At 39.2% G+C, this 109,403-nt stretch overlaps 2 protein-coding genes, 1 non-coding gene and 1 pseudogene across 7 annotated transcripts; 1 reads left to right on the plus strand and 3 right to left on the minus strand.

The window, feature by feature from the left end:
• Positions 1 to 28,903: 28,903 nt before the first annotated feature.
• CYP2C16 (cytochrome P450 2C16) lies at positions 28,904 to 56,248 on the minus strand (the record flags this gene model as incomplete). Its single annotated transcript, NM_001171122.1, is given in 9 exon segments — positions 28,904 to 29,565; positions 36,692 to 36,833; positions 40,131 to 40,318; positions 41,734 to 41,866; positions 50,012 to 50,188; positions 51,402 to 51,562; positions 52,793 to 52,942; positions 53,145 to 53,307; positions 56,080 to 56,248. Coding segments are annotated over 9 exon segments (1,464 nt in total). The 3' UTR covers positions 28,904 to 29,383.
• A 207-nt stretch (positions 56,249 to 56,455) lies between these two features.
• On the minus strand, positions 56,456 to 103,298 carry LOC108175379 (cytochrome P450 2C5). 5 transcript variants are annotated; one of them, XR_011382354.1, is made up of 5 exons: positions 95,356 to 95,526; positions 94,896 to 95,019; positions 77,212 to 87,405; positions 66,232 to 66,559; positions 56,456 to 62,418 (listed from the first exon to the last, which is right to left on the minus strand). XR_011382354.1 is itself a non-coding variant. In XM_070057556.1 (3 exons), the coding sequence occupies exons 1-3, from the start codon at positions 103,206 to 103,208 to the stop codon at positions 87,254 to 87,256; spliced, it is 483 nt and encodes a 160-aa protein (XP_069913657.1). In that variant the 5' UTR covers positions 103,209 to 103,298; the 3' UTR covers positions 77,060 to 87,253. The 5 variants fall into 5 exon arrangements, 1 of the variants encoding a protein (XP_069913657.1); XR_011382352.1 differs by lacking the exons at positions 56,456 to 62,418; positions 66,232 to 66,559; positions 94,896 to 95,019; positions 95,356 to 95,526 and adding exons at positions 101,055 to 101,217; positions 103,041 to 103,298 and having other exon boundaries at positions 77,060 to 77,299; positions 80,288 to 87,405; XR_011382351.1 differs by lacking the exons at positions 56,456 to 62,418; positions 66,232 to 66,559; positions 94,896 to 95,019; positions 95,356 to 95,526 and adding exons at positions 101,055 to 101,217; positions 103,041 to 103,298 and having other exon boundaries at positions 77,060 to 77,299; positions 79,853 to 87,405.
• A 1,487-nt stretch (positions 103,299 to 104,785) lies between these two features.
• Positions 104,786 to 104,892, minus strand: LOC127484317 (U6 spliceosomal RNA). The gene has a single exon (XR_007911186.1). It is a non-coding gene; the product is annotated as a U6 spliceosomal RNA (small nuclear RNA).
• A 1,627-nt stretch (positions 104,893 to 106,519) lies between these two features.
• LOC100350437 (general transcription factor IIF subunit 2 pseudogene) lies at positions 106,520 to 108,928 on the plus strand (annotated as a pseudogene).
• Positions 108,929 to 109,403: the final 475 nt, after the last annotated feature.

Genomic DNA, 109,403 nt, shown 5'->3' on the forward strand with positions numbered 1-109,403 from the left:
TTGGCTTAATATATGGGTAAGTTTTGAATTTTATTAAAACACATTTTACTATTTGGTATAGTTGTTCAGAACAATATGATAGAATCAACTAAAAAAAGTTTGCTCAAGTATGTTAAATATGGAAAGCAATTTGAAATATTGGCTGGTCATGTCTCAAGAAAGGAAATTTTTTTTTTACATTGAAACTCTTGATAAGGAAGACTGCAATTACTTTTTGGCTTCCTCAATCTAGGATGTATGCTTGAAATAAATAAATTAAAATTATCACTTTACTCCTTTAAGGAAACAGATCCATCTTAAACTTATGGTTTCCTTACTTATTTTTCTAAATTTTTTCTTTAAAGGGAAAGTCAACTGTCTTGATAGATACCACACACACACATACACACACACACAAAGAGGTAGGTAGGGAGGAAGGGAGGGAGAGAGAGAGAGATCTCATCTACTAGTTCACTCCCCAAATTACCACATAGCCATGCCTATAATCAAGCCAGAAGTGGTTACTCAATTAGGTATCCCACCTGAGTGCCATGAACTCAGCCAATTGAGCCATCAAATGCTCCTCCAATAGTCTGAATTGCCAGGAAGCTGGAGTTAGGAGTGGGGCCTAGTGTTGAACCCAGCATTCTATCTGGAATGCAAATCATCTTAGATGGCATCATAAACTTCATAATTTAGTTTTTGTTTTTTTCTCATATTACATGGATGTCTTCAGCTTTTTTTTCTGTGTTTCTGTGGGACTGTGTTTTGTTTTTTTTTTTTTTTAACTTTTATTTAATGAATATAGATTTCCAAAGTACAGCTTATGGACTACATTGGCTCCCCCCCCCCACCCCGATGACTTCCATTCCACCCGCAACCCTCCCCTTTCCCACTCTCTCTCCCCTTCCATTCATATCAAGATTCATTTTCAATTTTCTATATATACAGAAGATCAGTTTAGTATACATTAAGTAAAGATTTCAACAGTTTGCTCCCACATAGAAACACAAAGTGAAATATACGGTTTGAGTACTCGTTATAGCATTAAGTCTAAATGTACAGCACATTAAGGACAGAGATCCTACATGAGGAGTAAGTGCACAGTGACTCCTGTTGTTGACTTTACAAATTGACACTCCTGTTTAGGGCATCAGTAATCTCCCTATGCACCAGTCATGAGTTTCCAAGGCTATGGAAGCCTTTTGAGTTCTCTGACTCTTATCTTATTTAGATAAGGTTGTAGTCAAAGTGGAAGTTCTCTCCTCCATTCAGAGAAAGGTACCAACTTCTTTGAAGACCTGTTCCTTTCCCTGGGATCTCACTCCCAGAGATCTTTCATTTAGGTCCTTTTTTTTTTGCCAGAGTGTCTTGGCATTCCATGCCTGAAATACTCTCATGGGCTTTTCAGCCAGATCCAAATGCCTTTAGGGCTGATTCTGAGGCCAGAGTGCTATATAGGACATCTGCCATTCTATGAGTCTGCTGAGTATCTTGCTTCCCATGTTGGATCGCTCTCTCCTTTATTTATTCTATCTGTTAGTATTATCAGGTACGAGACTTGTTTATGTGATCCCTTTGGTTCTTAGTCCTATCATTATGATCAATTGTGAACAGAAATTGATCACTTGGACTAGTGAGATGGCATTGGTACATGCCACCTTGATGGGATTGAATTGGAATCCCCTGGTATGTTTCCAACTCTACCATTTGGCGCAAGTCAGCTTGAGCATGTCCCAAATTGTATATCTCTTCCCTCTCTTATTCCCACTCTTATATTTAACAGGGATCACATTTCAGTTAATTTCAACACTTAAAATAACTGTGTATTAATTACAGAATTAAACCAGTCATATTAAGTAGAACAGACAAAAAAATACTAAGAGGGATAATTATTAAGTTGTTCATTAACAGACACGGCTATGCAGATCAAGTCACCGTTTCTCATAATGTCCATTTCACTTCACCAAGTTTCCTTAATGGTGTTCTGTCAGTTGTCACCGATCAGGGAGAACATATTATATTTGTCCCTTTGGGACTGGCTTATTTCACTCAGCATGATGTGTTCCAGATTCCTCCATTTTGTTGCAAATGACTGGATTTCATTGTTTTTGACTGCTGTATATTATTCTATAGAGTACATATCCCATAATTTCTTTATCCAGTCTACTGTTGATGGGCATTTAGGTTGGTTCCAGGGCTTGGCTATTGTGAATTGAGTTGCAATAAACATTAGGGTGCAAACCGCTTTTTTGTTTGACAATTTAAATTCCTTTTTTTTTTTTTTTAATTCCTTTGGGTAAATTCCAAGGAATGGGATGGCTGGGTTGAATGGTAGGGTTATCTTCAGGTTTCTGAGGAATCTCCAGACTGACTTCCATAGTGGCTTGACCAGTTTGCATTCCCACCAACAGTGGGTTAGTGTCCCTTTTTCCCCACATCCTCGCCAGCATCTGTTGTTGGTAGATTTCTGTATGTGAGCCATTCTAACCGGGGTGAGGTGAAACCTCATTGTGGTTTTGATTTGCATTTCCACGATGGCTAGTGATCTTGAACATTTTTTCATGTGTCAGTTGGCCATTTGGATTTCCTCTTTTGAAAAATGTCTATTGAGGTCCTTGGTCCATCTCTTAAGTGTGTTGCTGGTTTTTTTGTTGTTGTTGTTGTTGTTGTTGTTGTTGAGTTTCTTGATCTCTTTGTAGATTCTGGTTATTAACCCTTTATCTGTTGCATGGTTTGCAAATATTTTTTCCCATTCTGTCGGTTGTCTCTCACTCTCCTGACTGTTTCTTTTGCAGTACAGAAACTTCTCAATTTGATGAAATCCCAATAGTTGATTTTGGCTTTGACTGCCTGTGCCTCCCAGGTCTTTTCCAGAAACTCTTTGTCTGTGCCAATATCTTGCAGGGTTTATCCACTGTTCTCTAATAAACTTGATGGTGTGAATTCGTAAATTTAGGTCTTTAATCCATGTTGAGTGGATTTTTGTGTAAGGTGAAAGGTAGGGGTCTTGCTTCATGCTTCTGCACGTGGAAATCCAATTTCCCAGCACCATTTATTGAATAGACTGTCCTTGCTCCAGGGATTGGTTTTAGATCCTTGGTCAAATATAATTTGGCTGTAGATGTTTGGGTTGATTTCTGGTGTTTCAATTCTGTTCCATTGGTCTAGCCATCTGTTTCTGTACCAGTACCAAGCTGTTTTGATTACAACTGCCCTGTAGTATGTCCTGAAATTTGGTATTGTGATGCCACCAGCTTTGTTTTTGTTGTACAAGATTGCTTTAGCTATTCGAGGTTTCCTGTGCCTCCGTATGATTTTCAGCATCATTTTTTCCAGATCTGAGAAGAATGTCTTTGGTATCTTCATTGGGTTTGCATTGAATCTATAAATTGCTTTTGGGGGAATGGACACTTTGATAATGTTGATTCTTCAAATCCAAGAGCATGGAAGGTTTTTCCATTTTTTGTATCCTCTTCTATTTCTTTCTTTAAGATTTTGTAATTCTCATCGTAGAGATACTTAACATCCTTAGTTAAGTTTATTCCAAGGTATTTGATTGTGTTTGTAGCTATTGTGAATGAGGTTGATCTTGGAAGTTCTTCCTCAGCTATGGCATTGCTTGTGTATACAAAGGCTGGTGATTTTACTGCCAAATTCCTCGATTAGTTCTAATAGTCTCTTAGTAGAGTTCTTTGGAACTCTAAGTAAAGAATCATATCATCTGCAAAGAGAGATAGTTTAACATCTTCCTTCTCAATTTGTGTTCCTTTAATTTCTTCTTCTTCACTTATGACTCTGGCTAAAACTTCTAGAATAATTAATAATTAATACACAATTATTTTTAAGTGTTGAAATTTAACTGAAATGTGATCCCTGTTAAACAAGTCTAGTACCTGCTAATACTAACAGATAGAATAAATAAAGGGGAGAGTGATCCAACATGGGAAACAAGATACTCAGCAGACTCATAGAATGGAGGATGTACTAAACAGCACTCTGGCCTCAGAATCAGCCCTAAAGGCATTTGGATCTGGCTGAAAAGCCCATGAGAGTATTTCAGGCATGGAAAGCCAAGACACTCTGGGGAAAAAAAGAAATAAACCTAAATGAAACACCTCCGTGAGTGCGATCCCAGTGGAAAGAACAGGTCTTCAAAGAAGGAGGTACCTTTCTCTGAAGGGAGGAGAGAACCTCCACTTTGACTATGACCTTGTCTGAACAAGATAAGAGTCAGAGAACTCAAGGGGCTTCCATAGCCTTGGAAACTCATGACTGGTGCATAGGGAGATTACTGATGCCCTAAACAGGAGTGTCAATTTGTAAAGTCAACAACAGGAGTCACTGTGCACTTACTCCTCATGTAGGATCTCTGTCCTTAATGTGCTGTACATTTAGACTTAATGCTATAACGAGTACTCAAACCGTATATTTCACTTTGTGTTTCTATGTGGGAGCAAACTGTTGAAATCTTTACTTAATGTATACTAAACTGATCTTCTGTTAAAAAAAAGAGAAGAAATTATCAATTCACAACTTGACTTTCACTGGGATTAAACATGACAATAGGTCTGATCTGATTTCATCATCATTTAAAAAATCATCTATTATTTTTCACTTTATGTTTCTGTGTGTTCTGTGTGGTAGGAAACTGTTGAAATCTTTCCTTAATGTATGCTAAACTGATCTTCTGAATATAAACAGAAGCCATTGTAATCCATAAGCTGTACTTTGGAAATTTATATTCATTAAATAAAAGTTAATAAAATAAATAAATAAAGCCGTAATTTGGAAATTTATATTCATTAAATAAAAGTTAAAAAAAAAAAAACTTCCAGAACTATGTTAAATAGCAGTGGTGAGAATGGGTATCCGTGTTTGGAGCCAGATCTCCATGCAAATGCTTCCAACTTTTCCCCATTCAATACGATGCTGGCCATGGGTTTTTCATAAATTGCTTTGATTATATTGAGGAATGTTCCTTCCATACCCAGTTTGCTTAGACTTTTCATCATGAAACGGTGTTGAATTTTATCATATGGGTTTTCTTCTGCAGTCTGTTAATGTGGTGAATCACATTGATTGACTTGCGAATGTTGAACCATCCCTGCATACCAGGGATAAATCCCACTTTGTCTGGGTGGATGATCTTTCTGATGTGTTGTTGCATTCTATTGGCGAGAATTTTATTGAGGATTTTTGCGTCTATGCTCATCAGGGATATTGGTCTCTAATTTTCTTTCAGTGCTGCATCTTTCTTTGGCTTAGGGATTAAGGTGATGCTGGCTTCATAGAAAGAATTTGGGAGGATTCCCTCTTTTTCGATTGTTCTGAATAGTTTGAGAAGAATTGGAGTCAGTTCTTCTTTAAATGTCTGGTAGAATTCAGCAGTGAAACCATCTGGTCCTGGGCTTTTCTTTGTTGGGAGGGCCTTTATTACTGTTTCAATTTATGTTTCAGTTATGGGTCTATTTAGGTTTTCTTGTCTTCATGGTTCAATTTAGGTAGATTGCATGTGTCCAGGAATCTATCCATTTCTGATAGATTTTCCTGTTTGCTGGCATGTAAGTCGTTGTAGTAATTTCTGATGATTCTTTTTATTTCTGTGGTGTCTGTTGTTACGTTTCCTTTTTCATCTCTGATTTTACTGATTTGGGTCGTTTCTCTTCTTTTTTTAGTTATTTGGGCCAATGGGGTGTCAATTTTGTTTATTTTTTCAAATAACCAGCTCTTCGCTTGGTTGATTTTTTGTAATGTTTTTTTGGATTCAATCCTGTTAATTTCTTCTCCGATTTTAATTATTTCTCTTCTCCTACTAGATTTGGATCTGGTTTGCTGCAGTTTTTCTAGATTTTTGAGATGCACTGAAAGCTCAGTTATTTGGTACCTTTCCAATTTCTTGATATAGGCACCTATTGCTATAAACTTGCCTCTCAATACTGCTTTTGCCATATCCCATAAGTTTTGATATATTGTGTTGTTATCCTCATTTACTTCCAAAAAGTTTTTGATTTCTCTTTTGATTTCTTGAATGACCCAGTGTTCATTCAGGAGCATGTTGTTCAGTTACCATGTGTTTGCATACTTTCTAGGGTTTCCTGAGTTGCTAATTTCCAGCTTCATTCCGCTGTGGTCTGAGAAGCTGCATGGTATGATTCTAATACTGTTAAATTTGCTGAGACTTGCTTTATGGCCTAGTATGTGATCAATCCTAGAGAAGGTTCCATGCACTGCTGAGAAGAATGTGAAGTCTGTAGATGTAGGATTGAAAGTTTTATAGATATCTGTTAGATCCATTTGGGCAATAGTGTCCATTAAATCTGCTGTTTCCTTGTTGATCTTCTGTCCGATGATCTGTCTATTTCTGAGAGTGGAGTATTGAAGTCCCCCAGTACTATTGTATGCAAATCTAAGTCTCCCTTTAAGTCCCTTAACATATCTTTAAATAGACAAGTGCCCTGTAATTAGGTGCATATACATTTATAATAGTTACATCTTCCTGTTGACTTGACCCCTTAATCATTATATGGTGCCCCTCTTTGTCTCTCTTAACAGTTTTTGTGGTAAAGTTTATGTTGTCTGATATTGATATGGCTACACCTGCTTTTTTTTTTGGTTTCTGTTGGCATGTAATATCTTTTTCCAACCTTTCACTTTCAGTCTGCATGCATCTTTGTTAGAGAGATGTGTTTCTTGTAGGCAACAAATAGTTGGGTTTGGTTCCTTAAACCAATCAGCCAATTGGCGTCTTTTAACTGAAGAGTTCAGTCCATTAACGTTTAATGTGACTATTGGTACATAGTGACTTTGCCCTGACATTTTCCTGGAGATATTTTCTAGTATATGCTTTGAGCTTCCCATGCTCTTTTACTGGTAGGTTTTCTTCCTTTACCTTCTTTCATATTGATGGCTGTGTTTCTTTGTTTCTGAGTGTAGCACATCTTTAAGTATCTTTTGCAGGCTCGGACGAATGGCGGCAAACTCTTTCAATTTCTGTTTGCTATGAAAGGTCTTTATTTCACCTTCATTCACAAATGAGACCTTAGCAGGATATAATATTCTGGGCTGGCATTTTTTCTCTTAGCACCTGTGCTATGTCTTGCCATTCCCTCCTAGCCTGTAGTGTTTCTGATGAGAAGTCTGCTGTGAGTCTAATTGGAGATCCTCTGAGAGTAATCTGACGTTTCTCTCTTGCACATTTTAGGATCTTTTCTTTATGTTTCACTGTGGTGAGTTTAATTTGAGTTTAATTACAACGTGTTGTGTTGAGGATCTCTTTTGGTCACGTTTACTAGGGGTTCTATGAGCTTCCTGTACTAGGATGTCTCTGTCCTTCTCCAAACGGCTCGGCTTCCGCGCGGTGGATGACCTTGCTCTCCCTGTAGGACCTCCGAGTCACAGCCACTAGATCTGGAAGAGTTTCCACTGCAATTTTTTTTCCTGATCCTTTTTCTGAGGCTATCATAATTCCACTTTTATTAAACTAAGTTTTCCTGGACTATCGGTGCTTGCCCTCACTATTCTGCCATCTTGGCTCCACCCCGGGACTGTTGCCTTCAGCTTTAACAATTCTTTTCATTTAAGTATGAGAATTTACCCACAATTTGTCTCTTTTTCTCGCTCTACTGGTTCAACACTTCATTTTTCATTATTTGTGACTATTCGTTATTTTATATATAAGAAGTTTCCTGGCCCACACTATTTTCTGCCTTCTATTTCAGTGCGTTATTGTCTACAGACATTGTACACATGCATGATTCTGGTTTGTAAATTCAATTATTAAAACTGTTTTCATTATCATTCCCAAATAGCAGATCTCTTGTGATAAAAGGGTGCATCGAAAAACAATAAATATGATTGAGTATTGGAAATTTTACTATTTAGCTAATATTTAGTAAACTCAGGCTTACAGTAAACTGATGTTTGTTTCATTTCATTTGTGTCTTTTTTTCTGTCACAGGAATTTGTAGGCAAGACATTGCTTGAAATTTCTAAATTACCATGAAAAAAAATAACGTGCTTTATATGTATATTTTAATGCTGTTTTTTTTTTTTTTTTGACATGCAGAGTGGACAGTGAGAGAGACAGAGAGAAAGGTCTTCCTTTTGCCATTGGTTCACCCTCCAATGGCTGCCCCGGCTGATGCTCTGTGGCTGGCGCGCTGTGGCCGGCGCACCGCGGCCGGCACACCGTGCTGATCCGATGGCAGGAGCCAGGTGCTTATCCTGGTCTCACATGGGGTGCAGAGCCCAAGCACTTTGGCCATCCTCCACTGCACTCCCTGGCCACAACAGAGAGCTGGCCTGGAAGAGGGCAACTGGGACAGAATCCGGCGCCCTGACTGGGACTAGAACCCAGTGTGCTGGCACCACAAGGCGGAGGATTAGCCTAGTGAGCCGCAGTGCCGGCCTTTAATGGTATTTTAAAATTGTTTTCAATCCTTCAGCCTCACCCTGTGATCCCACCTTTATCCTGGGCTGTGCTCCCTGCAATGTGATCTGCTCCATTATTTTCCATAATTGCTTTGATTATAAAAATGAGGATTTCCTTAAACTGATGGAAAAATTAAATGGAACTGTTAGGATTCTGAGTTCTCCATCGTTGCTGGTGAGAGTGATTGCTTTTGTTGCTGGGAAGCCATTTATGTTCCTTCATCTGACAGGTGCTAAATGCTACATGGACCAAGCTGTGAAGAGAATGTTTAGACAGCACAGTCCCAGCAGAGCTGATGTCATTGAACACTGTGAAAGGTGATGGAAATTTTTATTTACACACAGCAAAATGAGTGTCCAAATACTGGGCTAATGTTTATGTCCATTATCCTGTTGTCCAGTGATTTTTCCACTAAACTCCAAGCCCTATTTCTATGAAGGCACTTCGATGACTGAACAAAGAATATCTTTGTCAATCAATGGACATCCAGGCTGTTATTTTCTTAAAATATTTATGCATATGATGGTAGGATCAGAGAGAGAGGGAGAAACAAAGGGGAGAAGAGGAGGAGGAGGAGAAGAAGAAAAGAGAGAGAGAGAGAGATACCTTCTATCTGCTGCTCACTTTCTGAATACCCACAACAAACATGGCTAGGACTCAAACCTGCACACAATATGAGATGCAAGCTTCACAAGTGGTAGCTTTACCTGCTGCACCACAATGCCATCATTTCCTATTATATTTTGAGTTTGTAGCAAATGATTTATGAAACAAAATGAGAATCATATAAAGAGGAGTTTATACTATAAAAACAGGCCAGTGCCACAGCTCACTAGGCTAATCCTCTGCCTGCGGCACCAGCACTCAGGGTTCTAGTCCCGGTTGGGGTACCAGATCTGACCTGGTTGCTCTTCTTCCAGTCCAGCTCTCTGATTGAAATACCTCATTCTTGTTTTTAGATAAAAATAATCCCGCAAAGGAGAAACATAGTGCACATATCCTGTGCAAATAAATAATTACAAACAATGAAAAAATCACAAAGTGTCATGATGTAAAGTGAAGATGACATCATTATTGCACAAGTGTGAGGGAGAGGGGAACATAGCTTAATTTGCATATCCTACACATTGAAGGAGGTCTTTAGAAATTTTCAATGCAGGATAGGAGAGAGAATTTCAGATGGAGTGAGTGGTGTGTGTGGAGGTGTTCAGTTGTATATTGGGAAAGAATAGGTAGAAGGGAGAAATGAATTTAGCTGAGTGTAACACAATAACTTGTACAGACGTGGAGATAGAGGTTGGTGTCTTGAAGGCAATCTAGGAACATGGATCATGTCATCACTGCACTGTTTGTTGAAAAGGCTATTTGTTCCCCATTGAATACATTGGCACCCTGGTCATAAGTCAAATGAACATAAATATAAGTTTGTTTGTGGGCTGTCATTTCCATTCCATTGATCTATGTGTCTGTTATCAGGCCAGCTGCACATCTTGAAGTCTTAACTACTGTACTTTTCAGGTAGAGAAGTGTGAGATTTTTAACATTGGTTGTTCTTTCTCAAAACCATTTTGGCTATAATAGGTTCCTTAAATTTCAATAAAAATTTTAGGACAAGCTTTTAAATTTCCACAAAGATACTTGTGAATATTTAGAGGGATTGCATTAAATCTGTAGTCCTTTTCATTATTGTCATGTAATAATTGAGGAGAAACTTACCAGAATTTGTTTACCATTCTGTTGATGGATATTTCTGTTATTTCTTCTTTCGGGTCTTGGACAAAATGGTTCTGTTAACAACTACATGTAGGTTTCTTCATGGATACACTTTCATTTTTCTAGGGTATACCTAAATGTGAAATTTCTGGGTCTTATGGTAATTTATTTTCTTTATAAGTACATGGGAATGCTGTTAACATTCTAAATCTGTAACAGTCTATTTTGAATTGATATTAACTTCAAATTGCATTCAATAATTCTTTCCCTATCTAGCTCCATCACCCCCTTTCTTTGTTATCTGTGGATTGTATGAAAAAATATTTGTTCATGTCATCTTTAGATAGAAATACATACTTCTTCTCTATTTGAATACATTTATTTCTTTTTCATATCTAATTTCTCTGGCTAGACCTTCTACAGCTATGCTGAATAGCAGTGGTGAAAGTACACATTGATTGTATTATTTTCCTCCTTTTTATTTCAGAGAATAAGATTTGGGCTTTAAAAATGTAATAAGATTCAGTTTTGTAATTTTTCAAAAACTTCTGTATAATGATAAGGAAGTTTATTTGTATTTTCTGAGTTCCTTTTTATTGTGAACAGCATTGCATTATTCAAATTTCTTTGTTTCAAAATTTTATTAAGGCATTTCATATATACAAATTTAGGAACATAGTGATTTCTCCCAACCTATCCTTCCTCCCACTTGCACTCCTAACTTCTTTTTCCTCCCCTTCCCCCTTCTCTTCCCATTCTTATTTTTTGCAAACATCTATTTTCAGTTAACTTTATTACCCTACACTAGGCTAAGTGTTCAACACATAGTATGAAGAAAAAACAAACCTCCTCAATGGTTGAGACAAGGGCTATTCAAAACCATCACATCTAAAAGTGTCAATTTCATGCCTACAGATCTTTAAGTAAGCTATTAGTTGGCACAGATCAGAGAGAACATATAGTATTTATATTTTCCAGACTGGCTTATTCCACTAAAGATAATGGTTTTTCAGCTGCATCCATTTTGTTAGAAAAGACAGAATTACTGTTTTTTTAACGGATCTGTAATGTTCTATAGGGTGTATATATCATAATTTCTTTTCAGTCTTCTGTTGGTGGACATCTGGGTTGATTCCATACCTAAGCTCTTGTGATATTTGCTGAAATAAACAAAGGGGCACATATACTTCTTTCATATGCTGATTTCTTTTTGTTTGGGTAAATTCCTAGGAGTGGAATGACTGGGTCTTATGGTAGGACTGTATTCAAATTTCTGAGGTACCTCCATACTGTTCTCCACAGTGACTGCATCAGTTTACATTCTCATCTACAGTGGACTAGGGTACCATTTCCCCCACACCATCATCAGTATTTGCTGTTTGTTGAATTCTGTATGAGAGCCATTCTAACTGCTATGAGGTGAAAAATTATTGTGGTTTTCATTTGCATTTCCCTGATGGCTTGTGATCCTGAGTATGTGCTCAAGTATCTATTGGCCATTGGAATTTCCTCTCTTGAAAAATGCCTGTTTAATTCCTTTGCCCATTTCTTCACTGGGTTGCTTGTTTTATTTTTGTGGAATTTGTGGAGCTCTTTATAGTTTCTGGATGTGAAGCCTTTATCAGTTGCATAGTTTGCAAATAATTTCTCCCATTCTGTTGGTTGCCTCTTACCTTTGCTGAGTGTTTCCTTTGCAGTGCAGAAGCTTCTTAGTTTGATGTAATCCCACTTGTCAATTTTGGCTTTGATTGCCTGTGGTTCTGGGGTCTCTTCTAGGAAGTCGTTGCCTATGGCAATGTCTTGCAGAGTTTCTGCAATGTTCTTTAGTACTTTGACACTATGGGGTCATAAATTTAGGTCTTTGATTCATTTTGAGTGGATTTTTGTATAAAATAGAAGGTAGAGGTCTTGTTTCATACTTCTGCATGTGGAGATCCAATCTTCTAAGCACCATTTGTTTAAGAGACTTCATATCCATTTAATAATAATTTCTTGCTCCCCAGTCCCAGTCAACCACAATTCTACACTCTATCTCCTGTTGTTAGCTATTCTAGGTACCTATAACTGGAAACAAAAAATGTTTCTCCTGCTGTGACTGGCTTTTCCTACTTGGCATAATGTTGTTATTACACACTATTTCTTTTTATGTTATATCCAGTAACATATATTTATAATCAGCTATAAGATTTTTATTTTGAAAGACTAATATTAAAAACATAAAAATATTAATTTTTACCATTACCTATATAGTCACTCTTTTTAAATTATTTTCTTTAAATATTTACAGATTTTTTTTAACTTTTATTTAATGAATATAAATTCCCAAAGTACATCTTATGGATTACCATGGCTTCCCCCCATAGCATCCCTCCACTGCAACCTTCCCCTCTCTCACTCCCTCTCCCCTTCCATTCACATCATGATACATTTTCGATTTTCTTTATATACAGAATCAGTTTAGCATACATTAAGTAAAGATTTCAACAGTTTGCTCCCACATAGAAACACAAAGTGAAAAATACTGTTTGAGTACTAGTTATAGCATTAAGTCTCAATGTACAGTACACTAAGGACAGAGATCCTACATGAGGAGTAAGTGCACAGTGACTCCTGTTGTTGACTTTACAAATTGACACTCTCGTTTATGGCCTCAGTAATCTCCCCATGCTCCAGTCATGAGTTTCCAAGGCTATGGAAGCCCCTTGAGTTCTCCGACTCTTATCTTGTTTAGACAAGGTCATAGTCAAAGTGGAGGTTCTCTCCTCCCTTCAGAGAAAGCTACCAACTTCTTTGAAGACCTGTTCTTTCCACTGGGATCGCACTCACGGAGGTGTTTCATTTAGGTTTATTTCTTTTTTTCCCCAGAGTGTCTTGGCTTTCCATGCCTGAAATACTCTCATGGGCTTTTCAGCCAGATCCAAATGCCTTTAGGGCTGATTCTGAGGCCAGAGTGCTGTTTAGTACATCCGCCATTATGAGTCTGCTGAGTATCTCGCTTCCTATGTTGGATCACTCTCCCCTTTATTTATTCTATCTGTTAGTATTAGCAGGTACTAGACTTGTTTATGTGATCCCTTTGACTCTTAGAACTTTCATTATGATCAATTGTGAACTGAAATTGATCACTTGGACTAGTGAGATGGCATTGGCACATGCCACCTTGATGGGATTGAATTGGAATCCCCTGGAATGTTTCTAACTCTACCGTTTGAGGTAAGTCAGCTTGAGCATGTCCCGAATTGTACATTTCCTCCATCTCTTATTCCCACTCTTATATTTAACAGGGATCACTTTTCAGTTATGTTTTAGCAATTAAGAAGAATTGTGTATTGATTACTGTATTCAACCAAAAGTATTAAGTAGAACAAACAAAAAAATACTAAGAGGGATAACATATTAAGTTGCTCATCAACAGTCAGGGTGAGGGCGGATCAAGTCACCATTTTTCCTAGTGTTCCTTTCACTTTAACAGGTTTCCTTTTTGGTGCTCAGTTAGTTGTCACCAATCAGGGAGAACAAGTGGTATTTGGGATTGGCTTATTTCACTCAGTATAATGTTTTCCAAATTCCTAACAGGGATCACTTTTCAGTTAAAATTTAAACACCTAAGAATAATTGTGTGTTAATTACAGAGTTCAACCAATGGTGCTAGAACAAAAAAAAATACTAAAATGGATAAAGTATTACATTGTACATCAACCGTCAGGACAAGAGCTGATCAAGTCACTGTTTCTCATAGTGTCCATTTCACTTCAAAAAGTTTCCCCTTTGGAGCTCAGTTAGTTGTCCACAATCAGGGAGAACATATGATATTTGTCCCTTTGGGACTGGCTGATTTCCCTCAGCATGATGTGTTCCAGATTCCTCCATCTTGTTGCAAATGACCGGGTTTCGTTGTTTTTGACTGCTGTATTAGTCAATAGAGTACATGTCCCATAATTTCTTTATCCAGTCTACTGTTGATGGGCATTTGGGTTGGTTCCAGGTCTTAGCTGTTGTGAATTGAGCTGCAATAAACATTAATGTGCAGACAGCTTGTTTGCTTGCCAATTTCATTTCCTTTGGGTAAATTCCAAGGAGTGGGATGGCTGGGTTGAATGGTAGGGTTATATTCAGGTTTCTGAGGAATCTCCAGACTGACTTCCATAGTGGCTTAACCAATTTGCATTCCCACCAACAGTGGGTTAGTGTCCCTTTTTCCCCACATCCTCTCCAGCATCTGTTGTTGGTAGATTTCTGTATGTGAGCCATTCTAACCGGGGTGAGGTGAAACCTCATTGTGGTTTTGATTTTCATTTCCACGATGGCTAGTGATCTTGAACATTTTTTCATGTGTCAGTTGGCCATTTGGATTTCCTCTTTGAAAAATGTCTATTGAGGTCCTTGGCCCAACTCTTAAGTGGATTGTTTGTTTTGATGTTGTGGAGTGTCTTGATCTCATTGTAGATTCTGATTATTAACCCTTTATCAGTTGCATAGTTTGCAAATATTTTTTCCCATTCTGTCGGGTGCCTCTTCACTTTCCTGACTGTTTCTTTTACAGTACAGAAACTTCTCAATTTGATGAAATCCCAATAGTTGATTTTGGCTTTGACTGCCTGTGCTTCTGGTGTGTTTTCCAAGAAGTCATTGCCAGTACCTATATCTTGCTGGGTTTTTCCAATGATCTCTAATAATTTGATGGTGTCAGGTCATAGATTTAAGTCTTTAATCCATGTTGAGTGAATTTTTGTGGAAGGCGTAAGGTAGGGGTCTTGCTTCATGATTCTGCATGTGGAAATCCAATTTCCCAGCACCATTTATTGAATAGACTGTCCTTGCTCCAGGAATTGGTTTTAGATCCTTGGTCAAATATGAGTTGGCTGTAGATGTTTGGGTTGATTTCTGGTGTTTCAATTCTGTTCCATTGGTCTATCCATCTGTTTCTGTACCAGTACCATGCTGTTTTGATAACAACTGCTCTGTAGTATGTCCTGAAATAAGGTATTGTGATGCCTCCAGCTTTGTTTTCGTTGTACAAGATTGCTTTAGCTATTTGAGGTCTCCTGTGTCTCCATATGAATTTCAGCATCATTTTTTCCAGATCTGAGAAGAATGTCTTTGGTATCTTGATTGGTATTGCATTGAATCTGTAAATTGCTTTTGGGAAAATGGACATTTTGATGATATTGATTCTTCCAATCCATGAGTATGGAAGATTTTTCCATTTCTTGGTATCCTCTTCTATTTCTTTCTTTAAGGTTTTGTAATTTTCATTGTAGAGATCCTTAACGTCCTTGGTTAAGTTTATTCCAAGGTATTTGATTGTTTTTGTAGCTATTGTGAATGGGATTGATCTTAGAAGTTCTTCCACACCCATGGCATTGCCTCTGTATACAAAGGCTGTTGATTTTTGTGCATTGATTTTATACCCTGCTACTTTGCCAAACTCTTCTATGAGTTCCAATAGTCTCTTAGTAGAGTTCTTTGGGTCCCCTAAATAAAGAATCATATCATCTGCAAAGAGGGATAGTTTGAGTTCTTCCTTCCCCATTTGTATCCCTTTAATTTCTTTTTCTTGCCTAATAGCTCTGGCTAGAACTTCCAGAACTATATTGAAGAGCAGTGGTGAGAGTGGACATCCCTGTCTGGTACCAGATCTCAGTGGAAATGCTTCCAACTTTTCCCCATTCAATAGGATGTTGACCATGGGTTTTTCATAGACTGCTTTGATTGTATTGAGGTATGTTCCTTCCATACCCAGTTTGCTTAGAGTTTTCATCATGAACGGGTGTTGTATTTTATCAAATGCTTTCTTGGCATCTATTGAGATAATCATATGGTTTTTCTTCTGCAGTCTGTTAATGTGGTGTATCACATTGATTGTTTGCGCACATTAAACCATCCCTGCATACCAGGGATAAATCCCACTTGGTCTGGATGGATGATCTTTCTGATGTATTGTTGCGTTCTATTGGCCAGAATTTTATTTTATTTTATTTTTTTTAACTTTTATTTAATGAATATAAATTTCCAAAGTACGGCATATGGATTACAATGGCTTCCCCCCCATAACATCCCTCCCACCTGCAACCCTCCCCTTTCCCACTCCCTCTCCCCTTCCATTCACATGAGGATTCATTTTCAATTCTCTTTATATACAGAGGATCAGTTTAGCATACATTAAGTAAAGATTTCAACAGTTTCCTACCACACAGAAACATAAAGTGAAAAATAATAGATGATTTTTAAATGATGATGAAATCAGATCAGACCTATTGTCATGTTTAATCCCAGTGAAAGTCAAGTTGTGAATTGATAACTTCTTCTTTTTCTTCTTCTTCTTCTTCTTCTTCTTCTTCTTCTTCTTCTTCTTCTTCTTCTTTTTTTTTTAACAGAAGATCAGTTTAGTATACATTAAGTAAAGATTTCAACAGTTTGCTCCCACATAGAAACACAAAGTGAAATATACGGTTTGAGTACTCGTTATAGCATTAAGTCTAAATGTACAGCACATTAAGGACAGAGATCCTACATGAGGAGTAAGTGCACAGTGACTCCTGTTGTTGACTTTACAAATTGACACTCCTGTTTATGGCATCAGAAATCACCCTATGAACCAGTCATGAGTTTCCAAGGCTATGGAAGCCCCTTGAGTTCTCTGACTCTTATCTTGTTCAGACAAGGTCATAGTCAAAGTGGAGGTTCTCTCCTCCCTTCAGAGAAAGGTACCTCCTTCTTTGAAGACCTGTTCTTTCCACTGGGATCTCACTCACAGAGATCTTTCATTTAGTTTTTTCTTTCTTTCTTTTTTTTTTTTGCCATTTGTCTTGGCTTTCCATGCCTGAAATACTCTCATGGGCTTTTCAGCCAGATCCAAATGCCTTTAGGGCTGATTTTGAGGCCAGAGTACTGTTTAGTACATCCTCCATTCTATGAGTCTGCTGAGTATCTTGCTTCCCATGTTGGATCACTCTCCCCTTTATTTATTCTATCTGTTAGTATTAGCAGGTACTAGACTTGTTTATGTGATCCCTTTGACTCTTAGAACTTTCATTATGATCAATTGTGAACTGAAATTGATCACTTGGACTAGTGAGATGGCATTGGTACATGCCACCTTGATGGGATTGAATTGGAGTCCCCTGGTATGTTTCTAACTCTACCATTTGGGCAAGTCAGCTTGAGCATGTCCCAAATTGTACATGTCCTCTTTTATTGAGGATTTTTGCATCTGTGTTCATCAGGGATATTGTTCTGTAATTCTCTTTCAATGCTGTATCTTTTTCCAGCTTAGGAATTAAGGTGATGCTGGCTTCATAGAAAGAATTTTGGAGGATTCCCTCTTTTTCGATTATTCTGAATAATTTGAGAAGAATTGGAGTCAGTTCTTCTTTAAATGTCTGGTAGAATTCAGCAGTGAATCCATCTGGTCCTGGGCTTTTCTTTGTTTGAGGGCCTTTATTACTGTTTCAATTTCTGTCTCAGTTATGGGTCTATTTAGGTTTTCTATGTCTTCATGGTTTAATTTAGGTAGGTTGCATGTGTCTAGGAATCTATCCATTTCTGATAGGTTTCCCTGTTTGCTGGCATGCAAGTCGTTGTAGTAATTTCTGATGATTCTTTTTATTTCTGTGGTGTCTGTTGTTACGTTTCCTTGTTCATCTCCGATTTTATTTATTTGGGTCTTTTCTCTTCTTTTTTTAGTTGGGCCAATGGGGTGTCAATTTTGTTTATTTTTTCAAAAAACCAGCTCTTTGCTTGGTTGATTTTTTGTAATGTTTTTTTTTTTTTTTTTTTGGATTCAATCCTGTTGATTTCTTCTCTGATTTTAATTATTTCTCTTCTACTACTAGATTTGGGTCTGGTTTGTTGTAGATTTTCTAGATCCTTGAGGTAATTGAAAGCTCATTTATTTGGTGCCTTTCCACTTTCTTGATGTAGGCACCTATAGATTGATATAAGCTTTCCTCTTAACACTGCTTTTGCTGCTTCCCATAAGTTTTGGTATGATGTGCTGTTATCCTCATTTACTTCTAGAAAATTTTTGATTTCTCTTTTAATTTCTTCTATGACCCATTGTTCATTCGACGTGAGTACTCTCCAGAGACGCTACAATTTCATAACTTTGGAAATCCAGTTGGAGACTGAAGGAGAATTTGAGCCCACTCCTAGGGCAGAACAGATTCCCTGTGTGGTCCTTGGGAAACAGCTTCCAATCTCTAACTCCTGTGGGTATATCATTTGCCTGCTAACTACCTCCAACTTTGTTCAGCTGTGCAGTATTACTTCCCTTTTGAATCAAAAAAAAAAAAGAGAGAAAGAAAGAAAGAAAGAGAGATCTATCATGGCTAACCTGGGAGTGTCACCTTTGGCACACCAAACAGAGCTCTCAGGCCACACCCATCTCAAGCCTCTAAGGCTCCATCAAAAACAGACAGCCCACTTAATCTAGAGTCATAGTATAACAAGAAAAAGCACCACAGTGAAGAAATCAAATAGCTCCAATATGCCAAATAACAAACACAAAAACTTAGGTAATAAAAACAAGGAAGTCACTATGATGCCCCCAAATGAAAGAGACACCCCAATTCAAGATTATGAAGATGGTGAGGTAGAAGAAATGCAAGAAGCAGATCTCAAAAAATTGATAAGAACATTAAGAAGTTCTCAAAAGCAAATTCTTGTACTACAGTAATCCTTAATGGACAAGATAGAAAATCTCTCTTGTGAAAATGAAATATTAAGGAAGAAACAAAATGAAACACAGAAACTAGTAGAACATGAAACTGTGATAGTGATGAGAAATCATAATGAAGTGAAGAATTCAATAGATCAATGAAAAACACACTAGAGAGCCTTAAAAACAGAATGGGTGAAGCAGAAGAGAGAATATCAGACTTAGAAGACAGAGAAGAGGAAAGGATATAGTCAGACCAAAGAAAGGAAGAGGAAATTAGAAATCTTAAACATATTGTCGGGAATCTTCAGGATACTATAAAAAAACCCAACATTCGGGTTCTAGGAGTTCCTGAAGGCATGGAGAGGGAGAAAGGATTAGAAGGCCTTTTTAGTGAGATATTAGCAGAAAATTTCCGAGGTTTGGAGAAGGATAGAGAAATCCTAGTACAGGAAGCTCATAGAACCCCTAATAAACATGACCAAAAGAGATCCTCACCACGACACGTTGCAATTAAACTCTCCACAGTGAAACATAAAGAAAAGATCCTAAAATGTGCAAGAGAGAAACGTCAGAATACTCTCAGAGGATCCCAATCAGACTCACAGCTGACTTCTCATCAGAAACCCTACAAGCTAGGAGGGAATGGCGAGATATAGCCGAGGTACTAAGAGAGAAAAACTGCCAGCCCAGAATATTATATCCTGCAAAGCTATCATTTGTGAATGAAGGTGAAATAAAGACTTTTCATAGCAAACAGAAATTGAAAGAATGTGTCGCCACTCGTCCAGCCCTGCAAAAGATGCTTAAAGATGTGTTACACACAGAAACACAGAAACACAGTCATCAATATGAAAGAAGGTAAAGGAAGCAAACCACACAGCAAAAGATCACAGGGAATTCAAAGTATATATTAGAACTTATCTTTGGCAAATGGCAGGGCAAAGTTACCACTTATCATTAGTCACATTGAACGTGAATGGCCTGAACTGTCCAGTTAAAAGACACCGATTGGCTGATTGGCTTAAGGAACAAAACTCATCTATTTGCTGCTTACAAGAAACACATCTGTCCAACAAAGATGATACAGACTGAAAGTGAAAGGCTGGAAAAAGATATACCATGCCAACAGAAATGAAAAAAGAGCGTGCGTAGCCATCTTAATATCAGACAACATAAACTTTACCACAAAAACTGTTAAGAGAGACAAAGAGGGGCACTGTATAATGATTAAGGGATCAATTCAACAGGATGATGTAACTATTATAAACAGGACAGAAGATCAACAAGGATACAGTAGATTTAAACGACACTATAGCCCAAATGGATCTAACAGATATATACAGAACTTTCAATCCTACAGCTAAAGATTTTACATTCTTCTCAGTAGTACATGGAACCTTCTCTAGGATTGACCACATACTAGGCCATAAAGCAAGTCTCAGCAAATTCAAAAGAATTAGAATCATACCATGCAGCTTCTCAGACCATAAAGGAATGAAGTTGGAAATTAGCAACTCAGGAATCCCTAGAGCATACGCAAACACATGGAGATTGAACAACATGCTCCTGAATATTTACAGATTTAAATTTACACATTCTTCAGATTCTGTTACCTTTTCCTAAGGTAAAATCATTCAATTTGAGGGATGAGGAAACTTGTCCTAGAGATTCTGTTCCATATCTGAAGGCACACAAACTGCTGATGTTAGACTTCTGAACTCACGTCGTGTGTCCCATTTCTTGCTCTCTTCCTCGAAACAAGGCCTTCAGTTTACCTGGATTCACCAACATTTTTAGAGTATGCTTTGATTCACTATTGTGTGATTCACTCTAACCTGTGGCTTTCATAATCAATATGAATTTGGTGAATAATTACCAAAATAATTGATCAAAATCGGGTTCAATATAGTTTAGAACTTGAACAGTTCCACTTCTTGATTCATGCAACATTCAGGAGAAAGAGAAGAAATTTTCTGCCTAATTCACATAGTTCTAAACTGTTAACATATCCACTCCAATTTGTTTTGTGTACAATGAGTGCTGTCATTCTCTGTACAGCAAACACATTACTCCTTGAAGATATGTGACTCTGCTCTGCTTCTCCTCCTTTCCCATGATTTGACGTCCTGCCTGGACTGTTTATATGCACATAGTGTTTATAAAAATCATGGATAATCTTTTTTGAAAAGTAGAGTGATGGACTGGGAAAGGAAGAAGAGACAGAGACTTCCCATCTGCTGGTTACTCCTCTAATGCTATTTTGAAGAAATAAAGAAATTAAGTAATGATTAGCAAGAAAAGGAGATTATAAACATAACAAGGGTGTGGTTCAGTACTGAGTGGGAGGCAGGGACTTATTTTTTAAAAGATTTTATTTATTTATTTAATCATTTATTTATTTGAGAGGTAAAGTTACAGACAGAGAAAAAGGTCTTCTATCTGCTGAGTCACTCCCCAAATGGCCACAATGGCCTGAGCTGAGTCGATCTGAAGCCAGGAGCCAACAGCTTCCTCCAGGTCAACTATGTGAGTGCAGAGGCCCAACCACTTGGGCCATGTTTCTACTGCTTTCTCAATCATGCCACAAGTTATATGCTTAATTCCATTGAATTGGCTATCTGTATGCACTTGCAGCGATTTTTCAATATTTCCTGTTGATGGAGTGATACTTCTTTCTTTATCTTCTCATTCCAACTGGGAAACAAACAATCTACAGTAGGCATTCTATGCCTCCCATACCATTGGGATTCCTTTAATCCCCAGAACCTAAAGAAAAGATGCACCGCCAAGCTAGAGGATGGAAAAATTTAGCCTAAATGAGTTGAGGTCTTTTACGCTGAAGCTTGCTTTGTGCAAAACTCTCCCTGACAGATCACAAGCCACAGAAAAATTTTCCTTCCTTCTTAGAATGTTTGAGAGAGACTATAAAGAAATATAGTCCATTAGATCCCAACTCTGTAGATGATTTTTAAAGATTTATTATTTATTTATTTGAAAGAGTTACACACATGGAGAGAGAGAGAGAGAGAGAGGGAGAGAGAGAGAGAGAGAGAGGAGAGAGACCTTCTATCTGCTGGTTCACTCCCCAGAAGGCCACAATGGCCAGAGAAGTATTGACTGAAGCCAGGAACCAGGAGCTTCTTCCAGGTCTCCCAAATGGATATAGGGGCCCAATCACTTAGACCATCTTCTACTGCTTTTCTTGGCCATTGCAGAGAGCTGGATTGGAAGTGGAGTACCCTGCACTTGCCAACACCCATATGGAATGCCGGAGCTGTATGTGGTGGTTTTTTCTGCTAAGCCACAGCACCAGCTCCGATAAGGGATTTTAAAAGACAGTTTCCTAACCCATTCTGTTTCAGACATTAGGAGAATCTCCAGCGACTTGTAATAGGGCTTGAGTGAAACCTAGACAACCTCTTAAAGGTGGGCACCATGGTCTTTTATAACAGATCAGGAGGGGACTGAAAGCAGTGGTGTAAAGGTAAGAGGAGGAGTGCACTCCTTATTATGTCTCAGCCCAATCAAGACCCCCAGATACCTCCCAAGTGTTTTTGCTGAAAATGCAATAGATACTTTTTCAAGGATTTGGTAAAAGGACACTCAGGGATATGTTCTATTGGCTATCAATGGAGATTTTACCTCTTGTGAGGGCCAAAATGATGGCAGCCTACACATGGATATACATATGCAGAGTAAGAGAAATGGATTATCTATTAAATTCTTCTTCAGGATCCAGCTCAGATGACACCTTGATACTAATTTAATGATGCTGGTATTGGATCTTGGAACTCTGGAACTGTAAGATAATCATCTGTATTGTTTTAAGTCACTCAACTTGTGGTAACTTGTAATAGTAGTAATGGGATCTAACACAAACATTATTTGTCTCCTAGATTTACTAGAAGGATTAAGAAACAGAAAATATGCCAATGGCCAACAGCAGAGTAAAGGTAATTGCTATTTTTTGTTTTTCGATCAGAAAGATGAAGATGTAGGGGAGGTTCCAAATTTTAAATTTTTTTAAGATTTAATTATTTATTTGAAAGTAAGAGTTCCACAGAGAGAGAAATGAAAGGCTGAGAGTACTTCCATCCACTGGTTCACTCCCAAATTGGCCACCACAACTGCAGCTGTGCTAATCTGAAGCCAGGAGCCAGGAGATTCTTCTGAGTCTTCCACACAGATCCAGGGGAACAAGGACTTGGGCCATCTTCCACTGCTTTCCCAGACCACAGCAGAGAGCTAGATCATAAGTAAAGCAGAAAGATCTTGAACCAGCATCCACATGGGATATGGGCACTGCAGGTGGCAGCTTTACCTGCTACACCACAGTGCTGGCCCTCCAAGTTTTATTTTACTTAAGTTGAAAAAAGTTATTTTTGCTTTTTCTATTTTTTTTATCAATAGGAAAAGGATATTAACACCAAAATAGTAACATAAGATGTAAAACTTAATGTTCATCTTCACTTTAGCTGATCCTCTTAATATTTCCCTACAGGTTTCAACAATTCCTAGAACAGTTTGTCTTTCAAACAATACCTCCAATAACTCTAGGTGACACCCAAACAAGACACCTTTCTTCCTTCTTCCCTTTCATCCCTCTCTCTGCATATCATTATGAAGAGCTATGTGGCCTCTTGGGATTCTATCATCTTTCATTTCTTTCTCCCTTCCTGAATAAAAGAAGAGAACCCAGAAAGCTGACTCTGCAAGTAGTAATGTTTTTATTTAGAGGATGCAAAGGGGAGATGTTGGCATCCCATAAACAAGTCATAGACAAGTCAAGGTCAGTCTTGGCTTATGGAATTCCTGGGATGAAGAAAGTCACATACTCCCATGTTGAAGGAGAATGAACAAAGAAGAATACTCTGCTAAAATTAACTATGTTGTGTCAGTGTTGTGGAAAGTCTGATAAGTTGCTTGCATGTGTTGTTAACTTCTGAGTTGCCATGAGCTGCACCTAGTTATGCACAAATATCTCTGAGACACTGGAATAAACAAGGCTTGATCAGCCTTGTTGTCTTGGTTCTGTTCTCTGTGCTCTTGTCCCTCTTTCCATTCCCACTCCCTCCTTCAGGTTCTGCTTGACTGGTGTGCCAGGCCCGCACAAGTAGCACCCAAACAGGGACCTGAATATGAGGGACAGAAGTGAGGAACCCTGCCGTAAAGGCTGCAGGGACAACAGAATAATGATAGGAAGATGGTTTGCCTGTGGATAGGTGTGAAAGGGGCAATTGTGGGACAAGCACAAGCTAAGCAGCGCATGAGAAAGGCTATACAGACTTCATTACAGACAGAGGGAATATGGTTAAAAAAAGTAAGCCATAGAATCGTTCATTGATGCTGTAGGAATAGTCAGTCCTTGGTTTGCAGAAGAAGGAGTCATGGATGAGCAACATTGGGATTTGCTTGGAAAAGATTTAAATGCGCATTTACAGAAACAAAGCAAGTCATGATAAAGGCTGCAAAAACAAGGTAAGCCAGTGGTAAAGGCTGTAACAACGTTTTTGCAGATGTAGAGAACAGGGTTAAAGAAACAAACTGTAGAGCAATTTATCAGTGCTGTTGAAAAAATTAGTCCTTTGTTTGCTGAAGAGGGCGTTGTGGATAAGAAACACTGGGACTTAAAAAATATAGATCAGTGTACACTGGACACCCCTACCCTGCATTTTAATATTTCACTTGAAGTAAATGTTATCTGCTATAAAGTTAATCTTACTATGTGAAATGAGAAACTGTGGTGACAAAGTGTCCAGGCTGCAGTAAAACAATGTAATTCTTCCATCACTGAATTCACTATTACCCATTCTATTTTTGTATTATGCACTAACTCTGACTCTATTATTGATAGGAATCCTTGGACAGATTATGCTTGGTTTGCTTTACAAAAGAATGTAAATCAAAATATGCCACAAATAGTTAATATTCCACAAACCTGTAAAAATGTAACAATTACAGGTAATAAGAGGCTAATTCCCCCTCAGATATGTTTCAATTTATCCTTAAAACACATTGAATATGATTGTGTTTGATTGCTGTATGTATACTTGTTTGAGAAATTTGTATTGTATTCTTATGATGTGTTAATTATGCCTACACTTGAATGCAACCCTAGGGCCAAATGTAAGGACAGATTTTTGGTATACAGATGCTTGTATCTAGGTTTGGCTCTGGTAAACAAGTAACTTGTCTGCCGAATGACCTTTTTCTGCTCCTTGGAAGCCTGCTGGTTCTGGGGGAGGGGAGATAAAGGAATGTTTCTGGTAAGCAGGTGGGCATGCTTCCTGTCTTGCTTTCTAGCAAAGATCAGGGACCTGTTGCACTGCTTGCCTAAAATCTTGGCAATGAGCCACCCTTGTCCTTGGGAGCTTTAAGGGGGAGCCAGAGCAAGCCTCTGCTGCTGCTATTTCATCCTGGGTAACTCAGTCAAGCTGAACATTAAACATGCCAGTGATGATTACTGATCATGTTTGATTCTCAATATGGATCCTTTTCCGCTGCTGTGTGAAGATTGCCTAGTGATGCCCACAGTACTGTAAATTCTACAAAACATAAGTATAAAATGAGGACATGGATCAATTGGCTACTGTGACTGATGTGTTCTGTGACAGTCCCTTTGATAAAGGATTAACAAAATGGATTCACTTAAAAACAGGACATTCAGGACCTGCCACTCTACATGGTATGTCATTACAAAAATCAACAAGGAGGGTTATGCCCCAAAAATGAAGGTGTTCTAAATGTGGGCAGCAGGGACATGTACAAAAATTGTCCAAAAGTCAAAAATCAAAATAAGGCTCCTCCTGGGATTTGCCCCTGGTGCTAAAGGGGAAGGCATTGGGCCAACGAATGTCACTCCAAAACTGATAAAGAAGGTAATTCATTAAAAAACAGAGTTTGGGAAACTGTCAGCGGGGCCAGTCTCATGCCCTCCCTACAGGGATCAGTGGACTGCTACCTAAGGGTTGTTTTGGCTTTTGTTAGAAAGAAGTAGCCCTACTATGGCTGGATTGCAAGTTTTCCCTGGGGTTATAGATGAAAATTTCATGGGAGAAATTAAAATGATGGCCCAAGCTAATGGTACTATTGTCACACTTTCTCCTGGACAGCACATTGCTCAGCTGGTCCTTCTTCCTCTTGCCTTATTTGGAGCCACATTGGTGAAGTCCCATGGGGAAGGAGGTTTTGGGTCTTCAGATGCTTATTGGGCCCAGCCTATAACAAAGGAGAGGCCAAAATTTCAATTAAAATTGAATGAAAAATTGTTCATGGGGTTACTACATACGGGAGATGATTTTTCTGTCATTTCTGCAAAAAATTGGCCTAAAGGATGGAAAAAAGAATTAACTATGACTCAGTTATGAGGTATTGGTCAGAGTCAGAGATTAGAACAAAGTTCCAAATTGTTGCAATGGGAAGATGAAGCAGGCAATACAGGCACATTCCAACCATATATTTTAGAAGGACTGCCCATGAATCTCTGGGGGCAAGATGTTTTAACACAAATGGGGGCTTTAATGTGTAGTCCAAATGAAGTTGTTACCGCTAATATGCTTCAACAGGGTCACTTGCCAGGTAAGTGTTTAGGTAGACAACAACAAGGCATTACATCTCCTGTTACTTTAACTGTTAATCCTGATTGAAGTGGTTTAGGTTCCCCATGATGGCCACTGATCAACCTGTGCCCCATGAGGAAAAAATAAAACGGAAATCAGATGATCCCATGTGGGTGGATCAGTGGCCTTTACTGCAGAAAAGATAAATGCTGTAGATATTGGTGGAAGAACAATTAACAGCAGGACATATAGTTCTAATTCTCCTTGGAATGGTCCTATTTTTGTTATCAAAAAGAAATCTGGGAGATGGCGGTTGCTTCAGGACCTTAGGGTGGTTAATGATACTATGGAAATTATGGGGGCCTTGCAACCGCGTTTACCGTTGCCTACTACAATTCCAAAGGACTCTTATATTGTAATAGTAGATTTAAAAGATTGTATTTATACAATACCTTTACATCCAGAGGATTGTCCCCAATCAACTCTGACAAAGGGACATCAGCCACTTCATGGAATTCGGTAAAAAATATATATATACATGTGTCTATTGATACCTGTTCTAAACTTAATTTTGCTTCCTTACATACAGGTGAAACTACAAAACATGTTATTGCCCATTGCTTGCAAGCTTTTGCTTCCCTAGGAACTCCAAAGCAGATTAAGATGGATAATGGAACTGCTTGTATGTCTACCTCTTTTAAAACTTTTTGCACAACCTTTTTTACATTACATGTTACTGGCATTCCCTATAAAGCTAGCATCAAGGCATTGTTGAACGCGTGCATAATACTTTAAAGCAATATTTAAATAAAATAAAAAAGGGGGAGTTTGGTGTTTCTGCCCATTCTCCTAACAAATGGCTCTCACATGCTTTATTCATTTAAAATTTTCTCACATTGGAAAGATGGTCGTTCTGTAGCTGATCGACACTGGCATCCACAAACACCTGGGAAAAGAGCCATGGTGAAATGGAGGGATCCTATCACCAATCAATGGAATGGATTGATCTGGTACTGGTATGGGACATGGGCTCCTGAAGGATGGGTTTTTTTTATGCAGTTAATATGATTTTACATTGTTAGCCCCTGATGATTTCTGCAACTGCTCATTGGGCCATGTGGCCCCGATGCTGACATCTGTATTTCCAAAGACATGACAGCGACGCTCATCACCTGAGAACTGTCATGATAATGTCATCTTAATTGGAGATGACATTGCCTTTACCATGGCTATATCACTAGTAGGAGTTCCTGGATTGGCTTATGGAAATAATCGTGGACTGCAAAGGCTTGCATGTTTGGTGACCATGACAATTAATCTTACTGCTACTGTGCTTTCCAACATAGCTGAAGAATTGGATCAAGTTCACTCAGGAGTACTTTTAAACTGTGCAGCTATTGATTACTTGCTGTTAAAAGATCATAAAAGCTGTGAATCTGTGCCTGGGGGATGTTGTTTTAATATTACTCACAATGTACCATATATAGAGTCTTATTGATAAGCTTAAAGTGAAATGCAACACATGTTCATTAACAACCCCCTATTATTTGAGGGTTCCTATGGATCCATTGGTTATTAATGTTGGCTGGACTGCTACTGCTTTTCCTACTTTGTCTGGGATGTTTTCCGTGTGTTCTGCAACTTGTGTTAATTTTACTACAGTCTATTTGGACTGAGATTCATCATTTAAAACCTCATACCAAGCCTCCTTTGTAATCAAAATAATTGATAGTTAGCTGTATATTTCATCTCTCGCCTAATGTCAAGCTGGAATGGTATGCAATGACGGGTAAGATACTCAGCAACCTGTACCAACCTAAGACAGGGCTCTAGGCCAAGCTGCTAGAGTTACCGATGATGGGTAAGGACAGAGATGACTGAGGGAAACCTAAGACAGAGGCCATTCTCAATTAAATAAAAGGGGGGAGATGTAGGCAGCCCATGAACAAGTCATAGACAAGTCAATGTCAGTCTTGGCTTGCGGAATTCCTGAAAGAAAAAAAGTCATATACTCCTATGTTGAAGGAGAATAATCAAACAAGAACATTCTGCTCAAATTAACTATGTTGTGACTATGTTGTAGAAAGCTTGATAAGTTGCTTGCATGTGTTGTTTACTTCTGAGTTGCCTTGAGCTGCAGCTGGTTATACATAAATATCTCTGAGACACTGGAATAAACGAGCCTTGATCAGCCTTGTTGTCTTGGCTCCATTCTCTGTGCCATTGTCCCTCTTTTCATTCCCACTCCCTCCTTCAGGTTCTGTTTGACTGGTATAACAGGCCCACACAGGAAGAATGGGTCTATTCTTACCATTATTTTCTGTTTTATATTGATTAACATATGGTACATTGCCATGGATACTATTAGATTGATACTGCTAGATCATGTGGGACTCAGTGTAAATGTTGCAAAATATAGGAATAGTATATATTCTTACAAAATGACCTATGAAACTACCTGAATGGAGGTTTAAGGGTTCATCTTGCAAGGCCTGCACGCTGTCTGCATGGGTGGTGCAATGGTGCTTTTGGCAAAGCAGCACTAGAGACAAATTTCAGTGAATGCATCCACTTTATTAATGAGCATGCACACTTTCTAAAGGGCAGGCAGAAAGGGTGTAACTAATTCAGGGCAGTACTAATTCTATAGGATAGAGGCAATATTGGTACTGATATGCTCCTACAATCATCTTGAAGGTCACATAGCCTACGGTAGCTTTCTTGATGGGCTTTGGACACAGCTAGGAGCAGTTTACCTGACAGGCAGGAATGGAGAGAAATGTGCCTGGGGCTCCCGCCACCTGCCAGCAGCCAGGCTGTGGGGTCCCTCCCAGGAGGCATGGCTTGCCATGCCCTCTCTACCTCTTGCATGGTCAGGGCAGGCAGTCTCAGGGGATCACCCACAGAAGTTAGGTTTTCACTAGATCTTAAGGGAATAGTAAGATGTGAGAAAAGTTAAAGAAGTGTCTCAAATGCAGTAAGGTGATGGGCAATGCCTTTGAAATGATGGCACAGTAGAAGCCAGTCTGCTCCTTTTCAAACAGGAATGAAGCAGAGCTGGAACGAAGGTGGCACAGAAACAAATCCATTGAGAACTGCAGTGATGTCCAGGTCCTTTGGCTCAACCAGAGATTGCAGTTTAAAGTTCTGCAAAATGGAGGTCAGGAACAAAAACAGCTCCATGCGGGCCAGGGCCTCTCCCACACAGATCCGTTTTCCTGAAAATAGAAATACAGCAGGTTATCACTTCCAGTGTGTAACTGTGAATGTAACAAACACAGTATTTTAACTGTACAAAGAGAATGTACAGTAATGGATGGATGGATAGATGGATGAAAGCTGATTGTACAGAAAGATGAACAAAAGTTGGACACAGTTGCTACACAACTAACAACTGATCTTAACAAATATTTCTTTTAACAAATATTTATTAAGCAGCAACTCCATGAGAGGAACTTCATTGATTATTCTCACCTTATAACTGTTCCATGTAGTTTTTTAAAAAGGTTTAATTTTTTATTTGAAAGAATTACAGAGAGAGGAGAGGCAGAGAGAGAGAGAGAGAGAGAGAGAGAGAGAGAGGTATCCCATCCAAGAGTTCACTCCCTTATTGGCCACAATGGCTGGAGCTGTGCTGATCTGGAGCCAGCAGGCAGGTGCTTCTTCTGGGTCTCCCACATGGGTGCAGGGGCCATCTTCCACTGCTTTCCCAGACCATAGCAGAGAGCTGGTTTGGAAGTGGGGCAGCCAGGTCCCAAACCAGCGCCCGAAGTGATGCCTTCACCTCAGCCAAGAGCATTAACCCACTGCGCCATAGGGATGCCCCCCACTATGTAGTTTCGTTTAGAGACAATTTGATTTCCTATTCTCGATCTGATGTTCCTTTTCTTTCCTTCAGACTTTCTCTTCTCATTTCTAGCTATGCACATTCTTCAATAATCTCCAAAGAACAATCAAGTTTCAAGTTTTGCATCATACTGCTCTTTAAAATTAAAAAAAAAAAAACACAATTTTCTTATATTACATTCAGGATCAAAGTCAGATTCCCTTTGTACTTTACACACTGTAAATGACTAAAGATAAAAATTTGCGCCCTCTATGTGGACTCATAACATCATATTCTTAATTTCATTAAGACTCATAATTCTCAACTTTTAGATTTTGGCCTGACATGAGAGTCTTGAAAAAATGTATCATGTCTTTATGGTATCTACAGTGTGTCATATATAAAGTAAGAGTAAAGGAAAGCCAACTTTTGGCTAAGGAAACACATATATGAAGATGCATACATCCAACATCCAAGACATGCAACAATTACTGGAAAACCAGAAAGGTGCTCTGGAGTCTGCACAGTATCTTGACAAATTTCTGCTGGTTCCATAAGTCAATGGTTATTTGGCAGATGTTCTAACATCCTTCAACTAGAGTGGCATTCTGATTCTTTCATTCATTCTCCTTAATACTGAGCTGCCATTCTCTTCTGTCCATTATGTCTGTTTCTTTTGGGGCAGATGAAATTATATTTTTACTATTAGTTTGTTGGTATTCCTCACAGTTGGGTATGAAAGAGCAAGAACCATATATCTTCTCTCCATATACTTCCTCTCTACCCCCTGCAGACTATGCATCCTTCTCTCACAGCACAAAAGATAATGGATTCTGATTATCTTTACTCTGCTTGTTGCAACTTGCTGTGAGGTCTCTGAGTATGTTCTGTACTTGCTTATACTTTTATCTCCATGCATGACACTGCACAGTGAAGGACACCACACAGAACAATTTCAATAAAGTTGTGGAGTTAAATATCTATCATGGTGTGTGAGAAAATTCCTAACCAGTTTTAGCTTCTAGGAAGAACTCTTAGGTGCCACCAGTATAACTTAGATTTCTCAGTGTGGAAGAAATGTGTTAACAGCCCAGAGCCCCAGTAACCTTGTCAATAAGGAGGATGTATTGTGAGCAGGGGAAGTTCATGGACATTGGTGTGGGGAGCAACTCGGACTAGACTAAGTTACTGGAATTAAGACTTATTCTATGCATCTGCTCTCCTACAATACGGCGCTGAGAAGGGAGAAACAGCTTCTACGCAGCTGCCTCCAGTTCAACCAATAAACTGTAGGACCTGCTCCTGATTGGAGGAGAGCAGCGTACTCGGCGTGTGGGTAGCAGAGTTGGGATTGGTGGAAGAGGACTATAAAGGAGGAGAGAGACAACATGCACCAGGAACATCTAAGAGGAACATCTATCTGAAGGAACACCTGTGCAGCCCCCGAGAGAGCCGGCCGGCGGTGTGCCGCTCCCCTGTGGAAGTGGGGAAAGTGGCCAGGGGGAACCGCCCTTCCACGGAGGTGGAAGCCTAGGCAGGGTTTAGTGTCGTTCCTCCATGAAGAGGGGGAGCGACATAATGGTGCCGTGACTTGGATATGAAGCCTAGGCAGGGTTTTAACTTCATATCTGAGTCACGGCACCATTATGTCGCTCCCCCTCTTCGTGGAGGAACGACACAGGACCCTGCGCTGTTCTTTTGTCTGCTCGGCCCTTCCCGGGTTTGCTGCTGGTTCTTCCCGGGTTGGCTACTGTCCCTTCCACCTCCGTGGAAGGGCGGTTCCCCCTGGCCACTTTCCCCACTTCCACAGGGGAGCGGCACACCGCCGGCCGGCTCTCTCGGGGGCTGCACAGGTGTTCCTTCAGATAGATGTTCCTCTTAGATGTTCCTGGTGCATGTTGTCTCTCTCCTCCTTTATAGTCCTCTTCCACCAATCCCAACTCTGCTACCCACACGCCGAGTACGCTGCTCTCCTCCAATCAGGAGCAGGTCCTACAGTTTATTGGTTGAACTGGAGGCAGCTGCGTAGAAGCTGTTTCTCCCTTCTCAGCGCCGTATTGTGGGAGAGCAGATGCATAGAATAAGTCTTAATTCCAGTAACTTAGTCTAGTCCGAGTTGCTCCCCACACATTGGGAGTGGTGTTCCTGATCATGTACAAAGAGGAAATATCAGCTCCAGTGGAGGAAGTATGTAGTTCCAGCTGATACCAAATAGCTATCAAGTTCTTGGGGAAGGCATTTTGGCACTGCATGTTAACCCACCACCTGAGATGCTGGCATCACATATGTAAGTTGGTTTGAGTCTTGGCTGCTCCACAACCAATCCAGTTCCCCAATAATGTACCTAGAAAAGCAGCACAAAATGATTCAAGTGTTTGGTCTTCTGCCACACACATGGGAGCCTCAGATGCAGTATCTGTCCCATGGATTTTGTCTGACCTAGCCTTTCCTGGCTTTTGTGGCCATTGGTGAAGGGAACTGTTAAAGGGAAATCTCTACCTTTCTCTCTACCTATCCCTATCTCTCTTTCACTCTTCCAGAAACAACAAGTGTCTCAAAAATGCCTAAAATTGAATGTAGAAATATAAGAAACATGAACAAGGAAGAAAAAATAACTCCCCCAAAGAAACACAGCAACACTTCAGTATTAGAATGTGAAGATAAAGAGATTGATTAAATTCCTGAAAAGAAATTCAAAAGTAGGATGGATCATAAGATTACTCAAAAACAATGAGAAGCAAATTCATGAGATAAAGAAATCCATACAAGGCATGGATGAAAAATTTTGCCTGAGAATAAAGTGATTGAGGAAAAAATCAAGCTGAAACATCAGAAATCAGGAATTCAACATGTCAAATAAAAAAACACACTGGAAAACTTTAACAAAAGATTTGGTGAGGCAGAAGGAAGAATTTCTGAGCCTAGAAGACAATCTTTGGAAATATCTAGTCAGACCAAAAAGAAAAAGAGGAGGAAGTGGAGGACAAGAAAGAGGAGAAAAAGAAACAACAATGACAAAAACTAAAAATAGTGTTTGAGATTTATGAGATACTCTCAAATTACCTAACTCATGTGTCTTTGGAGTTCCTAGAGGTGTGGAAAGAGATAATGGATTAGACAGCATATTCAGTGAAATAATAGCAGAAAATTTTACTAGTTTGGAGAAAAAGAAAAGATCTTCTCTATGACACATTTTACTTAAGCTTTCAAAAGTAATGCATAAAGGAAATATTCTAAAATGTCTAAAATCTCCATGAATTAAATGCCTGATTTCCTTCAGAGGAGAAGATCTCCAATTAAACTGCCAGTTGATGTCTCTTCATAAACCCTACAGGGTAAGAGAATGGAGAGACATAGTTTAAGTCCAAAGAGAAAAGAACCTGTCAGTCCAGAGTACTGTGCCTGGCAAATCTCTCATTAAAATGAAGGTGCAATAAGGACCTTTCTTAACAAAAATATTGAAAAACGTTGTCACCACTCATCCAGCCTTACACATAGTCATCAGTAAGAAAGAACGTGAAGTCAGAAAATTTCCCAGTAAAAGTGCAAAGGTCATCCAAAACAAACAAGGAATAATTATTGGAAAATTCATTACATATCAATAATAATGTTGAATGTAAATTGCCTAAATTCTCCAATTAAAAGACACAGACTGGCTGAATGGACTTAAAAACAAGACCCATCCATTAGCTGCCTGCAAGAAACACACCTCACTAACAATGATACACCAAGACTGAAAATAAAAGGATGAAAAAAGATAATCCTATTAATGGAAAGTAAAAAAGAGCAGGAGTGCTCAATGGACATCACAGAAACAAAAAGCATCATTAGGAATCACTAACAGCAGCAACATGTCCACAAATTGGAAAATTTTGAAGAAATGAATAGATTTCTGGACACATACAATCTACCAAAATTGAGTTCTCTCAAACTCCTTATATGAGGCCAGAATCACCTTAAATCCAAAACCAGGAAATGATAAAACAAAGAAAGAGAATTATAGACCAATCTCTCTGATGAGAATAGATTAAAAAAATCCTTAACAAAATATTAGTTTATCAAATCCAACAGCACCTCAGAAAGAGTATTCAACTGAACCAAGTGGGATTTATCCTTGGTATGCAGGGATGGTTCAACATATACAAATCAGTAAGCATGAAGCATGAAATTAACAATTTGAAGAGTAAAAACAATATGAAACTCAATAGATGTAGAGAAAGCATTAGATAAAATAAAAAACACTTCATGATAAAAACTCTAAGCAAACTGGGTATAGAAGGAACACTCTGTGACATAATGAGGAAATATATGGCAAACCCACATTCAGTACCATATGAATGGGGAAAAGTTGGTGCATTTCGATTAAGATATGGAACCAGACAAGGATGGGTACTTTGACCATTTCTATTCAATATAGTTCTGGAAATTTTAGAGCTATTGGGCAAGAAAAAGAAATCAAACAGATTAAAATTTGAAAGCAAGAACTCATATTATCCCTGTCTGCAAATGTTATGATTCTATATATAAGGAAACTATTAGAACTCATAAGAGAGTTTGGTAATGTTGTATGGTATAAAATCACCATATGTAAATCTGTAATATTTGGACACAGACAAGGCCACAGTTGAGAAAGAACTTATAATATCAGTCCTATTCACAATAATTCACAATAGCTAAAAAAAATCTACATATCCTGGAATAAATTTAACCAAGGATGTCAAAGACCTGTACAACAAAAATTGCAAATCCAAAAGAAAAAAAATTTACAGCACAAAAACATGAAAAACTCCTCCATGTTCATTTATTGTAAGAAGTAATATCATCAAGATGTCCACACTACCCAAAGTTATTTTCAGATTCAAGGCAATCTTAATCAAAATACAAAAGGCATTCTTTTCAGATGTTTAAGAAACAATGCAAGCCGGCGCCGTGGCTCAATAGGCTAATCCTCCACCTTGCGGCGCCAGCACACCGGGTTCTAGTCCCGGTTGGGGCGCTGGATTCTGTCCCGGTTGCCCCTCTTCCAGGCCAGCTCTCTGCTATGGCCAGGGAGTGCAGTGGAGGATGGCCCAGGTGCTTGGGCCCTGCACCCCATGGGAGACCAGGAAAAGCACCTGGATCCTGGCTCCTGCCATCGTATCAGCACGGTGCGCCGGCTGCAGCGGCGGCCATTGGAGGGTGAACCAACGGCAAAGGAAGACCTTTCTCTCTCTGTCTCTCTCTCTCACTGTCCACTCTGCCTGTCAAAAATTAAAAAAAAAAAAAAGAAACAATGCTAAAATTCAACTGGGAACACAAAAGACCCCAAATAGCTAAATCAATGTGATTAAAAATAAACACAAAACAGCAACAACAACAACAAAAGAAACAAAGCTGGAGGCATCACAATAGCAGATTTTAAAGAATATTAGACTATTACAGGGCAGTTTTAATAAAAAACAGCCTACTAAATGCAAAACAAAACAAAACAAAAAGAACAACAACAACAAAAAAAAAAAAAAAAACAAAAACAAAAACAGACATGTAGATCAATGGGACAGAATTAAATTCCAAAAATCTATCCATGAATCTACAACCGACTTTTCTTTGACAAAGGAATCGATTCCTGGAGCAAGGGAAGTCTAACCAACAAATGGTCATGGGAAAACTGGATCTCCGCATGCGGAAGTATGAAACAAGACCCCTATGTTATACCTTACACAAAAATCCACTCAAAATGTGTCAAGAACATAAATCTGTGACCTGATACCATAAAATTACTAGAAAATATAGGGGAAACTTTCCAAGAACTCAGATATCATCAGTTAATGACTGGATAAAGGAAAGTATATCTATCTATCTATCTATATATGTATATTTATCTATCTATAGATCTATATATATCTATATTTATCTATCTATCTATAGATAGATATTTATTTATATATTATAAATATATATATTTATATATATATATAAATATATAAATTATAAATTTATATATTTATCTATATATAGATCTATATATATCTATATTTATCTATCTATAGATAGATAAATATAGATATATATATTAAATACATATACCCATATAAATATATATTTATATATACATTAATTTAGATATAAATATATATATGTTTTCCCTGATTTGTGTTAACAGTGTACAAAAAATATGTAATGTATATGAACAGAAATCACATTATGAGATTTGAATACTTTTTATGGTCCTTATCAATATTCTTCAGGAAAGTGGTTTTTCTACTTACTACTGGTTAAATTATTTGCTCAGCCGAGTTTTAATCTTGTGAACATAAAATAAACTGAAAGTATGTCATTATAAATGTAAAAGCACAGACAAGGAAGGAGGAGGGAGGGTGGGAGTATGGGAGGGACAGAGTGTAGGGTGAGTAGTATCATTCTGCTATTAAAGCTGTACATATGGAATACATGAAATTTGTTCAACTTACATGAGCAAAAATTTTGAATTAAAAACATTATCTTCTCCTCTGAAGTTGAGTGTGAATGGATTTTATTACCTGCTGAGAAAGGCATGAAGTAGTCACTCTTCTTGAAGTTGCCACTCTCATCCAGAAAGTGTCCAGGGTCAAATACCTTTGGGTTAGGAAATGCTTTTTCATCATGTAGCACGGATGTCAGTGATGTCATGATGTCCGTACCCTGGATAAAACAGAAACAGATAATCCAAACATAAAGAAGTCACTGAGCTGGGTGGAAAAAACAGTGGAAATCACTTATGACAATCTTTTAATCAATAGAAGAGGAAGCTCAAGTGCCAGGAAGGGCAGTGACATCCCCGACCACACAGACCAAGAAAGAGCAGAGATGAGTTTGTGGCAGTGGCAGTGATTTTGCTAAAATGCCCTGTGACAGCATATGAAGATGTGAGCGTGTGAGTGGGTGGGTGCCAAAACCTGTGACTGTGCTCCTTATCAAGCTTGGACTCTGGTTCCTACTGCCACATGCTGCTGTGTGTCCTTCAGTTCAGTTTTCACACATCTCACATGTCTGGTGCCAGACAGATATTGGCTGGTTTGTGAAATGTCTGGAAAACTTTTCACAGGACATATAGAAATAAACATTTGACCTGCTTAAAAATCACCAATCCTTTAATGAAAGCAAGTGCAGTAGCAAGTATGGAACCCTTGACCATTTATGGTTGTAGAGCACATTGTTTGTCTTCATTTTAAGAATAAGGGAGATCTTTACTATAGTTTAATCCTAACTCAGGATGATGAAATTAGAAACATAAAAATTTTGGAGCAATTCAGTGCAGGATTATCATTTCAAGCAAGGATTATCAATAGTAGCTAACACTATTGGGGGTGACATATAGGAATTTGAATTGTCATAACCGGTCCGAAGTTAACATATCATAGATAAAGGTACAAGAGTCCTCAAAAAGTTCATGGAAAATGTACATTATCTTTTACTTTCTTTTTCCACAAAATTTTTTTATGAACTTTACAGTTTATAAAATAAAAAATGAAGATATGAAGATATTGTAAACAAATATTACACAAATAATTGGACATTTAAAGTAAAAAAATGAAGCACAAACATTATACCACAAATATGAATCAATTTGAAATGAGCCACTTGTCTAAACATAAGAGCTAAAGCAATAAAATTTCTAGAGAATGGTAAGGGTGAAGTTTTGACAGCTTGTACAGGCAAACTTTGTTCAGCTAGGACGCAAATCCCCAAATAGACCATGCATTACAGCAGACAGTTTTACTGGATAGTAATGTCATCACCAAATAACATTCCCAAGTCCAATCTCACACTTGTTTTTCTATGGTCTGAGAGCTAAGACTGTTTAAATGAAACTGTTGACACAAGAAAACTACACGAAACATAAATTTTAGTTTCTATTAAAATTGAAAAACATCCTCATTCATTTACACATTGTCTAAGACTGCTTCTTTTCTATAAAGGCAGTCGCGGAACCCCCACGGCCTGAAAAGTAGATCATATTTACTATCTGGAAATTACATAAAAAAGGTTTGCTAACTCCTGTCCTAGATCACTACTTCTACTGAGATCAGTGGCCCTAGCCCATGGTGGAAGAAATCATTCCACTGATTTGTGAGACGGTAGATTCATCCATGCAGTGTTGCAAATTTCTACACCACGCTGCCCTGTGCAGAGGGAATGAGTGGTTTGGAGCACCCTTGGAGCATTAAACCCTCTAAAGACATCAGGCACAGGGTGAATCTGAGGAATGGGTGTCAGCCAGCCAGTACAATAATCCCCTCCACTAGGTCGCCTAACTCATTGCTCACTGTACTTTCCATTTTGTTTTCTAAAGAGGAAGAAACAAGTCGCATTGATATTATCCTCAGCCTCCAATAGCAAGCAACAGAAGTCTTTTTTCATTGTATCCTTTGCTGAAACAGAGTGGACTGAAATCCTAACCCTTATACTAAATCTGTCATCAGCATGACAAGCCACATCACCTCCTGCTGAAGTCAGAAATTCCATCTTTTCCATAGGATGACATTAAGGATTGCATGAAAGAAAGAAAGAAAGGGAAAAGAAAGGAGAGGGAGACGGAGAGCCATGAAGGAAGGATAGAGGAAAGAAGGGGTATCATTATGTTCTTAGAATTGTATCTACAGGCCGGCGCCGAGGCTCACTAGGCTAATCCTCTGCATGTGGCACCAGCACACCAGGTTCTAGCCCTGGTCAAGGAGCCTGATTCAGTGCCGGTTGCTCCTTCCAGTCCAGCTCTCTGCTGCGGTTCGGGAGTGCAGTGGAGGATGGCCCAGGTCCTTGGGGCTTGCACCCTCATGGGAGATCAGGAGAAGCACCTGGCTCCTGGCTTCATATCAGTGTGGTGTGCCGGCCAAGCGTGCCAGCTGTAGCACCCATTGGGGGGTGAACCAACAGAAGGAAGACCTTTCTCCTGTCTCTCTCTCTCACTGTCCACTCTGCCTGTCAAAACTACAAATAATGTTGAATCTGTTAAAAACTAATTAAAATTTAAAAAAATTTTAAAAAGAACCTTGTTAGAGAATATTTCTCACATAATTTTATGAGGCTACCATTACGTTGTTATCAAAAATTCTAAAGGAAGTAATTACAGAACAAAAAAATGTATAGTACTTCAAATCAAATTATAATACAAATATTTACTTATAATACAGATATTTGGTGAGGAAAATGAAGCCAATTATACATTTTCAGTTTGGTAAAATTATAGATTAATTCTTGAGAAATACTTAAATAAAGAATAAAGCAAGATTTCCTAATCTTATAAATACTATCTACCAAAATCTAATTAAAACATCATTTTCAATACTAAGATATTAAAACTCCACCCTTTCCTAAAAATCAGGGATGAATCAACATTTTCTGCTAGCAACAATTCTGATAAATGCTATCCTGGAATCCTAGCCAGTGCAATAATACAAAGATGAGAAATTGAGGCGACTGACAGTGGCTCAGCAGTTTAAACCACCTCCTGGGACCCTGGCATCCCATACCATAATTCAGACAAGAAATCGCTGTTCCAAGCTTCCAAATTCAGCTTCCTGCTAATGCACCTGAAAAGATAGCAAAAGGTGGCCTAAATACTTGGACACTTGCCAACCACATGGGAGACCAGGTTGGACTTCTTGGTACCAGATCTAGCTGTTGTACCCATTTGGGGATGGGTACATTTTTTCCAATGGATGGAAAAATCTCTGTCACTCCCTCATTCTCTGTCACTCTGATTTCAAATAGATACTTTTTATTAAAGAAAAGTTAAAGACACAAGAATTGGAAAATAACACATAAATGCCATTAACCCAGATAACAGGATAATATACAGATAAATTGCTAACAATGAATAGTGCTGGGTATAAGTTCATCAGAATAAGAAAATCACATGATGTTGGCAAGGGACTGGAACCACACTGTGGGGGAGAAGTTTAAGAGCACTGAGGTTCAATGTAAAAGAAACAAGATTACCTTGGGGATAAAGTAGTTTCTGAATTTAATGTCACGGGTCACTGTGTGGGGCAGATTATTGGGGACCAGGTCAATGAATCTCTGGATCTCATGTATTACGGCATCTGTGTAAGGCATGCGGCTCCTGTCCTGCATGCAGGGGCTCCGGTGCCTGCCAATCACACGCTCAATCTCCTCCTGCACTTTATCTGAGAAGACACAAGTAAGAAATAATGGGGAAAATGAGAAAAGTGGCACAGTTGCCATAACAATTTAGGGTTTCATGAACCTTCTTGAAGGTATTTCTACAGAATTATAAGCTACAAGCCCAGAAATACACCTGGAAATATGATTACTATAAAAATATACAGTGCACTCTCCTAAAAACTATTATGAGATATTGATACATAGAGGGCCATATAAATGGCACACATGAAACTGTCATAAATAGAAGTAATTAAGTGCTGCCCCAAAAAATTCAGAATATAATTAAATCAAGGAAACACTGCCTTTGCAAAAGGGAAAACAGAAATCAAATCTAAATTTGCAAATGAATGGGGAATAAATTGAGTTACAACAGGTAAGTGTGTGTGTGTGAGTGTGTGTGTGTGTGTGTGTGTGTGTGAAAACATGTCATTTTTATCTTTTGGCATATGTATGTTTTTGCATATGTTGGAATGTGTGTTAATTTGCAGCAGTACTCTTATAATCCTCCTACTTCCCAAATGTAGCCATTTTGAGCATTCCTGCAATTCATAATCATGTTTCTTAAAAATGTCTATTTCTTTATTATTGATTGTAACACAGAGTTGATTATTTCCTCATAAGACAGATGAAAATTTTCATCTCCATCTCTATCCCATAAATACGCATGCCCACAATGACAGGCACATACAGCAGTCACTCCATTTAGCAGGATATATGTAGACCACACATTTTGGTTATATCAGCATTCATTTTTTTCATCATTCTAAGCACATAAATATAGTTTCCTGGTGATATTCTTTGTGTTTGGATTTTATTACTTTCTTGGATTCAATTTTTCTCCATTTTTCAATTCACAATTTTCTATCTCCTGGTTAGAATTCTTTCTGATGCTCAGATAGATGTTTCAAATTAATGATCCCTCCTATTCCAATTACTTTGGGTTCATCTTCTAGCTGAAAAGAAACATCTGTCTTATGCATCTAAACTTTTAGAAAGCTACTCAGACTGGAGTTACCTAAGGAAGCCTCACTGAATTTCAAGTTGCTTTTCAGTAAGAAAAGCTTCCTTGTCCTTTTCCCTGCAATAGAGCACCGAATTGTCAGAATGAGGAAAGGTAGCTTCAAGACTATACCTACTCCTCAATGGGGTCTTTTTGTTATGAAAAGAAAGTGCAATGTGGTCCCTCCACATATCATTCCCATGAGATCCAGCACAGCCCCAGAACACCTCTGCTCTTCCTCCTGCTAGGCTGTCTGCAGTCCTCTCGCATCTCCTCCTGCACTGTGCAACATTGGCTTGCTTTATTCTGATTACTACACTGCACAAAGTACAGTTGTTGACACAAACCAGGTGGAGAACCATAGCCACGGCTCCCTAGCTTCTCTCATGAATCCACTTTGTACTCACTGAGTCGTACCTGCGACCTCGGGGTGCTTCAGCAGGAGCAGGAGGGAGTATCTCAGCGTTGTGCTCGTTGTCTCAGTCCCAGCTCCAAACAAATCAAACACAGTGGTTACCAAGCTTTCAAGAGTGAACTCCAAATGGTTTTCCTAAGAGTGATTTGATGAATTTAACAAATTATTTTCCAGCATTTTATTACAATGAATCCAAAATTACTTACATTATTTTTTAAAAAGAAGAAAGATAACAGGGAAAACAGAAAGTGCCATATTAAGACGACATGCTGTTGGATTTGGTAGGCTATAGAAAAGTTGACATCAAACTCATTGACTACCCTCTTACTTCTTGCATAACATCCCATTTTGAGACTCTTCATCAAGGTATGTCATGACTATTTCACAAAAGGAGGTAAACAGAAGCCTGTTTTCTCCTTTGTGATGAAAACACTTTTGAGACAAAACAGACGTCATCTTGGGAGATGAAGATTTAATTAACTAATGAAAGTCTATGTACAAAATATTCTATTATTGCCAGGCCCGCTCATCTTGAGACAATTTGCATTTGAGGTAAATGGTCTCATTCTATGGTTTAAGTCATTATTAACTAAATTATCTCTTCTTTGTACACAAGCACAATCTTAATGGATAAATATATTAGTATGTTAGGAGCATCATGAAACATAATATAAGCCCAAAATAAGAGTTTGCAATACTCTTCTCCTGTCAAAAATTGATATGGAATAAATATTACTTGCAGATTCATTAAGAAATCAAAATCGTGCAAAGCAGATATGGCAGCAAAACCTAGGATGATAATGGGTTCCTCAAGAAAAGATGAGGTCAGCACCACTGTGTCCAGAAGGGAGGCAACTGGCAAGATGGACCTGGGACACGCATAGGAATGCATCGGGAGGTATGAGGTGAAGCGACGCTGTGGTCATGAAGACAGACCTGAGACGTTCACTGTGCCCACAGATGAAGGAGAGAACAGGAGAAGTGCTGATGCCAGAGCTAAATGTCTAATTACATGGAGTTCACACACACTGTGAGTGCTCCACTGCTAAGGTACCCTGGATAGCAGTGGAAGATGGCATGAGTACTTGGGCTCCTGCAACCACGTGGGATACCATGATGAAACTCTTGTCTCCTGGCTTCTGCCTGGCTCAGCTTGGGCCTTGCACCATGTTAGGCGTGAACCTACAGATGAAGGATTTCTCTTTCTTTGTGCTTTCTGAGATCAGAGAAGACCCCCTAATTCATACAAAAATGTGTCCCTTTAAAGTTCCCCTGAAGTGCTATCTGGGGTGCCACATATGCTACCGGAATTGGGTTGCCATACAATTTCACCATATGCTTATTAATAAATCCCCAATATTATTAATTCAAGAGGGTTCTTACCTTATATTTTTTTTGACAGACACGGTGGACAGAGAGAGAGAGAGAGACAGAGAGAAAGGTCTTCCTTTTCTGTTGGTTCACCCCACAATGGACACTGTGGCCTGTGCGCTTCGGCTGGCGGATCCGAGACAGGAGCCAGGTGCTTCTCCTGGTCTCCCATGCAGGTGCAGGGCCCAAGGACCTGAACCATCCTCCACTGCACTCCCGGGCCACAGCAGAGAGCTGAACTGGAAGAGGAGCAACCGGGACAGAATCTGGCACCCTGACCCAGGGTGCCGGCGCCAAAGGTGGAGGATTAGCCTATTGAGCTGTGGTCTTCATGCTCACAAATCTTATCAATTTTAGTCTGTATGCCTGCCTACTTCATTTCCTCTCCTTCCCTGTACCTCTGTCTTTCAAATCAATAAGTGAATCTTTTTTTAAGAAAAATAAATTGTTGAAATGATCTATTTAAAGTGCTGACATGAAAACAGTGTCAAACAAGAATTCTATTCCTTGGGAAAAATATAACCTTCCATAACAAAACAGAAATTAAGACATTCCTGATTAAAACCATGTTAAAGGGATTTCTTCACAGTAGATTTTTCATGCAAGAAATATTAAGGAGATTCAACTTTCACATTGAAATAAATGGACACAGGACAACAAGTCAAAGTCTTATTAAGAGATAAATATTCCTGTTAAGAGTAACTATACAGGTAAAGGTAAAACTAATATTATTAAATTTTTAATATAAGTGCTTTGTTTCTATGTGATTTTAAATAAACATTATTATAGCAGAATCACAAATCTGTGTTACTGGATATAATATAAAAACATCCAGTGTATAATAACAACAATATTATTCTAAGTAGGAAAAACCAATCACTAAAATAGCCAAATTCCAGGAGACAGGAGGAAGAATGGTGGTTGGTAAGGAATGGGGTGCAAGTAATTACTATGTAATGGATAGGAAGTTTCTGTTTTGCAGCATAAAATAATTCTGGCATGAATGGTGGTGAGAGTTAGAAAACAATGTGAATGTGCTTATTGTCAGCTGACTTTACATTTAAAATAATTAATTCAAATTTTCTGTTATGCATATTTTGCTGCACTTTTTATATCTTTATGGAATACACATCCTGATCAAGTAGAAATTATCCAAGAAATGCATGGGTGGTTAAAAGAAAAGAAATCAGTATAAAAATTATCTCAACAGCTTTTTAAAAAAGTACTTGAGGGGCTGGCTCTGTGGCACAGTGGGTTAAAGCCTGGGTCTGCACTGCAGGCATCTCATATGGGCACTGGTTCTAGACCTGGCTGTTCTACTTCCAATCCAGCTCTCTGCTATGGCCTGGGAATGCAGTAGAAGATGGCCAAATCTTTAAGCCCCTGCACCCATGTGGGAGAAACTGAGGAGGCTTCCTGGCTTCTGGCTCCAGATTGGCATAGCGCCAGCAATTGCAGCCAACTGGGGAGTAAACCAGCAGATGGAAGACTTTTCTCTTTCCCTCTCTCCCTCTCCTTCTCTCTCTGTGTGGCACATTCAAATAAATAAAACTTTTTAAAAAAGTACTTGAAAAATTCAATGATGTGCATGATAAAAAAAACTCAGAAAATTACATGTAGATGGAAGCTTCCTTATATTGATATGACATATTAAAAATTACAAAACTGAATCTTATTAATTTCTTAAAGCTTAAAAGCTTGTTCTATGAAATAATGGAGGAAAAAATCCACCAAGGAAGTGTACTTTTACCACTGCCTTTCAACATAGCCCTAGAAGGTCTAGCCAGAAAAATTACACATGAAAAAGAAATAAATGCATTAAAATACAAAGGAAGTATGATTATTTCTATTTGAAAGTGACAGAGCACAGGAAAGTGTACAATCAAACCGAAGACAAGAAGAAGAAATTAGAAATCTAAAAAACATTGTTGGGAATCTACAGGATACTATATTAAAACCCACCATTCAGATTCTGGGAGTTCGTGACGGCATGGAAAGAGAGAAAGGATTAGAAGGTCTTTTTTTGTGATATACTAGCAGAAAACTTCCTGGGTTTGGAGAAGCATAGAAACATCCAAGCACAGGGAGCACACAGAACTCCCAATATACAAGACCAGAAAAGATCCTCACCACCACACATTGTAATTAAACTCACCACAGTGAAACATAAAGAAAAGATTCTAAAATGTGCAAGAGAGAAATGCCAGATTACTTTCAGAAGATCTCCAATTAAACTCACAGGAGCCTTTTCACCAGAAACCCTGCAGGTTAGGAGAGAATGGCAAGATATAGCCCAAGTTCTAACAGAAAAAAAACCTGTAATCCCAGAATATTATACCCTGCAAAGCTCTCATTTGTGAATGAAGGTGAAATAAAGACCTTTCATAACACAGAGAAATTCAATGAATTTGTCACCACCCTTCCAGCCCTGCAAAAGATGCATAAAGATATGTTACACACAGAAACACAGAAACACTGTCATAAATATGAAAGAAGGTAAAGGAAGAAAATCTCTCACTAAAACATCACAGAAAGTTCAAAGTATATATTAGAAATATATTTGGAAAAGTGGCAGGGCAAAGTCACTTGTTATCAACAGTCACATTGAATGTAAAATGGCTTCAATTCTACAGTAAAAAGACAGAATTGCTGAACAGATTTATGTGAATTAATGGTATAACTAGTACTCAAACAGGACTTTACACTTTGTGTTTCTGTGTGGGTGAAATCTTTATTTAATATATATTAAATTGATCTTCTATATATAAAGATAATGGAAAATGAATCTTGATGTGAATGGGATGGGAGAGGGAGTGGGAGATGGAGGGTTGCGGGTAGGAGGGAAGTTATGGGGGGGGGGGAAGCCACTGTAATCCAAAAGCTGTACTTTGGAAATTTATATTTCTTAAATAAAAGTTAAAAAAACGAAATAAGAAGAAGGAAGACTTTATTAAACAGTAGAAAAAAAACCAAAACCCATCTATTTGCTGCTTAAAAAAAAAACACAACTCTTCAACAAAGGTGCATGCAGACTGAAAGTGAAAGTTTGGAAAAGGTATTCCATGCCAACAGAAACCAAAATTGAGCTGGAATAGCCATCTTAATATCAGACTTTAACACAGAAAGTGTTAAAAGAGAGAAAGAGGGGCACTATATAATGATTAAGGGGTCAATTCAACAGGAAGATGTAACTATTATAAACGTATATGCACCTGATATCAGGGCACCAGGCTATTTAAAAGATGTGTTAAGGAACTTAAAGGGAGACTTAGACTCCAATACAGTAGTATTGGGGGACTTCAATACTCCACTTTCTGCAATAGACAGATCAACCGGACAGAAAATCAACAAGGAAACAGCCGGTTTAATTGACACTGTAGCCCAAATGGATCTAGCAGATATCTACAGACCTTTTCATCCTACAGTTGCAGAATACACATTTTTCTCAGCAGTGCATGGAACTTTCTCTAGGAATGACCAGATACTAGGCCATAAAGCAAGTCTCGGCAAATTCAAAATGCAGCTTCTCAGACCACAGTGGAATGAAGCTGGAAATCAGCAACTCAGGAATCCCTAGAGCATATACAAACACATGGAGCCTGAACAACATGCTCCTGAATGAAGAGTCATTCATAGAAGAAATGAAAAGTGAATCAAAAACTTTTCTGGAAGCTAATGAAGATCACAACACAACATATCAAAACTTATGGGATATAGCAAAAGCAGTGTTAAGAGGAAAGTTTATAGCAATAGGTGCCTACATCAAGAATTGGAAAGACACCAAATAAATGAGCTATCAATGTATCTCAAGGATAAATTAAAAACTACAGCAAACCAAACTCAAAACTAATAGGAGAAGAAATCAACAAAATTCAATCCAAAAAAATTACAAAAATCAGCAACACAAAGAGTTGGTTTTTTGAAAAAATAAGCAAAATTGACACACCATTGGCCCAACTAACCAAAAAAATGAGGGTGTCGCTCCCCCTCTTCATGGAGGAACGACACTAAACCCTGCCTAGGCTTCATATCCGAGTCACGGCACCATTATGTCGCTCCCCCTCTTCGTGGAGGAACGACACAGGACCCTGCGCTGTTCTTTCATCTGCTCGGCCCTCCCCGGGTTTGCTGCTGGTTCTTCCCGGGTTGGCTACTATCCCTTCCACCTCCGTGGAAGGGCAGTTCCCCCTGGCCGCATTCCCCACTTCCGCAGGGGAGCGGCACACCGCCGGCCGGCTCTCTCGGGGGCTGCACGGGTTCCCTTAGATGTTCCCCATAGATGTTCCTGGTGCATGCCGTCTCTCTCCTCCTTTATAGTCCTCCTCCGCCAATCCTAACTCGGCTGCCCACACACCGAGTACGCTGCTCTCCAATCAGGAGCAAGTCCTACAGTTAATTGGTTGAACTGGGGGCAGCTGTGCGGAAGCTGTTTACTTCTCTTCCAGCGCCATATTGTGGGAGAGCAGATGCATAGAATAAGTCCTAATTCGAGTAACTTAGTCTAGTCCGGATTGCTCCCCACAGAGGGAAGCTCAAATCATTAAAATTAGAGATGAAAAATGGAATGTAAACACAGACACTGCAGAAATAAAGAAACGACATCAGAAATTACTACAAAGAGTTGTATGTCAACAACCTCGGAAATTTAGCAGAAATGGAGAGATTTCTGGACACATGCATCCTACCTTGTGGGGAGCAACTCGGACTATACTGTTACTGGAATTAAGACTTATTCTATGCATCTGCTCTCCCACAATGTGGCGCTGGGAGAGGAGCATACAGCTTCTACCCAGCTGCCCCTTACCAACTTGATAAGCTGCAAGAGCTGCTCCTGATTGGAGGAGAGCGGTGCGCTCGGCGTGTGGGTAGCAGAGCACGGATTGGCGGAAGAGGACTATTAAGGAGGAGAGAGACAACATGCACCAGGAACATCTAAGAGGAACATCTATCTGAAGGAACACCTGTGCAGCCCCCGAGAGAGCCGGCCGGCGGTGTGCTGCTCCCCTGCGGAAGTGGGGAAAGTGGCCAGGGGGAACCGCCCTTCCACGGAGGTGGAAGGGACAGTAGCCAACCCGGGAAGAACCAGCAGCAAACCCGGGGAGGGCCAAGCAGACGAAAGAACAACGCAGGGTCCTGTGTCGTTCCTCCACGAAGAGGGGGAGCGACATACCTAAATTGAACCATGAAGACACAGAAAACCTAAACAGCCCGATAACCATGTCGGAAATTGAATCAGTAATAAACGTCCTCCCAAGAACGAAAAGCTCAGGACCGGATTGATTCACTGCTGAATTACACCAGATACTTAAGGAAGAACTAACACAAATTCTTCTCAAGCTATTCCAAACAACTGAAAGAGAGGGAGGCTGGCGCCTCGGCTCATTAGGTTAATCCTCCGCCTGTGGCGCCAGTACCCTGGGTTCCAGTCCTGGTTGGGGTGCTGGATTCTGTCCTGGTTGCTCCTCTTCCAGTCCAGCTCTCTGCTGTGGCTCAGGAAGGCAGTGGAGGATGGCCCAAGTGCTTGGGCCCTGCACCCACATGGGAGATCAGGAGGAAGCACCTGGCTTTTGGCTTTGGATCGGCGCAGTGCGCTGGCCATGGCGGCCATTTGTGGGGTGAACCAGCAGAAGGAAGACCTTTCTCTCTGTCTCTCTCTCTCACTGTCTAACTCTGCCTGTCAAAAAAAAAAAAAAAAAAAAAAAAAAAAAAAAGAAAGAAAGAATTTGGGAGGATTCCCTGTCTTTCTTTTTCTTTTCTTTTTTTTTTATTTCAATATTTAAAATTCTTTCTATGAAGCCAGTATCGACTTAATTTCTAACCTGAAAAATATGCATCATGAAAGGGTGTTGTATTTTAGCAAATTCTATCTCAGCATCTATTGAGATAATCATATGCTTTTTCTTCTGCAAATTGTTAATGTGGTGTATCACATTGACTGATTTGTGAATGTTGAACCATTTCTGCATACCAGGGATAAATCCCACTTGGTCTGGATGGATGATTTTTCTGGCGTATTGTTAGATTCTATTGCCTAGAATTTTACCGCGTATTTTTACATTGATGTACATCAGTGGAATTGATCAATGTAGCGGAACTGATAGCCCACAAACAAACTTAGATTTATGTCCAACTGACCTTTGGCCAGGGTGCCAAGGTAATACAACAGGGAATAAATAGCCTTGTACACAAACAGTGCAGTGACGACATGATGCACACCTGCAGGTTGCCTCCTAGATACCAACCTCTCTCTCCACATATGTACAAGTTACTGTGTTACAGTGAGCTAAGTCTTTGTCTTCCTTCCACCTACTCTTTCCCACTGCACACTGAACACCTGCACACACACCACTCACTCCACCTGAAATTCCCTCTCCTGTCCTGCACTGCAGATTTCTAAGACCTCCTTCAATGTGCAGGATATGCGCAAATCCCACCCAGGCTAAGCTATGTGACCCTCTCCCTTACACTTGTCAGTGATGATGTCACTTCACGTTACAGCATGATAGTCGGTGATTTTTAGTTGTTTGTAATTGTTTATTTTCACCTGAGATGTGCATTATGTTCCTCCTTGGGTAGATTCTTTTCATCTAAAGAGCAAGTCCCAGATATTCTAATCATTTAACAATTTGATTTTATATTATGTACCTTCAAAACACTTATTGAAATGTACATTATTTTAAAAAATCAGAAGCTTCCATTTTTACACCAAAATAAACTTATCTTTTAATTCTTTATTTCCACAAACTATATGAAGTACACTAATATTTTCATGATAGTTGGAATTCATTTATATGATATATAAAGTGCTTGTCAATCTATCTGACCATTTAAACATCCCTTGTAGATACAAAATTATTCAATAAACCTCAAAATGCACAAGAAATCAAATAACTGTTGTGAACAATTTACCTGCTCCATTTTGATCAAGAAACAATCTATAAAGTCCCGAGGATTGTTAACATCCAGGAATTTTTGGTGTTCCTTCACTTTCTCCATAATAAAATTTTTCACATAATCAGAATTCTTTAGTAAGGTCTTATGACTTCCTGGTAAGTAATCAATAAGAGCAGGGAAATTATTGCAGACCTAAAACAGAAAATAACAATTTGTTGAATTATATATACATATATACCCTATTTAGGAGTTATAGCTATATATATGAACAAATATGGTTTCCATCATCATGGGGAATCTTCTATTGTAAATATGTGGTAGTTCTATTGAGGGAGAGAAGTTGGACAATAAAATCAAAGATGAAAGCCATTTCCCAGACTCCTATATAATTTTTATAGTGTAAAATCCTCTTTATATGAATCTTATTTTTTACATAAATCCTTTGCTATGAAATTGAAATCTAATAGGAAATTCGAGCGTTGTGGTCCAGCAAGTAAACTCACTGCAGTGAATGCCAGCGTCCCACACTGTGTGCTCCATTGAGTCCCAGCTACTCTACCTCCTGCCACTGGGCCCAAGAGGCCATCTGTGATGGCTCAAGTACTTAAGTTCCTGGTTCCTCGCAGCTGCCTGGCCTAACCCTGGTTTTTCAGAACATGAACCAGCAGATGGAAGATCTATTTCTCTCTCTCTCTCTCTCTCTCTCTCTGATCCTGCCTTTTAATAAATAAATATATTAAGAATAAAAGGTCATGGATATTCATTGATTGACAAAGACATTCTTTGTCTAGTCATCAAAGTGGGCTTTGTAAAAACAAGGCTTGGAGTTTAGTGGAAAAATCACAGGACAAGAGGCCAGTGCTGTGGCTCAATTAGCTAATCCTCTACCTGCGGTGCTGGTATCCCATATGGGTGCTGGGTTTTAGTCCTGGTTGCTCCTCTTCCAGTCCAGCCCTCTGCTGTGGCTCGGGAAGGCAGTGAGCATGGCCCAAGTGCTTGGGCCCTGCACCCGCATGGGAGACCAGAAGGAAGCACCTGGCTCCTGGCTTTGGATCGGCCACAGCGCGCTGGCCACAGAGGCCATTTGGGGAGTGAACCAACAGAAGGAAGACCTTTCTCTCTGTCTCTCTCTCTCTCACTGTTAAAACTTTACCTGTTAAATAAATTTTTAAAAAATCACAGGACAAGAAGTTAATGGACACAAACACTAGTCCAGTATTTGGACACTCATTTTCCTGTGTGTAAATAAAAGTTTCCATCACTTTTACAATATTCATTGACATCAACTCTGCTGAGACTGTGCCTATCTAAACATTCTCATCACATCTTGGTTCATGTAGAATTTTGCACCTGTCAGATAAAGGAGCATAAATGGTTTCTCAGGAACAAAAGATCTCACTCTCACCTGCAACCATGGAGAACTCAGAATCCTAACATTTTCATTGAATTTTTCCAATAGTTTAAGAAACTCCTCATCTTTATAATCAAAGCGATTATGGAAAATAATGGAGCAGATCACATTGCAGGGAGCACAGCCCAGGATAAAGGTGGGATCACAGGGTGAGGCTGAAGAATTGAAAACAATTTTAAAATACCATTAAAATATAGATATGAAGCTTGTTACTTTTGTCCATGGTAATTTAGAAATTGTAAGGAATACATGATAGAGTACAGGATATTAGAAAACTTGAGTTAATTCTTTCTATGTCACATATTTTAAATATTTTTAACATTTACAGAAATCCAAGTTGTTAGATGAAATGTTATTTTACCCCAGTGAGGTAGAGGATAATTTGGAAAACCTTGAAACCTGGGTATTTGTGTGTGCACCTATGTGTTATTTACAAAATACCTGATTTTCGGTTTTTCACTTTGCTTAGAAGAGAGCATTATTGCACAAAGCAATTTTTATCTGACTGATAATCAGAAACATTGTGAACAACGTACCATGGAGTAGTAGACATTGTGGGTGTAAAGAAATAATAATCACAATTTCTGACTCAGATTCTAAAGACTAGAAGGAGAAAAGCAAAGTAGAAAAGAGACACTCTATACTTCGGAAAATGAAATTAAGAGCTATTATGAACTCCGGAAATCTTTTTAAATAAATCATTTTATGGGAGAGTATATGTGTATTATGCTACAGGATATATTTACTCAAAATAAAAATCAATAAAGGTAGTATGTACAACAAGGCAAAGCGATTTTTAAAAATTTTGATAATAGAGAACAGTAAGTGAAGGAACTTTGTTAGGATATGACTAGGGAGACAATCTGCACATAGCACCACTGTTGTCCAGCACTAAGCCTCGGCCTGGGGAACCTCAGACATGTCAGTGAAGCTGAGCATGCCGATATGAATGCCCGCGGGAGTTGGTTCTTGTCCCTTAAGTGGCTGATGGGTTATTGCCACCATATGCATTTGGCAAGTTTCCACCATGAAATGTTCTGTGATAGGTAGCAGCATTCAGGCTATGGGGAAAACATTGCTCTTCAGTTCTTTCAGAAAATACACTCAAAAATTATATTCATAATTTCTGACTGCAAATTATAGAAACCAACTTGGGAAAGAAGAGTATTAAGTGAATTTTTCTACCCATACCAGAAACAGAACCATGCTGTACACACAGCACAGATCTGCAAAAACTCCCCACTTCTCTGCTCCAAACCGCCCCTCCCACCATGGGAGAGGCAGCCATGCCTCAGGATGAAGGCTCCCCCACTCTGTCAGGTTTCCCAGGCCAGCAGATTCAGGGTGCAGTGTTGAGGTCAGCGATGTGGGGAAGGGTCGCACACCGTTGGTTTTTCTCAGCTCCTCCACCAGGCAGCGGGCCTCCTCTTGAACTCGGTCCTCAATGCTCCTCTTCCCCATCCCGAAATTCCGCAGGGTCATGAGCGAGAAGCGCCGGATCTCTTTCCATCTCTTTCCATTGGTGAAAACGATTCCTGCCAGAATGAGAAACAGAAACTTGGAAGGAGGGAGATCCCAGCAAGTAGGAAGAAGCTGATATGAGGCAGCCAAACAGATGGCCAAGTTCTGTCTGGGGAGCTTTTCAAGTCTCTGCTTTCTAACCACTCCATCCCATTACCACTGTTTAACACAGACACACACACACACACACACACATTCACTCACACACACACTTACCGAGTCCCTTACTAACTTTATCAAGCATAGGAAAACTGCCTCTTCCAGCAAACTCCTCTCCAAGATCAACCAGGGCCTCCTTCACTGCCTGGTATCCATGCAGCACTACAGCGGGCTTCATGCCCAGATACACAGTGAACACGGGGCCATAGCGTTCTGAGAACTGAGGAGAGACACAAATATCACAAAAGAAAACACATGTCAGTCACATAGTGTGTCTGATTCAGACAGAAATTAGCATTGTCTATGTTATCTCTTTATTCTACCATGGATTCAAATATTTTTATTTATAACTAAATATGAGAGTGATTATTATGTCTGCCACTTATGAATGAGTTTTCATGACCCATAGAATAGCGCTGGTAGTTGCTATGCAGTTTACTTTGAATTCTCAAATAATGCATTTGAAAATTTAATTGTACTATTTTATAAATAAAGAAACTAGGACTGGAATTCTAAATTAATCTCCAGTTTCCTGTAGCCAGTAATTCGAAGCTCTTTGCTGCTTGTTCAAACTCTTGGCTTGAAATCAATACCCAAATGACTTCAGGATCACATGTCAAGCCCTTCTCATGAGGCTCTTGACTCAGTATGGTCCTGATGACACTAGTGATGTATGTTCTTAAAAGTCACCCCAAGTAACTCTAATGCCCAGCAAAATTTGAAATCTACTGACATTAAAAAGGCAAATAATATAAAATCAAATTGTTAAAATACTAGAATATCTGGGACTTGTTCTTTGACTATGACCTTGTCTAAATAAGATCAAAATTGGTGAACTCAAAAGGCTTCCATAGCCTTGGCAACTCATGACAAGAGCCTAGGGAGATTACTGATGCCATAAGCAAGAGTGTCAATTTGTTAAGTCAACAACAGGAGGCACTGTGCACTTACTCCTCATACTGTAGGATCTCTGTCCTTAATGTGTTGTTCAATGTGAATTAATGCTATAACTAGTACTCAAATAGTATTTTACACTTTATGTTTTGTGTGGGTGCAAACTGATGAAATCTTTGCTTAATATATACTAAATTGATCTTCTGTATATAAAGATAATAGAAAATGAACCTTGATGTGAATGGAATGGGAGAAGGAGCGGGAGTTGGGTGAGTTGTGGGTAGGAGGGAAGTTATGGATGGGGGAGCCATTGTAATCCATAAACTATACTTTGGAAATTATATTTACTAAATAAAAGTTAAAAACATAAAATAGAAAGACAAAAAGATAACAAACAAGATGCTGTTTTGTGTCTCTTTCTATCACATTGCTTTTCAAATAAATAAAATAAATCTTGTAAAATAAATCTGCCACCCATGTGGGAGACCCAGGAAGAGTTCCTGGCTCCTGGCTCTGACCTGGTTCAGCCCTGATCACTGCAGCACTTTGTGCAGTCAAATAGAAGATGGGATCTCTCTCTTAAAGATTTATTTATTTATTTGTAAGAGTCAAAGAGGTAGAAGGAGAGAGAGGGGGTGAGAGAGGTCTTCCATTCACTGATTCACTTCTTAAATTGCTGCAATGGCTGGATCTGGGCCAATCTGAAGCTAGGAGCTTCTTCTGGGTCTCCCACGCTGTTGAAGGGACCCAAGTACTTGGGCCATCTTCTACTGCTTTTTCAAGCCATAACAGAGAGCTGAATCAGAAGTGAAGTAGCCGGACTTGAACTGGATTCTATTTGGGATGCCAGCACTGGAGGCTGTGGCATTACCTGCTATGCCACAGCCCCAGCCTGAGATCTCTTTTGTTGTGTTTGTTTAATTAAAAGGCAATGATACAGAAATTGGAGGTGAGACAGAGAGAGAGAGAGAGAGAGAGAGAGAGAGAGAGAGATATTCAATCTGCTGTTTCACTACCCAAATGGCCACAGTGATAGGGTTAGGCCTTGATGATTCCAGAACCCTGGAGCTTCTTCCAGTCTCCCATGTGGGTGAAGGGGCCCAAGAAATTGCACCATGTTCTGATGCTTTCCCAAGTGCATTAGCAGGTAGCTGGATCAGATGTGGAGCAGCCTGGTCTTGAACAGGTGCCCGTATAGATGCTGGCGTCACAAGAGGAGGCTCAAGCTGCTTAGCTGCAATGCTGGCCAGGAGATGTCTTGCTTTGTCTGTACTATGTTTCTGTCACTCTGTCTTTTGATTAAATGAAATAAATCTTGAAGAAGAATAAGAAGGAGGAGGAGAAGAACAAGAACAAGAAGATGGAGGAGGAGGAGGAGAGGAAAAACAAGAAAAGGAGGAGGAGGAGGAGGGAAAGGGGATCAAGGAAGAGGAGGGGGAAAGAAGGAGGAGGAGCAGCAGGAGGAGGAGGAGAAGAAGGAAAGAAGGAGTAGAAAAAGAAAAGGAAGAACAAGAAGCAACAGCAGAACTAGAGGCAGGGCCAGGACATTGCATGCAGCATCCCAGGGAGGAACAATTTCTTCCATCCTGTAGCATTCTGGGCCACACAGCAGGGTTTCACAGAATCTAATAGAATTCTGATGCCACCAGTTGGCCACTGAATGTTTACGTCTTTCTTTCATTCACCTAGACTATTCCAGAACCCATAGTGATACCAGTTTTTATTGATTCTGCAGAGAGGTTCAATTTCCATAGATGTTCTGAAAAAAAGAAACCACATGTATATATAAGAGATGATTGCTTGAATGAAATTTACATCAGAAGCTCTTCACTATTGCTGATGTTCAGGCAAATGGCTGAAAAGCAAAAAGGTCAGCAGTACTCCTGATTTTGGTCACTAAGTTATTTTTATTCTGTCTACAGGGATCTAAATATTTCTCTACTCCTGAAATTGGTAGAAGCAGCATCAAAGCTTACTGAGAGCATTTTGGTTTATAATCATATATATAAAAGTCTGCATCCAGGAATAGGTTTTATTATAAAAAGAGTCAATCTATTTTCCCTTTGTATGCCACAAGAGGAGCATAATGAATACTTACCTTAGTTAGGGATTTGCTGATGTCCTTAGCATCTATCTGGAGAATATTTCCAATAATGGGGAAAGGAGTGGGGCCGGGAGGGAGCTTCCCCCTCCCGGAATTTTGCTTCCAGTGTGAAAGGAGAAGCAAACAGCAGAGACCCAACACCAGGACCACAACTGGATCCATTCTCTTCTTCCTGGGATCCCTGTGAGCTGGGAAGCACAGGCTTTATACCACTCTTGCTAATATGATTCTCTGACGTGTCAAGCAACGGTGCACTTTATCCTCTCTTCTGAGTGGACTTTGCCTCCATGACATAGATGAAAACAAGATACTCTTTAGTCGCATCATGTTCTTTCCTGTGCCCACTTGGGAAATTGCAATTTCATTGTACTGGGTTGTGCTCATGTATTGGTAGTTGAAAAAAAAAATCAAAGCAGGTTGTTTCAATATGCAACCCTGATAGAGAGTTAATTATGACACAACAAAATTACTCTAAATTCTATTTTTGTGAATAATGACCACTTCTGCAGTTACGACTGAAAGAAATCACAATATGCTATGACGTGTATATCCATGTTTTGTATATGCATATAAAATATATGTCATTGTGTCTTGAAGGTATGTTAAAAATTAAGATACTATGTACTCAAATGTTAGTTATTCAAATATTTAATATACTCTAATAGTATTCTAGATAACTAAACATTAGAAATAATCTAAACCATCAATATTGAAAGGCCAGAAATAACCAAATCACTAACTAAACAAATTGCCATTGTTTTCATCATTAAATTTTAAAAGAAAACCACTAGAATTCAGAGAATATTAATTCTTACTTTTCAAAAAAAGAAGCGGTGACTCCTAGAAACAGAAAACATGGCCAGGGTTACAGAGCTCAAAAGGTACAGGAAGGAATGTGTGGGGGCTCCATGGCCCCCACGGGAATGTGGGTGTTGTGTTTAATTCTGGTTTTGGAGAGTTTTTAAAATATATTTTAATATAGCTTTTAAAGCATGTTTTTTCTTTATTTGGAAAGAAGAGAGAGAGAGAAGAGACAGAGTATACAGAGTGAGAGATCAATTTCCTGTTTCTTGGTTCACTCCCCCAAATTCCCACAACAGCAAAGGCTGAGACAGGTCAAATCAGAAACCCAGAAGTCAATCCAGGTTTACCCCATGGGTGCAAGGGCCCCAGGAGCTGAGAAATCACATGCTGACCCCAGGTATAGCACTAGCATAAACCAGCTCAAACAGTGAAGCCAGGAATCGAACCCAAGCTTCTGGCATTGAGTGCCTGTGTCAAAAGCAGCAGCTGAATGAATACGCCACATTGTCTATTCTGGGGGATTTGTATGAGATCTTCTGATGCCCATCTTGTGTACTATGTCCTACACACAGGCAGCCTCCAGAACAACTTCAACAAATAAAGGAAACATAAATATTATTAACTCTCAATAAACAACACACTATGTTCATAATAAAGCAGACATCGCACCCAATAGGAGGTCCTTTAATTGACTCCAAGGATAAAGAAATCACATGTGCTCACATGAGCAGAAAAAGACAGGATTCTTCACTTTAAATCACTGTTGAGGAAAGCTTGGTTGGTACAACCAAGAGAAGAGACAATCTCAGAGAATTGCTGGAAACTATTGGGAAACTAAAACTACCCTCACCTCCAGTTCAACTCTAGCCAAGGATGATTCTGTTGGTTTGGGTCTGTCATGTTCTGAAATGAAAAGTGAAATAATGCAGCAATTCAGGGAAATAATAAAAAGAATGCTCTTGCACATGTAATAGAGGAGAAGAGGAAGGGAAATCATTCAGTGGACCCACAGCTCAAAGAACAACAACTTGTTGACCTGAGCAGGAGGTGACACTGTGTTCATGAGAATCTAAATCTCACTGAAACATAAACGTTACTAGATCACCAACGACTATGCTTATACAAAGGCATGTTTTACATATCATCAGATGTTTCTGTAAATTGGCTAGTGCTATTATTTCTAAACTTACTCGCAAAAATAAAGTTTTGTCTTGAAACACCTTAGAGAATGTTTTGTTGGTCATGAATAGAGAGATTCTGACAATTAACAAGGAGTTTCACACCCTACACATTATTTGGATTCTGTCAACTTTGCCTAAAAAAGGTAAAATCATTCCATTTGAGGGATGAGGAAACTTGGCCTGGAGATTCAGTCCCAAGATCAAAGACACACAAACTGCTGATGTTAGACTTCTGAACTGATTCCATGTGTTCCATGTGTTGCTCTGTTCTTTGAAAAAGGCATTCAGTTCAACTGGGTTCACCAACATTTTCAGAATGTGCTTTGATTCACTATTGCGTGATTCACTCTAACCTGTGGCTTTCATAATCAACATGAATTTAGTGAATGATTACCACAATAATTGATCAAAATCAGGTTCAATACAGTTTAGAACTTGAACAGTTCCACTTCTTGATTCATGCAACATTCAGGAGAAAGAGAAGAAATTTTCTGCCTAATTCACATAGTTCTAAACTCTTAACAGAACATCACCAATTATTTTGTGTTCTCTGACCTCTGTCACTCTCTGTACAGCAATCACATTACTCCTTGAAGATAAGTGACCCTGCTCTTCTTCTCCTCCTTTCCCATGAGTTGACATCTTGCCTGGACTGTTTATATGCACATAGTGTTTATAAAAATCATGGATAATCTTTTTTGAAAAGGAGAGAGATGGACTGGGAAAGAAAGATGAGACAGAGCGACCACCCATCTGCGGGTTACTCCTCTAATGTCCATAGTATCTGGTGATGTGTTTGACTAAAATTGAGAGCCAGGAACTCGACACAAGTCAACCATGTAGGTAGCATGGCCCCAGGAATGTGAGTCAAGCCTGCATCCTCTCAGTGTGTGCATTCTCAGGACGATGGAATGGAGAGCAGCACTGAGACTGAAACTCAGGCCCTGCTGGGGAATGCAGGAGTCCCAAATGGCACATTAAGTGCTACACCAAACACTAGTCCCACGATCATATAAAATCCAAAGATAAAATGATCTCTGGGATCAACTATTCCAAATTTATTTATTTATTTGTTTGTTTTTGACAGGCAGAGTGGAGAGACAGAGAGAGAAAGGTCTTCCTTTGCCGTTGGTTCACCCCCCAATGGCCGCCGCTGCTGGCACACTGCGGCCGGCGCATCGCGCTGATCCGAAGGCAGGAGCCATGTACTTCTCCTGGTCTCCCATGGGGTGCAGGGCCCAAGCACCTGGGCCATCCTCCACTGCACTCCCTGGCCACAGCAGAGAGATGGTCTGGAAGAGGGGCAACCGGGACAGAATCTGGCGCCCCGACCGGGACTAGAACCTGGGGTTCCGGCGCTGCTAGGCAGAGGATTAGCCTGTTGAGGCATGGCGCCGGCCCCAAATTTATTTTAATGTTCAGAAATGAGCAATTCTTACCTCAGTGATATATAGTGTCATCAGTACATCAGTAAAAGTGATTGTCTTAGAATCCCAGTGTTCCAGACTGGTGCTGTGGCATAATGCGTAAAGCCACCACCTGCAGTTCAGCATCGTCATTGGCTCCAAATCAAGTCCCAGATGCTCCATTCTGTGAGTCTGCTGTGTGGATTGCTTCCCATGTTGGAATATTCACTCCTTTTTAATTCCATTTGTATTACCAAAAACTTAATCCAATCTATATGATCAGTTTAACACTTAATCCTATCCAAATGCTGACTTTAACACTTAAAATGCTATTTTTACCACTGAGCTTAAAGGGATTTGGTATCCCATGGTAAGTTTGTAAACTGTACCGTTAGATGTAAATTTTTGCAAATATATGCAGAACTATACAATTTTACAGTTGCAAACTATACATTTCACAGGTACAACAGTTAATATTCCCACAATGCTGACCCATCCACCCATACTCCCACCCTTCTTCCTCCTCTTATTTAAAAAAAAAAAAAAAACTTTTATTTAGTAAATCTAAATTTCTTAAGTACAGATTATGGATTACAATGGCTTTTTCCCCCTTATAACTTCCCTCCCACCTGCAAACCTCCCATGTCTCGCTCCCTCTCCCATTCCATTTACATCAAGATTCATTTTCAATTCTCTTTATATGCAGATCAAATTAGTATATATTAATATTTCATCAGTTTGCACCCACACAGAGCATAAAGTGTAAAATATTGTTTCAGTACTAGTTATAGTGTTAATTCACATTGAACAACACATTAAGGCCAGAGATCCTACATGAGGAGTACGTAAACAGTGACTCCTGTTGTTGACTTAACAATTTGACACTCTTGTTTATGGTGTCAGTAATCTCCCTAGGCTCTCCTCCTCTTTTTCTAACTCAAACTCTTGATTTTACTAATATCATTTTCAATTTACACTATACAAATATGATTAACTCTATGTTGAATAAAGTGTTCAACAAAATACTATGAAGGAGAACAAAAAACTGCTCCTCAACGGTCAAAACAAGGACTGTTCAAAGTCATTGATTCCCAGCACTTATTTTAATATAAGGAATACTAATTTCCTGCATTTCATACACACAAATTTACGAACATGGTGATTCCTCCACACTACCATCCTTGACCACACAATTCATATTTTAATATCATAACCTCCTGTATTCCTCACTTCCAGGTTTCCTAGTACCCTGGCCAGTGATCAGCACTGCCTCCTTGCAGTCCACCTTCTACCCTGGCTACTTTTTGCTCAGGAGACTTGCCCCACAGCACCCAAGAACCTGAGGCCGCTGCTCCAGTTCACTCACTTCCACCTCCAATAGACTCATGGCCAAGTACAGGGAACTCGATGTGACTGGAGCCAAACAGTACACTGGAGTGTGTCTGGTCAAGGTTTCTAAAAATTTTTCACCGCAATGGACTTAAGTACCTGAAAGAGATGAAGCTGAGAAACTGCGGATTTCCAAGAATCAAGGAAGAACTGTGGCGTCCTTTACTTTGGATGAAGATCTTTCAAATATTCATTATTCTGGTGAGAAACCCCTTTCAGTCAGTGCCCCTCAAGATCATCCATCTACCTTCCAAACTGCTGGATGGTAAACAGTGTTTACCGAGAGCTCACTGGAGAGGTTGTCTCTGGAAGAAGCTGGAATAAAGCGCTGAGTGCCAACATGCTGCCAATGAGAATTACATGAGATTGAAGAGATGGCAAGCAGAGGAATCTCCCAAAGCAGTAAGAACATCCCAACAACTGGGTTGATCTTTTACTTTGGAATGTCTAACTGCGCACTCGGCTCTGTGCCCTTCCCTGGGTGGTCAACATTCTCTACATCTCTTGCTTCCACATTTCCTGCATTCTGTTCCCCCAAGGGAGCTTCTAGGTCTTTGAATTTGAGCCACTGTCCTGCAGAGAAGTGGTCTGATTCTGCACACTAGTCCCACAGCTCGCTGTGGAAATCCTGAGCTTTTCATCAGTTGCCCTTAGTAGTTTCTATTGTGTTTTGACTTCTGTGTTTTACTGGAAGTGGTTTCATATCCAGAGCCCTGATCTTTCTTGCAGAAGATGAAATAAATTGTTGTTTTCTGAATAGTGAGAATTTTTCCCAGGATTTTTTGCTACCTTGCATATAACCCGATGTATCAGGGGTGTGGACCTGTCCATGTAAGCAGACACTTCTGAATATTCATTTTCTTGTAAACTTGAACAAAACGGATTGTGAATTTCAATTATGTTGCAGCTAATGTTGATAAGCTAATGCCAGGTTTTTGTCTTGCTGTGATGACCACTCTAAAACATGCTGTCTTAATTCAGAGAGAAGTGAATACTTGAATCATGACAGCACACTCAACTTCAACCATGGACATGGTTGAAGCAGTGAGAAATGCTCCCTTATCACCAGTGAATCTGCACTGAATGTCTTCAGCATTTGCTGCCCTTCCCACAAGTGCAGATCCTCAACAGAATGAAGTCCATGCATCATGTCCCTGTCTGGTGCAGAGACCCATGTGACACAATGGCTAGTTGCATCACACCACACCATGGAGGTTACTGAGCTGAGCCCCACCTGTAAGCAACCTGCACCAACCGTGAGGGCTGATCATGCATCATGGATTGAAGTGGAGGAAACGAAATAAAATGATTAATCATTATAGGAGTTAATGGATAGACAATGCCTCTGAAGAGAGGGAGTTGCAGACAACAGCACAGAGGCAGAGAGTTTATTCTCTTTCAAATAGGAATGAAGCATAGCTGGTATGAAGGTGGCACAGAAACAAATCCATTGACAGCTGCAGTGATGTCCAGGTCCTTTGGCTCAACCGGAGATTGCAGTTCAAAGTTCTGCAAAATGGAGGCCAGGCCTTCTCCCACACAGATCCGTTTTCCTGAAAATAACAAACAGAGAGAGGTGTTAGTAAACTGGCACAGGTGCAGTCTCTTATCTGTGGCGCGATCTACATTCTATGCCCCGGTACTCGCCGCCATTACTGACATTCTATGCCCCGGTACCGGCCACCATTACTGAAATCCAGGTAGACACATGGCCCAAACTACCTGTGCCAAGCTCCACCCCCAACTTAATGGGATTAGCTAATTCCTACCTCACTGCCCACCCCCTGGAAAAACTATATTAGACCTCCATCCCAGACATGCATTCTCTTTTTCCTTCGCTGCCCCTTCACTCCGGTTTGTAGGATGTTCCCCAATAAACCCTTTCCCTTACTCTGGTGTCCGGTGTGTTTTGTGATGGCTAACATTAATATATAACAGAGGGCAATCACTTGCAGTCTTAACTCTGAATGTAACAAACACTGTGTTAGTAACTGGTACAAAGAAAATAGACGGTAATTGATGGATGCGTGGATGTGTGGATGGATGCATGGATGGAAGTTTGGAAAGGTTTGTATAGACAAATGTATAAGGTCTGGCACACTTCTCTCTCCTCTTAGCCCTAGCCATGCACATTTTTCAGCAACTTTGATGCACAATCAAATTTCAGGTTTTGCATTCTACTGTTTTTTCTGACCGCATAAGAACAGTTTTCTGATCCTTTCATTCATTATGTCCTTAATACTGTGCTTCATTTCTCTTCCGTCCATTACGTCTATTTCTTTTGGGGCAGATGAAATGTCATCTTTACTATCAGAATGTTGGGTACTCCACACCATGCCTCACAATTGGATATGAGAGAGCAAGAACCAGGTATCTTTTCTCCATACTTCCTCCCTACCCCCTGCAGAGTATGCATCCCTCTCATACAGCACTAAAAACAATGGAAACTGATTATCTTTACTCAACTAGTCACTAATTTGGGTGAGGTCTTTGAGTACTGTTCTGTGCTTGCTTATACTTATATCTCCAGACAAGACTCCGCAGGGTGAGAGACACCACATAGAAGAATTTCAATGAAGTTGTGGAGTTGAACATCTTTATCATGGTGTGTGACAGAAAGTTTTCTCAATTTTACCTTCTAGGAAGATATCTTAGGTACCCCGAGTATGCATCTAGAGGAAGAATTCAATCAACCTATAGTTTAGATTTCTCTGGGTGGAAGGAATGTGTCAACAACCCAGAGCCTCAGTAACCTGGTGAATAATGAGGATGTATTGTGAGTAGAGAAAGTTCATGGACATTGCGGGTTGTGCTCCTGATCGTGTACAAAAAGGAATTTACCAGTTCCCTAGACGGTAGCATGGTACCAAAAAGTTTTCTAGTTCCAAAACCAGAAAAAATACTGCAAAGAAAGAGAACTAGAGACCAAAATCCCAGATGAGCATTTAGCAAGAATTCTCAGATGAATACTAGCTATTCAAATCCAACAACATTTCAGAATCAGTATTCAATTGAACCAAGTGAGATTTAACCCTGGTATGCAGACAAGGTACACCATATGCAATTCAATAAGTGAGATTCATCATATTAACAATTGTGAAATAAAAACCATATGATTAACTCAATAGGTGCAGAGAAATCCTTTAATAATATAAAGCACCATTTCATGATCCAAACTTTAAGGAAAATGTGTATAGAAGGATCATTCCCATATAAATATATAGGACAAACCAACATCCAGCATCATATTGAATGTGAAAAAATTGGAAGCATATCCATTAAGATGTGGAACAAGACAAGGAGGTCCACTTTCACCATTGCTATTCAATACAGTTCCAAAAATTTTGTCAGAGCTATTGTGCAATAAAGAAATCAAAGGGATACAAATTGGAAAGCAGGAAGTCAAAGTCTCCCTGTTTGCAGATGACATGATCCTTTATTTAAGGGAACCAAATGACTCCACCAAGGGACTATTGGAACTCATAAGAGAATCTGCAGGATATAAAATCAATACATAAATACATCAGTAATATTTGGATACAAAGACAATGCCATGGTTGAGAAAGAAATTGTAAGATTAGCTTCATTGAAAATAGCTACAAAAATTTAAATATCTTGAAATAATTTTTTGACAGGCAGAGTGGACAGTGAGAGAGAGAGACAGAGAGAAAGGTCTTTCTTTGCCGTTGGTTCACCCCCCAATGGCCACTGCAGCCGGCATTCCGCTGCCAGCACACCACGCTGATCCGATGGCAGGAGCCAGGTGCTTCTCCTGGTCTCCCATGGGGTGCAGGGCCCAAGCACTTGGGCCATCCTCCACTGCACTCCTGGGCCACAGCAGAGAGCTGGACAGGAAGAGGAGCGACCAGGACAGAATCCAGTGCCCCGACCGGGACTAGAACCCGGTGTGCCAGCGCCGCAGGCAGAGGATTAGCCTATAGAGCCATGGCGCCGGCCTTGAAATAAATTTAACCAAGGGTGTGAAAGATCTCTACAATGAAAATGTTAAAAAATTAAGTAAAAATAGAAAAAGACATAAAAAATGGAAAACTTCAATTTTCTTCTATTGTAAAGCATAATATCATAAATGTTGATACCACCCCAAACAATTTGAAAAATACCAAGGACATTCTTTTCAGATCTTGAAAAAATTGATGCTAAAATTCATATGGAAACATAAGGAATCCCTATGTTTATTTTACCTCAATTCATAGTAGATAAGCTTTAGACTGAACTCAGCTTTCCATCACCTAATGACTGGATAAAGAAACCGTGATTATATGCATATTGTTGAATATACTGTGCAATGCACATAAAAAGTGAATTCCTATCTTTAGCGATAGAAACCTTATGCTTAGTTAAATTAGCCAGTCCCAAAAAGACAAGGGAAAATGGAGGTCACCCAACTCAAATGCTTAGTAACTTCTGTATTATTGCCAGATTGTCTGAACTTGAGTTACCTTGTTTTTGATGTAAATGAATCATTTTTTAAGCCAGCATTAACTACATTTCCTTCTGTTTACACACAGCATAATCTTAATAAATAATTATATCAGTAAGTTAGGAGCACATCATGAAATTATTTCATGCCCAATATAGAGTTCACAATTTTCGTCTTATGACAAAACTTGATATGGAATCAACTGTACCTGCAAGTTCATTAAGAAGCTGAAAGTATGCAAAGCTGATATGGCAGCAAAACCTAGAATGATAAAAGGTTCCTCAAGAAATGATGAGGTCAGCACCACTGTGTCCAGAAGGGAAGCAACTGGCAAGATGGACGGGGGACACACACAGGAATAAATCGGGAGGTATAAGGTGAAGAGACGCTGTGGTCATGAAGATACATCTGAGACGTTCATTGTGCACACTGACCAAGGACAGAATAGGAGTAGTGCTGATGCCAGAACTAATGGACTAATTGTATGGGGTTCTCACCCACTGTATGTGAGGAGAGAATAAGCCATTGAAAAGGACATGCGCGTTTGGAAAGGACTGAAAAGATTGCGTGACAGAGAACCGATCAGAAGGAGAAATTTTTAAATATTGAGGACAAGAGATCATTTATATTTATAGTTTTAGTTTTCTAACCAGTCCCTAAGTAGGCATTATATTAATGAAGTTTTTATAATATCGAAATGATCTGTGCATATCAGTGTTATATAATCAACACTCTGAAAATAAACTAAATCCTCTCAGCACATACATTTGCTACACAAAGACACACAAAAAAGATAGCAAAGTGGTAGACTTTCCATAAAATAGAGCAGTGATACTGCTATGATGGCAATTCTGGAGCAATGTCACAAGCATGCTAGATCAGGAAGTTCAGGAATCAGTCCCTACAGGAAAAGAAAATCACTGACCTTGAAACATCTGTCTGGGGAAAGTATTTCAGGACTCTGGGTTCTCATCAGACAGTTGCAGCATTCAGGCTAGTGCTTGATGAAGAACTTGTCTCCTGTATTTCTGGGAATTTGGGCGTTTCTCGTATAAGTAGAGGCCAACATACGTCGTACCTCAGCTCTGTGGCAGGCAATTTTGGGGCCAGTGTCCTGTGCTGCTGTGTGGCTTTCTGGTCCCAGACTGGGAATGGGAAATATTTTCCTTTAAAAATAAGGAGTTGTGCCTTTTGGTTGCTGATGGGCTGGGCATTGTTTCAATCCCATGTGCTCCAACAACTTCTCCAGGGCACTAAGTGAGGAATTTAAAGAAGCGCAATGACTTTAACATTTTTTTCTATTTTTACTGGACCCGATTTTAACAAAATCTGTCACACACTGACCCGTAGCAGAGAAAACAGAACAAGATCCAAGTGACCACATGACAGGAAATATAACCTTTGGTAACATAATTTAATATTTTCTAAATAAATATGTAGTTGCAGGCTTTGTCAAGGAAAAATAACAATTTATGTGATGCAGAAAATTCTCATTTCCAGAATTGACATATTATGTCCATTTCTCAACTAAAATTACATGGTATACAAAGAAGCAAGAAATATGACCCATTAAGAATTTAAAAATTATTTTACAGGGACAGCACTGTAGCACAGTGGGCAAAGCCACCACCTGCACTGCTGGTATACCTTTTGGGCGCCAGTTCGAGTCCTGACTACTCCTCTTCTGATCCAGCTCTCTGCTATGGCCTGGGAAAGCAGTAGAAGATGGTCCAAGTCCTTGAGCCTCTGCACCCACTTGGGAGACCTGGAGAAAGCTCCGGGATCCCAGCTTCGGTTTGGTATAGCTCCGGCCATTGCGGTCTTCTAGGGAGTGAACCAGTGGCTGGAAGACCTTTCTCTCTCTCTCTCTCTCTCTCTCTCTCTCTGCCTCTCTGTAACTCTGCGTTTCAACTAAATAGATAAATCTTTAAAAAAAAAATGATTTTACAGAAGTAATTTCTGAGGAAACAAAGTCATTGGTCACATGATAAAATCTTAAAGTTCAATTTCTAAAATGTTCAAGAGCTGAAGAAAATTATATACAAAGAATGAAATACAGTTACAAGAATATGTGTGAAAAAGTAGAATATAACACTAAAGAAAAAGAAAATAAAGAAGGAAAAACAAAGAGAAACTCAGAATTTGAAGATATACTAAGAGATAAGTATTCATGTTATGAGTAACTATGTGCAGCTGGCACTGTGGGGTAGCAGGGAAAGTCACCTCCTGCAGTGCCAGCATCCCATATAGACACCGCTTCAAGTCCCATCTTCTCCACTCCCAGTCCAGCTCCTGCTAATGCTCCTGGAAAAGTAGTGGGAGATTGCCCAAGTGCTTGGGCTCCTGTCAACTTGTGGGAAAACTGGTAGAAGCTCCTGGCTCCTGGCTTTGGATTGGCATAGCTCTGGATATTGCAGACATTTGGGGAGTGAATCAGTGGATGGAAGATCTCTCTCATAATGTCTGTAACTCTGCCTTTCAAATAAATAAATAAATATTTAAAGAAAATAATTAAAAAAGAGTAAATATATAGGTAATGGTAAAAAGAATATTTTTATGTTTTTAATGTAAGTGTTTTTAAATAAAAATCTTATAGCAGAATTATAAATATATGTTACTGGATATAACATAAAAAGATACAGTGTGTAATAACAACATTATGCCAATTAGGAAAAGCCAGTCCCAGAAGGAGAAACATTTTGTGTTTCCAGTTATAGGTACCTAGAATAGCTAATACCAGGAAACAGCATGTAGAATGGTGGTTGACAGGGATTGGAGAGCAAGAAATTATTATTTAATGGATATTAAGTTTCTATTTTGTAGAATGAAATAATTCTGGTATGGATGGTGGTGATAGTTACAAAACAAAGTGAATGTGCTCAATGCGACCAAATGTTGTTCCTCTTAAATAATTAGTTTAACAACTTTTCTGTTATGCGCATTTTGCCACACTTTAAACTTCTTTATGTATTACACATCCTAATCAAATATAATTTATCCAAGAAATTCAGGGGTGGTTAAAAGAAAAGCGATTAGTGCAGGATAACCCATTTTTAGAATGTGGAAAAAAATCATCTCAACAGATTTTTAAAAAGCATTAGCAGTAAGAGTTTGAGTTGCCAGAATAGGAAGGGAGCTTACTGCTCTATAGGGAAAGATAGTTTAAAAAAATTGAAGATACTGCATTCCAAGGGGAAAGTTAGGGAGAAAACTGTGGTGGAAATTCTGCAGACAGTAGAGGGACCCTTAGATCTATGCAGAGGGCACAGACACACAGCATGAACATGGACACAACACAGGAACTCAGCGGCTGGGCGCCTAAGAGAAAACAGCTATGGAAAGTGAGGTGAGATCATACTGTAGCAGCCCATGCTACTGACAATATAGCTGGGGGGAGTACCTACCATGAGTCTGGCCTGGAGCCCTGTGGGGGACTCAATACTTGCTAACATAGTGGGCAAAAAAGGAACATTTCTCCCTCCCATAACTTCCACAACAGCACTTGGCAACTGAGTGACAGAGGATGGATGCCATTTTGGATACAGGTAACAGCTGCACCAGCTTTTGTGTGCACAGCAACTAGTTGAGACGAGACAGATGCCAACTGTGAATTGGAGAGGGAGGAGGATGAGGAATGGGAGAGTGGGTGGGAGGGCTGGTATGGTGGGAAGAATCACTATATTCCTAATGTTGTATGTATGAAATGCATGAAGTCTGTATTCTTTAAATAAAATGTTTCTTTGGGGAAGTAAATAATCAATCAAACAATAAATCTTTAAAATAAATAATTAAATAAATAAATAGAAACAACAAAGAGATCTATAGACCAATATCTCTGATGAACACAGACACAAAAATCCTTAACAAAATATTAGCTAATCAGATCCAAGAACACAGCATAAAAATCATTCACCTGGACCAAGTGGCACTTATCCCTGGCATACAGAGATGACTTAACATTCACAAATCAACCAATGTGATGTATTACATTAACAAAAAAACTAAGATTATCATTACAATAAATGCAGAGAAAGCGTTTGATAAATTATGACATCCTTTCACGATGAAACACCCTTTCATGAAGAAAACCTTAAGGAAATTGGGTATAGAAGAAACATTCTTAAGCATAATCAAGGCAATCTATGATAAATCCACAGTCAGATTCTTATTGAGAGGTAAAAAATTACAAGCATCTCCAATAAGATCTGAAATGAGGCAAGGATGTCTACTATCACCATTGCTATTAAATATAGCACTGGAAGTTTTAGTCAAAGCCATTAGAAAAGAAAAAGAAATCAAAGTGACACAAATTGGAAATGAGGACGTCAAACTACCCTATTTGCAGATGACATGATTCTATATATAGGGGATCCAAAATACTCCACTAAGAGACTATAGAGACTTATAAAAAAAAGACTATGGCAAAGTTGGCAGACACAAAATCAGCACACAAATATCAATGCCTTTGTATACACAGAAAATTTGATAGCTGAGAAAGAACTTCTAAGATCAATTCCATTCACAATAGCTACCAAAAATAAATAGCTTGGAACACATTTGACAAAGGATGCCAAAGACCAATACAATGAATATTACAAAACAATAAAGAAAAAATTAGGAGAAGATACAAAAAAAATGGGAAAATCTTCCATGTTTATGGATTAGAAGAATCAATATCATCAAAATGTCCATACTACCAAAAACAATTTATGGATTCAATCTGATCCCAAACAAAATACCAAGGACATTCTTCTCTGATCTTGGAAAAGTAATTCTACAATTCATATGGAATCACAAGAGACCACAATAGATAAAGCAATCTTACACAACAAAAACAAAACAGGTGGCATCACAATACCAGATTTTAAATCACACTGCACAACTACACAGTAATTATCATCAAAATAGGCTAGTACTGACAAAAAAAAAAATATAGACCAATGGAACAGAACAAACTCCAGATATCAGTCCATGCTTCTACAACCAGCTAATCTTTGACAAAGGAGCTAAAACCAATCCCTGGAGCAAGGACATTCTCTTAAATAAAATGGTGCTGAGAAAATTGGATCTCCACATGCAGAAATATGAAATAAGACCATACCTTCTACTTTATACAAAAACCCACTCAAAATGAATCAAAGACCTAAATTTATGACCCCATAGCATCAAATTACTAAAGAACATTGGAGAAACTCTGCAAGTCATTGGCATAGGCAAAGACTTCTTGTAAAAGGCCCCAGAATCACAGGCAATCAAAGCCAAAATTGAAGTGGGATTACATCAAACTAAGAAGCTTTTGCACTGCAGAAGAAACACTCAACAAAGGGAAGAGGCAACCAACAGAATGGGAGAAATTATTTTCACTCTATGCAACTGATAAAGGCTTCACATCCAGAAACTATAAAGAGCTCCACAAATTCTACAACAACCAAACAAACAACCCAGTGAAGAAACGGGCAAAGGAATTGAACAGGCATTTTTCAAGAGAGGAAATTCAAATGGCCAACAGATACTTGAGCACATGCTCAGGAGCACTAGCCATCAGGGAAATGCAAATGAAAACCACAATAAGTTTTCACCTCACACCAGTTAGAATGGCTCTCATATAGAACTCAACAAAAAAAGAAAAATACTGATGAGGGTGTGGAGGAAAAGGCACCCTAAACCACTGTAGATGAGAATGTAAACTGGTGCAGCCACTTTGGAGAACAGTATGGGGATGCCTTAAAAATCTGATACAGATACTAGACTTGTTTATGTGCTCCCTTTGACTCTTAGTCCTTTCATTATGATCAATTGTGAACTGAAATTGATCACTTGGAGTAGTGAGATGGCATTGGCACATGCCACCTTGATGGGATTGAATTGGAATCCCCTGGTATGTTTCCAACTCTACCAATTGGGGCAAGTCAGCCCGAGCATGTCCCAAATTATACATCTCTTCCCTCTCTTATTCCCACTCTTATGTTTAACAGGGATCACATTTCGGTTAATTTTCAACACTTAAGAATAACTGTGTGATAATTACAGAATTAAACCAGTCATATTAAGTAGAACAGACAAAAAAAAAATACTATGAGGGATAATGTATTAAGTTGTCCATTAGCAGTCAGAGCTATGCTGATCAAGTCACCATTTCTCATAGTGTCCATTTCACTTCAGGAGGTTTCCTTTTTGGTGTTGAGTCAGTTGTCACCGATCAGGGAGAACATATGGTATTTGTCCCTTTGGGACTGGCTTACTTCACTCAGCATGATGTGTTCCAGATTCCTCCATTTTGTTGCAAATGACTGGATTTCGTTGTTTCTTACTGCGGTATAGTACTCTAAAGAATACATATCCCATAATTTCTTTATCCAGTCTACCGTTGATGGGCATTTAGGTTGGTTCCAGGTCTTGGCTATTGTGAATTGTGCTGCAATAAACATTAGGGTGCAGACCGCTTTTTTGTTTATCAATTTAAACTCCTTTGGGTAAATTCCAAGGAGTGGGATGGCTGGGTCGAATGGTAGGGTTATATTCAGGTTTCTGAGGAATCTCCAGACTGATTTCCATAGTGGCTTGACCAGTTTGCATTCCCACCAACACCAACCGATAGAATAAATAAAGGGGAGAGTGATCCAACATGGGAAGTGAGATACTCAGCAGACTCATAGAATGGTGGATGTCCTAAATAGCACTCTGGCCTCAGAATCAGCCCTAAAGGCACTCGGATCTGGCTGAAAAGCCCATGAGAGTATTTCAGGCATGGAAAGCCAAGACACTCTGGCAAAAAGATCTCTGTGAGTGAGATCCCAGTGGAAAGAACAGGTCTTCAAAGAGGGAGGTGCCTTTCTCTGAAGGGAGGAGAGAACCTCCACTTTGACTATGACCGTGTCTAAACAAGATAAGAGTCGGAGAACTCAAGGGGCTTCCATAGCCTTGGAAACTCATAACTGGTGCATAGGGAGATTACTGATGCCATAAACAGGAGTGTCAATTGGTAAAGTCAACAACAGGAGTCACTGTGCACTTACTCCTCATGTAGGATCTCGGTCCTTAACGTGCTGTACACTGAGGCTTAATGCTATAACGAGTACTCAAACAGTATATTTCACTTTGTGTTTCTATGGGGGTGCAAACGACTGAAATCTTTACTTAATGTACACTAAACTGATCTTCTGTAAAAAAAAAAAAAAAAAGAAAGAAATTTTCAATTCCCAACTTGACTCTCACTGGGATTAAACATGACAATAGGTCTGATCTGATTTCATCATCATTTTAAAAAAATCATCTATTATTTTTCACTTTATGTTTCTGTGTGGGAGCAAACTGTTGAAATACTTACTTAAGGTATACTAAGCTGATCTTCTGTATATTAAGATAATCGAAAATGAATCTTGATGTGAATGGAAGGGGAGAGGGAGTGGGAAAGGGGAGGGTTGTTGGTGGGAGGGACGATATGGGGGGGAAGCCATTGTAACCCATGAGTCGTACTTTGGAAATTTATATTCATTAAATAAAAGATAAAAAAAATAAATAAATAAATAAATAAAGAGAATTTAAAAAAAAAAAAAAAATCTGATACAGACCTACCATTAGACCCAGTCATTCCATTCCTAGGAATTTACCCAAACAAAAAGAAAGCAGCATATGAAAGAATTATATGTACCCCTTTGTTTATTTCAGCAAATTTCACAATAGCTTAGATATTGAATCAACCCAGATGTCCCTCAACTGAAGACTGGATAAAGAAATTATGATATATACACACTATGGAACATTACAGATCAGTTTTAAAAAAACAGTAATCCTGTCTTTTCTAACAAAATGGATGCAGCTGGAAACCGTTCTCCTTAGAGGAGTAAGTCTGTCCAGAAAATATAAATACTATATGTTCTCTCTGATCTGTGCCAACTAATAGCTTACTTAAAGATCTGTAGGCATGAAATTGACACTTTTAGATGTGATGGTTTTGAATAGCCCTTGTCTCAACCATTGAGGAGGTTTGTTTTTTCTTCATACTATGTGTTGAACTCTTAGCCTAGTGTAGGGTAATAAAGTTAACTGAAAATAGATGTTTGCAAAAAATAAGAATGGGAAGAGAAGGGGGAAGGGGAGGAAAAAGAAGTTAGGAGTGCAAGTGGGAGGAAGGATAGGTTGGGAGAAATCACTATGTTCCTAAATTTGTATATATGAAATGCCTTAATAAAATTTTGAAACAAAGAAATTTGAATAATGCAATGCTGTTCACAATAAAAAGGGACTCAGGAAATACAAATAAACTTCCTTATCATTATACAGAAGATTTTGAAAAATTACAAAACTGAATCTTATTACATTTTTAAAGCCTAAATCTTATTCTCTGAAATAAAAAGGAGGAAAATAATACAATCAATGTGTACTTTCACCACTGCTATTCAGCATAGCTGTAGAAGGTCTAGCCAGAGAAATTAGACATGAATAAAAATGTATTCAAATAGAAAAGAAGTGTTTCTATCTAAAGATGACATGAATAAATATTTTTTTCTTACAACCCACAAATAACAAAGAAAGGGGGTAATGGAGCTAGATAGGGAAAGAATTAAAAATGCAATTTGAAGTTAATATCAATTCAAAATAGACTGTTACAGATTTAGAATGTTAACAGTATTCCCATGGTAATTATAAAGAAAACAAATTACCATATGACCCAGAAATTTCACATTTAGGTATACCCTAGAAAAATGAAAGTGTGTCCATAAGGAATCCTACATGTAGATGTTCATAAAAGCATTATTTCCAAGAGCCAAAAGAAGAAATAACACAAACATCCATCAACAGAATGATAAACAAATTCTGGTATGTGTATGTGCAATGTGGAATGCCATCCAGCTACAAAAAAGGAATGAAGTAATGATACGCGCTACAGTGATCCTCTCAACAGTGTGCTAAAATAAAGGAGCCAGAAACAAATGGTCACATACATTCATTGCTTTTACTTGATATGTCTATAATATGCAAATCCACAAGACAGACAGCAGATTAAAGCTCATTGCCTGACAGGGTAGGGGTTTGGGGAGCGATCATTTAATGGAGAGGATAGGTTTCTGTGCAGTGATGTAAAGGTTTTCAAAGTAGAGAGTTGGTGTTTGGACAGCATTGAGAATACACTAAATAACACCAGTGTGAAATGTAAAATGGTTAATTCCATGTTATGTAAGTTTCTCCTCAATTTTTACGTGACAATAATGAAAAGGACTATGGATTTAATGCAATCCCTCTAAATATTCACAAGTGTCTTTGTGGAAATTTATAAGCTTGTACTAAAATTTTCATTGAAATTCAAGGAACCTATTATAGCCAAAATAGTTTTGAGAAAGAACAACCAATGTTAAAAATCTCACACTTCTCTACCTGAAAAGTACAGTCGTTAAGACTTCAAGATGGTACAGCTGGCATAACAGATACATAGATCAATGGAATGGAACTGACAGCCCACAAACAAACTTATATTTATGTTCATTTGACTTATGACCCAGGTGCCAATGTATTCAATGGGGAACAAATAGCCTTTTCAACAAAGAGTGCAGTGATGACATGATCCATGCTCCCAGATTGCCTTCAAGACACCAACCTCTGTCTCCACATCTGTACAAGTTATTGTGTTACACTCAGCTAAATCCAATTCTCTCTTCTACCAATTCTTTCCCAAGATACAACTGAACACCTCCACACACACCACACACTCCATCTGAAATTCCCTCTCCTGTCCTGCACTGAAAATTTCTAAATACTTCCTTCAATGTGTAGGATATGCAGACTAAGCTTTGCTCCCCTCTCCCTTACACTTGTGCAATGATGATGTCATCTTCACATTACACCATGACACTTTGTGATTTTTTCATTGTTTGTAATTATTTATTTGCACAGGAGATGTGCACTATGTTTCTCCTTTGCAGGATTATTTTTGTCTAAAAACAAAACCTAGGTATTCTAATAATTTAACAATTTAATTTTATAATATGTGTCTTCAACACGTTTATCGTAATGTACATTATAGCAAATATATATTGGCTTTCATTTTCTTACACCGAAATAACTTATCTTTTAAGTCTTTATTTCCACAAAATTTATATAAAGTACCCTAATATTTTTCATAATACTGAGAGATCATTCATTCTCTAGATATGTAAATTGCTTGTCAAACCAGCCTGATCATTTAAATGTCCACTATATATGCAGAATTGTTCAATGAATCTAAAAATACACAAGAAAACAAATAACAAGCTGCTGTGAACATCTTACCTGCTCCATTTTGATCAAAAAACAATCAATAAAGTCCCTAGGGTTGTAAACATCAAGAAATTTTTGGTTTTCTATCACTTTCTGCATAATCAAATTTTTTGTATTATCAATATTTTTTACTAAGGTGCTATGATTCCCAGGAAATAGTCAGTGAGAGCAGGGAAAGTATTGCAAAACTAAAAGAGACTACAATAATTTGATAAACATTATAATACATGTATGTATACATATATACATGCAAACCCAGCCATAAATGTGAATTACAGATATAAATATGAATAAAATAGTGTCCATCTTAAAAAGAATGCTTTTACTGTAAATATGTGGTATTTCTATATGCTTATAGAAATATTTGAGCATGAGAAGTCTGACCAGGTTATCAAAGATAAATTTAATTTCCTAGACTCACACATAATTTTTTTTTTTTTTTTGACAGGCAGAGTTAGATAGTGAGAAAGAGAGACAGAAAAATGTCTTCCTTCGTTGGTTCACCACCAAAATGGCCAGTATGGCCAGCGCTGCTTCAATCCGAAGCCAGGAGTCAGGTGCTTCCTCCTGGTCTCCCATGCAGGTGCAGGGCCCAAGCACTTGGGCCATCCTCCACTGCACTCCCGGGCCACAGCAGAGAGCTGGACTGGAAGAGGAGCAACCGGGACAGAATCCGGCAGCCCAACCGGAACTAGAACCCGGAGTGCTGGTGCTAAAGGCAGAGGATTAGCCTAGTGAGTCACGACATCGGCCTGTTTTTATAGTATAAGATCCTCTTTATATGAATCTCATTTTGTTTCATAAATCATTTGCTACAAACTTAAAATATAATAGGAAATGACGGCATTGTGGCACAGCAGGTAAAGCTACCAATTGTGAAGCCTGCATCTCATATTGTGTGCTGGTTTGAATCCTAGCCATGTTTGTTGTGGGTATTCAGAAAGTGAGCAGCAAATAGAAGGTATCTATATATATTTCTTTTTTTTTTTTTTTTTGACAGGCAGAGTGGACAGTGAGAGAGAGAGAGAGAGAGAGAGAGAGACAGAGAGAAAGGTCTTCCTTTGCCGTTGGTTCACCCTCCAATGGCTGCCGCGGCTGGCGCGCTGTAGCCGGTGCACTGCGCTGATGCGAAGGCAGGAGCCAGGTGCTTCTCCTGGTCTCCCATGGGGTGCAGTGCCCAAGCACTTGGGCCATCCTCCACTGCACTCCCTGGCCACAACAGAGAGCTGGCCTGGAAGAGGTGCAGCCGGGACAGAATCCGGCGCCCCGACCGGGACTAGAACCCGGTGTGCCAGCGCCGCAAGGCGGAGGATTAGCCTAGTGAACCGTGGCGCCGGACTATATATATTTCTATATCTCTCTCTTTTCTTCTTCTTCTCCTCCTTCTCCTCCTTCTCCTCCTCCTCCTGTCCCCTTTGTTTCTCCCTCTCTCTATGATCCTGCCATCATATGTATAAATATTTTAACAAAATAACAGCCTGGATTTCCATTGATTGACAAAGATATTCTTTATTCAGTCATCCAAGTGGCTTCATAGAAATAGGGCTTGGAGTTTAGTGGAAAAATCACTGGACAAGAAGATAATGGACATAAACATTAGCCCAGTATTTGGACACTCATTTTGCTGTGTGTAAATAAAAATTTCCATCACCTTTCACAGTGTTCAATGACATCAGCTCTGCTGGGACTGTGCTGTCTAAACATTCTCTTCATAGCTTGGTCCATGTAGCATTTAGCACCTGTCAGATAAAGGAACATAAATGGCTTCCCAGCAACAAAAGATCTCACTCCCACCTGCAACCATGGAGAGCTCAGAATCCTAACAGTTCCATTTAATTTTTCCATCAGTTTAAGAAAATCCTCATCTTTATAATCAAAGCGATTATGGAAAATAACGGAGCAGATCACATTGCAGGGAGCACAGCCCAGGATAAAGGTGGGATCACGGGGTGAGGCTGAATAATTGAAAACAATTTTAAAACACCATTAAAATATACATATAAAGCATGTTATTTTTATCCATGGCAATTTAGAAACTTTAAGCAATGTCTTGCCTACAAATTCCTGTGACAGTAAAAAAAAAGTGGCACAAAAGAAATCAAACATAATTTTACTGTAAGCCTGAGTTGACCATTACTACCTAGTTGGCTAAATATTGAGATTTCAAATACTGAATCACATTTATTGTTTTTCTATGCACTCTTTTATCACAAGAGATCTGCTATTTGGAAAGGATACTAAAAAACAGTTTTAAACATAATAATTCAGGTTTTCAAACCAGAATCATGCATGTATACAATGCCTGTAGACAATAAAGCACTGAAATGGAAGGCAGAAAATAGTGTGGGCCAGGAAACTTCTTATAGATAAAATAACGAATAGTCACAAATAATGAAAAATGAAGTGTTGAACCAGTAGAGAGGGAAAAAGAGACAAATTGTGAGAAAATTCACATACTTGAAAGAAAAAAATTATTAAAGCTGAAGGCATGCATATAATATGAGAAAAACCAGAAACTAAATTATGAAGCTTATGATACCGTCTAAAATGATTTGCATTCCAGATAGAGTGCTGGGTTCAACACTAGGCCCCACTCCTAACTCCACTTCCTGACAGTTCAGACTATTGGAGGCAGCATGTGATGGCTCAAGTAGCTGAGATCATGCCACTCAAGTGGGAGACCTAATCGAGTACTCACTTCTGGCTTATTATAGGCCTGGCTATGTGGGAATCTGGGGAGTGAACTAGTAGATGAGATAACTCTCTCTCACTCTCTCTCTCTGTGTCTGTGGGGTGTGTGTGTGTGTGTGTGTGTGGTGTGTCTGAATGTCTTTCACTTTAAAGAAAAATTTTAGAAAAATAAGTAAAGAGACCATAAGTGTAAGATGGATCAGTTTCCTTAAAGGAGCAAAGTGAGAATTTTAATTTATTTATTTCAAGCATACATCCCATATTGGGGAAGCCAAAAATAATTGGAGACTTCTTTATCAAGAATTTCAATGTAAAAAAAAAAATTCCTTTCTTGAGACATGACTAGCCAATATCTCAAATTGCTTTCCATATATAGCATACTTGAGAAAGCTGTTTTTTAGTTAATTCTATCATATTGTTCTGAACAACTATACCAAATAGAAAAATGTGTATTAATAAAATTTACAATTACCCATAAGTTGAGAGACCCAGGAAGAGTTCCTGGCTCCCATCTCTGACCTGGCTCAGCCCTGATCACTCAGTCCTTTGTGCAGTCAAACAGCTGATGGGATCTCTCTCTTCTTAAAGATTTGTTTATTTATTTGAAGGAGTCAAAGAGGCAGAGCAAGAGAGAGAGAGTGAGAGTGGTCTTCCATTCACTGATTCACTTAACAAATTGCCGCAATGGATGGATCTGGGCCAATCTGAAGCCAGGAGCTTCTTTTGGGTCTCCCATGCCAGTGAAGGGGCCCAAGCACTTGGGCATCTTCTACTACTTTCTGAAGCCATAGCAGAGAGATGCATCAGAAGTGGAGTAGCTGGGGCTCAAACTGGAGTCCATCTGGGACGCCAGCACTGGAGGCCGCAGCTTTACATGCTATGCCACAGCCCCAGCCTGGGGTCTCTTTTTTATGTTTGTTTAATTAAAAGCAGAGTTACAGAAAGTATAGGAGAGACAGAGAGAGAGAGAGAGAGAGAGAGAGAGAGAGAGAGAGATCTTCAATCTGCTGTTTCACTACCCAAATTGCCACAGCCCTAGGGCTAGGCCTTGATGATTCCAGAAGCCAGGAGCTTCTTCTGTTCTCCCATGTGGGTGCAGGGGCCCAAGAAATTGCACTATGCTCTGATGCTGTCCCACTATAATTAGCAGGTAGCTGGATCAGATGTGGAACAGCCGGGTCTTCAAAAGGCGCCCATATGTGATGCCAGCATCACAAGAGGAGGCTCCAGGTGCTTTGCTGCAGTGCTGGTCAGGAGATCTCTTGCTTTGTCTGTCCTATGTTTCTGTCACTCTGTCTTTTGAGTAAATCAAATAAATCTTGAAGAAGAAGAAAAAGAAGGAGAAGGGAAGAAGAGGAGGAAAAAGTCGAAAAGGACAAGGGAGTAGAGGGGGTGAGAGGGAGGAGGAGCACAGAGGACAAGGAGAAGAAGAAGAGGAAGAACAAGCAGCAGCAGCAGCACCAGAGGCAGGGCCAGGACATTGCACGCAGCACATCAGGGAGGAGCAGTTTCTTCCATCCTGTAACATTCTGGGCCACGCAGCAGGGTTTCTCAGAATCTAAAAGAATTCTGATGCCACCAGTTGGCCACTGAATGCTTACTTCTTTCTTTCATTCACCTGGACCACTCAGAACCCATAGTGATTGCAGTTTTTATTGATTCTGCCGAGAAGTTCAATTTCCATAAGTAATCTGAAGAAAGAAACCACATGTATAATACAATAGATGATTTCTTGAATGAAATTTCTATCAGAAGCTCTTAACTACCACTGATGCTCAGGTAAATGGCTGAAAATCAAAGAAGATCCTCAGTACTCCTGATTTTTGTCACTTAGTTATTTTGATTCTATCTGCAGGACCTAAATATTTCTCTACTCAACTCCTGAAATTGGTAGCAGAAGCATCAAAGCTTACAGAGAGCATTTTGATATGTAATCAACTGTTTTAAGAATGTGCATCCAAGAATAGATTTTATTTTAAAAAGAGTCAATCTGTTTACCCTTTGCATGCCACAGGAGGAGCATAATAAATACTTACCTTAGTTAGGGATTTGCTGATGTCCTTAACATCTATCTGGAGAGTATTTCCAATGATGGGGAAAGGAGTGGGGCCAGGAGGGAGCTTCCCCCTCCCGGAATTCTGCTTCCAGAGAGAAAGGAGAAGTAAACAGCAGAGCCCCAACACCAGGGCCACAACTGGATCCATTCTCTTCTTCCTGGGATCCTTGTGAGCTGGGAAGCACAGGCTTTATACCACTGTTGCTAATATGCTTCTCTGATGGGTCAAAACAATGATGCACCTTTTTTTTTTTTTTTTTGACAGGGAGAGTGGACAGTGAGAGAGAGAGAGACAGAGAGAAAGGTCTTCCTTTGCTGTTGGTTCACCCTCCAATGGCCGCCACAGCCTTCTTGCTGTGGCGGGTGCACCACGCTGATCCGTCGGCAGGAGCCAGGTGCTTCTCCTGGTCTCCCATGGGGTGCAGGGCCCAAACACTTGGGCCATCCTCCACTGCACTCCCTGGCTACAGCAGAGAGCTGGACTGGAAGAGGGGCAACCGGGACAGAATCTGGCGCCCTGACCAGGACTAGAACCTGGGGTGCTGGCGCTGTTAGGTGGAGGATAAGCCTAGTGAGCCATGGCGTCGGCCGCAAGGATGCACTTTATCCTCTCTTCCGAGTGGACTTTGCCTCCTTTACAGAGAAGAAAAAAAGTTTATTCCCATCACTTTGTGACCTATGCCCACTCGGGAAATTGTAATTTCATTATATTAGGTTGTGCCCATGTATTTGTAATAGAAAAAAAAAAAACAAAAACAAAACGGTGGTTTCCATGTGCAGTCATGATAGAGAATTAATTATAATAAAACAAAATTATGCCAAATTCTGTCTTTTTATGACTAAAAGAAATCACAATATGCTATTCCTTGTATATCAATGTATTTTATATGCATATAAAATATATATGGAAGTGTGTCTTAGAAGTATGCCAAAACTTAAACACTTTGTACTCAATGATGGCAGCTATTCAAATATTTTATATACTCTACTAGTATTATAGGTAACTAAACATTAGAAAGTAACCATAAACCATACATATTGAACAAACAAAAATGATCAAGTCACTAGCTATATCAATTGGCATGATTTACCATTAAATTTTAAAAGGAAAACTTGAGAAAGCAGAGAATATTAATTTTTGTTTTTCAAATGAATAGAGATTCAAAGACAACAGAGGACTTGGCCAGGGTCACAGGGCTTACAAGTCACAGAAGGGAATTTTAGATTTTGTGTTCAATTTGCTTTGGAGAGTTGTTTTAAATAAATTTAATATAGCTTTTAAAACTTTATTTTTCTTTATTGGAAGGCAGAAAGAGAAAGAGAGGGAGATAGAGTAGACAGGGTTAGAGATCCATATCCTGTATCTTTGTTCACTCCCCCAAATTCCCACAACAGCAAAGGCTGAGACAGGTCAAATCAGAAACCCAGAAGTCAATCCAGGTTTACCACATGGGTGAAAGGGGCCCAAGAGCTGAGAAATCATCTACTGACTCCAGGTATAGCACTAGCATAAACCAGCTCAAAAAGTGAAACCAGAAACCAAACCCAAGTTTCTGACATTGAATGCCTGTGTCAAAAGCAGCAGCTGCACTACTATGCCACAGTGTCTATTCCGGGGGTTCTATGAGATCTTCTGATTCCCATCTTGTGTACTATGTCCTACACATAGGCAGCCTCCAGAGTAACTTCAACAAACAAAGGAAACCTAAAATATTAGTTACTCTCAACAAACAACACACTATGTTCATAATGAAACAGACATTCCTCTTAATAGGAGCTCCTTTAATTGACTTCAAGAATAAAAAACCATATGTACTCACATGAACAGAAAAAGAGAGGGTTCTTCCCGTTTATTCATCATAGAAGTAAAATTTAGTCAGTGTAACTAAGGAAAGAGAAAATCTCAGAGAATTTGAGGGAAACTCTTGGGAAACTAAAACTACCCTCACCTGACTTTTGGCTGTAGCCAAGCATGATTCTGTAGGTTTGGGACTGTCATAGTCTGAAATGAAAAGTAGATAATTCAGCAATTCAGGGAAATATTAGAAAGAATGTACTTACAGGTGCAATATAGGAGTAGAGGAAGGGAAATCATTTAATAGACCCACAGCTCAAAGAACCACAATTTGTTGACCTGAACAGGAGGTGACACTGCTCACAAGAAGGTAAACCTCACTGAAAGAAAAATGTTACTAGATCACCAGTGACTATGGTTATACAAAGGCATGTTTTTACAGTATCATCAGATGTTTCTGTAAATTGGATGGTGCTATTATTTCTTTTTCTTTTTTTGACAGGCAGAGTTAGACAGTGAGAGAGAGAGACAGAGAGAAAGGTCTTCCTTCCGTTGGTTCACCCCCAAAATGGCAGCTACAGCCGGTGCGCTACACAGATCCGAAGCCAGGAGCCAGGTGCTTCCTCCTGGTCTCCCATGCAGGTGCAGGGCCCAAGTACTTGGGCCATCCTCCATTGCCTTCCCTGGCCACAGCAGGGAGTTGGACTGAAAGAGGAGCAACCGGGACAGAATCCAGCACCCCACCAGGGCTAGAACTCGGGGTGCCAGTGCCACAGGTAGAGGACTAGCCTAGTGAGCCGTGGTGCCAGCCCAGAGCTATTATTTCGAAACTGTATTTGTAAAAATTAAGTTTTGTCAAAAACAACTTAGAGAATGATTTATTGGCCATGAATAGAGAGATTCTGACAATTAACAAAGAGTTTCACACCCTACACATTATTTGGATTCTGTTAACTTTGCCTAAGGTAAAATCATTCAATTTGAAGGATGAGGAAACTTGGCCTGGGAGATTCAGTCCCAAGATCAAAGACACACAAACTGCTGATGTTAGACTTCTGAACTGATTCCATGTGTTCCATGTGTTGCTCTCTTCTTCAAAAAAGGCCTTCAGTTTGCCTGGATTCACCAACATTATCAGAGTGTGCTTTGATTCACTATTGCGTGATTCACTCTAATCTGTGGCTTTCAAAACCAACATGAATTTAGTGAATGATTACCAAAATAATTGATCAAAATCGGGAGTAAAATGATATTCCAAATTTTTCTTCTATGTTCACAGTAGCCACAAGAAGGAATATGGGACTGTAAAATATAATGATCATCTTCCCTTGAGCTGATCCTCTCAACTTTCCCTACAGGTTAGAACCATTCTTAGCAGAGTTTCTTTTAGGGCCTAGCATAATGGCATAGCAGGTAAAGCCAAGAAAAACAGTACAAGATGACCCCAGTGCTTGGGTTCCTGATACCCACATAGCAGACTTGGATGAAGCTCCTGACTTTTCTGGTTAAGCCCTAGCCATTACAGCTTTTTGTAAATTAACCAGTTAGTGGAAGAATGATCTCTCTCTCTCTCTCTCTCTCTCTCTCTCTCGCTATCTCTCTCTCTCCCTCTCTCTTCTTTCCCTCCCTCTCCTTCTGCCTCTCCACTCCTGTTCACTCTTTCCCCCATCTCTATAACTCTGACTTTCAAATAAATAAATAAATCTTTAAAAGATTTGTTTCTCTCTTCTGAAACCACAACTCCAATAACTCTAAGTGAGACTCAGACAAGACAGCTTTCTTCCATCTTCCTTTTCATCCTTCTCTCTGCTTGTCATTATGAAGACTGGTGGGAACTACTGGGACTCTATTTTCTTTTATTTCTCATCTGCTTGATGCACGAATGAAGAGAATACAGAGAACTGACACTAGGATTGTTATTTTATTTTTATTTATTTCTAAATAAATAGAAATAAATAAAAATAAACTGAATAAATAAATAAAAATAGACTGAACTCAGCTGTCCTTCACCTAATGACTGGATAAGAAACTGTGATTATATACACACTGTGGAATACACATCAAAAAAAAAAAAAAATCCTGTCTTTTGCAGCTAGAAACCTTATGCTTTGTGATATATGCCAGTTCAAAAATGTAAATATCATATGCTTTCCCTGATATGCATTGACAGAGTACAAAATAAGGTAATGTATGTGAACAAAATTCACATTTAACATTTGATTATGATTAATGTCCTTATCAATACTCTTGAGAAAGAGCGGTTTTTCTACTTACTACTGGTTGAATTCTTTATTTATTTGAGGGTTATACTTGTGAACAGAATACAGACTGAAGAGATATCATTGTATAAACTAAAAGAAAAAATAAGGAAGGAGGAGGACGGAAGGAGTGTGGGAGGGATGGAGTATAGGGTGGGTAGTATCATTATACTCTTAATCTGTACATATGGAACACATGAAATTTGCTCACCCTATATGAAGAAAAAATTTGAATTAAAAGAGTTATCTTCTATGAAGTTCCATGGAAATGAATTTTATACCTGCTGAGAAAAGCATGAAGTAGTCACTCTTCTTAAAGTTGCCACTCTCATCTAGAAAGTGTCCAGGGTCAAATACCTTTGGGTTAGGAAATGCTTTTTCATCATGTAGCACAGATATCAGTGTTGTTATGATGTCCGTGCCCTGGATAAAACATAAACAGATAATCCAAGTATGAAGAAGTCACTGAGCTGTTAAAAAAACAGTGGAAATCACTTAGGACAATGTTTGATCAACAGAGGAGGAAGCCCAAGTCCCAGGAAGAGCAGTGACATCCCCGGCCACACAGACCAAGTAATGAGCAGAGATAAGCGGTGGCAGTGATTTTGCTAAAATACCCTGTAGCAGCATCTTCCATGTGAGCACGTGGGTTCAGTAGCAAGTATGAAACCCGTGACCTTTTATCACTGTGGCACAGTTTGTTTGTGCTCATGTTAAAATTGAGGGAGATCTTTATTATAGTTTAATCCTAACTCAGAATCTGCCCCTACCTCACCACTGTGGTTCAGGGAATACACCAAGCACTTATGTGCTTTCTTGTAAGTCATATAAAATATTATTGTATCAATAAATCCTATGTATGAATGCTATTATCGTTGTATAGTGAAAATCCTCATTATTGGAACAAACACACTAAAGTATTGATGTAAAAATAAATATATCGTTATAAAAGCAGATATATACACACTTCCTATCTACAAATATATATGAAGGTACAAGGGTCTTTGAAATATTACTGGAAGTGTATATTATATTTTGCTTTCATTTTCCACAAACTTATTGAACCATACTTATATATACACATATATTACAATTGGTAAAATAAAAATGGAGATGAAAAATATAATTTCGACAAATATACTCAAACAACTGGACATTTATAAAGTAAAAAATGAAGCATGATCTGTACAGCATAAATTAGAATCAATATGAAATAAGCCATTGGTCTAAACACAGGAGCTAAAACAATAAAACTTCTAATGACAGGTAAGTGTAAATTTGACACCTTGTGCAGGTAAACTTTTTTCAGCTAGGACACAAATCCCAAATAGACCACATATTATTGCAGATAGTTTTACTGGACAGTAATGTCATCACCAAATAACATTCACAAGTCCAGCCTCTCACCTGTTTTTCTACAGGAGGAGGGGTGCTAAAAATGCTTAAGCCGAAAAAATACAAAAGAATATTTTTGATGCATAAAAATTACATGAAACATAAATTTCAATAAAAACTGGAACAAGAAACCTCATTCATTTACACTTTGTCTATGACTGTTTCCATTCTTTAAGGGCAGAAAGAGAAAGCCATGGCCTGGAAAGTTGAACATATTTGCTTTTTGGCCAATTACAAAAAATTTGCTAATTCCAATCTAAGATGATTATCTCCAGTAAGATCAATGGCCCTAGACTGTGGTGGAAGAAATCACTCAACAGATTTGTGAGAGAGTAGACTCATCCATGCAGTGTGCAGATTTCTACACAACACTGCCCTGTGCAGAGGGAGTGAGTGGCTCACACCCTTGGAGCACCACACTCTCTAAAGACATCAGGCACAGGGTGAACCTGAGAGATGAGTATAAAACAGCAAGTACAGCAATCCCCTCCAGCAGGTCCCCAAACCTGATGCAACAGAGGGAAGAGGGATGGAGGGTAGTTCTTAGAATTGGATCTATACAACAAATTGACGCTGTTGATAACTAAAATTAAAATTTTAAAATTTTAAAGATTAGAACCATGTTAGAGAACATTTCTCACATAATTTTATGAGGCCACCATTGTCTTGATATCAAAAATCTGAAAAGAATTCTAAAGGAGGAAAAATTGCAACACAAAAACTCAAGAATAAAAATACTGAAGCCTTAAACAATATGTAGTAATGCAAATGTAACTATGTGTATTTACTCATAATACTTAAATTTAGGGGGAGGGTGGAATACAGTGAATATACATAGGCCTAATTGCCTGATTCCTACAGCCATGTGGCAAACCAGAGAAAATTCCTTGGTACAGGCTTCAGCCTGGACAGCCCTAGATTTGTTGCCATTTGTGAAGTAAGCCAACAGATTAAGATTCTCTCTCTCTCTAACTCTGCCTTCAAGTAAGTAAATATTAAAATAAAGAAAATATTTTATATTTTAATATGCAGTGTTAAAAAAAGGTAAAAGCTTTTTAACAATTTCTAACAAATGTAAAAATGTTAATTATCCAACAACAACAAAAAATTTGTAAACCATTGTACTAAAAACAAAACATTACTGAGGAAATAACAAAGAGCCTAATCAAAGGGTATCAAAATACATTCACAAATGCAGATTCAACCTGTCAAGATGTCAACCTCTACTGAATCTCTATAGAGATTTAATGTCATACTGATAAAACTTGAAAAACAGGGAAATTGACAACTGACACCTTTAACATTCATTTGGAAATGAACCAAAACAATTGGCAGACACCCACTGCCACACACCAAGATCTGAGGGAAGTAGCACTGAGTCCATCAAGATGCCACACACAGGGACTTTCCCCTACTTTCACAGGATGTGGGCAGGGCTGGAACCACACTGTGGGTGAGAAGCTTAAGAGCACTGAGGTTTAATGTAAAAGAAACAAGATTATCTTGCATGGGGCAGGTTATTGGGGAGCAGGTGAATGTATCTCTGGATCTCATGTATCACAGCATCCGTGTAGGGCAAGCGGCTCCTGTCCTGCATGCAGGGGCTCCGGTGCCTGCCAATCACACGCTCGATCTCCTCCTGGACTTTAGCTGAGAAGGCACAAGTAAGAAATAATGGAGAAAATGAGAAAATTGGCAATTTAGGGTTTTTTGAACCTTAATGAAGGTATCTCAACAGAATTATAAGCTACAAGCCCAGAAAGAAATGTAAGTTACCACAAAAAGATACAGTGTACTCTCCTACAAACTACCAGTATGATATATTGGTACATATAGGCCATATAAATGCACAGATGAAACTAACACAAATACAAGTAATAAAATGCTCACCCCCCCAAAAAAAAAATCAAAATATAATTAAATCAAGAAAACACTGTCCTTGCAGAAAGGAATACAAGAATGAAATCTAGCTTTTAAAAGGCATAGGGCTTAAGTTATGTTAAAACAGATGTTTGTGTGGATGTGGGTGTGGCTGTGTTGATACATGTTATTTTTATCTTTTGTGAGTCTGTATATGTATTTACAGGTTTTGGAATGTGTGTTCACTTGCAATGGTACTCTTATCATCTTCCTACTCCCCAAATTTAGCCCTTTTGAGCATACCTATAATTTATAATCATGTTTCTTAAAAACATCTATTTCTTTATTACCGACTTTTACATTTATTTATTTCCTCGTCAGACAGATGGGAATTTTCATCTCCATCTTTCTCCCATATACACACATGCCCACAATGACAGGCATACAGCAGTCACTCCATTTAGCAGGATATATTTAGATCACACATTTTGATCATATCAGCATTCATTTTTCAGCATTCTGAGCACACACACACACACACACACATATATATATATATATATATATATATATATAGTATCCTAGAGAGACAATTCTTCGTCTTTAATTTTTATCACTTTCTTTGACATTATTAATTTTGTCATCATTTTTCCATTCACAATTTTCTATCTCCTGGAAAGAAATATTTCCCAATGCTCAGATAGATGTTTCAAACACCTGCTGATAATTCTCTGGTCATTGTGAAACTTCAGGTTATTAGTCACTTCATTATTGTTCTTCATGTCTCTGCTCATGTCTGCCTATCCATTTGGTCTACTCAGAAGTGAATATGTCCAGTGCCTGGTACCAGAATCCCCGACACTCTATCCTCCTGTGGGAGCTTTCAGTTCCTAGAGCCCACAACTTCTCACTTGGTTTCTGACATTTGGATGGAGAACCACATTCTGTATTTTTCTGAGAAAATGGGATAAGTAAGTTTTTTGCAAACATGAAGGTTTAAAGATACCCTTTTGCTATTAATGAGATAATAGTTACTCTTGAGAATTCTGATGCTATTCTAGGTCCTAAATCTTTTGATATGATCTTGCCCATCTCTCTGAAATGGATGGTGATTTTCTCTTTTATTCTTCTGTTCTGAAACTCCATGGCCTTGTGTCTTATGCAGATGCTTTTATTTCATTTACTTTGCTGAACACTTGGAAATAATATTTTATCAAGAAGGCAAAATATGGAGGTCTCCATTAGAACCATTTGCTCTCTGGAGGATTCATGTGGCAGCTGAATTTCAGGAGAGAAGAGCCAAGGTCTTGGAACTCCAAGAGAGCCACACTTTTCTTTGCAGCCTTCACCTCACACCTCTGTGCCTGAATAAAGGGCTTCTGAGGCTTGATGTGCCCAGAAATTGAACTCCCTTTTCCTGAGGGGAAATTCACTTAGCTGAGAAGAGGAGTTGTGGGGGGAACTGGGACCGGGATAACCCCGTGTCTCAACCTCTTGTTCTACCTTCTTTGACACTTGGGATTTCCAAATCCTGACCCATGGGGATGTGGGGACACAGACTAGCTCCCCTTCCTTGATGACCCTTCCTCTGCCACACTTGGGTTAAAGCCTCTCCCTCTCTGCAAGCTAATGATCACCTCTGCAACTGCTGTGGGAGTTTCAGGCATTTACTGGAGAGTTATGAGCTGGTTCCTGTACTCACTTCCTTCTACTTTTAAAGCATTATTTCACATTTGTAAGTGTGCAGTTGTTTTTTAAATGAGAGTGTGCACAAGGGAAAAAGTGTGTTATCTCACCTCTTACTGAAAAAATTATGTGATAGAGAACTGACAATAAAAGGAAATTTTTAAATACTGATGACAAGAGATAATTTATATTTATAGTTTTCTCACCAGTCCCTAAATCAGCATTTTTATCACTAAATCCCAGCCCCTAAATCAGATGTTTTCATAACATCAAAATGACCTGAGTTATGTCAGTGTTATATAGTCATCACCCAGAAAATTAACTAAATCCTCTCAAAACATGAAATCACTACACACAGACACTCATATCCTGGTAATCCCGCCTTCAGAGAGATTGCTAAGTTCATCAAGTTATAATTTCTCTTGAATCAGTAAGACAAGCAGTGTGCTCACAAAGCATCACTAACATTCCCTTCTTTATAAGTGGATTTGGGGATTCACTGGGTACTAGCACATAACCTGTCATAATTAAGCTACACTCTATGAAACAATAGCCAAGGGGTAGACTTTCCATTTCATAGAGCAGTGATACTGCTATGATGGCAATTCTGGAGCAATGTCACAAGCATGCTACATCAGGAAGTTCAGGAATCAGTCCCTGCAGGAAAAGAAAATCACTGACCTTGAAGGATCTGTCTGGGGCAAGTATTTCAGGACTCTGGATGCTCGTCAGATAGTTGCAGCCTTCAGGGCTAGTGCTTGATGAAGATCTTGTCTGCTGTATTTCTGGGAATTTTGGCGTTTCTCATATAAGTATAGGCCAACATATGTCGTACCTCAGCTCTGTGGCAGGCAACTTTGGGGCCAGTGTCCTGTGCTTCCGTGTGGCTTTCTGGTCCCAGACTGGGCAAGGGGAATATTTTCCTTTAAAAATAAGGAGTTGTGCCTTTTGGTTGCTGATGGGCTGGGCATTGTTTCAATCCCATGTGCTCCAACAACTTCTCCAGGGCATTAAGTGAGGAATTTAAAGAAGCGGAATGACTTTAGCATTTTTCTATTCTTACTAGACCCAAGATTTTGATGAAATCTGTGTCACATCACTGACTGATAGCAGAGAAAATGGAACAAGAGTCAAGTGATCACAAGACAGGAACTATAACCTTGCTAACGCAATTTATAAAAATTTTTAAATAAACAGATAGCTGCAGGCTCTCTCAAGGATAAACGGCAATTTGTGCAAGGCAGAAAGTCTCATTTCCAGAATTGTCACGTTATGATTTATTAAATGTCCAGTTCTCAACAAAAAACTACATGGTATACAAAGAAGTATTAAACATTGTCCATTAAAAATTTTAAAAATGATTTAAAGGAAGTCATTCCTGAGGATGCCAAAACATCAGACATATGATAAAATCTTTAAGTTAAATTTCTAAAATGTTCAAAGAGCTGAAGGATATTATGTAAGAAGAATGAAATACAATTACAAGAATATGTGGTTAAAACTAGAGTATACCAATGAGAAAGAAAATATAGAACAAAAAACAAAGAAACTCAGAAATAAAAGTCATATTAAGGGATAAATATTCCTGTTAAGAGTAACTATATGGCCGGCACCGCGGCTCAATAGGCTAATCCTCCTCCTCCTGGTGCCGGCACACCGGATTCTAGTCCTGGTCGGGGCACTGGATTCTGTCCCGGTTGCCCCTCTTCCAAGCCAGCTCTCTGCTCTGGCCCAGGAGTGCAGTGGAGGATGGCCCAAGTGTTTGGGCCCTGCACCCCATGGGAGACCAGGAGAAGCACCTGGCTCCTGCCATAGGATCAGCGCGGTGCACATGCTGCAGCACGCCGGCCGCGGCGGCCATTGGAGGGTGAACCAACGGCAAAGGAAGACCTTTCTCTCTGTCTCTCTCTCTCACTGTCCACTCTGCCTGTCAAAAAAGAAAAAAAAAAAAAGAGTAACTATATAGGGCTGGTGCTGTGGTGTAATGGGTAAAGCCACCACCTGCAGTTCTTGCATCTCATATGGGTAACAGTTCAAGTCCCTGCTGCTCTACTTCCAATCCAGCTCCCTGCTAATGTGCCTGGGAGAGTAGTGAAAGGTGGCCCAAGGGCTTGGGTTCCTGCCCTCTAGTGGGAGACCTGGAAGAAGCTGCAGGCTCCCAGCTCTGGATGGGTGCAGCTCTGGATATTGCAGTCATTTGGTGAGTGACTAGTGCATGGAAGATGTCTCTCTATGTCTCTCCCTCTCTCTTTCTATAGCTCTGCCTTTCAAATAAATAAATATTTTTAAGTAAATAAGTTAAAAAAGATTAACTCTACAATTAATGCTAAAATTAATATTTTTATAATTTTAATATAAGTGTTTTGTTTCTATGTTATTTTAAATAAAAATTATTATAGCAGAATTATAAGTCTGTGTTCCTGGAGATAAAAATAAAATACACAATGTCTAATAGCAACAAAATTAGGAAAACCCAGTCACAGAAGGAGAAATGTGTGTTTCCAGTTATACGTAACTAGAATAGCTAATTTTTCATTCAGGTAGATGCAATTAGAAAAATTAAAAACAATGTTGTAGATTTATGGGATACCATCAAATGACACAACATATGTGTCATAGGAGTTCCTAAATGTGTGAGAAGAAAGAATGAAATCGAAAGTCTCTTTAGTGAAATAATTACAGAAAACATCCCCAATTTGGAAAAAAAATCAGCATATGAAAGAGTTATCTGTACTCCCATGCTTATTATAACACAATTCACAATAGCTAAATATATGGAATAAACCCAGATGTCCATCAACTGAAGACTAGATAAAGAAATTATGGTATATATGCACTATGGAACATTACAGAGCGGTTAAAAAATAGAATTCCTGTATTTTCTAATAAAATGGATGCAGCTAGAAACCATTCTCTGTGAAATAAGTCAGTCCCAAGAAGATAAATACCATATGTTCTCTCTGATCTGTGGCAACTAATAGCATGCCTAAAACCTAATCTCTACATGTGAAATTGACACTCTGAGAAGCAATGGTTTCCAAAGCTCTTGTCTTGATTGTTGAGGAACATTTTTTTTTCTTCATACTATTGTTGAACTCTACCTAGTGCAAGGTTAATCTTATAAAATTAACTGAAAATAGATGTTTGCAAAAAATAAGAATGAGAATAGTAGCGGGAGGAAAAAGAAGTTGGGAGTACAAGTGGAAGGCAAGGGTAGGTTGTTAAAAATCACTATGTTTGTGGGCCGGCGCCGTGGCTCACTAGGCTAATCCTCCGCCTAGCGGCGCCGGCACACCGGATTCTGTCCCGGTTGCCCCTCTTTCAGGCCAGCCCTCTGCTGTGGCCAGGGAGTGCAGAGGAGGATGGCCCAGGTGCTTGGGCCCTGCACCCCATGGGAGACCAGGAAAAGCACCTGGCTCCCGGCTCCTGCCATCGGATCAGCGCGGTGCGCCGGCCGCAGTGCGCCGGCCGCGGTGGCCATTGGAGGGTGAACCAACGGCAAAGGAAGACCTTTCTCTCTGTCTCTCTCTCTCACTGTCCACTCTGCCTGTCAAAAAAATAATTAAAAAAAAAATCACTATGTTTGTATTCTTGCATATATAAAATGACTTAACAAAATTTTGAAAAATGTAAAACTGTTCATGATAAAAAATGGCTAAGAAAACACAAATAAAGGGGCTGGTGCCATGGCTCACTTGGTTATTCCTCCGCCTGCGGCACTGGCATCACATATGGGCACCCAGTTCCAGTCCCGGTTGCTTCTCTTCCACTCCAACTCTCTGCTGTGGCCAGGGAAAGCAGTGGAGGAAGGCCCAAGTGCTTGGGTGCCTGCACCCGCATGGGAGACCAGGAGGAAGCACCTGGCTTTTGGCTTTCGATCGGCGCAGCACGCTGGCCGTGGCGATCATTTGCGGGGTGAACCAACAGAAGGAAGACTTTTCTCTCTGTCTCTCTCACTGTCTAACTCTATCTGTCAAATAAAATTAAAAAAAAATACAAATAGAAAAAACTTCCTTATATTGATATGGCATATATTAAAAGTTATAATACTGAATCTTATTAAATTCTTAAAGCCAAAAAGCTTATTCTCTGAAATAATGGAAAAATAAATACAAAGAATATGTATTTTCAGTACTGCTATTCAACATATCTCTGGAAGGTCTAGCCTGAGATATTAGACATGAAAAAGTAATAAATGCATTCAAATAAAAAAGTAAGATTATTTCTTTTTGTAGATGACATATATATATATATATATACATATATTTTATTCATGAAACTCACAAATGACAAAGAAAGGGGTGATGGAGCTAGATAGGGACAGAATCAATGAATGCAATTTGAAGTTTATTGATATCAAATCAAAGTAGACTATTGTAGATTTTGGATGTTAACAGTATTCCCATGGTAATTACAAAGACAATATAACCATATAACCCAGAAATTCCACATTTAGGAGTATGCAAGAAAAGTGAAAGTGTGTCCATAAAGAAACTTAAATGTAAATGTTCATAGCAGCATTATTTCTAATAACCAAAAGGATAAAATAACACAAACATCCATCAATAGATGAATGATCAACAAACTGTGGTATATGAACATACAAAATGCAATATTACTCAGCTACAAAAAAGAATGAAGCAGTGATACAAACCACAACTTAGATGGGCATCTAAACAATGTGCAAAATTAAAGGGGCCAGAAACAGAAGGGCACATACATTGAGCCTTTTTACATTAAGGACTCGTAATATGCAAATCCACAGGGACAGAGAGCAGATTACAGCTCACTACCTGACAAGGTAGGGAATGGGGAGTGATCATTTAATGGATAGGATAGGTTACTGTGGAGTGATGTAAAGGTTTTGAAAGTAGTGAGAGCTGGTGTTTGCACAGAATAGGGAATACATTAAATAACACTAGTGTAAACTTGCAAATGCCTCATTTTATGTTACATGAATTTCCTTTTAATTTTTATAGGAAACAACAAAAAAGATCTACGGTTTTAATGCAACCCCTCCAAATATTCACTGGCATCTTTGTGGAGATGTACAAGCTTATCTTAAAATTTATATTGACATTCAAAGGATTAAGATACCCACATTGTTTTTGAAGAAGAACAACCACATTAAAGGTCTCACACTCCTCTACATGAAAACTACAGTAATTAAAACTTCAAGTACTGCTGACGTAATGACAGACCCATAGGTCAATGTAGTGGAGCTGACAGCCCACAAACAAACTTAGATTTATGTACAACTGACCTTTGGCCAGGGTGCCAAGGTAATACAATAGGGAACAAGTAGGCTTGTCAACAAACAATGCAGTGACAACATGATCCACACCTGCAGGTTGCCTCCTAGACACCAACCTCTCTCTCCACCTCTGCACAACTTACTGTGTTACAGTGAGCTAAGTCTTTGTCTTCCTTCCACCTACTCTTTCCCACTGCACACTGAACACCTCCACACACACCACTCACTCCACCTGAAATTCCCTCTCCTGTCCTGAACTGCAAACTTCTAAAGACCTCCTTCAATGTGCAGGATATGCGCAAAACCCTCCCAGGCTAAGCTATGTGCCCCTCTCTCTTACACTTGTTCAGTGATGATGTCTTCTTCACATTATCGCATGATAGTCGGTGATTTTTAGTTGATGTAACAGCTTTCAGTTCACCCGAGATGTGCATTATATTTCTCCTTGGGTAGATTATTTTCATCTAAAGAACAAGTTCAGAGTATTCTAATCATTTAAAAATTTAATTTTATATTCTGTGTCTTTAAAAACATTTTTTGAAATGTACATTATTTTTTAAAAAGCTCAGCTTCCTTTTATACACTAAAGTAAACTTCTCTTTTAATTCTTTATTTCCATAAACTTTATGTGAAATCTCTTAATATTTTTCAGGATACTAAAAGTTCACTCCTACAACACATATTTTTAAAGTGCTTGTCAAAATAGCCTGACCATTTTAACATTCATTGTTTCTACAGAATTATGGGATGAACATCAAAATACAAAATATATCAAAGATGAATTGTTGTGAACAATTTACCTGCTCCATTTTGATCAAGAAACAATCAATAAAATCCCAAGGATTGTTAATATCCAGGAATTTTTGGTGTTCTTTCACTTTCTCCAAAATGAAATTTTTTGTATAATCAAAAATCTTTATGAAAGTCTTATGAATTCCTGGCAAATAGTCCATAAGTGCAGGGAAATTATTGCAGACCTAAATAACAAGACAATAATTTGATGAATTACATATAATAAATTATATATAATAAATAACAAATGTGTATATATATATGTATATACACACACACACACAAAGCCCTGTTGGGAATTCGGTTGTAATTATGAATAAAATTTTGTGCCCATCTCAGGGAAAATTTTTATTTAAATATGTGGTAGTTCTATATGCTTATAGAAATATTTGAGGCAGAGAAATCTGACCAGAAGATCAAATATTAAAATCATTTGCTAGACTCACACATAATTTTTATAAAGGTAATGACAACTAACCAACCACAAAAAAGGAAACCTGTTGAAGTGAAAGGGACACTATGAGAAACAGTGGCTTGATCAACCCTTGTCCTGTTGATGTACAATTTAATACTTTATCCCTTTTAGTGTTTTTTGTTGTTGTTGTTGTTGTTCTAGTTAATACTATTGGTTGAACTCTGGAATTAACACACAATTATTCTTAGGTGTTTAAGTTTAACTGAAAAGTGATCCCTGTTAAATATAAGAGTGGGAATAAGAGAGGGAGGAGATATACAATTTGGGATATGCTCAAGCTGACTTGCCCCAAGTGGTGGAGTTAGAAATGTGCCAGGGGATTCCAATACAATCCCATCAAGGCGGCATATACCAATGCTATCTCACTATTCCAAGTGATCAATCTCAGTTCACAATTGATCACACTGATACGTCTAAGAGTCAAAAGGATCACACAAACAAGACTAGTGTCTGCTAATACTAACTGATAGAATCAAAAATGGAGAGAATGATCCAACATGGGAAGCAGGATACACAGCAGACTCATAAAATGGCAGATGTCCTAAACAGCACTCTAGCCTCAGAATCAGCCCTTAAGGCATTCAGATCTGGCTGAAGAGCCCATGAGAGTATTTTAGGCATGGAAAGCCAAGACACTCTGGCAAAAGAAAAAAAAAAAAAAAAAGAGAGAAGAGGACCTAAATGAAAGATCTCTGTGAGTGAGATCCCAGTAGAAAGAATGGGCCATCAAAGAAGGACATAGCCTTCTCTGAAGGGAGGAGAGAACTTCCACTTTGACTATGACCTTGTCTAAATAAGAGCAAAGTCAGCGAACTCAAGAGGCTTCCATAGCCTTGGCAGCTCATGACTAGAGCCTAGGGAGTTTTCTGATGCCATAAACAAGAGTGTAAAAATGTTAAGTCAACAAGAGGAGTCACTGTGTACTTACTCCTCATGTGGGATCTCTGTCCTTAATGTGTTGTCCAATGTGAATTAATGCTATAACTAGTACTCAAACAGTATTTTACACTTTATGTTCTGTGTGGGTGCAAACTGATGAAATCTTTACTTAATATATACTAAATCGATCTTCTATATATAAAAATAATAGAAGATGAATCTTGATGTGAATGGAATGGGAGAGGGAGCGGGAGATGGGAGAGGTGCGGGTGGGAGGGAGGTTGTGGGGGGGAAATGCCATTGTAATCCATAAACTGTACTTTGGAAATTATATTTACTAAGTAAAAATTTTAAAAAATGATTCTTATTTTTTACATAAAAATATGTATGAATCTTATTTTTTACATAAATCTTTGTTATAAACTTGAAATATAAAAGGCAATCAGAATATTGTCGTCCAGCAGGTAAAGCTGGAATGCCAGCGTCGTATATTGTGTGCTCCCTCAAGTCCCATCTATGCCACTTCCTGCTACTGGGTCTGTGATGGCTCAAGTACTTAGATCAAGTATTTAGGTCCAGCTCCTGGCAGCTGCCTGGCCTAGCCCTGGTTGTTAGGGACATTCAGAAAGTGAACCAGCAAATGGAAGATCTCTGTTTCATTTCTCCCTGTCTCTGTGTTCCTGCCTTTCCAATAAATGAATATTTTAAGAATAAAACAGCCTGGATGTCCAGTGATTGACAAAGACTTTCTTTGTCTAGTCATCAAAGTGGGCTTTATAAAACCAAGGCTTGGTGTTCAGTGGAAAAATCACAGGACAAGAAGGTAATGAGCACAAACAGCAATCCAGTATTTGGACACTCGTTTCCTGTGTGTGAATAAAAGTTTCTATCATCTTTCACAGTGTTTAGTGACATCAGCTCTGTGGGGCCTGTGCTGTCTGAACAATCTCTTCACAGCTTGGTCCATGTGGACCTTTGCACTTGTCAGATAAAGGCACTTAAATGGTTTCTCAGGAACAAAAGATCTCACTCTCACCTGCAACCATGGAGAGCTAAGAATCCTAATATTTTCATTTAATCTTTCCATCAGTTTAAGAAAACCCTCATCTTTATAATCAAAGCGATTATGAAAAATAACAGAGCAGATCACATTGAGGGAGCACAGCCCAGGATAAAGATGAGGCTGAAGAATTGAAAACAATTTTAAAACACCATTAAAATATGCAGATAAAGCACTTTATTTTTGTCTATGGTAAGTTAGAAATTTTAAGCAATATCATATCTACAAATTCCGGGGACAGTAAGTAAATGGCACACATAAAATCAAATATCACTTTACTATAAGCCTGAGTTGACCATTACAACCTAGCTCGCTAAAAAATGCTATTTCCAATACTCAGTTCACATTCACTGTTTTTATGTGTACATTTTTATAACAAGAGATCTGCTGTTTGGGAAGGAAAATGCAAACCATTTTAAACTTAATAATTCAAATTTTCAGACTAGTTCACTTATTTGTGCAATGTCTGTAGACAACAGAGCACTGAAATGGTGAGCAGAAAATAGTGTGGGCCAGAAAACTTATAATAGAAAAAATCACAGTCACAAATAATGAAAATGCTGTGCTGAACCAGTATTGAGGAACTATAAAGACAAATTGTGGGTAAATTCACAAATTAAAAAAAAAAAAAACATTTTAAAAGCTGAAGGCATCCATGCAATATGAGAAAAGACAAAAATGAAAAAAATGAAGCAAGTTGGAGCTGGCATTGTGGCGCAGCAGGTTAAAACCCTGGCCTGAAGCACCAGCATCCCATATGTTCATCTGTTCTTGTCCCATCTGCTCCACTTCCTATTCAGCTCTCTGCTATGGCCTGGGAAAGCAGTAGAAGATGGCCCAAGTCCTGTGCCCCTGTATCCACGTGGGAGACCCAGAAGAAGGTCCTGGCTCCTGGCTGTCGCTCCCCCTCTTCGTGGAGGAACGACACAAGACCCTGCGCTGTTCTTTCTGTCTGCTCGGCCCTCCCCGGGTTTGCTGCTGGTTCTTCCCGGGTTGGCTACTATCCCTTCCACCTCCGTGGAAGGGCAGTTCCCCCTGGCCACATTCCCCACTTCCGCAGGGGAGCGGCACACCGCCGGCCGGCTCTCCTCGGGGGCTGCACAGGTGTTTCTTCAGCTAGATGTTCCCCTTAGATGTTCCCTGGTGCATGCCGTCTCTCTCCTCCTTTATAGTCCTCCTCCACCAATCCTAACTCGGCTGCCCACACGCCGAGTACGCTGACTTCCTCCAATCAGTAGCAAGTCCTACAGTTTATTGGTTGAACTGGAGGCAGCTGTGCAGAAGCTGTTTACTTCTCTCCCAGCGCCATATTGTGGGAGAGCAGATGCATAGAATAAGTCTTAATTCCAGTAACTCAGTCCAGTCCGGATTGCTCCCCACACTGGCCATCTGGAGAGTGAACCAGCAGATGGAAGACCTCTCTCTGTGTCTCTACCTCTCTCTGTAACTCTGTCTTTCAAATAAATAAAATAATTCTTTACAAAAAATGAAGCAAGTCATTGGCCTAGTGCTTATGATACCATCTAAGATGAACTGCATTCTAGATAGGGTGCTGGGTTCAACACCAGGCCCCACTCCTAACTCTACTTCCTGACAATTCAGACTCCTGGAGGCAGCAGGTAATGGCTCAAGTAGCTGAGTTCATGCCACTCAAGTGGGAGACCTAGTCGAGTATGCACTTCTGGCTCTATTATAGGCCTGGCATGTGGCATTCTGGGAAGTGAACTAGTAGATGAGATCTCTCTCCCTCTCTCTCTCTCAGTGTGTTCCTGTGTGTGTGTGTGTGTATCTCAATCTTTGACTTTCATTTTAAAGAAATCTTTGAAAAATAAGTAAGAAACAATAAGTTTAGGATGCATTTGCCTGCCTGAAGAAGAAAAGTGAGAATTTTTCATTTTTTTATTTCAAACATACATCCCAGATTGAAGAAGCTAAAAAATATTTGGAATCTTCTTTATCATGAGCTTCAATGTTAAAAGAAAACAATGAATTTCCTTTCTTGAGAAGTGAACAGCCAATATCTCTAATTGCTTTCCGTATTTAACATACTGGAGCAAAGCTGTCCTTTGGTGGATTCTAATATATTGTTCTGTACAACTATACCAAACTACGAAAGATGTTATATAAAATTTAAAAGTTACCTGTAAGTTAAGCAGATAAACAAATGAAAATACAAGAAAGGTTTTCATTTTAGATGGTACAGTGGAAATGCCACAATCAAACTACTATTTCTAACAGTTGAAATCTTGTTAAAAAATCATTTTATGGAATAATGTTTATTTTGCATAACTAGGCATATACGTAATACAGGGTATATTTACTTAAGAGAGATAAATCAATAGAGGAAGTAGACTCAACAATGGACAGCAATTTTTATAAAAAGGGTGATGACAGAGAATAGCAAGTGACAAGAACCTTGTTAGGAATTGCCTAGGGAGACAAAACTGCACGTATCACCACTGGTGTCCAGCACTAGGCCTGGGCCTGGGTAAACCTCAGACAGGTCAGTGAAGCTGAGCATGCAGATGTGAACGCCAGCGAGGGTCATTTCTTGCCCCATAAGAGGCTGATGGGTCATTGCCACCTATGCATTTGCCAAGTCTCCACCATGGAATGTTCTACAATAGATAACAGCATTCAGGCTATGGGGAAAATATTGCTCTTCAGTTCTTTCAGAAAATACACTCAAAACTTATATTCATGATTTCTGATAGGAAATTACAGAAACTGACTTGAGACAGAAGAGTATTAAATGAACTTTTACAGACGCACCAGATGCAAAACCATGCTGTACACAGAGCACAGATCCGCACAAACTCCCCACTTCTCTGTTTCAAACCTCCCCTCCCACCATGGGAGCAGCAACCAGGCCTCAGGATGAAGGCTCTGCGCACCCTGCAAGGTTTCCCAGGCCAGCATATTTGGGGGAGCAGTGTGAGGTCAGCGATGTGGGGTAAGGGTCACCCACTGCTCGTTTTTCTCAGCTCCTCCACCAGGCAGAGGGCCTCCTCTTGAACTTGGTCCTCAATGCTCCTCTTCCCCATCCCGAAATTCTGCAGGGTCATGAGTGAGAAGCGCCACATCTCCTTCCATGTCTTTGCATTGCTTAAAACAATTCTTGCCAGAATGAGAAACAGAAACTTGGAGGGAGGGAGATCCCAGCAAGTAGGAAGAAGCTGACATGAGGCAGCCACACAGATGGCCAAGTTCTGTCTGAGTTGCTTGTCAAGTTCTGTTTTCTAACCTCTCTATCTCATTACCACTATTTAACACACACGCACACACACACTTACCTAGTCCTTTATTAACTTTTTCACCTATAAGAACACTGCCTCTTCCAGCAAACTCCTCTCCAAGATCAACCAGGGCCTCCTTCACTGCCTTGTATCCATGCAGCACCACAGTGGGCTTCATGCCCAGATACACAGTGAACACGGGGCCATAGCATTCTGAGACCTGGGAAGAGAAACCAATACCACCAAAGAAACCACATATCAGCCACAGAGTGTGTCTGATTCAGACAGAAATTAGCATTGTCTATGTTATCTCTTTATTCTGCCATGGATTCAAATATTTCTGTTTATATTAAATAGTGATTATTATGGCTGCCACTCATGAATGACCTGTGATGTTCCATACAATAGCTCATGTAGTTGGTATGCAATTGCCAGTTAATTCTCAAACAACACACTCAACAAGTTTGCAGTGTTTCATAGAAAAAGTAACTGGGGTCTAGCATTCCAAATTTATTTCCAGTTTCCTTTCACCAAAAATTAGAAGCTATTTGCTGCTTATTCAACCTCTGTGGCTTGAAATCAATACCTAGCTGACTTCAGGATCACATGGCAAGCTCTTCTCATAAGGATCCTGACTCAGTAGGCCCATGATGACACTAGTGATGTATATTCTTAAAAGCCAACCCAAGTGAATCTAATGTTCAACCCAGTATGAAATCTTCTGGTATTAATAAGACAGGGAATGAGCAAGCTGCTTTCTCTCTGTGTCTCTCTTTCTGTTATTTTGCCTTTCAAATATATAAAATAGTCTTGAAAAAAATAATCTGTCACCCTCATGGGAGACCAAGGAAGAGTTTCTGGCTCCTGACTGGCCCAGCTCAGCGCTGATCATTGGAGTCCTTTGTGCAGTCAAACAGCAGATGGGATCTCTTTTTTGTTTGTTTAATTAAAAGGCAGAGTTACAGAGAGAGGGGGAGAGACAGAGAGGGACAGATCCTCCATCTACTGGTTCACTCCCCAAATGAGAACAATGACCAGGGCTGGGCCAGGCTGATGCCAGAACCAGGAGCTTCAAGTGGATCTCCTTCAAGGGTGCAGGGGCCCAAGGAATTGCCTCATCCTCTGCTGCTTTCCCAGGTACATTAGCAGGAAGCTGGATGAAAAGTAGAGCAACCTGGTATTGAACTGGCTCCATATGGGATGCTCATGTCAGATTTCCTGGCTTTAATGTTATTCTACAAGACTGGCCAGGAGATCTCTTATTTATTCTGTCTGTCCCTCTGTATCACTCTGCTTTTGATTAAATAAAATAAAGCTAGAAGAAGAAGAAAAAGAAGGAGGAGAAGGAAGAGGAAGATCAAGAAGGAGAATGAGAAGCAGACACAGAAGCAGTAGCAGAAGGAGAAGCAGGAGGAGGAAGAGGAGGAGGAGGAGGAGAATCAGAAGGAGAGGAGAAGGAGAATCAGCAGAGGCAGGGCCAAGACATCTCAAGCAGCATCTCAGGGAGGAGCAGCTTCTTTCATCCTGTATCATTCTGGGCCACACAGCAGGGTTTCACAGAATCTAAAAGAATTCTGATGCCACCAGTTGGCCACTGAATGTTTACTTCTCTCTTTCTTTCACCTAGACTACTCCAGAACCCATAGCTTGATACAAGTTTTTACTGATTCTGCAGAGATGTTCAATTTCCATGGATATTCTGAAAAAAGAAACAACATGTATAATACAATAGATGATTTCTTGAATGAAATTTCTATCAGAAGCTCTTCACTTGTCCGTGACCTGCAGGCAAAAGCTGAAAATCAAAGAAGATCCTCAGTACTCCTGATTTTTGTCACTTAATTATTTTGATTCTATCTACGGGGACCTATATTTCTCCACTCATCTCCTGAAATTGGTAGAAGAAGCATCAAAGCTTACAGAGAGCATTTTGATTTATAAACATTTGTTATAAGAGTCTGCATCTGGGAATAGATTTTATTTTCAAAAGAGTCAATCTATTTACCCTTTGCATGCCACAGGAGGAGCATAATGAATACTTGCCTTAGTTGGGGATTTGCTGATGTCCTTAACATCTATCTGGAGAATATTTCCAATGATGGGGAAAGGAGTGGGGCCAGGAGGGAGCTTCCCTCTCCCAGAATTCTGCTTCCAGAGTGAAGGGAGAAGCAAACAGCAGAGCCCCAACACCAGGACCACAACTGGATCCATTCTCTTCTTCCTGGGATCCGTGTGAGCTGGGAAGCACAGACTTTATACCACTCTTACTAACATGCTTCTCTGACGTGTCTAGCAACAGTGAACTCTATCCTCTCTTCTGAGTGAACTTTGCCTCCATGACAGAGATGAAAATAAGACACTCGTTAGTCCTATCACTTTGTTTCCTGTGCCTACTCGGGAAATTGCAATTTCATTGTACTGGGGGGGGGGGGTGTGCTCATGTATTGGTTATTGAAAAAAAAGAAAAGAAAAACAGGTGGTTTCAATATTCATCCATGAATGAAAGTTAATTATGACACAAGAAAATTATGCTAAATTCTGTGTCTATAAATAATGTTCACTTGAGAATTTATGACTGAAAGAAATGACAATATGCTATGACATATATTAATGCATTATAAATATAAAATATATATGTATTTTATTTATAGAAAATGTATACGTGAGTGTGACTTGAAGCTATGTCAAAATGAATTTATCTAAATGAAAAGAAATCAACATATGAAAGAGACATCTGTACTCCCAAGTTTATTGTAGCTCAATTCATAATATCTAAGAAACGGAATCAACCCAGAAGTCAATCAACTGACGACTGTATAAAGAAATTATCATACACACATACAAGCTATGAAATACTGCACAGTGGTCAACAAACATGGATGTAACCCTAAATTATTAAACTTAGTGAAATAAAGCAGTCCAAAAAAGATAAATGCTATATTTGCTCTCTGATTTGTGGTAACTAACAGAGTACACACTAACACAGCTAATGTGATCACTTATGGTAAGAAACTTGAAACTTCCTGGTTAAGGTCATGAATAAGGCAGGATGTCTCCTCTTACCACTCCTATTTGGCATCCTACTAAACATTCCATCTAATGTAACAACAAGAAAAGTAGATTAAATATGCCAATTTGGAAGTAATAAATAAAATTGTCCTTGTTTGCACACCATATGATTGACTATGTAGAAAATTTCAAAGATTTAAAAAAAAAGCTAAAAGCAAGAAAATCAAAGTTAAAAAAGCAAATAACAAAAAACTCCCAAATCTATTTAATAATTCTAGTATGTTTCAGGGTGCAAGTTTAATATGAAGAATTCAACTTTTTTCTATAGCATAGCAATGAAAAATTAACTTTTGAAATGAAAAACTGTTTTCAGTTAAATTTAAACACCTAAGAATAATTGTGTGTTAATTACAGAGTTCAACCAATAGTATTAGGTAGAACAAAAAAAAATACTAAAAGGGATAAAGTATTAAATTGTACATCAACAGTCAGGACAAGGGCTTATCAAGTCACTCTTTCTCTTAGTGTCCATTTTACTTCAGCAGGTTTCCTTTTTGGTGCTCGGTTAGCTGTCACCGATCAGGGAGAACATATGATATTTGTCCTTTGGGACTTGCTTAATTCATTCAGCATAATGTTTTCCAGATTCCTCCATTTTGTTGCAAATGACTGGATTTCATTTTTTTTTTTTTTACTGCTGTATAGTATTCTGTAGAGCACATGTCCCATAATTTCTTTATCCAGTCTACTGTTGAGGGGCATATGGGTTGTTTCCAGAAAAAAATATGGAAGAATTCACGAAATTGCGTGTCATCCTTGCACAGAAGCCATGCTAATCTTCTCTGTATCATTACAATTTTAGTATATGTGCTGCGGAAGGAAGCACTCTAAACTGTATTTTAAAAGTTAAGTCTTGTCAAGACCAACTTAGAAAATGTTTTATTGGTCAAGAATAAAGAGATTCTGATAATTTTGTTTTTTGACAGACAGAGTGAACAGTGAGAGAGAGAGAGAGAGAGAGAGAGAGAAAGGTCTTCCTTTTTTTGCCGTTGGTTCACCCTCCAATGGCCGCTGCAGCCGGTGTACCGCGCTGATCTGAAGGCAGGAGCCAGGTGCTTCTCCTGGTCTCCCATGGGGTGCAGGGCCCAAGCACTTGGGCCATCCTCCACTGCACTCCTGGGCCATAGCAGAGAGCTGGCCTGGAAGAGGGGCAACCAGGACAGAATCTGGCACCCCGACCAGGACTAGAACCCGGTGTGCCAGCGCCACTAGGTGGAGGATTAGCCTGTTGAGCCGCGGTGCTGGCAAGAGATTCTAATTAACAGAGAGGTTCACACCCTACACATTCTTTGGATTCTGTTCCCTTTGCCTAAGGTAAAATCATTCAATTTCAGGGATGAGGAAATTTGGCCTTGGGGACTCAGTTCCAAGGCCAAAGACACACAAACTGCTGATGTTAGGCTTCTGAACTGACCCCATGTGTCCCATGTCTTGCTCTCTTCCACAAGCAAGACTTTCCTTTCACTTGGGTTCAGGAACGTTTTCAGAGTGTGCTGTGATTCTCTATTGCGTGACTCACTCTAATCAGTCACTTGAAAAACAAACATGATTTATTTAATGATTACCACAACAATTGATTAAAATCAGGGTCAAAAAAGTTCAGAACATGAACAATTCCACTTCTTGGTGAATGCTACATCCAGGGCAAACAGAAGAAATCTTCTGCCTAATTCACATAGTTCTAAACTCTTAACAGAACCACAGCAATTTGTTTTGGGTTCAATGTGCTCTGTCACTCTCTTTACAGCAATCACATTACTCTTTGAAGATAAATGACCCTGCTCTGTATCTCCTCCTTTCACATGAGCTGACGTCCTGCCTGAACTTTTCATATACACATAGTGTTTATAAAAATCCTGGATAATCTTCCTCAAAAAGTAGAGAGATGGGAGGCCTATACTGTGGCATAGTGGGTAAATCAATGCCTACAGTACCAGCAACCCATGTAGGCAACAGGTTTGAGTCCCATCTTCTCCAGTTCCAATCCTGCTCTCAGAGATGGCCTGGGAAAGTGGTGGAAGATGGTCCAAGTCTTTGTATTCCTGCACCTGTGTGGGAAACCCAGAAGAAGCTCATGGCTCCTGCCTTTGGATCACAAATCTCTGGCCATTGCGGCCATCTGAGGAGGGAAAACAGAAAACGGAAGACCTCTCTCTCTCTGCCTCTCTTTCTCTCTCAGTGTTAACTCTTACTTTCAAATAAATAAATTAATTGAAAAAAAAAAAAAAAAACTAAGGAAAGCAAAGTAGAGAGATGGACAGGGATAAAAAGATGAGACAGAGTGACCTCCCATGCGCAGTTTCACTCCTCTAAGCCCCACAATGACTGGTGCTTGGTCAAACTAGAACTGAGTGCCAGAAACTCAATGCAAGCCAAGCACATACGTAGCATGGCCCCAAGAACATGAGTCATTGCCTGCTGCCTGTCAGGGTGTGCGATATCAGGAACATGGAATGGAGAGCATCACTGAGACTCAAACTCAGGTCCTGTTAGAAAATGCAGGAATCCCAAATGGCATATTAAGTATTCCACCAAACACTAGCCCCACGGTCATATAATCCTAAGATAAAAGGGATCTCTGAGATCAGCTAGTCCAAATTTGTTTTGATGTTTAAGGATGAGCAATTGGTACCTCAGTGAAATATAGTGTCACCAATACAGCAATAAAAGAACTTGTTGGGGCCGGCGCCATGGCTCACTTGTTTAATCCTCCACCTGCGGCACCGGCACCCCAGTGGACACGGGGTTCTAACCCCAGTTGCTCCTCTTCCAGTCCAGCTCTCTGCTGTGGCCCAGGAGTGCAGTGGAGGATGGCCAAAGTGCTTGAGCCCTGCACTCGCGTAGGAGATCAGGAGGAAGCACCCGGCACCTGGCTTCAGATCAGTGCAGCTACAGCTGTAACGGCCATTTGGGGAGTGAACCAACGGAAGGAAGACCTTTCTCTCTGTCTCTCTCTCTCACTGTGTATAACTCTACCTGTCAAATAGAAAATGAATAAATAAATAAATATATAAATAAATAAATAACTTGTCTTAGAATCCAAGTTTTCCATCCTTCAGTTCAGTGAATTCTCACATCCCATCGTATGGAATCCTGATCTCAGTTCAAATATTCAGGAGATGAACACTGTTAAACCACAACAATAGTAGAATTATACAAACTCAGCTTCCCTAGAACTGTCAGTTAGAATAAGAATTTTGTTGTACATTTCTAGAATTTGTTTCCGCAATACAGCTTAAGTTTCACAGAAAAACTAAAGAGTAAATTTGACAATGGCCATGTGTGTCCTCTCCACACTCACACTCAGACTTTCCTACAATTAATAACTCTCATTTGTAAGCTTTCTTACATACATTGAACCAACATCACCAGGAGTTCATATTTTACATACCATTCACTCCTGCCTTGTTAATTCTATCAAATTGACCAATGTTATTGAGCTATGTGCACAATTGTGGTATCGTACAGAATAAATTCACTACCCCAAAACCCTCCGTTCTCTGTTTATTCATCTCTCACAACTACCCCCACCTCACCCACTGCTCTGAGGCCTCTGCCCACAAATCACCTTTGCAAGGGGGAAAGGACAAAAGGAAAATATCCATATTTTTTTCTTTTCTTTATTTTCATTTTTTTTTTTTGGCCTATGAGTGTTCGATTTTTCTGGAGCACTTTTGAAATGGCTATACTTTCTACTTAGAGCTGCCTTTGCTCTTTTTCAAAAATTATTGAATATATTTGTCTGGATTTATTTCTGTCTATTATGTTCCAGAATTTATTTGTCTATTTTTACCAATATACTTTAATATAAGGAATAAAAACTTCATGCATTTCATACACACAAATTTAAGATCTAGTGGTTCTTCTACACTACGGTCCTCCCCCCCTCCCCACAATTCATATTTTAATAGGGAAACCTCCAGTGTTCCTCAGTTCCAGGTTTCCCATTATCTTGGCAGGTGATCAGCAACACCTGCTTGCAGTCCACCTTCCACCACAGCTAGCCTTTTGCTCAGGATAATTGCTCCACAGCACCCAAGGTCCTGAGGCTGCTGCTCCAGTTCACTCACTTCCACCCCCAACAGACTCATGGTACAGGGAACTCGATGTGACTGGCACCAAACAGTACACTGGAGTGTGTCTGGTCAAGGTTTCTAAATATTTGCCACAGCAATGGGCTAAGCTCCTGGAAGAGGAGAAGTTGAGAAACTGTGGACTGTCAAGAATTAAGGAAGGACTCTGGTGTCCTTTTCTTTGGATGAAGATCTCTCAAATATTCATGATTCTGGTGTGAAACCAGCTCTAGTTAGTGCTCCTCAAGATCATCCGTGTGTCTGGCAAACTGCTGGATGGTAAACAGTATTTACTGAGAGCTCCTTGGAGAGGCTGTCTCAGGAAGGAGCTGGAATAAAGAGCTGAGTGCCAACATGCTGCCAGTGAGAATTACATGAGATTGAAGAGATGGCAAACAGAAGAATCTCCCAAAGCAGTAAGACCAACCCAACAACGGGGTATAGTTGTAACAACCAACTACAAACCTGATGCTAATCATCAATACTACATTGACTATGAAAGGAGAAACAAGATGGAAAACAAGCCCGAGCTGATAACAGCAAGCTTTAGCCAGGCTGTTTTCAGCCTTTGAGAAGCACTAGTATTCCAATCTGAGGGACCTGGTGGACATCACAAAACAGCCTGTGGGCTACCAGAAGGAAATCTTGAGAGAAGTTGGTATTCAGAATGTAAAAGACATCCACAAAAATATGTGGGAGCTGAGGCTAGAATATGGACAGTATGAGAGGAAGAAAGGAAAGATTAAGCCAGTGCCTGGGGAGCTGGCTGGTGGGCCCCCTGCAGGGTGACACTGAACCTCAGCCTTGATTCTGGACACTTGAGTGCATGGGCCTGTAGCAGTAACATGGCTGGTACTGTTGTTTCTCTTTGTCAATTGTTTAAAACGGTTATTCTTACAAAGTTTCATAAATGTTTTTGAGAAAAAATAAATTGAGTTATAGACTTGTATCAAACCAGATTATCCATGAATAGGATAGGGTTAGGGGATTAAAAGGGTTTTTCTTTTTAAACATTACCTTCTAAATGTAATATGAGGAATTTGTTTTCTAGATTAAGACTTTGTCTTCCTCTATCTCTTGAGGAGCAGAGGTAATGTGGATTTAAAGAGAGGAATGTCAGCTACAGAAACTGTTAAGAATGAAAAGCCAAGGTTACACACTCCAAAAATTCCTGAAGAACCATCTGTTTAAAAAAAATGGAGGGAGAAGGTGCCCGTGTTTCATGTCCAAACACACATTAATAAAAGGAGAGCATATAGGTTTA

The sequence above is a fragment of the Oryctolagus cuniculus genome, chromosome 15 (assembly GCF_964237555.1).
Source record: "Oryctolagus cuniculus chromosome 15, mOryCun1.1, whole genome shotgun sequence".
Lineage (NCBI taxonomy): Eukaryota > Metazoa > Chordata > Mammalia > Lagomorpha > Leporidae > Oryctolagus > Oryctolagus cuniculus.

Bases quoted from the DNA above. Each gene is read 5' to 3' on its own strand.
- LOC108175379 (XM_070057556.1), bottom strand. From the start codon at position 103,208: ATGGATCCAGTTGTGGTCCTGGTGTTGGGGCTCTGCTGTTTGCTTCTC. The intron at 101,218-103,040 runs GCAAGTATTCAT...TTCTCTTCCCAG, and splicing joins TCAGCAAATCCCCAACTAAG to GTCTCAGAATGCTATGGCCC. The intron at 87,406-101,054 runs GTAAGTGTGTGT...GTGCCTTCTCAG, and splicing joins AAAAGTTAATAAAGGACTAG to CTAAAGTCCAGGAGGAGATC.